The 119,444-nt window shown below is 45.4% G+C and overlaps 1 protein-coding gene across 4 annotated transcripts; it reads left to right on the plus strand.

Annotated features, from left to right (window-relative positions):
* Nucleotides 1-13,961: 13,961 nt before the first annotated feature.
* Nucleotides 13,962-112,187, plus strand: RAF1 (Raf-1 proto-oncogene, serine/threonine kinase). 4 transcript variants are annotated; one of them, XM_044300657.1, is made up of 19 exons: nt 13,962-14,177; nt 54,326-54,558; nt 62,953-63,065; nt 67,903-68,002; nt 70,375-70,532; nt 72,321-72,410; nt 73,797-73,950; nt 74,659-74,718; nt 76,392-76,419; nt 76,503-76,609; nt 76,930-77,047; nt 86,552-86,636; nt 89,167-89,343; nt 90,262-90,308; nt 100,035-100,153; nt 102,837-102,968; nt 106,007-106,090; nt 109,415-109,549; nt 111,307-112,187. In XM_044300657.1, exons 2-19 carry the CDS (start codon nt 54,352-54,354, stop codon nt 111,445-111,447), a joined length of 2,055 nt encoding a protein of 684 aa, XP_044156592.1. In that variant the 5' UTR covers nt 13,962-14,177; nt 54,326-54,351; the 3' UTR covers nt 111,448-112,187. The 4 variants fall into 4 exon arrangements, with proteins under 4 accessions (XP_044156592.1, XP_044156593.1, XP_044156594.1 ...); XM_044300658.1 differs by lacking the exon at nt 74,659-74,718 and having other exon boundaries at nt 13,970-14,177; XM_044300659.1 differs by lacking the exon at nt 106,007-106,090 and having other exon boundaries at nt 13,972-14,177.
* The last annotated feature ends 7,257 nt before the right edge of the window (nt 112,188-119,444 follow it).

The following is a 119,444-nucleotide window of genomic DNA, read 5'->3' on the forward strand; positions in this document are numbered from 1 at the left end:
CTTGGAATGATCTCAATGTTGAAGTCACCTGTACTGGAGGAGTGAGCAGTCCCTGTAGAGGAAAATACCAATCATTTGCGAACATAATAACAGGTCATAATTCTAACCCTTCCGATGGCACATTCAGTGGAATCTGTCTCAGGCTTTAACCTTGTACAGAGAGATTTATTTTAATAATGTTTGAGTTTACAGATCAAGAGACTAAATATATGATGGTAGTTACAATTTCCCCTCGCTTAGGTGAATGTACAACAGTTTTTTGTGTTGGCAGTCCATCATCGCTCCAAGACCACCAGCTGTTTCCACCATCTTCTGTTCTGGCACCAAGATTGTACCTATTTGTACTGTGACACAGTGAGAGGTTTGGTCTGGGAAAACAGGTATTTTCCTCCCAGCATGTGCTGCTGGGCTAATTTACAGCCAGCTGAGGTCAAATACCGGACCGGAAGTGCCGATCCGGGTATTGGCAGCACCTGGCTGTCCTTAAATAGGCAGCAGGGCTCAGAAGCGAGGTCTCTGTGTTGGGATCTGGGACCCTTGTGTCTGGATGAAGGCTTGCTACCTGTTTGGCGTGAAAACAGGTTGGTGCTGCTATCAGCAAGGACTCTTTGAGGCAGAGTTGCCGCATGGTGTGAATTAACACCAACACGGCAAGGTGACTTTTTGCTTGAATATGACTGCTTGTTTTGTCACTTGCCTAAAGTGTGAATAAAACACTGAACTGTTTGATACAAAGAACTTGTTGTTGCCTCTATACCAGGGCTGGCCAACCTGAGGCTCTCCAGCTGTTGCAAAACTACAACTCCCAGCATGCCCAGGCTACCTACAGCTATCAGCCTACAGCAGGGCATGGTGGGAGTTGTAGTTTTACAACATCTGGAGAGCCTCAGGTTGGCCATGCCTGCTCTATACTGTGTCCGCTAATCCTGTCTACCAGAACGAAACCCCACAGTGCCTATGACACTGACCTGTTACATGTGCGCTTGGCAGCTGAAGGCATCTGTTTTGGTCCCATGTTCCTATGTGCCCGCACTGCTGAGAAAAATGTTTTAATACATGCAAATGAGGCTCTAGGAGCAACAGGAGTGTTGCGATTACACCTAGAGGCTCTGCTCTCTCTGCAACTGCTGAGCCTTCTCCACTTTGATTAACATGGCCAGGCGTGATGGCATGCACACTGCCATCCATCAGCTGGTCTGAGGAGCCTGGTTATTGCTTCCTTTATTGATTCTGTATGTACTGTATGTGTGTGTGTGAATGAGTTTAGTTAGAGGAATACATGCTGTACATACAATGACACTCTATACACAGGTTATAAACATCAAATGTACGTGGACACTCATAGCATTTGATAGTTTCATGTACCATAATGAAAAGGAGGGCATCACAGATGTGCATGAATTATTTGGTCCCTATTCTTATAGACGATGGTCAAAAGTGACCATGAAGTTTAATTAAAGGGGTTGTTCATCCAGGGTTGGCCTTTTGCCTCCACCCCCCTTTACCCCATGTGGCTGGACCTGCTGAGGGAAGAATACTTACCTGATCCCTGCCTCTGAGTAGCGGCTCTTTAACTCCCCTACTGCCGCTACATCTCTCATATCTCTCACTGTGTCAATATCCGGTTTGACTGGCGGCAGCGATGATGTGTCCCTAATGTGTTACGTGACCCAGTAACTTGAGGGGGACATGTCACCCCTGTGCCATTGATTTACTCCAGGACCAGAGAGGTGCGGCGATGGCAGTGCAGCAAAGGAGCCAGAACCCAGTGGTGGGCAGCAGGTAACTATACAGGATCTCCCTCCGCAGGTCCCTCTAAAAAGCCCCTGGTGGTGAACAACCTTTAGGAACGGTTAAGTAATTTATAAAAAGGTGTTATCAGACGATCCATGGAGAGAGGGACCTACACCTGCTAGTAAACGGTAATCTCTGTTTAAAGGGATTACCTGGGACTGATGACCCATCCTGAGGTGTTACTGTCCTTGGATAAGCAATGCACAATGCTGATGTACTGATTTTTGGGTGTCCCAAGGGCGAGACTCCCACTGACCAGACATTAATGGCCTATTCTGAGAATATGACATCAGTGTTTTTAGTCCCTAAAAACGCCTTAGGCTACTTTCACACTAGCGTTCGGCTGTCCGCTCGTGAGCTCCGTTTGAAGGGGGCTCACAAGCGGAGCCGAACGCTTCCGTCCAGCCCTGATGCAGTCTGAATGGATGCGGATCCGCTCAGACTGCATCAGTCTGGCAGCGTTCAGCCTCCGCTCCGCTCGCCTCCGCACGGACAGGCGGACAGCTGAACGCTGCTTGCAGCGTTCGGGTGTCTGCCTGGCCGTGCGGAGGCGAGCGGATCCGTTCAGACTTATAATGGAAGTCAATGGGGACGGATCCGCTTGAAGATGACACCATATGGCTCAATCTTCAAGCGGATCCGTCCCCCATTGACTTTACATTGAAAGTCTGAACGGATCCGCTCAGGCTACTTTCACACTTAGAAATTTTTCTAAGTTATTAATGCAGACGGATCCGTACTGAACGGAGCCTCCGTCTGCATTAATATGATCGGATCCGTTCAGAACGGATCCGATCGAACGCTAGTGTGAAAGTAGCCTTAGAGTAACTGCACAAAATGCAGATTACGTGTGTTTTTACCGCATAGATTTCGTGTGGAAAATCCACAGCGTAATACCAGAAAAGTGACTGAGATTTGCCAAATCTCATATACTCTTTGCATATTTTACAGGCCTGGAAATTGACCTGACGTGTGGGTTTTCCTGCAGCATGTCAATTGTTTGTGCAATTTGCATCTTATGCAGAGTGGTTTTCCCCATAGCCTTTGGGATTGTCAAAGTAAACAGGAAATTCGCAACAAAAAACACAATAACTGCAACCAAACCATGATAAATAGTGCAGATCTATGTCCATTTTAAGCGCTTTTGGTGCATATTTCATGCAGATTTTCTGCATACAAATCCTTATTGTGTGCATGTACCCTAAAGGTACAGTGCAGATTAGACTACTTTCACACTAGCGTTTTTTTGCGGATCCGTCATGGATCTGCAAAAAACGCTTCCGTTACAATAATACAACCGCATGCATCCGTCATTAACAGATTCAGTTGTATTATGTCTTCTATAACCATCACGTGAAAGTCAATGGGGGACGGATCCGTTTTCTATTGTGCCAGATTGTGTCAGAGGAAACGGATCCGTCCCCATTGACTTACATTGTGTGCCAAGACGGATCCGTCTTGCTCCTCACCACATGAATAGAAAAACGCTGCAGGCAGTATTTTGGTGTCCACCTCCAGAGCAGAATGGTGACTGAATGGAAGCAATCTGATACATTCTGAGCGGATCCTTTTCCATTCAGAATACATTAGGGCAAAACTGATCCGTTTTTGACCACTTATGAGAGCCCATGACGGATGTCACAAATGGAAAGCTAAAACTCTAGTGTGAAAGTAGCCTAACATAACTGAAATTTTGCATAGATTTCATGGATTTTACTGTGGTTTCCACACTAAAATCTGAATGTATTTCTTGCAGATTTTGATGCGTTTTTTTTCCCCTTTGCATTGCAAAGAGTGAAATCCTCACAAACAGTTGATATGCTGTGGATTTCAACATCTGCACAGCAGTTCAATTTCCATACGGAAAAAAAAGAAAGCAAAGCGTACGTAAGATTTGTCTCGTTCACTTTGCTGGTACCTTATGCTGCAGTCTTTCCACGTGAAAATCCTTGCAGAAAAAAATGCACCTGTAATCCTCAATGTGTACAGGTAGCCTTAAAGTATACCTACACTCCTCAACAGTGACATTACAACACCCACCGCCCAGCGATTTTAGTCTGGCCAATTCTCAGCATATTTGAGGCCAGATCTCTGCCAGTCCCTATTATAGTTAATAGGACTGGTGGCCATTCAGACAGCATCCGGCAATGCCGGATCCAGAGATCTCCAGCAGGCTGTTCCCTGCCAGAACAGCCTACCGGATCCCTGAACCCTAGTGTGAAACTAGCCTAGGTGATAATTGCCAGATCAATGGGGCCAAAGGTAGATCACATCTAGAAGAGGGGCATAACTAGAAAAGGCTTGGCCTGGACCCCATAGCACATTTTTGAAGAGCCCCCCCCTAAGACTAGTATTATATATATGGGGGAATTATACTAGAGAGGGAGCATTATATATGGGGGCACTATACTACATGGGGGTGACCTTTCTGTATTTATAAGGGTATTATACTACATGGGGGGAGCATTATATATACAGTACAGACCAAAAGTTTGGACACACCTTCTCATTCAAAGAGTTTTCTTTATTTTCATGACTATGAAAATTGTAGATTCACACTGAAGGCATCAAAACTATGAATTAACACATGTGGAATTATATACATAACAAAAAAGTGTGAAACAACTGAAAATATGTCATATTCTAGGTTCTTCAAAGTAGCCACCTTTTTGCTTTGATTACTGCTTTGCACACTCTTGGCATTCTCTTGATGAGCTTCAAGAGGTAGTCATCTGAAATGGTTTTCACTTCACAGGTGTGCCCTGTCAGGTTTAATAAGTGGGATTTCTTGCCTTATAAATGGGGTTGGGACCATCAGTTGCGTTGTGGAGAAGTCAGGTGGATACACAGCTGATAGTCCTACTGAATAGACTGTTAGAATGTGTATTATGGCAAGAAAAAAGCAGCTAAGTAAAGAAAAACGAGTGGCCATCATTACTTTAAGAAATGAAGGTCAGTCAGTCTGAAAAATTGGGAAAACTTTGAAAGTGTCCCCAAGTGCAGTCACAAAAACCATCAAGGGCTACAAAGAAACTGGCTCACATGCGGACCGCCCCAGGAAAGGAAGACCAAGAGTCACCTCTGCTGCGGAGGATATGTTCATCCGAGTCACCAGCCTCAGAAATCGCAGGTTAACAGCAGCTCAGATTAGAGACCAGGTCAATGCCACACAGAGTTCTAGCAGCAGACACATCTCTAGAACAACTGTTAAGAGGAGACTGTGTGAATCAGGCCTTCATGGTAGAATATCTGCTAGGAAACCACTGCTAAGGACAGGCAACAAGCAGAAGAGACTTGTTTGGGCTAAAGAACACAAGGAATGGACATTAGACCAGTGGAAATCTGTGCTTTGGTCTGATGAGTCCAAATTTGAGATCTTTGGTTCCAACCATCCTGTCTTTGTGCGACGCAGAAAAGGTGAACGGATGGACTCTACATGCCTGTTTCCCACCGTGAAGCATGGAGGAGGAGGTGTGATGGTGTGGGGGTGCTTTGCTGGTGACACTGTTGGGGATTTATTCAAAATTGAAGGCATACTGAACCAGCATGGCTACCACAGCATCTTGCAGCGGCATGCTATTCCATCCGGTTTGCGTTTAGTTGGACCATCATTTATTTTCCAACAGGACAATGACCCCAAACACACCTCCAGGCTGTGTAAGGGCTATTTGACCATGAAGGAGAGTGATGGGGTGCTGCGCCAGATGACCTGGCCTCCACAGTCACTGGACCTGAACCCAATCGAGATGTTTGGGGTGAGCTGGACCGCAGAGTGAAGGCAAAAGGGCCAACAAGTGCTAAGCATCCCTGGGAACTCCTTCAAGACTGTTGGAAGACCATTTCAGGTGACTACCTCTTGAAGCTCATCAAGAGAATGCCAAGAGTGTGCAAAGCAGTAATCAAAGCAAAAGGTGGCTACTTTGAAGAACCTAGAATATGACATATTTTCAGTTGTTTCACACTTTTTTGTTATGTATATAATTCCACATGGTGTTAATTCATAGTTTTGATGCCTTCAGTGTGAATCTACAATTTTCATAGTCATGAAAATAAAGAAAACTCTTTGAATGAGAAGGTGTGTCCAAACTTTTGGTCTGTACTGTATATGGAGACATTATACTACGGGGGAAGATTATTTTATATAAGGGGGCTTTATACTACAGGGGGAGAGCATTATATATAGGGGGGTTTATACTACAGGGGGAGAGCATTATATATAGGGGAGTTTATACTACAGGGGGAGAGCATTTTATATATATATATATATATATATATATATAGGGCAATATAACTACAGGTGGAGAGCATTATATATACAGGGGCATTATATATAAGGGGGCATTATATTATGGGGGCACTACGGTGGGGGAGAGCGAATACAGGGAGGCATTATATTTCTGAGGGATGCTGGCCTACAGGGGCATTATACTACAGGGGAACAATGGGGGGGAGATGAGAGTGTACATTCTACCACTACAGGGGGGCATTATACTACAGGGAGTATTATGGGGGGGGGCATTAAAATACAGGCCAGGCCACAGGGGCGGACTGGCCATAGACCCTAAAGGGAGATTTCCCAGTGGGCCGTTGCCCAGGGGAGCCCCCCTCATGGCTGCTGTGTTCATATCAATCTGATGCTCTCAGAATTAATTACTGCTAGGAGCATCAGGTACTTATGCACCTGGCTGGCATTGTCCTCCTGTATTCAACTGTATTGACATCCTCAGAACAGAGGTACAGTCAGGGCCGTCTTTAATATTGATTGGACCCTGGGCAAAAATTTACTTGGGCCCCCTGGATCCCGCCTTCCCACACCTTAGCATGCAATCACAGCCCTCCACCACAACACACACACAAAAAATCTACACATCTGGTAGAGTCCAGTGAATGACTGTAAATACTTCCAGTTCTGAAGACTCCAGCGGCTCAGGATCAGTGCTCTGGGCAGCTGGGCTCAGGCTGGAAGTGGGCACCGCTCTGCAGGAAGGAGACCAGGGCTCGGCTCACCCTAGTGTTACAGTGTACCCCAGCACCCCACAGTATGCAGTATAGCACCCTATACTATACAGCACCACACAGTATGCAGTTTAGCACCCCACACTATACAGTACCCCACAGTATATAGTAGAGCAGTATAGCAGCCCACAGTATACAGCACCTCACGGTATACAACACCTCACTGTATACAGCACCCCAAACTATACACGATACAGCCCCCCACACTATACAGTACAGCAGTATAGCACTCCCCCCCACTATACAGGCCCCCACCACACTATACAGGCCCCCCACAGTATACAGCCCACCGCACAGTATACAGACCACCACACAGTATACAGGCCCCCACACAGTATACAGGCCACCCCACCCCCCACAGTATACAGCCCATTACACAATATACAGCCCATTACACAATATATAGCCCACCACACAATATACAGCCCACCACACAATATACAGCCCACCACACAGTATACAGCCCACCACACAGTATACAGCACCCCACTATACAGTAGTTTACAGTATATTAACATAACAGCCCTTGTCACCTTTTTCTGATGTAATCTTTACACAAAAAAGCTCCACAGTTAACTTCTGCAACACTCAGTAGGACCTGTGATGACCTCATAGCCATGTGACCAGTAATTGCTAGGTTACTGGTCACATGGTAATGATGTCATTAAGGTCCTAGAGCAAAACTCATTAAGGTCCTAGAATTAAGATCATTAACACAGTACGATCATGATGCCTGTGTAGCCGACAGCCTGACACCCGGGGCAGTAGCTAGCAGGGCTCAAGAGGCAGCTGCCTTGGGCCCCCCAGGAGCAACTGGGCCCAGGGCAGCTGCCCCTTTTGCCCCTTGGTAAAGACGGCCCTGGGTACAGTTGAATACTATGGCTGGGGCAGCACTATTTTGTGCTGCACTATGGTATTGGGTTCTGATGGGGCCATGTTTTGTGCTGGACTACAATACTGTTGTCCCTGTGTACTTCTGTTGTTTCTGCCTACTTGTATAAGCCCTGCCTTCTTGTGTTGCCCCACCTTCTGTCAATCTGAACCCAGGGGTGCAGCTAGCCTTTTTGCTGCATGAGGCAAAAACTGAACTCCCCCCCCCCCCCCCACCCATTGCCAAATTCTGAACTTACCTGCTTCCCACCAGTCCTATTGTTAAAGACATACTTGGAGAACATTACATACAACGCTACAAAACATACAGAGTAATACAGTGCCCCATACCACTTATATCCAGTGACATCTCCTCTGATGTAGATATTCTCTTTCCTTATCTTCTCTATTCAGAGCAGACCACCATGATGATTTCTTTCAGCTATCTCTTGTCTGCAGAGTTTGCCACACAAACATCTTACTTTCCTACTTTTCCATCCTCCTTCCCACCTTCTGCACACCCCACTCCGCGGATACTGTGCTCACTAATACTATACTGCAGAAACAGTCCCCTGAAAATACTAGTATCACACAGATAGTGCCCCTTTCAATAATTATTGGCAGGCAGTGCCATAAAATATAACAGCCCAGCAAATACTGCCCCTGACACTTATAGTGTCCTCCAAAAATAATTGTGCAGATACTGTGCCAGGGTGCCCCCAACTGTAACAGTCCTCCCAAAAGTCTCACCAATAGTAATAATTCTCTGCCAGAGTACACTATGTGGTAACAGAGCCCCCAATAGTAATAATGCCCCCACCGTGCCAATACTAGTAATAATGTTTCTCGTAGTCCCCCAGTAGAAGAAAAGCCCATGATAATGCCCTCCCAGTAGTAATAATTTCCCCTATAATATGTACAAAAAATATCCCCTCATAATGTGACTGTACAACAATTCTCCCTTATAACGTGTGTCAGTACAAAAAATGACCCCCTTTTAGTGTCTCCAGTAGAACGAATGTCCCCTTAGTGGCCCCTTTTGTAGTGTGTGCCACTACAAAAACTGCTTCTTTTTAGAGAACCCAATGTCCCCATAGTGCTTCCCCCAGTTACAAAGTAATCACCCCCATTGTGGCCCAATAGCATGCTGCCAAAAAAAAAAAAAAAAGAACAGTGATACAGTTGAATATGCAGAGATGAGCACTTCCACAATGGAAGCGCTCAATACCCTCGGCCCTTCTGCTGCCCCCTACTTGTCCCTACCTTACGCTGCCTGAGGCAATAACCTCACCTCACCTCATTGGCAGTGCACCTCTGTCTGAACCTACCTACGACATGGGGCCAATTTTAGCTTTTTTTCCATGGCCACTCTAAGGCCTCTTTCACAGGGGCGTCCCGTGTGAGGGCCGTATAGGAAGCGGATGCGTCGCGGGAAAATGTGTTTTAATGCGTTTTGCACGCGCGTGAAAAAAATCCACATATTTGGTACCCAATCCCGAACTTCTTCACACACTTGCTTGTGGATGTTTACGATTTTCACGCAGCCCCATTCACTTCTATGGAGCCTGCGTTGCGTGAAAAACGCACAATATAGAACATGCTGTGATTTTCACGCAACGCACATGTAATGCGTGAAAATCACCGCTCATGTGAACAGCCCCATAGAAATGAATGGGTCCGAATTCAGTGCGGGTGCAGTGCGTTCACCTCACGCATTGCACCCGCGTGGAGATCTCGCCCGTGTGAAAGAGGCCTAAGATGCCACTTTATAATTCCAAGAGGAATTATAATACAGGAGGTACTACAGGGGGAGGTAGGGGTTATAATATATACTGGAGTACTATAGGGGGCACATTATAATACAGGCGGTACTACGGGGGGAGGTGGGGGTTATAATATATACTGGAGTACTATAGGGGGCACATTATAATACAGGCTGGAGCACTACAGGGGGCATTATACATATGGGCTCTAAATATTGGCACTATAGGGGGCATTATAATACTGGGTACACTACAGGGTGTCATTATGACTACAGGGGGCACTATTTTGGGGCATTAGAAATACTGGTGCTACTACAGAGGGCATTATACATACTTGTGCCACAATAGGGGTCATTATAACTACTGGGGAAACTATGAGGGCTTTGTTATTATGTTGGGGGACCAGGAGGGGGAGGATGATGGAAAAGTAAGGAACCTAAGATTTCTGTATGTCAAACTCTGCAGAGATGACACACAACTGGAAGAAATCATCATGGCGGTCTGCTTCCAATGGAGAAGATGAGAAAAGAGAACGTCTACATTAGAGGAGACATCACTGGATGTGAGAGATATGTGGTGCGGTGTCTTTAAGAATAAAGCTGGTGGGTAGGAGTTGGATTGAGAATTTGGCAAGGAGGGTGGGTGCAGTTTCAATTTTCTGTGCTGTGCTTGGTGCACAAACAGCTGATCTGCGGGAATCCCACTGATCAGATACTGATGACCTATGTTGAGTATAGATCATCAATTAAAATATCTCATAAAACCCCTTTAATGGGAAATCTTTTCCTGGTTTAATGTTAGCATTTTCGTTATGGGATAAGTGTGGCACTGTTTCTAAAAGAAAGCAGCCATGATTTGGTAATTCTGGACAACCCCTTTAAGGGCCTATGCTGAATCGCACAGGGCAAGGGCTTTTTTGTTTACATTTTTACACTGCTAAGCGGAGGCGAGGGCAGCACTAAAGCAGGCCCATTAGTGAAGGTGACGTCAACCGGGCTCACTGCTAGGCGGAAGCCTGCGCCCTGCGCGATTTAGCGCAAGACAAGGAAGAGCATCAGCGCTTGAAATGCTCCGATGCTCATGTCAGAGGGGCTGAGTGGGGGAAGAAGGGGATATGTCCGGGTTCAGATCTGAACCCGGACAACCCTTTTAATACAAGGCACTTACTAATGTATTGTGATTGTACATATTGCTTTCTTTGCTGGTTAGATTCATTTTTCCATCACATCATACCCTGTTGTCTCGATGGTTACGACCAACCTGTAATCCAGCAGCGGTGGCCTTGGTTGCACACTATAGGAAAAAGTGTCGGCCTCTCTGGTGGCCGAGACCGTGGGAGTGCACATATTCCAGCACTTTTTTCTATAGTGTGTAAGCATGGCCACTGCTGCTGAATTGCTGGGTAGTTGTAACCATGGAAACGAGCAGTGTATAATGTGATGGAAAAATGAATCCAGCCAGCAAAGGAGGCAATATGTATAACAATACATTAGTAAGTGTCTTGTGTTAACTTTCTCTACATAAGAAATGCCATTTGCATAGGTGAGATAACCCCTCTAATTACTAACATCAGGCTGCCATAGTTTATTCACAAATACCCTAACTTTAGGGTATGTTCACACTAAGTTATTTCTGCATGGATTTCTTTGTGGATTCTGCACCTCAAATCCACAAGCAAAATGCTCCCAGTTTTGACACGTTCATTCATGCTGCAGTGCAAATCCGTGGCAGATACCCAGGGGTCAGCCTAGGATTTCCGCCACAGAGGATTTTTCTAATACCCTTAGGTCCTGTTCACACGGTGGATTTTGATGCTGTTGTTCAATTTGGTCGCCGTGGACCCACTCACGGCTCAATTGCCCGCACACTGTGCCAAGAAGGGTCGTGTCCCAACTTGGAGCTTCCCATCGGAAACAATAAGAGGCAGGCACTACGCAGCCACCAGCAGAATTTTCCGCCTGCGGATTCAGAAGTATAAACAGGCCCTTATATTACATCAGTGATAGGTGAACCTTTTAGAGGCCGAGTGCCCAAACTGCAACCCAAAACCCACTTATTTATCTCGAAGTGCCAACACGGCAATTTACCCTGAATACAAATATAACATATCTTCCGTGTAATCTATCATTTAGCTATAATAGCCTGCCTACATTCAGCGGTGGTGAACCTATGGCACGGGTGCCAGAGGCGGCACTCAGAGCCCTCTCTGTGGGCACCCGCACCCTGGAAAAAGTCTATGGTGTACCAATATGCCTAAGGGTACTTTCACACTAGCGTTTTTCTTTTCTGGAATTGAGTTCCGCCCTAGGGGCTCAATACCGGAAACAAACTGATCCTAATGCATTCTGAATGGAGAGCAATCCGTCAGGATGCATCAGGATGTCTTCAGTTCAGTTACTGTACGGTTTTTGGATGGAGAAAATACTGCAGCTGCGATATTTTCTCCGTCCAAAATGCCGGAACACTTGCCGGCATTATTTTACATTGAAATGCATTAGTGTTCCGGAAAAACTGATCCAGTTTTGCTGCCTGCGCAGACCTTTAAAAATGTGAAAAAGATAAATACCGGATCTGTTCTTCCGGATGACAACCGTATCCGTTTGCATACAGATTGACGGAATCCAGCGACGCTAGTGTGAAAGTACCCTTAAACTTTTCCTGCCATTCATCAGCGCAGGGCATGCTATGAACGGCACAGACAGCGCAGGGCATGCTATGAACGGCACAGACAGCGCAGGGCATGCTATGAATGGCACAGACAGCGCAGGGCATGCTATCAACGGCACAGACAGCGCAGGGCATGCTATGAATGGCACAGACCATGCAGGGCATGCTATGACGGCACAGACAGAGCAGGGCATGCTATGAATGGCACAGACAGCGCAGGGCATGCTATCAACGGCACAGACAGCGCTGGGCATGCTATCAACGGCACAGACAGAGCAGGGCATGCTATGAACGGCACAGACAGCGCAGGGCATGCTATGAACGGCACAGACAGCGCAGGGCATGCTATGAACGGCACAGACAGCGCAGGGCATGCTATGAACGTCACAGACAGCGCAGGGCATGCTATGAACGTCACAGACAGCGCAGGGCATGCTATGAACGTCACAGACAGCGCAGGGCATGCTATGAACGGCACAGGCAGCGCAGGGCATGCTATGAACGGCACAGACAGCGCAGGGCATGCTATGAACGGCACAGACAGCGCAGGGCATGCTATGAACGGCACAGACAGCGCAGGGCATGCTATGAACGGCACAGACAGCGCAGGGCATGCTATGAACGGCACAGACAGCGCAGGGCATGCTATGAACGGCACAGACAGCGCAGGGCATGCTATGAACGGCACAGACAGCGCAGGGCATGCTATGAACGGCACAGACAGCGCAGGGCATGCTATGAACGGCACAGACAGCGCAGGGCATGCTATGAACGGCACAGACAGCGCAGGGCATGCTATGAACGGCACAGACAGCGCAGGGCATGCTATGAACGGCACAGACAGCGCAGGGCATGCTATGAACGGCACAGGCAGCGCAGGGAATGCTATGAACGGCACAGACAGCGCAGGGCATGCTATGAACGGCACAGGCAGCGCAGGGCATGCTATGAACGGCACAGGCAGCGCAGGGCATGCTATGAACGGCACAGACAGCGCAGGGCATGCTATGAACGGCACAGGCAGCGCAGGGAATGCTATGAACGGCACAGACAGCGCAGGGCATGCTATGAACGGCACAGACAGCGCAGGGCATGCTATGAACGGCACAGGCAGCGCAGGGAATGCTATGAATGGCACAGACAGCGCACTGAATGTAGGCAGGCTATTATAGATAAATGATAGATTACACGGAGGATATGTTATATTAGTATTCAGGGTAAATTGCTGTGTTGACACTGTGATAAATAAGTGGGTTTTGGGTTGCAGTTTGGACACTCGGCCTCTAAAAGGTTTACTATAACTGCATTAGACTTTTTCCAAGGTGCGGGTGCCCACAGAGAGGGCTCTGAGTGCCACCCGTGCCATAGGTTCGCCACCACTGTATTACATGCTTCATTTATAAGTGCAATATACCATGATTAGACAGTGATCATTTCAAAGACTCGTACAGGTGATAGTGCAGCCTGCGCCTCCTATAACTGCTCATCACTGTGTGCAGTGCAGCTGCCCCCGCCTCCACCACCCAGCGCATTGCACAGATTTCTCCTGTCACTGGAGGGAAACTTCAGTTCAAAAACATTTCTTGTTCCTCCATTTGGGCGGAGCTAGGCGCAGGGAGGAGGGAATAAAGAATGTGGGCGGGATTACTGTCAAGACCTAAGCCTTGTCAACCTTTCCACCTCAGCCAATCAGCAAGTCGGGGGAGTGGCTTTCAAGTCGTAACTGCTAGCTGGCAGAGGGGCGGACCTGATGACGAGGGCGGGTGGAGCCATTAGGCCGAGACACGGGGGACTGTACTGTGAAGAGGGGCTGGGCGGCAGATCAACTCCTGAGTTAAGCGTTTTGAACTTCCCCTTTCTCTAGTGATGTTTACTAATGGAAGCGTCCAAGCCACCCCCCCTTCCAATCCTTACCGCTATGCGCGGCTACGAGCGCCGGGGACTGAGGCTCGGGAGTGACTGAGCGCCTGGCTGCGGGGGTTCTCTGCTGTGCTGCCCGATCTTCTGCTGTGTCCCGCGCAGGATATGTGCTGAGTGTTCCGGGCACCGCTCTCCGATACTTCCCAGGTACCTGTCAGTGGCGGCGGGAGGGTGCGCGGCTGTCCGCGCTGTTGGAAGTGCAGTCCTCGCAGTTCTTGTGGCTGGAGCTGCTCTGTGAGTTCAGAGAAGTCCCGGAGAACAGTTTCAGTTGTTGGTATTTAGTTCAGGCGTGTTGTGAGCATCATGGGGGGTGTAGTTATGGGGGTGCCGGGGGGTAGTGTAGGGTTATAGGGGGCAGTGTGGTATGGGGTGCTGGGGGGTAGTGTTATGGGGGGTCAGTGTGTGGTTATGGGGGGCAGTGTAGTTATGGGGGTGCTGGGGGGTAGTGTAGGGTTATAGGGGGCAGTGTAGTTATGGGGGTGCTGGGGGGGTAGTGTGTGGTTATGAGGGTGCTGGGGAAAGTGTTATGGGGGTGTGGGGGGGGCGGTTCAGTGGGTGGTTATGGGGGTGCTGGGGGGTAGTGTAGGGTTATAGGGGGCAGTGTAGTTATGGGGGTGCTGGGGAGGTAGTGTAGGGTTATAGGGGGCAGTGTAGTTATGGGGGTGCTGGGGAGGTAGTGTAGGGTTAAAGGGGGCAGTGTAGTTATGGGTGTGCTGGGGAGGTAGTGTAGGGTTAAAGGGGGCAGTGTAGTTATTGGGGTGCTGGGGGGGTAGTGTAGGGTTAAAGGGGGCAGTGTAGTTATGGGGGTGCTGGGGGGTCAGTGTGTGGTTATGCGGGGGGGGGTCAGTGTGTGGTTATGCGGGGGGGGGGCAGTGTGTGGTTATGCGGGGGGGGCAGTGTGTGGTTATGCGGGGGGGGGGGGGGGTCAGTGTGTGGTTATGCGGGGGGGGGGGGGGGGTCAGTGTGTGGTTATGCGGGGGGGGGTCAGTGTGTGGTTATGCGGGGGGGGGTCAGTGTGTGGTTATGCGGGGGGGGGTCAGTGTGTGGTTATGCGGGGGGGGGGTCAGTGTGTGGTTATGCGGGGGGGGGGTCAGTGTGTGGTTATGCGGGGGGGGGGTCAGTGTGTGGTTATGCGGGGGGGGGGGGGGTCAGTGTGTGGTTATGCGGGGGGGGGGTCAGTGTGTGGTTATGCGGGGGGGGGGTCAGTGTGTGTTTTTTTGGGTGGCCTGGGGGGGGAATCATTGTGTGGTTATAGGGGGGCAGTGTGTTATGGGGGTGCTGGGGGGGGTCAGTGTGTGGTTGTAGGGGAAGTATTAGAAGGCGCTGTGGTTTTTAGGGGTGCAGGAGGGGCAGTGTGGTTGTAGAGTGCTGGGGGGAGCGTTGTGGGGATGGGCATCGTGGTTGTAGCAGTGTAGTGTTGGGTTATATAGGGCAATACATTTTGGCGGTGGATATTGGTCTGGTAGAGCGCAGGTTGCATAGTATCGGCATAGTTTATGGCTGTGGTCTCAGTGACATGGGTTGTAGGGTGCAGTATGTTGGGGAACATTTACTACTGAGTGGAGTATTTGCAGGGTAAGGAGCTGTATGTTGTATTATAAAGAGCTCAGTGTTGGGTGCTGGGGAATGGATGGTGGCGATGGGTGGCACACTGTACCCTGTTATTTTGGGGTGCTCAGGTCAGACTGAGATACTATGTCACTTGCTATAAAGATGCTGCAGGATCTGTGGCTGGTGAGATGGTATGAAGATGCTGTCAGGGCAGAAGACATGGGGTGTCTGCCGGTGACCCTGTTTATTTTACAGTCAGATTTGTTCTGCTTTCCTGACACATTATCATAAATAACACAATGTGCGAAGAGGTCTTGTCCCTTGAGCTGTCCTCCCTGTCTATAATCGCACATAGGACATAGATATCCCAGCCCTCGTGTGTGACTGGATTCCAGACTGAAGTAAAAATTGTATCCTGTGTTTTTATTTATTTTTTGCTGCCTAGTTATGTAGCAATATAGGTGCGTGCATAATTACCTAGATTTGCCTATCTGAGACCCGGGAAAGCTGGGTGATCTCCTGAGGGAGTTGTCATGGTGGTCATAAAAAAAAAAAAAAAACAAGACACAAAAATGTATAATTACTTTTTTTTTTTGTGCATGATTGTTTTATTTATTATTAATAATACAAACCATTATAAACATAATAATAAAAAAATTAAACAATAAGGCTATTTTCACACTAGCGTTTTTACTGGATCCGGCAGGGTTCAGCAAAAACGCTTCCGTTAATAAAACCGCATGCATCGGTTATGAACGGATCTGTTTGTATTATCTGTAACATAGCCAAGACGGATCCGTTTTCTATTGTGTCAGAGAAAATGGATTCGTCCCCATTGACTGCATTGTGGGTCATGACGGATCCGTCTTTCTTCGCATCCCAGGACGGAAAGCAAACCGCAGCATCTCCGGTATGAGAACGGAATGCATTTTGAAGCATTCCGTTCTGTTCCGTTCCGTTTTGTCCCCATTGACAATGAATGGGGACAGAACGGAAGCGTTTTTTTTTTTTTTTCCCGGTATTGAACCCCTATGACAGATGTCATCAAAATCGGTAAAAAATTAACACTAGTGTGAAAGTATCCTAAAAAGTATAAGATAAATATTGATATTATTCTGTTATTTCATATTTATAGTCTTTATGATTATTTGTTGTAATATTTAGCTATTATTACGTTATTGTTTGGTTTACTCTGCACAGAACGTGCCCCCCCCCCCCCCCTTCTCTGTTCATGTTGTATTTTTATTCAGTGAAAGTTACACAACTCCCAAGAATCTGCCGCGTCCAAATGTTATTTTTCAAGCGCAGCAATTTTGTGCCAAGATCTAACCCTGTGTATAAACATGTTGGATCTTCTGGTGGAGAAGAGTGGGTCGGACTCCTTTCTGCTTTTCCACAGTGCAGTGATTTCATAGAGCGGCTCGGGATCTCGTGCAGTCAGATGGGCGGCCGCCTGCGCAGGGCGAGCGGTGCCACAGTTATTGATCGCTGCTCGGTAACCCTTGCGTTCGGTTGAGCTTCATTTTGGTCTCGGGCAAATATTCGTTCCTCTTTGCCAAGCTGCCTGCTTTTCTGGCCGGTCCGGGTGCTTCCTGGATATTATGTACATACGTCTTTCCCTCCTCCTCCCCGGCTTCAGAACTTCCTAGGTTTTACCTTCAGTCCGCTGCTTTCAACATACTGTAACATAAATGCCCCCTGCTGAGGTGTTTTTTTTTTGTCTTCAAGTTCTTCAGTTTTGGGAGAAGCAGAAACCGAGGGACCATCTATGGGCGATGACTTCCTATCCTGGGACAGGGCCCCCATGTCCTTGTAATAGATTTTTATCCCAGCTTTAGGACGCCCCCCTAACTCTAGACATGTTTAAAGGGTTTTTTCTTCAATTGCCCTGGATAGGCGATGCATGTCTGATAGCAGGAACCCCCACCGATCACTAGAATGGGGGTTGGGAGCCTGTACCTTACAGCACAACAGAAGGGGTAAGAGTTTGAATGGAAAAGGGTAGTAGGGTAGTATCTGTGCTCTGCCTCCCCATTCATAGTCCATGGAAGTGACAGAGACCGCACTTGTCTGCTTCCATTGGCCCCTTACCCATCGCTTGCAGATCTGGCTGCTGTAACGTGACAGACTATACGAGCATCCACGTACAGTGCCCATTCAGATGTCTGGGTGACCATGTAATATACGGTACTGCCAAGTCCATCGGGGTGGTAGACCCACTCTTGACAGCATGCCTTATAGTTTGACTATTCGAAGGGGATTCCATGAGAGGAGACAGGTTATCATAATGGGTCAAAAAGCCCTTCTATTGGAACAAACCTGTAGACCCCGCACAAGTGATACGGTCGTTACTCATTTATGCCAAGACCAGGTCATCCCTACAGCTGAGCTTGGAACCAGGTAAGAGAACCTATAGAACCAGTGGTCTCAGCGCTATAATTAGCGGGGGCGCTGGCGTCTGGCCTAAATGAGTAGACCAGTACTAGAAATGACAAATGCTAGTTGGGAGGAATAGGGTGGGACTATTATAGATTCTGCATTGGGCCTCCGGGCGCTTCAGCTTAGGGTGCGTTCACATGACTGTATCCGGTTAGCGGTCAGCAAATCGTGGATCCTGAAAACATGGGTACCGGCCGTGGGCATCCAGCATTTTCCCGCTACATGTAACAAATGCCTGTTCTTATCTGCAAAATGGACAAGAATAGGTATTTCTCTATTATAATTTTTTGGTGTTCACTTTTTTGCGGGACTGCAGCACGCCCATATGGATGCAGAAAACACACGGTGTGCCATCTGCATCTTTTGTGGCCCCATTTGAAATGAGCGAGTCTGCATCCGACCCGCGTTTTTTTTATTTTTTTTTATATATCTGACGCGGACCGAAAATACGGTTGTGTGAACACCCTGTTGTGCATCTGTAGTGGATACAAGCTATAGATTGCCGGTTTAGATCGGGGATCAGCAACCTCTGGCGCTCCAGCTGTAGTGAAACCTTGTGTGCCTGTTCTAAGAACTCCCATAGAAGTGAATGGATCCCACTGGGAGTCGTAGTTTCACAACAGCTGGAGTGCCGGAGGTGGCTGATCCCTGCTTTAGATGTTTGAACAGACTCATTCAAACATAAGGAATAACGCGCCCGTATCCGTAACCGCCAAACCATACAGCTCACCATGTAATATCTATGCTATCTGGAAGAACGTCGCCCAAATTGTGCTGTTGGGGGGGGGGGGGGGGAGAAGCAGAACTTTAGAAGTTGGATGTTTTCAGATGGTATTGTTTGTCCTGGAGATAAGTAGTGACTGAGGTGTAAAGCAGCCGCTTCTCTCGCTTTGTGACGTCTACAAGCGGTGTGAGCGTGCCAGCGGGAGAGCCGTCAGCGGGCGCCTATATCATGTCTGTCTAGAACGTCCCTCTCTATTTACTGTCACTTCAGAGCTTATTCCTTAGAAACCTGCAAGAGATTGTGTAGGTGGCTTACACATCTGTCTGCCGGCGTGTGACATCTTTACCGGCTTCATGTGGGTATGTCACTCGGCTGTCTCGCAGACTGATGTCTGTCTTTTCAGTAAAGCTTTATGCAGGGCTCTGCCCCGGGCATCTCTATGTACAGAGCTGCTTTGCATGCGGTCTCTCTTGGTTACCATTGTTTGCAATAATTTCCCTTTAGAGACGTGTGGGTCATGTCGTAAGAGATGACGGCAAGGAGAGAAGACGCCGGGCGTGAGACCTCTTCAAGATGTGCTTCACGAAGAATAATTTTCAGATCTAATTTTAGCACTCAGAGGTTTTGTAATAACTCTGCATTTGAGGTGCCCGTGACGGCTGACACTGGCACCGCCCCTATGACTCCTTTGAAACGGGAAGTGTTTTGTTTAGCAACGTATGCCCTCTTTATTGTGGAATGGTTGGGAGGACTCATGGAGGGGAGTTTAGGTGGTGACGCATGCACCATTAGACACTTCCTTAGCCGTGTCCTCTAATTTCATTTTAAAGCTGGCTTCCGTTTTATGGAAACTAAGCCAACACCTGAAACGTTCTAATAGGAACTTCAAGATCTCTGCTTGCAGTGAGTGAAATTCCTTTGGTCATATAGTGGCTTGAATCCAGTCTCGATCGTATCTTGCCACCACAGGTGCACAGCTTTTTTTTAGATCTAAGGTCCCCTGCACGCGACCGTATCCATCTTGTGGTTCTGTAAAATACGGATGCGGTCCATGTGCGTCCCGCAGTTATCGCGGGACCCATTGTAAAAAATAAAATAAAAATAAAATAAAATGATTCTTGTCTGCAAAATGGGCAAGAATAGGACAAGTTCTGCGGCCCCGCCAAAAAATAGAACGGATATAGGGATGCACACAGCGCATGGGTGTGCTGTCTTTATCTTTTGCAGCCCCTTTGAAGTGAATGGGTCCACATCCAATGCAGATTGAATGCGGACCACCCGTTTGTTTTGGGGGAAATAACTGCACTAAAAATGCATGTGTTATAGAAAAAAATAAAATGCATGTGGTTTTGTGGCACAGACTGAGTAAGGGTTATTTTGGCGGCAAGCAGCTGCATTTCTGCAAGCCCCATTCAGATGAATGGAAAGGATAATCGGTTACAGAAATTTTCTGCGCCAAAATCTGCCGCACGTGGAGGCACCATTTCTTTGCCAGTTGTAGTGTTTTTTGTTTTCCTGCTTTAAGAAATTGTAGCTATTTACGTATGGCACAAGATGTTCTTTCCTATAGGAGATCCTCCTATTAGTATACATTTCCTCCCTGCTCCTTGACACGACGTCCTGTTTCTTTTGCACTTCCTTGGCCTTATTGTGCCCTTCAATGTAAGGAAAGTGGATGCTATACGTTATACTATGTGGTGCGATTATCCCGAAATGACCAGAATTATCTACTCGCATTAAAGGGGTTTCCAGGATTAGGCTCTCTTTCACACGTTAGTGAATCACAGGCGGGCAGCACACCTACCCATTGATTTTAATGTGTTCACACATCAGTGGGTCACTGGAAGAACCACGGAGACGCACACTGCTTTGGTCCGTCATCCGGCCCAAACGCGTCCTTTTGAAATCCATGGGTCAGGGAAAAACCCACTGAGACCACATGGATGGCATTGGTAGGAGATGTGCTAGAAAATAGCTTTCAGCCTAGCGGTGCACGTGAAATACGGATGACGCACAGACCAAACACGGATCTTTCACTGATGAACCACCATCTTGTCACTCATGTTGTCATGGACACAGACGCATGAAAAATGGCCTAGGCCTCTTTCACATGACTGACTGGCTTTTTCAGTATTTTGAAGTCCGTTTTTCATGGATCCTTTGTGTTTCTGTTCCGTTTTTCTGTATGGCATATACAGTAATTACATAGAAAAAATTGGGCTGGGCATAACATTTTCAATGGATGGTTCTGCAAAATCGGAACAGTTACGGAAGACATACATTCTGTATGTGTTCCGTGTGTCTTTGACTTGAATGGAGCCACGGAACGTGATTTGCGGGCAATAATAAGACATGTTCTATCTTTCAACGGAATGGAAATATGGAAACGGAATGCATAAGGAGTACATTCATTTTTTTTTTTTTTTTTGCGGAACCATTGAAATGAATCATTCCGTATACGGAGCTAAAAAAAAAAGGCTGCAAGCGGGGGGGGGGGGACACGGTCGTGTAAAAGAGGCCTTAGGGAAGATTTGAAGTGCCACCTCTGTACATAGGCTGTGTCTGGTATTGCAGTTCAGTCCCATCACCTTATATGCGTTCCATATTACATATATCAGATTGGTGGAGTCCAGTGCTCGGCACCACACCGATCAGCTCTTTGAAGCTGTGGTCCCTTCCTAGTTTACCTGCACACCATCTACATGGCAGTGCAGGGTAATGACTGCTCCGTCCTGTTCACTTGAATGGAACGAGGCTGTAATTACCTTGCATTGTGTCCATTGCCAACACGAGGGCTGAAGCGTTTCCGCTGAGTGACGCCCCTCTACGGCTTTGATCACATTTGCTCAACATCCCTGTCGTGTACAGATCAATAGAACGGTTTTGAAGCACTTTTGTCTCTTGGTTTCATTGATTGGGGGTCTCGCTACCCAAACCTCCCCCGATTTAAAAATGCTATCTGAAAATTGGGAAGGACTCGGCTCATGGCGAACACGCTGCCTGCTGCTTACGTTATTCTATACAATTGGTGTTTTGTCTGGCGTGTGTATGTAGATGTATTTCTTCATATGTATTTCCCAGACATTGATCTGTGCCTGAACATGTAGCCACCTTGCGCTGTATCTCATGTGGTTGTACACCAGACAGGAATGTGAGAGGTTTCCAGACTGAATAGGTTCAATGTCACTGTAAAACCTCCTTGTAATCCCTTCCTTTTTACCTGGTTTAGCTATTAAAGGGATGAATAGTTCTGATATACCCCAATTACAGTGGGCCTCTCCAGGAATGTATAGGGTCCCTTTCACACGAGCGAGTTTTCCTGCGCGGGCGCAATGCGTGATGCGAACGCATTGCGCCCCGCACTGAATCCGGACCCATTCATTTCAATGGGTCTGTGTACATGAGCGTTTGTTTTCACGCGTTACTTGTGCGTAGCGTGAAAATCGCAGCATGTTCTATATTATGCGTTTTTCACGCAGCCCTGGCCCTATAGAAGTGAATGGGGCTGTGTGAAAAACGCTTTGCGTCCGCAAAGCACGTGCGGATGCGTTGCGTTTTGCACTGATGGTTGCTAAGAGAGGTTTGTACACCTTACTTTTTTTTTTTTAAATCACTTTATCACGCGTGTGAAAAACACTTCAATGCGCATTTCATCTGCGTGAAAAAACCCCGGAACCACTGAACAAAATCGCAGACAAAACTGACCGAACTTGCTTGCGAAATGGTGCAAGTTTTCCTGACCGCATTCGGACCTAATCCGTATTGTTCGTGTGCAAGAGGCCTAGGGTGGTATTCCCATCTCCATTAGGAGCCTCCATTGCAGATTCTGTCAAAAGAAACCTAAAAGTCTGCAAGAAGCCGTAGAACATGCTGCAGCGTCTTCTCGATGATCTTCTATGGTCTTCTGAAAATAACTGAGGCCAGACTCGGCTATTTTAGGAAGTCCCATAGAAAATAATTAAGAGCAAGCTACGCATGTGCCCTCGCCCTATCGCTCTGGGACTTCCCATAATAGCCATGCCAGCGATGATCTCCAGTAGGATAAGACGCATGATGGACATTGTATAAGGGAACTTGAAAACCCTTTTAAGGCAGCCATACTTCTTAGATAGAAGTGGGTGGATATTTGGTCAACTGTTGAACAAATGATTTGGTGATCGATCGTTTCGTGGACGCAGCCATGCAGGTTTACTCCATTTTGTCCGTTAGTCATTTTGACTGTTCAATGACTTTGGCCAAGGACAAACTATCTGGGAGGGTTTTTTCCAAAGGGCTCAGTCACACAACCGCATGAATGAATCCGCATTCGTTACGCAATTTTCATTTTTTTTATTGGGGCCACAAAAGATGTGGACAGCACACCATGTGTTGTCTGCATCCGTTGTTTCGTTCCGCGGCCTTGCAAAAAAATATAGAGCATGTCCTATTCTAGTCCACGATTGTGGACAAGAAAAGGCATCTCTGTAATGGGCCGTCCGCTCCGCAAATTGCAGAATGCACATGGGCGGCATCCGTGTTTTGCGGATCCGCAATTTGCAGACCGCAAAACACGTCACGGACGTATGAATGGGCCAAAAGAAAGATCATTTTGTGGACGAAAGGTCTTTCATACAAACATTGGCCAAGAATTTCAAACATGGCTGACTTGGTTTAAAAAATAGGTGAAATTTAACGTATAATGACGTGTTCGTTCCGGTTGAACGCTGCCATTTTCATCAACTTCAGTCTAGTGTTAATAGATCCTTTATTGTGTGCACCATTTGGGTTCATATTCAGATGTGTCTGATCAGTGGGGGTCCAACACCCGGGAACCCACCGATCAGCTGTTTGAGAAGATGCTGGCAGTAGCACCGCTGCCTACTTACAGCTTTCCTGAGGCCATGTGACGTCACGTTCATTAACCTAGGTGCACCAAGGCCTAGCCACAGCTCGGCCCCATTAAAGTGAAGGCGGCTGAGCTGTGATGCCAAGCACAGCCGCTGTACAAGGTAGGCCACTGTCTTTGGTGAGCAGAGAGAAGGCTGCAGTGCCGCTGCAAGCTCCAGTGCCTTGTCAAACAGTTGATCGACGGGGGTCCCGGGTGTCAGACTCCCACAGATCAGTAAAAATATCTTGGAAAACCCCTTTAAGGGGGTTCTCCGGTCCTTTTGATTTAATCCTCATCATCCGTCCTGTGTAGGAAAGAGTTTGGTCAATATGCTTCCGTCACACCGATGTCTCCGCTGTTGTCACACTGGCTGCCGGCTCTTTCGCTCAAGTCCCGACCGGAGGCGTTCCTGAGTCTTCCTGGTCATGTACAGTGTATGCAGCTGAGGGGGTAGACTTGGGAACACATCCCGCTCGGGCCCGAGTGGAAGATCCTGCAGTCAGTCTGAGCGCAGCAGAGACAGTGGCATTGGTGGCGCAGCAGACTGGTAAAGGTCCCTCTACGCTGGCCAGTTTAGCAGGCGAGCTTCCTTCCAAGGAATCTCTTGCTCGTTAGTGAAGGAGACCGCTGTATTTACATGCAGCGATCTCCTCCACAGTATGAGGATGAGTGGTGGCTACTGTTATTGCTCATCCCCGTACAGACTCGTGGTTTGCCGGCAGCAGAGGCTGTTTAGACGACGAACAACGATTTTCAGTTACCCAACGAATGAGCATTTTGTTCATTTGTCGGGTATTTGGCGGCACTATTACACCGGCGGATAATTGCTAGTGTGGTTCCTATGAACTGTAGTTGGTGATTATCTGGTGCAGGCATGCTCAACCTGCGGCCCTCCAGCTGTTGCAAAACTACAACTCCCATCATTCCCGGACAGCCTACAGAAAGGCATGGTGGGAGTTGTAGTTTTACAACAGCTGGAGGGCCGCAGGCTGAGCATCCCTGATCTGGCGGATAAAGGGACCTTAAGTAACATAGAAATAGATGGTGCCAGGATTTTATGAAAGACCCGGAGAACCCCTTTAAGTTTTTGTTTGGTAGAAGGCAATCAGCGGGCTGTGAAGAGCTGTAGAGTTGTGACACGCGCACGGAGATAGTATAAGAATGGTCTGCTGCTCCCCAATGACCCCGCTGTCTTCACACGACACGTACGGTGCGCGCTTTAGCGGTCTCCCTGCGTACATAGCAGCCTGGGAACTTTATCAGTTCTGAGCTGTTCAGGTTCCTGGTATTTGGCCATTATCATTCCTTTATAGGTAGCTCATCCAATGTGTTTTTTCAGTTTAGCAGGTCACGAAGTGATTTCTGTTTCCTCCAATCCTTTCATTGCTTAATCGGATCTGTCAATGAAGTAATATTGTAGGTAATTTGTGAAAAGGGCGTCAAAAGCTGATAGAAATAATCATAGTGCTTTTGGATAATGCCATGTGTGTTGTTAGTAATGCCTCCATGATGGCACTGGTTTCAGACCAGTATCCGATTGGCCGTTGCAAAATTTGAATAGAATGACCCTCTTATTCTTCCTACAGTCAGCGACGACCCTTCATGTTCTGTACAGGTCGTATGGGTCATCCAGACATGCTGTGGACTATAATGTATAACCACGTGAGTGGCTCTGCACATCGGCATTGCTGCTCCTGTTTATAACCGAGTAATGCCAGCTTAAGTTCTATAATTGGAGCATAAGGACGGACAAACACGAGCGAGTTCAATGCAAGAAACTCTCGGCGTGTGAGGTCCCGTCCTGACCTCCCCTCCCCTGACTGGATTGCACAGCATTAGGCCTCATGCACACGACAGTATTTTTTCACGGTCCGCAAAAATGGGGTCCGTGATCCGTGACCGTTTTTTTTGTCCGTGGGTCTTCCTTGATTTTTGGAGGATCCACGGACATGAAAAAAAAAAATCTAAGTCAAGTTTGCCATTGAAATGATAGGAAAAAACGGACACGGATCACGGACACGGATGACAATCTTGTGTGCATCCGTGATTTTTCACTGACCCATTGACTTGAATGGGTCCGTGAACCGTTGACCGTTAAAAAAAATAGGACAGGTCATATTATTTTTCACGGCCAGGAAACAAGGATCACGGATGCGGCTGCCAAACGGTGCATTTTCCGATTTATCCACGGACCCATTGAAAGAAAACTGAAAACGGCACAACGGCCACGGATGCACACAACAGTCGTGTGCATGAGGCCTTATACTGATTTAGGCCTCATGCACACGACCGTTTTTTTTTAAGGTCCGCAAAAACGGGGTCCGTAGGTCCGTGATCCGTGACCGTTTTTTCGTCCGTGGGTCTTCCTTGTTTTTTGGAGGATCCACGGACATGAAAAATGAAAAAAAAATCTAAGTCAAGTTTGCCATTGAAATGATAGGAAAAAACGGACACGGATCACGGACACGGATCACGGACACGGATGCCAATCTTGTGTGCATCCGTGATTTTTCACGGACCCATTGACTTGAATGGGTCCGTGAACCGTTGGCCGTGAAAAAAATAGGACAGGTCATATTTTTTTCACGGCCAGGAAAAACGGATCACGGATGCGGCTGCCAAACGGTGCATTTTCCGATTTTTCCACGGACCCATTGAAAGTCAATGGGTCCGCGAAAAAAACCGGAAAACGGCACAACGGCCACGGATGCACACAACGGTCGTGTGCATGAGGCCTTATAATGCTGTGTGACCGTGAAAGTCCTGGAATATACTGAATTACACTGACATTATGCTGTCAGTGTAATACAATAGACTCCAGGTCTCACAGGGGCACACAGCATTATAAATCAGTATAAGGGCCCATTCACACGATCGTAGGCTGTCTTTGCATATTGTGCAAACGACTTTGATTTGAATGGGTCCGCAATCCAAAAGATGCGGAGAGGAGGCATGGATTGAAGCGCTTCTGTAGTCTTTTTTTGTCTGTGCCCCCACACCACAAAAGATGGGACATTTCCTATCATTTGTCGCCTATTGCGGATCACAGACCCATTTAAGTCAATGCGCCTGCGCAGCAATACTGGATTCACACTGCTGATGCCCGCGCATTGCAGACTGCTTATGTTAATGAGCCCTAATGCGGTGTGATCCTGTTAGAGGGGGGGAGGTCAGAACGGGACCTCACACTGTTACGCTGCGAGTTTCTTGCATTGAACTTGTGTGTGTCTGGCCTTAGGGTTCTGGTGTTTCTGACTACAGGCGAAGTGCTGCAGACTGCTCTGTTCTCGCTGCCAAAAATTCCAATTATCCTGACAGAAACCCATTAAGATTGGTATGCTCGTAACCCTACCCGGCCTGTGTGATAACCCTACTGGCTGCCATTAGCATTTATCACTTGCAACTTTTCAGTGGCTTGGATGTGTTTTTACAAATGATTTGAATTAACGTATTCTTTGTTTCACATCCAATCTGCATTTTTGGCAGGACTGATGCGGACACATTCACCTGTATGTCTGTCTGTTCTGCGGCCCTGTAAAAAAAAAAAATAGAACATGTCCTATAGAGGGCAGGAGAATCCATTTTGCTAAATGGGGGACACAAACAGGTGGGATCGGCAGTTTGCGGACAGCAAAAACTTCAACGGCCGTGTGCATGAGCTCTTAGAGTATGTTCACACTGGGGTTTCCTGCAGTTCTGCACATGCATTCAGATATATGTAGATTTGGAAAACCTCATTAACATGTAGCAGATGTTTTCCACATGGAAATATGAGCATGGTGTGGATTTCACTCCTTCCTAGGGGTGAAATCCATGGAAAATCTGCATGTAAGGCCTCATGCACACGGCTGTTGTTTGGGTCCGCATCCAAGCCGCAGTTTTGGCGGCTCGGATGCGGACCCTTTCACTTCAATGGGTCTGAAAAAGATGTGGCAGCACTCGGTGTGCTGTCCGCATCCGTTGCTCCGTTCCGTGGCCCTGCAAAAAAAAAATATATATGTTCAATTATTGTCTGCGCTTTGCGGACAAGAATAGGCAGTTATATTAAAGGCTGTCTGTGCCGTTCTGCAAATTATTGAACGCGCACAGACGCCATCCGTGTTTTCCGGATCTGTGATTTGCGGACCGCAAAACACACACAACGGTCGTGTGCATGTAGCCTAATACTTGTAGTTTTGATGTTCAATCACTGCTGATCAACTGCGAGATTGGCATAGGAATTTGCCAGGACTTGAGTGGACTTGTATGGCTTTTTCAGTGTTTTGCGGTCCGTTTTTTGTTTCCTTTCCATTTTTCCGTTCTGTTTTTCTGTATGCCATGTACAGTATACAGTAATTACATAGAAAAAATTGGGCTGGGCATAACATTTTCAATAGATGGTTCAGCAAAGACGGAACGGATACGGAAGACATACGGATGCATTTCAGTATGTGTTCAGTTTTTTTTTTTTGCGGACCCATTGACTTGAATGGAGCCAAACACAGTGATTTGCGGACAAGAATAGGACTTGTTCTATCTTTTCACGGTACGGAAATACTGAAACGGAATGCACACGGAGATACTTTTTTTTTTTTTTTTTTTTTTTTGCTGAACCATTGAAATGAATGATTCAGTATATGTACCGCATACTGAACTTAAAAAAAACGGCCAGTATACTGAACGCAAAATACTATTGTGTGCATGAGCCCTTAGAGTACACAGGGGAAAAAAGTGAATTAGAAAAATGTAGAATAATTTTTGGGGACATCCCCTCAAAGCGCCACCTGATTTTGAATTCTGATTACATATAATTAGAAATTTAGTAAAGCCACTGAATTCTTCAATAAAATCTGTCTGTATAGTGCCGCCTGCCATTTTTTTTTTTTCTTCTCCACTGTCAACCTCCTTGAGGTGGTCGCACACGCTCAGTTCCGGCTGGTGGCCGCTGAAGGACCTACTGTTAGAAGCTGTTGCAGAGAGAGCATGCCCCATGAGTAAGGACATGCACCCTAAGCTGCCCTTCTGAAGAGAATCAAGTAGGATATGAAGCAATGAATGTGGTAGCTCTGGATCTGAGAGGTACAGGGCCGGTTCTAGAAAGAGATTGTCATCTACTATATGATGTCTGATTTTCATACACTAATCGTGGCCTGCTAAAATGGTAAGATGATTATGGATTTTTTTATTAATTTATTTTAATTTTTTTAATTTTATGAAGCTGCAGTTTGTTTGCCTTCTAAATAGCTTCTTTTTTTCTTTTGCTTGGATACTGATTGCTATTCGATTTCTGCCAAGATTACAGGCAGCGGTCTAGAAAGCCGAAATCTGTGTCCTTCCATATGTCGGAGTGAACACAAGCGTAGACTTCATGGCAGGACACCACCCGCCAGATGTGCAGGTTTCCATTCCTCTGGAGCAGCAGCTGATTCAAGCTCTTCTACTTTCCACAGAACACGTGCTTTGGATGTTGTCCCAAGTAAACACTGCGCGCTCGCCCTCTGTGCGTCAGAGATGTTATAGGACGTACAGTGAACGGTTGACATTTTGTATAAATGTTAGTTGAAGGGTTTTTACTGCTGTGCAACAAGGTGGCATCTTTATATCTCTATTCTTCTTCCCCGGTTCCCTTTATCTGCGTTCTTGCGTGAAACCCCTCCATACCGTGTGTTTTGTCTTGAACTGTCAGTCTTCAGAACGTGTTTCTTACAGCTAAGGGCCCAGCAACATGTATCGCAAAAGAGTTGCACAAATGTATTTATTTTTGTAATAATAGTCAGTGGTGTTGACTTGGATGGAATTTTTTGCGAACGTCTTGTCGCCGTCGCATTGCAGAACTATTGACTTTAGTTACAAACGCGGACCGGAACGCGGACCATCATTACAAACGTGGACCAAACACCTTTTCAAGTCTATGGGTCTGTGTAAACCACTCGCACACCACGGGTGGTATCCATGTTCTGTCAGTGATTGTCACAGACCATTGGTAGATGATGATCTGGAAGCTAGTTTTCAGCCTAGCAGTGCACGTGGAGGGCACATGGACCAAACACGGATCCTTCATGGATGAAGCACTGACCAACTTGTCACGAACGTCACCGCGGATATGTGAATGAGGCCTAAGGGCTTATAGCCAAAAATGGATTCAGGTCCCATTGTTTGAAGGCAGGAGAACCTTTCCCAAATACCAGTTTTTACTGTTTTTAATATGGCGCCATCTTTCCAAAACTCTGCCTTTATCCATTTTTCAAGTGCCTCTATCGGGTACGACTGCTCGTTTTCAGTGTTTGACCCTTGTAAAAACGTTGCTGGTCACCTGGCAAATGAGCAAAATGCAAACCTGTTGGGTGTTCACATCTTTCCTTCGGCACTTAAAGGGGTCCTCTCGCTTCAGGAAGTGGCATTTATCATGTACAGAATGTTAATACAAAGCACTCACTAATGTATTGATTGTCCATATTGCTTCCTTTGCTGTCTGGATTCATTTTTCTATCACATTATACACTGCTTGTTTCCATGGTTACAGACCACCCTGCAATCCAACAGCGGTGGCCGTGCTTGCACACTATAGGGGGGAAAAAAGCACCAGCTTATGTGCTATAAGGGTCCCGGCCACTTTCTCTACATAATACACTGTAATACAACCCCTTTAACATTGCCATTTATTAAGATCGTTCGTCCATCATTCACTTAGTTTTGGACTGTGCGATTGATTAGTCAGTCGGTGCCTGTTATTGGCCTGGCAGAGGAACAGACTGCTCGGCATAGCGGGATATCGCCGTGCACTGCCAGATCCCCTTTCTGTATAATCGGATCCGGTCCCTTGCTGGCATACATGCCAGCTTTCGGCCGGACATAAAATGTTGCGTGTAGCATGTTGTGCCTGGCCAAATGCCGGCATGTATGCTGGATACACTGAATTCCGTCAGTCTGTCCAACCGAAGTGCATATGTGAACCCAACCGTAGACATTTGTGTAGAAAGAAAAGATCTATTTTCTTCGTCAAAATAGTTGAGATACGTACGGGATGAACTTCTTGCAGTTGAGGCACTTGGTTTGAGCTGCATCTGCTGTGAAGCCTCCATCACAGGTCCCGTTAGAAAAGCAGGACACGATGGTGCAACATGTTGGGCTCCCTGACGAAAACCCCACCGATCCCATTATACTCAATGGGATCTATTGGGTGCTGTTTGTTTCCATTATGCAATGGACCAGAGCTTCGGTCATGGTGGCCGTTCTACTCCTAGAATATGGCAGAACAATAGGAATATTTAGTGCCAATGTCAACAAGCTCTTAGTAAATGGAGTAAATGGAAGGTTCAAAGGGGTTGTCCCATCACAACAACTTAAAGAGCTTATCCAAAGTCTAAAACATTCCCCCCCCCCCCTCCTCCTGCAATGCAAGGGCCCCTTAAACAGATTATACTTACCCCGCTCCCCGGCACCCTTGTCGCTCCTGATCGCCCGCATGGTTGCCTAGTGTCACCCACGACGGGGTTGATGCAGTGGCGGCCATGCAAGAATCAGGAGCGACACGGGTGCTGGGGAGCGGTAAGTATAATCCATAGAAGGGGCCTCGGCATTAGGGAGATATTTTAGATTTAACACCTATCCATAGGATAGGGATGCCTTATTGGAGAGGAGTATCTGACCACTCCATTCAGCTCCATGGGACTACTGGAGATAGCCCAGCACTTCTACCCGATCTCTGACAGTCCTGTAGAGTTAAATGGATCATGTCTGCTGCTCTATTGAAACAGCGGGAACACAGGCCCCTGTTCTAGTGATTGGCGGGGGGCCCCAGTAGTCAGACTCATGCTCATCAGACATTATCCCCTATCCTGTGTGTAGGGGGGTGAATTGTTGGAATGGGACAATTGTGTAAAGGGGTTATCCGGGAGTTACTTTATTAGGCTACATGCACACGACCGTGCCGTTTTTTGCGTTCCGCAAACCGCGGAAGCCGCCCGTGTGCTTTCCGCAATTTACGGAACGGGCGGCCATTGATATAACTGCCTTTTCTTGTCGGTTTTGCGGACAAGAATAGGACATGTTATATTTTTTTTGCAGGGCCGCGGAACGGAGCAACGGATGTGGACAGCACACGGAGTACTGTCCGCATCTTTTGCTGCCACATTAAAGTGAATGGGTCCGCATCCGAGCCGCAAAAACGGCAGCTCGGATGCGGACCCAAACAATGGTCGTGTGCATGAGGCCTCAATGACATATCTTATGTATATAGGTACAGCCCAACAATGCAACTGAACTAATGGCTAGCGCTGCACTGCTGGGGGTGCCGGGTCCTCCACAAGGTGATCCTAGGATTGATGTGGTCAGCTGCTGTGGTGTCTGTTCACACTGGTATTATTACTTGACCTTGCCATAGGTCACCACTTCCCCTCTATTGTCTGCTGTCAGTCTTCCCCCTCATCATCATGGAGGCGGCTTAGACAATGCACTTTTATTACAGACTCTGCTTTTTTCTCTTCTTCTCTCTATTGTATTGTCTGATTTAGAACCTGAGATTAATCTTATTGACTTAGAGACGTATACGGCGCTGTTCACATCACATTTTAAAGGTATGTTTTTATGTACATGTTGAGAAATTCTCCATATGTATACCTCCAACAGAAGGCTATAATGTACCGCACTGTATAGGCATGGATAGGCTGCCCATGGACTGGCATAGTAAAATAAGAATTTACTATGTTGTTTTATGGTATAGCGTAGTCTACTATGCTATTCCATACCGCAAAATCAAAAGGGTATATTCGGTGGAGACCGGGGCCATTTCTTTGGCCACCATTGTGTGAGTGACTGTAGCACATATACCAGGACCTCTTTCTGGTGTATATGCCAAGCGTGCCCTCACCCCAATATAAATACCCTAGCCATCGCTTACCAGTGTGTACAGTGATCTTAAGTCTTGGCATTTGTAGTGTACGTCCTATTTTCTATATAAATAGATCCTTTCAGAGCTCCTCCAAAAAACCTTTCTGCCGTTGTTTTTGCCAAACACAGGAGTTGATCCCGAAAAAAAAAAAGAGGAAAACATAAAGGATAGCCTGATGCTACTTCTTTCTAGTATTCACTCCTGTGTCTGGCTCTGAAAACTGCCCAAAATGTGTGATTCCGGCCTGAGGGTATAGGTTGGCTTCTGGTGGACTGTAGGTGCGGTGGACTGCTTGGTAAGAGTTGTTGGTTGAGCAGAGTGGCTGCAGGTCCTACGGATGACCAGGTCAGCACGACATGAGGTCGATCAACCTTGGAAAGCTTTCCTGTGTTCTGTAATAGAGGATTACCACTGATGCGCTTCAAAGTATCGGGTATAAGGGAGAATTTATGCAGTGTTTGCCATCTTCGTCTGATGTATGTGCTGGGGAGGCTCCTGGTGTAGACCTGAAACGTGTCTAGGCACCCGTTGACCTAACAAGAGTACTAGTCTCCGTTGGGCTGGTATTGATTAGATAGATGCTGTATATAATTTTTATGTTGTTGCGTAGTATAGTACAGTAAATTACACTACATAAGTTGCCTATGTGAACATGGGAGCCTAAGGGTAATGTATATCACGGTGTATAGTGGCATAAGTTGGAGACCCTGATGTGCGTTGCAGATGCAGCCTGAATGCACAGGGCCCTACGGATCGCCCCTTCTTCTAATGGATGGTCAGATTTCTGAACCTGAAGGAGGAGGCCTGATGATCCCACTGTGGGGTGCCTTTCGTTTGTCTCTTTCCCTCCGTTCCTTTGAGATTTTCACAGGTGAAAGACGTTTGATAACGGACGAGAAGCGTCAATGGTCGAGCATAATGGAAGTAAAACTCCTCTCTTTACCTGTATTGTTTTTGCTAATGTTATGTAATTTTATTTAGTAATAGTCTGCCATTCCTCTGTACACACACTGAGCTTCCTGTCGGCTGCAGGCATGTCCGTCTTTTCATCTGGCTTGTTTTGTAGGTCGCTTTTAGGCTACTTTCACACTTGCGTTCAGAGCGGATCCGTCTGGTGTCTGCACAGACTGATCCGCTCCTATAATGCAGACGATGGGATCCGTTCAGAACAAGCAGCGTTCAGGTGTCCGCCTGCTGAGCGGAGCGGAGGACAAACGGTGCCAGACTGATGCATTCTGAGCGGATCCGCATCCACTCAGAATGCATTAGGGCAGTACGGATCCGTTCGGGGCTGCTTGTGAGAGCCTTCAAACGGAACTCTCAAGCGGAGCCCCCGAACGCTAGTGTGAAAGTAGCCTTAGCTTGCTCCCTTTTGTCAAGGTGTTAGGCTAATTTCACACTCGCGTTTTGGCTTCCCATTTGTGAGATCCTTTCAGGGCTCTAACAAGCGGTCCAAAATGGATCAGTTTGCATTCTAAGGCCTCATGCACACGACCGTTGCGTGCATCCGCGTCCATTCCGTCATTTTTCACAGTTTAGCGGAGGTCCCATTTTTATTCTATGGAGCTGTAAAAAAAACTGATAGTCCTCAGTTTTTTCTATCCGCGTCCGTGATTCCAGTTCGTCAAAAAAATATAACCTGTCCTATTCTTGTCAGTGGAAAATTGAGGACTGACCCATTCAAGTCAATGGATCCGTCAAAAAAAAAACTGATGCACAACTGGTATGTCGTCCGTGTCCGTTTTTTTTCTACAAGACCTTGGTGCAATAAAATTACACTTTTCATTAACCTTCCTTTTTTTTCCCCCGTCAGACAAAAAAAAAAAAAAAAGTAAGACACGAGGAAACACAACTGAAGCAAAATCGGACACGGCCCACTGAAGCCAAATCACTGACAGTGAAAAAACACTGTCGTGTGCACGAGGCCTAATGCATTCTGAATGGAAAAGGATCCGCTTAGAATGCATCAGTTCAGTCTCCATTCCGCTTTGGAGACGGACACCAATAAGCTGCTTGCCAAACGTCAATGGGGACGAATCCGTTTTCTCTGGCACAGTCCCCCTTTGACTTTCAATGATGGTCAAGACTGATTTGGCTATGTTAAAGATAATGCAAACTGATCCGTTCTGAACGGATGCAGATGGTGGTATTATCTGAACGGATCCATCCATGACAGATCCGCACCAAACGCTAGTGTGAAAGTAGCCTTAACAATACCCCTAGGCGTCTTCATCTATTGGGGTTGCATCTGGCTGTATGCGACCAGGCCGCTCCCTCCAGTGGTTGTCGGACGTGGCTTTGTTGGCCTGCATCATTGTGGCAATATCTGTTTTTGGGAACAATAGTTTATTTTGGCAACTTTTTCTGAATTATGCATTTTTTTCGGTACCCTTGTCTCTTAAGGCTTATACACACAAACGTATTTTCTTTCAGTGTCTATTCCATTGTGTTTCTTTTTTTTTTTTTTTTGCGGACAGTATTCAGAACCATTCATTTCAAGAATATAACATGTCCTATTTATTTTCTGCATTGTGGACAAGGATATGACGGTTCTGTTAGGAGACAGCTGTTCCGTTCTGCAAAATACGGAATGCGCACGCATTTTTTTTATTTTTTGTGGACCGCAAAATACATACGGTTGTGTGCATGAGCCCTAACGCTGCATTCCCACAACCCTTTTTGTTTTGAGGTCTGCAAACCACGGATCAGCAAAAAGGTCCTGGCCATGTACTTGCAGCATCATGGTGCGGACCCGTTGACGGATTCAGAATCGCACAGAAGGGCTTCTGTGTGCATTCGCAATGCCACACTGCAAAAGATGGGTCATGTCCTATACTTGGCCACAACATGTGGAGCACGGACCCATTGAAGTCAGTGGCCTCTAACCGTGTGGATCTGCAGTTCGTGTGCTGCAAAACGCTTACAGCCGTGTGGATTTGGCCTTAGGCCTCATGCACACCACCGTTGTGTGCATCCGTGGCCGTTGTGCCGTTTTCCGTTTTTTTTTTTTTTTTTGCGGACCCATTGACTTTCAATGGGTCCGTGGAAAAATCGGAAAATGCACCGTTTGGCAGCCGCATCCGTGATCCTTTTTTTCACGGCCAACGGTTCACGGACCCATTCAAGTCAATGGGTCCGTGAAAAAACACGGATGCACACAAGATTGTCATCCGTGTCCGTTTTTTCCTATTATTTCAATGGCAAACTTGACTTAGATTTTTTTTTTTTTTCATTTTTCATGTCCGTGGATCCTCCAAAAATCAAGGAAGACCCACGGACGAAAAAACGGTCACGGATCACGGACCTACGGACCCCGTTTTTGCGGACCTTAAAAAAAACGGTCGTGTGCATGAGGCCTTACACTGTGATGGCACACATTCAATTAGTATATTCATTATATATATATATATATATATATATTAGTCCCAAATTTTGGGGTGGTGGAAGTAAGACCTCATTTCATTGTGCTCTAGTGAATTTCAAGGTTTTCCATGACTTTAAAGGGTTATCTGGGAAAAGATATTTTGAATACCTATCCTCAGATCTGCTGGGGTCTGAGACGCGGGACCCCTGACAATCGTCTGTTAGAAGAGGCCGGGGCGCTACATGGGCACTGCTTCCTCTTCCTAGACCACGTGATGTCACTGTACATCGGTCACGTGGCCTAGTTGCAGCTCAGCCCCATTCAGGTAATGGGGCTGAGCTGCAATACCAACCACAGCCGCTGCGGTCAGAGATCTGGTGAAACGGCTGATCTGCGGGTGGTGCCGAGACTCAGACCCCCGCCGATGTGGTGATAACCTGTCCCGAGGATAGGGGATTATTTTTTCCCAGGATAACCCCTTTAAGAGATTGTCACCTCTCCTCTTTTTTAATTAAATAATTGCATTCCTTGTAACAATTCTGGAGCGTCTTTTCTTCTTCGAGCTCTACATTGCATCATTAACCTGTTATGCCTCCGGTTGTTGGTGGGTCCCTAGGCACTCTCACCTTGTCTATTCCTTGGTACCAGTGCCAGACTTTAGGGAGACACCGCTTTGACAAGGGAATGACAGTAACACTCAGTAATCAGTTTATTATTGCAGAGGAATAACAAAGGAAAAGCACAAATCTGCTCCAGAATTATTTTATGGGGAATACAAGTATTTATACATGTCTGGAAAGGGTCCAATGGCGATCTATCCTCAGGAGAAATGATCAATGTCCAGCACCCCAACAAATAGGTGTTGGAGCCTGCGGCCCGTGATGTCGTGTACACTCGTCCCATTGCTGCAGCCCCTTGGAACTGCCGATCAGCAGGAGTCCTGGGAGTCTGACTCCCACCAATCAGATATTCATGACCTATCCTGAGGACACATCATCATCCATTCACTTCAATGGGGCTGAGCTGCGCCCAGGCCATGTGACCGATGGACGTGATGTCACTGGCCTAGGAAAAGCTGTGAGAAGTCTGTGGAGCTACTGATCAGCGGGGGTTCCGGGGGTTGGACCCCCACGATCAGATACTGATGACTTATACCGACTTGGGGTGCATTCTCACGGAACGGGTGCGGACCCATTAATTTACGGAAAAATAAAGGGCATATAGGATAGGCATTTTCTATATTGCGCTGGCCATGTGCGGTCTTCAAAATGCTGAACGCACGCTGCCAGTATCCGTGTTTTGCGGATCTGCAATTTGTGGACTGCAAAACACTTAGGCACTGCGCGAGTGCAAAACATTGTAATGCGTTTTGCACTCGCGTGAGAAAAATCGCACATGTTTGTTACCCAAACCCGAACTTCTTCACAGAAGTTCAGGCTTGGGATCAGTGTTCTGTAGATTGTATTATTTTCCCTTATAACATGGTTATAAGGGAAAATAATAGCATTCTGAATACAGAATGCATAGTAAAATAGCGCTGGAGGGGGTAAAAAAAAATAAAAATAATTAACTCACCTTAGTCCACTTGATAGCGCAGCCCGGCATCTCCTTCTGTATTCTTTCTTCAGGACCTGGGTAAAGGACCTGTGGTGACGTCACTCCGGTCATCACATGATCCATCACCTGATCTTTTACCATGGTGATGGATCATGTGATGACCGGAGTGACGTCATCAAAGGTCCTTGACCTGTAATGAACGCTCACCACAGGTCCTGTTCAGCAAAGGAGACAGAAGGAGATGCCGGGCCGCGATCAAGTGGACTAAGGTGAGTTAAATTATTTATTATTTTTGTTTAACCTCTCCAGCGCTGTTTTACTATGCATTCTGTATTCAGAATGCTATTATTTTCCCTTATAACCATGTTATAAGGGAAAATAATGATGATCGGGTCTCCATCCAGATCATCTCCTAGCAACCGTGCGTGAAAATCGCACCGCATCCGCACATGCTTGCGATTTTCACGCAACCCCATTCATTTCTATGGGGCCTGCGTTACGTGAAAATCGCACAATATAGAGCATGCTGCGATTTTCACGCAACGCATAAGTGATGCGTGAAAATCACCGCTCATGTGAACAGCCCCATAGAAATGAATGGGTTGGTATTCAGTGCGGGTGCAATGCGTTCAACTTGCGCATCGCATCCGCGCGGAATACTCGCCCGTGTGAAAGGGGCCTTAGGGTCGAGTGAATTCACCCTTATCCGTATAAAGTCTCGGAAAACCCTTTTAATTCCTGGAAAACCCCTTTAATAATCAGGGCTTAAAGACTATGGCAGATATTTGAGGCTAAATGCCTCTTAAAAACTGGCATACATACCTCGACCACACTTAAATGTTTAGGACACTTTTTATACCTCGATCGGCAAGGTCGACTCATATGTGACATCATGTTTTGCATCCCTAGCAAGCTAACCAATAGGTGGTTTACACTATTAGTCAATGTTAGTGACAGCCTTAAAGGGAGACCATCTTTGTTTATAGCAACCAATCACAGAGCAGCTTCCACTTCCTATTCTTTAGCTGAAAAATGAAAGCTGTGCCGTGATTGGTTGCTATGAGTAAAAAAAAAAAAAAAAAAGTCTTCCCTTTTTAGACATAAATCTGCCCCACGGCTGGGCCAAAGTCAATACTTCGGGGCGGCTGTTGTACTTGGTGCTCGTACTGATCCTTCTCAGAGTTTGTCCGTGAAGGAAGGGCTGTTCTGACGCGATAGCGAGGGAACATTTATTTTAGGCCGAAGGCAAATGAAAAGTCAACCCTGTGTTGTCTCACCACGGTTATTTGTATAGTGAAGCATGTGGTGGGGCCCACCGACACCCTCTGAGAACATGACCGCTGACACTGGGACAGCGACTGGAGTGTTTCCTGTAGATAGTCAGTCTTGACCATTTCATGGGTGGTTTTTACAGGCAAGTAGAGCAGTGGGGCTTCAAGATGAGGAGGACAGCTTGTTGTACAGCCTAGGGGGGAGAGACTCGGGACGTCTGCTCCCGGCTGTTCACAGTACTAGAGATCAGGGAAGGAGATGGAAGTGGTGAGCACCCAGATGTTGTGTCCTGCCACGGTCTTGCTGGTGCTAGAGAACTAGAAGACGGGAGGAGACCCTGGACTGCTGCAGGCACGTGAAGCTTGGAGTGCTGCTGTTATCGCTAGGCCTCTAGCTGCTGTTCTTAGCGATTCCCGCCCTGTCTCTGGAGAGTCCTCACTGAAAACTAGACTGCTTTAAAGGTTAAAATGTGCGCTGCCAAGTACATTTGCGAAGCTATCTCTAGATCACAAGCCCTTTTCTAGATGCTGACAAATAACGTTTATTCCAGGCAAGTTTCCATTTTATTAGGGCAAGTTCATAAACCATTTTTAATGGGCATCTGTCAGCAGCTTTGTACCTATGACACTGGCTGACCTGTTACATGTGCACTTGGCAGCTGAAGGCATCTGTGTTGGTCTCATGTTCATATGTGCCCGCATTGCTAAGAAGAATTAGGTTTTAGTGCATGCAAATGAACTTCGTTGCCTTTACTCCTAGAGGCTCAGCTCTCTCTGCAACTGCTGCGTCCTCTGCACTTTGATAGGGCCGGGTGTGATGATGACTTTATTGCCAGGCCCAGTCAATAAAGTGGAGAGGATGAGGCAGTTGCAGAGAGAGCAGAGCCTGTAGGTGTAATGGTAACGCCCCCGTTGCTCCTAGAAACTAATTTGCATATATTAAAACATAATTTTTCTCAGCAATGCGGGCACATATTAACATGGGACCAACACAGACGCCTTCAGCTGCCAAGTGCACATGTAACAGGTCAGCCAGTGTCATAGGTACAAAGCTGCTGACAGTCCTGTCTCCTCCATGCCTCAGAGATGAGTCCAGCGTTCTCTGACTCTGAGCCCAGCCACGGCCACTGTGAAGGAGCCCAGCACCGCCCGCATCCTCCGAATCTCCTCCTTGCTCCCCGGCATCACAAAGCTAGAGTGCCGTAATATCGTGATGCACGAGCTAGCGCATGCGCAGTTCGTTCCCTGAGGCTGATGCCAGCACAGGGAAGAAACACTATACCGACACTGCACATGTACTAGCTTGCGCATCGCGAGATTACGGCGCTCTAGCTTTGTGATGTCGGGGAGCAAGGAGGAGATTCGGAGGATGTGGGGCGGTGCTGCGCTCCTCCACAGTGGGCGTGGCTGGGCTCTGGAAACGTTAGTAACAGCTCTCAGGTTAATTTGCATATGTATCAAATCATTATTATTTTTTTTGTTTTTTTTACACAATAAAAGCACACAGAGCTATGGGGAATGAATATTGCGGATGTGCTAGCGGCCATCTAGCAGCCCATGTTCTCGGCTCTATACCCAAAATCCAGGTGACAGGTTCCCTTTAAGGCTAGTTATTGCCTGATCGCCTTCTTCTTTACCGGTCACGGTCACCCAACGTAACCCCAATGTCATACTCCATTTACAGGTCCTCTTTCAAAAGGACCTGTTGCCTTTTTTGACATGTCTGTTTTAGTAACTACTTGCACTCTCCATTTATTACCAATTCTGAAATATCTTTTCATATAACTCCGTTCCTCTGTTATTCCTACTAGATATTTAAGAATTGCTAGCGGTCTGCAAAAAAAGGTCCCATTTGGGGGGTTTGTCTGACACTGGCAGCAGTCATTGTATAGAGTCATATTGCAGGAACAGCCCCCACAACTGGTAACACCCGGCAGGTCATTCACAAACTTCTAGCAGGAATAATAACGGAACAGCACAACAAGGAGGAATAAGTTTAGATGTTCAAGAATTATTACACAGGAATGCAGGTAGTTGCTAAAATATCAGTGGAGAGGCTGCGCTCCAGGAATGAATGCAAATTGCACTTCATTTGGCATTGGAAGGAGGATTGGTGCTTGGCTGGAACATTTTCTTTAGAAATGTTCTTACTAAAATGGACGTCTGGAAAGGTGACGGGTTCACTTTAAAAGGGTTTTCAGAGATCTAAATCCTGATGACCTATCCTCTGAATAGGTCATCTGTATCTGATCGGTGGGGGTCCGACACCTGGGACCCCATCCGATCAGCTTCTTTGAGAAGGCACTGCAGCTCCTGTGAGCGCCGCAGACTTGGCGCAGCTTACCAAGCACTGCACTGTACATTGTATAGTGCTTGGTATCGCAGCTCAGCAGGGCTGGACTGTGCCTAGGCCGTGAACGGGCCCTGATGCTACTGCAGTCACTGCTTCCTTCTCAAACTGCTGATCTGTGGAGGTCCCGGGTGTCGGACCCTCACCCATCACATACTGATGACCTATCCAGGTGCAAGTGAACGCACCTTCCCATCAAATCCGCCCCATTCAGATGAACACGACTGCTTTTCAGTCGCAGACATTTCGTGCCTTTGCGCCTTGCTTTATTATATTGGGCTGTTTATGCATTTCCATAATATAAATGCATAAAGTTCATGGAGCTTTTCCAGGTAAACCAGAAAGCATGAGCGATATCGATCGTATTACAGATTCTAAAACGCCCTCGCCGTTTTATTAGTACCAACAGCTTTACGTATTTGCGATAGTGTAAGGTAGCGAATTTCTCTCCGTGTAAAGTGGCTGCCTCTGTACTTAAACCCTTGGTGCCTCCCTCCTGGCACTATGAGCACAGCGGCCTAAAATAGACTCTAAATACTACGACTTGTATTGGGTAATGCTAGCGATGACCGCAGGCCCCAGCCCCCTCCTCGCCGAGTTTCATATACTATTCCAGGAGCATGGCTAATGTTAGTTTGTGAAATGCGACTGGCGACATATCTGGTTCTGTGCGGACTTGAGATTTGCCGTTGCTGGCCCACGCTGAAGCGCTCCTGGATGGATAGAGGGGGAAAAAGAGAATAATTGGAGCTGACGTTCATACCTGTGTGGTCAGGTTCACCTAGGGCCATTGCGGTACAACGCTCCGCTAAGGATGCAACGCGCTCCTACACTACAGCACAAAACCACTGGATAAAGAAAGTATATAAAAAAAAAAATGAATCTGATAAATGCTACATAACCAGAGCTCCTGTCTGGAGCTGGCCTTTCCTTATATTACCACAGTGCCGTTGCCTGATCTGTGCCCTGAATATGTTCTTTACTGATCTGTATGGTATTTGGGTCACACTAGGAGATGTTTAAGGGGCTGTCCCACCCCAAACCAAAATTAATTACCACCGGGAATGTGAGTAAAACGAAGAAAATAAAAGCCACCCACCTTTTGAGAACTGATCCTTTCCAATGCCGAGGGTCCCTTACTGCTGTGACCTGAAGCTGATGCCCCATCTGTGGTCACGGCTGGAGTCTGGGGTGCGTGACCAAGCATTGGTTAGCCCTGTCTTGCAGAAATCATGCACACATTTCCACGTGGATTTCTGTTCCTTTCTGCACCAAATCCACTCCTCTGACAGGATCTCGCAGTGTTAGGGCTCGCGCACTCAAACGTATTTTTGGTCCGCATCCGATCCACGTTTAGTTTTTTTGCGGTTTGGATGGAGACCTTTTCAATTCAATGGGCCCTCAAAAGATGCGGAGAAGGCACCTATGTACTGTCCGCATCCGTATGTCCTTTCCGCAGCCCTGCAAAAAAAAAAGTCCTATTCTTGTTGGACAAGGATGGGACAGCTTTATAGAGGGCAGGACATTCCGTTCTTCAAAATGCGGAACACACATATCCGTGTTTTGCGTATCCGCAATTTGCAGACCTAAAAAAAAGTCTATGGTCGTGTGCATGAACCCTTATCAGGATTTATAATACTGTGACCCTGAGAGTCCCGGAATCTAGTCTGGAATCTGTAGGCCCCTATTCGCTCAGCAAAAAGTGTCCTTGGCTTCCGTTGAGCCAGTATACAGAAGTATACCTTGTTTTTACTTTCTAGGGCAGCGAAGTCTGCTGCGCGATTTCATACGGAGGCATGGTGCCGAAATAAGTATCCTGCGTGATATTGGTTCATATCCAATGGGAGCCTATGGGCGAGTGATGGCACTGTATTCCGGAAAATTATACGGCCTGATTCAGACGACAGTGCTTTAAGGACTGCTCCTGCATAACGTGCCGACCCGTTAAAGTGCATGGTGCGATTCCAAACATCTGGTTTTCGTCTGTGAATTAAGTGAATGGGCATGGGGAAAGACGCTATAAGGACGTCCGTGTTTTGCAGACGGAAATCAGAACGGTCGTCTGATTCTGGCCTTAGAATAATCAGATCTTATTATTGCAGCTATTTAAGAAATTGCTTACTCTGAGGCTACTCCTTTCGAGTATTAGAGTTCCTGATGTATTAGTAAACCTCCTGGAGTATTCTTCAGTATAACGTGTAACCTCTTTGTTAGGTGACAGCAGATGACTGATGACCCTGACAGCTGGACACGGCTTTAAAAGACTGCAGCGTCAGTCCCGCTTCCCCAGCTGGTACACACGTGGACAGGACCCCTCAGGGCACCAGTGCACGCTGTAACGAGCCATTGCTCCAGGATTCCATTTGGCAGCACTTTCACTTAAAGGGGGTTTCCCAAAATAATGAAGACTCTCAGACAAGCCTTGCAGTAACCTAAAGTAAAAAATAAAATAAAAATCATTGTCATATTTTCACCGCTTTCTCTAGCGCCATTCTCTGCGGCACTGGGCTGGCCCTCCTGCTGCTGCTTGTTTACAAACTGCATCAGGGATGTGCCGCCAGACGGCATGTGACCGCTGCAGCCAGTCACTGTCCTCAGCCGTCAAACCCTACAAAAATAATCTCTGTATGTAATCGGCAGAATAGGGATGTACTGTTGGTTTCAAAGAAGGCTGTGGGTGTCTGTACAAGTTGTAATACTACTATGTGCATGATGCTGTCGGGGTTCAGCCTTTATACTGAGGCTTCACGCACTTGGCGGTTTCCGACAGGTCATCAATAACCTAGTGCACAACCCCCCCTACAGTGCATCGAGGTGGCCCAAGCCACTCGGTGTCCTTTCCTCTTCCAGTACCTCTCCAGTCTCTTTGGTTGACGGCTCTAGGCGATATGACTATGCAGGAACCTGGCTCTGTCTGTAAAGGAGGAGCAAGGGTGCACAGAGGGGCTTGGGCCCACCCTTGGTGCACTTAACTGCTCATTTGCATATGGATTAAAAGTACAGTTTCTCCAGAATGAAGCAGCCGATCACTAAGTGAAAGTTATCATTACATTCAGAGCTAGCCCTACAAGGCATTGTGCCCGGTTTATCAGTGAATACCTTCTGTGTGCGTTCCGCTCCCATCACTGGAAATGACTATTCTCCACAATATGGACAAGAATAAGTCCTGGGGGCTCAATACCGGGAAAAAAATTCAGATAATGGAGAGCAGTCTGTTCAGTATGCATCAGGAGGTCTTCAGTTCAGTCACTACGGCTTTTGGACGGAGAAAATACCGCAGCATGCTGCAGTACTTTCTCGGTACAAAATTCTGGCATTATTTTCAATTGAAATGCATTAATGCTGGATCTGGCCCCAAGTGTTCCGGTTTTGCGGTCTGCACATGCGCAGACCTTTAAAAATGTGAAAAAGATAAATACCGGATCCGTTTTTGGGATGACAACCGGAGAGACTGATCTGGTATTGCAATGCATTTGTGGGACGGATCCGCCTACAAATGGTATCCGTTTGCATACAGATTGCCGGAATCCAACAACGCAAGTGTGAAAGTACCCCAAGACACTTTCTATATTTTGTGGAACTGACCTACGGATATAAATGAATAGGTCCGTGTGCTATCAACAAAAACATGTGGCTCTGACATGGATGCACACTATGTTCATGTGCCTGAACCTAATATAGTGACGTGGAAAAAAAATATATTTAAAAGGGTTATCAGGATAGGTCATCATTAACACATCGTCAGGGGTCTGAGTTCCGGTAAACCCCCCCCCCCACACACACACTCTGGTGAGCTCAGCTGGCTCCCGGCAGCTCTCCAAGCACAGCACTGTACATAGTATAGCGGTTGTATTTGGTATTGCCGCTCAGCTCTATTCACTTCAATGGGGCTGAGCTGCAACTAGGCCATGTGACCGATGTGACGGAGAGCTCAGCCTCTCCCAACAGCTGATCTGCGGGTGTTGAAGGACCATATAATTTTATCCGCATCCGTTCTGTGTTTTGCGGAATAGATGCGGATCCATTCATTTCTATATGTGAATAAAATGTGCGGACAACGTTTAGTATGTTGTCCACATCCGTGTTTTCCGCATTTCTAGTCTGCAAAAATATATAGCTTGTACTACTGTTGTCCGCACAGATCGGTCAGCAGCCCCATTCAAGTCAATGGATCTGCAAATTGCGTATGTCATCCGTTTTTTGCGGATCCATTTTCTTATTTTTGAAGGCCTTAATTCTTTTTTTTTCCTTCCGTTTTTTGCGCACCGTAAAAAAAGGAAGACATACGTAACACAAACGGAAGTCATTTGTCCGCAAAATGCGGTTCCGTTATTTGCGGAATGCAAAACAGAAAGGATTACACACGGTCGTGTGAATGTGCCCTTAGGCTCCATTCACACGTCCGCAAATGGGTCCACATCCGTTCCGCAATTTTGCGGAACGGGTGCGGACCCATTCATTTTCTATGGAGACGGAATGGATGCGGACAGCTCACAGTGTGCTGTTCGCATTTGCGGAGCGCGGCCCTGATCTTCGGGTCCGCAGCTCCGCAAAAGATAGAACATGTCCTATTCTTGTCCGCAGCTTGCGGACAAGAATAGGCATTTCTATAGGGGTGCCGGGCGGGTGTGTTGCGGATCCGCAATTTGCGGGTCTGCAACACACCATGGACGTGTGAATGGAGCCTTAGGGCTCGTTCACACGACCGTGCTGTTTTTTGCGGTCTGCAAATTGCGGATCCGCAAAACCCGGATAACGCCAGTGTGCCTTCTGCAATTTGCGGAATGGAACAGGAGGCCTATTATAGAAATGCCGTTTTGCGGACAAGAATAGGACAGGACTCATAATTTTTGCGGGGCCACGGAACGGAGTAACGGATGCGGACAGCACACAGAGCGCTGTCCGCATCTTTCGCGGACCCACTGAAATGAATAGTTCCGTATACGGACCGTATGCGGAACGCAAAATACGTTTGTGTGAACAAGCCCTTATCCTGAGGATAGATCATCAATATTCTTTCCAGGATAACCCCTTTAAAATATATTTAGCATATAAACTTGATTTAAACAATGGGTCATTTTTGAAGACGCATTCCCCTTAATGTGCAGCCGTATGATAGAGTCTAGACTCTAGAGTCTCTCCTCCGTCTAATGAAGGGGTTCTCGAGGAATGGCGGGGGGGTGGGGGGATTACATAATGCTTGTAGGGCATATGGGTAGAGGTTTTCTTGATGATACAGCCTCTTTTAGCGGTGCCTCATTTCTGTGCCGTTGTCACTAACGGCTTATTCTTCTGGAGACATTAGTCACCGTGATGTCACATGTTCCTGCTCCTACGAGCAGCATAAAGGAACTGCGTCTATAAACACGTTTGTTGGCATTGGTGTGGAAGCGGCATGTGAGTTTGTACAGGCAGCGCTACATAAACAGTTTATCTCCACATGGCCCTAAGGACGGGCTGGAGTAAATCCACCTGCAGTCTACCTGCGGTCGGTGCGAGCTCATTACCTGCACATTGTTCTATAGTCTGAAACTTTCTGGAAAAAGTGCAGCAGAAGTACAGTAGCGGTTGTATTTGATCAGCCATGTTCACAAAATGTCAACGATTTGACTGTGGCCCAAGTGTCCAGTAACTCCGGTGCCATTACATAGGACAATCCATAACCCAGGATCAGGTTGTTTCCACATGGGGTGGTGGTGGGGTCATCATGGAAATTATTGCATGATTATGCACATGGAGCCTGGGTGGCAGTGGCAGTCATTCACTATGGAGCCATATGTACTAAGGTATTCTCCCTTAGCTTTTAAAAGGAGCCATAGTATGAATCTTTTGCTTGGCCATGTGGGGCATTTGGACCTGAGCCTCCCATATCCCTGGGCCTGCAGTGGGAAGCCTACTTACCTGCTCTGTGCTGCAAGGTACTGGCTCTTATCCGGCCGTGCTTTGGTCTTGTTATTCAACATCCGGTTTGACAGGGATCGCGTGTGCCGCTGCAGCCAGTGCCTGGATGCAGCAGTGAAGTTTCCCGCATCCATCACTTCAATTGGTTACATGACGCATGGAGGACACTTCACCGCTGCAGCCAGTCATTGGCTCCTGTGGCCCACATCAAACCGGATGTTGAGAAACGAGACCAGAGTTCTTCAGCGGGGGAACTAAGGAGCTGGAACCCTGTGGTGAGGAGCAGTAAATATGCTTTCCTCTGCAGGTTTGGTGGTGGGGGTCTGGTCTGAAAGGCCCCTGAAGGTGAACAAACCCTTTTTAAAGGGGTTCTCTTATGAAGAATATCCTCTGTCCATTAGTCCAGTTAGGCATATGCATGTCATGGAGGGAGGGTACATTGCTGGAGACTCCCTTCTATGAGGCAGAACGAAGAGCCACGCTGTATAAGTGGCTCCTGTTCTGGTGGTCTTGTACCATCCTTGTTCCATCATCTGAATGGCAACCATGTAGTGCTACATTTCTGCTCTAGCGGAAATGTCTGGCTGCCCATGGAAGATTCAGAAGTTTTCCAGAAGCGGGATCCAGGGTATTCACCTATTCGCCTTGGCGGCCTCACTGAAAGGTGTGGTCTCTCTGATGAAACCTTGGTATCATGAGGCCTCTTTCACACGGGCGTTGCGGGTGATGTGCGGGAAAATGTAAGATTTTTCATATTTTTTATTTTTTTTTATATTCCTCCCTCTGAGTGCAAAGCGTTTAAATGCGTTTTGCATGCGCGTGAGAAAAATCGGCATGTTTGGTACCCGGACTTCACAGAAGTTCGGGTTTGGGTTAGGTGTTGTGTAGATTTTATTTTCCCTTATAACATGGGTATAACGGAAAATAATAGCATTCTTAATACAGAATGCTAAGTAAATTAGGGATGGAGGGGTTAAAAAATAAAAAAAAATGTAATTATTAAACTCGCCTCATCCACTTGTTTGCACAGCCCGGCTTGTCGTCTTTCTTCTTCTTTGATAACCTGGGAGGAAAAGGACCTTTGGTGACGTCACAGCACTCATCACATGGTCCATCACCAAAGGTCCTTTTCCTCCCAGATCATCAAAGAAGAAAGAAAGAAGACGAGCCGGGCTGCGCAAACAAGTGAATGAGGCGAGTTAGATTATTTTATTTTAACCCCTCCATCCCTAATTTACTTTGCATTCTGTATTAAGAATGCTATTATTTTCCCTTTATAACCATGTTAAAGGGGAAATGTAAAAAGATCGGGTCCCCATCCTGATCGTCTCCTAGCAACCATGCGTGAAAATCGCACTGCATCTGCACTTGTGATTTTCACGCAGCCCCATTCACTTCTATGTGGCCTGCGTTGCATGAAAAATGCACAATATAGAGCTTGCTGCGATTTTTCACACACCGCACAAGTGATGCATGAAAATCACCGCTCATCGCCCGATCAGGTTCTGGCATGTCCTCTCCGGCCCCACACTGAAACCTCTGTCCCAAATATTAGAAACCCCATTAGCTCGTAACTCCTTTGAGTATCTGCAGCTTCAGCATTTCTACCTCTCTTTAAAGAGGACCTTTCACCGATCCTGACATTGTGAACTAAGCATACAGACATGGAGAGCAGCTCCCGGGGATCTCACTGCAAATACTATTATCCCTGGGCGCCACTCCGTTCTCCCGCTATGCCCTCCGGTATCTCCGGTCACTAAGTTATAGTAGGCGGAGTCTGCCCTTGTTCTGCTGTAGCTCTGGCCAATTGCATCGCAGAGCTCACAGCCTGGGAGAAAATAACCTCCCAGGCTGTGAGCTCTGCGATTGGCCAGCGCTACAGCAGAACAAGGGCAGACTCCGCCTACCATAACTTAGTGACCGAGATCTCCGCCTACCATAACTTAGTGACCGGAGATACCGGAGGGCATAGCAGGAGAACGGAGCGGCGCCCGGGGATAATAGTAATTGCAGTGAGATCCCCGGGCGCCGCTCTCCATGTCTGTATTCTTAGTTCACAATGTCAGGATCGGTGAAAGGTCCTCTTTAAGCAAGACTCACACCCTAGCCCGAAAAACTCTGAGTTTGAGCAGATGTGTGTTTCTCACTCAGCGGTCCTACATCCCATATCCTCTGTGTACTGTACAGGCTGCTGATACACCGACAATCCTCATGCCTTCCTCCATATTGTCAGGCCTGGGAGCGGGATCTGGGTAATCACTATACCCCAGCCCAATGGAACAAATGCTTCCTCCAATCGCACAAATCAACAATTTCTACCAAGGCTCAAGAAACGAGCTACAAAATTGTATCTAGATGGTATAGAGTACCAGCGTTACTCCACAAATGGTTCCCGACCGTGTCGGATCGTTGCTGGAGGTGTCTCACGGAGGAAGGCACGATGATCCACGTGTGGTGGAATTGTAGCGGCCTACACCCTTTCTGAAACTTTGTCCACAAAACAATCAAGAAAGTCACAGGGGTCCCCGTTCAAAATTCTCCAGAAGCCCTACTGCTGTTCGACTGTGTCCTGAATGTCCCAACATATAAGAAATCCCTCCTAAAATATATGGTACAGGCGGCGAAAGCGGTGATTCCCAGTGGTAAACTTGTCCGTGTGAAAGGGGCCTAAGACCTCTTTGCCGTTAATGAAATGCGCTTTTATTTCCATTTAGAGTTCAATTAATTGCTAATCAAATCTCCCGTTACCCAAGACCAGTCCAGTCCTCAGTAGAAGGCTGGTTATAATGGGATTAGTCCAGGAGTTCGCTTCAGCTGAGGAGATGTTCTGTGTATAAATAATTTTATTAGACTTTTTATCCTTTTGTTTTTTCACTTGACAGAGAAATCTGTTCTGGGAAAAGCAATATTTAACATGATTGTGAAATGCTAACGTCCCGGCCTCAATGTCAACACAGCCGCCTGAACGCAACCTCCCGGTTCTTGCTTCTCTGTTTAGGTATCTCGGGCTTCTTGAGCGAGCAGGAGAAAACCTGCTTATGTCTGACTTTTCTCTCAAACCTGTTTACTTTGGACATGACAGACCCCTGGCCGGGCCTATTTATAATACTGTCCTTTTGACCTGTCCCTGGAGACCCGCGGTGAGGGGGTGGCATTTAGTGCCAAAATAAACATTTGTGCATTCTATGGCTGTGCCTTTTGTTATGTGGCAATCACATGAAGGATATCTGGTAATATCTGGGGCTCACGGGTCGCATTGAATTCATTAGATTCCTCAGTGAAACGAGTTGTGTAGTTGGAGGAATAACCTTTAAAATGTCAGGAGGCAGAGGGAGCGGAGAGGGGAGCTGCCTCCGTTTTCTGAAGACCCTTTCTGAGGAGCGAGGAGAACGTAGTAGTCTCCAATCTGAACAAAAACCTATTTCAGAGGCAGTTATCAAAGTGTATGTGATCTAACTTCTGTAATCCTAGTTGAGGGTAGGGGCTGAGACTGATGACATCACCAAGCCTGTCTTATGTCACTTAAAGGGAACCAGTCACCGGGATTGTGTATAGAGCTGAGGACATGGGTTGCTAGATGGCCGCTATGACGTCCATAATATCCAGTCCTGTGTGCTTTTATTGTGTAAAAAAAAAAAACTACCGATTTGATACATATGCAAATTAACCTGAGATGAGTCCTGTCCCTGACTTCTCATGTACCGGACTCCTCTCAGGTTAATTTGCATATGTATCAAAATTTCTTTTTACACAATAAAAGCACACAGAGCTATGGGGACTGGGTATTGCGGATGTGCTAGCGGCCATCTAGCAACCCATGTCCTCAGCTCTATACACAAAATCCCGGTGACAGATTCCCTTTTAAATTGAAGTCTACTCTTAGACGTCTTTAGACTTGTATTGAGATGGCTAGGATGCACGTGCTCCGACTGTTCCTTTTAATGTCAGTTGCAGACTTTTCAGTGGGGAAAAAAACACAGCGTAAGGGTCCATTCACACGTCCGTAAGTGTTTTTGCGGATCCGCAAAACACGGACACCTGCAATGTGCGATCCGCAATTTGCGGACCGCACATCAGACACTATAATAGAAAATGCCTTTTCTGGTCCGCAATTGCAGGAACGAAATAGCGGATCCCGAAAATGCGGATGCGGATCCCGAAAATGTGGATTTTCATCCGTTCCAGCCCCATTGAAAGTGAATGGGTCTGCAAATTGCGGAACGAATACGGACGTGTGAATGGACCCTAAGGGCTCATGCACATGACTGTATTTTCCGGTCTTCAAAAAAAAATGGACATGCTGCGTATTTAAAAATCCACATAGGTCAATTTCTGCGCGTAAAAAAAAAAAGTATACATGAGATTTGTCTAATCTCATTCACCTTGCTTGTACTGTATTACGGATGGAAAAACTGGAAAGACGCTTCAGCATTTGCAGGTAGCCTTTGGGGGGACGTTCACGTGAATGATTTTAGAGTGGGATTTTGGAGCAGAGTCTGCACCTGAAATCCATGTGGAAAATGTTCCCAATCTGCCTCCCGCCGATTTTCATCAGACACCACACCGTAATTCATACAGAGCTGGTTTGAAGTCCACGTCAAAGAGAAAAAAAATTGACATGGAAGTCGCGGTGGGTTGCCGCTTACGAGTTAGCCCTGTTGAATCGGGCTAAACTCATGGGTGGATTCAGAGTGTATGACTGAATATGCATGTCAGAAATCAAAGGATTGGCCTCGGATTCCAGGGTGGATTTTTCTGGCATAATATTTGCCACATGAACGTACCCTTAAAGGGGGTATTTCAGGATTTAAATAGTTTGTCCAGGAGCAGAAAAACTTGGCTGCCTTATTCCAAAAACAGCCCCTCTCCGCTCAGCTCCCTTGAAGTCAGTGAGGCTGAGCTGTAACGCCACACACAACCTTGTGGACAGGCGTGGTGTTGTTTTTGGAAGAAAGCAGCCATCTTTTTCTAGTCCAAGACAACCCCTATATAATACTGCGCAACCACTCTAAGAGGCACTCAGCAAGGCTTGTGTCATGTTGTGTGGCTTCTTAGTGTAGGGCATGTACATTACAGACTTACTGGTAATTGTTTCATTTATGCACAAAAAATCCCTTAAAGGTATTTTCCAGGTGTTTCATGCTGATGACCTGTCCTCATGATGGGTCATAAATTTCTGATCAGTGGGGGTCCAACGTCAGGCACCCCCGACAATCAGGTGTTTTGAACTGGCTGTGGTGCTCCCAGTGAGAACTACGACCTCTTTCAAGACCAGTAACGTCACATGGCCTGGGCACAGCTCAGTTCTGTTCACGTGACTGGGGCTAAGCTGTGCAATACCAAGCGCAGCCACTATACCATGCACAGCGCCGTAGGTTGTAAGCTGCGTGTAGGCCGTGGCGCTCACTGCAGCCTCTTGAAACAGCAGAACGGTGGGAGTCCCAGGTGTCAGACCCCCACCGATCAGATAGGATCCTGAGGATAGATCATCAGTATAAAACACTCATAGAACCCTTACTCTCACTTACTCAACTGTTTCCACATATTCCATAGATTATAATAGAAAGTTCTTCTGCAAGCTTGCTGATCCTTTCCTTCTTTGGTCACTGCTCAGATGTGAACTACAAAGGGCAATGGGGACCTCGTCCTAGTGATCATTTAGGGTGACAGCGGGCAGACCTTCACTGATCTGAAGTTTATACCCTATGCTGTAGGTATACCATAAACATGTAGCGTTGAGTGCCTTTTTGAGTTTTGCTTTGCCTTTATAGCATTTACTATGTATCTGTGCTCCTCACTGAAAGGAGCCTAAAACCACTACTACTATAGTAACACTGCTGGTAAAAGGTGAGATAAAGCTCCGCTTGTCCCGGAGAGTCTTTTATGGTTTACGGATTAGCATAGCAACACGGAGATGAAATGGTTCTCTGTAGCGAAGAATGCTTATACATGTTCCTAGCTGCCCTGTAATTACCCATACTATGCCAAGGTGCTGTGAATGAGAAAGAAAGATCATACCTGAGCTATAGGAGTTATGGACTAATGGTGGTTTGAATGTTTTTGGCTCTGTAACTTTTTGTTCTTGTTGTCCACTTAGTAGTACGTTCCCATCATGAAGTATAGGAGAAGCTGCTCCTGGCAATTGATGGTCGTCATTCGGTGTAATGCCCGCCTGGTTGGGGGCATTTTTTAAATTTATTTATTTTTGCAATTATGTGGCGTACGCCGGTGTTTTGCTCTCTTGCATGTAGACTGTTGGACGCAGATATTAATTTCTTAAATTAAATCGGGAAGGAAGAAGTGAGGAATGTGAATGTGCGACTGATCTGACGGAGCTCCTTCAGGCTGTGTGATAGTTTTTTAAGGAACTTTCAGAGAAGCTGACTTGGCTCTGAACACTGCACATAGCGACGTGTGCAAAATTACATCACCTCTTTTCTGAAATGTGCAGTCTGGGCTGCACATCAGTCCTAGTATTTGGGTTACAGATCGAGCCTGATCCAAAGATGTGTGTACCATTTCGGCAGACCCTGCAGATGCTATTTGAGTCCTGGAGAGCTGGTACCCTAACTGTTGACGATTAGGATGGATGCTGAGAACTTGGGAAAGAATACCCCTCCACATGTCCTACAAAGTTGAGGAGGTGCTAACCTATTGAAGTTGGCACCTCCTCAACCTTGCCTGTAGGACTTGAGGAAGGAGGATCATTGCCCAAGTTCTCAGAAACCAATCCTAATAATCCTACACCATCAAGGACAACTCCTTTCAAAATGTGGCAACCACTAGCTGATTGCCCTAGGTCTCATCCTGGCATTACTCCCCCCCCCCCCCCCCCCCCCCCAGCAAATTGGTGAAGGAGCGTCAGTGTATTACCGAAATGGCCATTCATGTAAGACAAGGACTTCTGTGGTCCGCCACTTGTAGAGTGGCCATGAATTCTGGGTCATGACGCCTTGCCAATCAGCAGGGTGGGAAAACTGGAAGACAACCCTTGCGGGAGCTATACTGCTTTTTAACACCGTATTCCCCAAAATAGTGATAGAACGGCCAAATAGCGTACATTTTCTTATCCTGTAATTTTGCTTTCCTGGAGTCCGTAGGCAGCACCATAGGGACGAAAATGCCTATTACTGCAGTTGGACGATGAGGAATGTATTTTTTTTTTAAAACCTTGACTGAAGGCAAATAAAGAAATTTAGTTGTGGAGTCGGCAGTACAAATCTGTGGCCGCATGAGCGATGGTAAGTGGCGAACGTTCATTCATGCGGCTTCTTGTCACAGCGCTTTTTACAGACAGAAATCTGCGCATTTAAAAAGATACAGAACTGAATCACATGATTAAATGATGATATGACTGAATTACCATTATTTCTTTCTTTTTATTTTTTATGTCCGTGTGTAGATTTCTTCACGCACCGTTAAATTCCAATGGATCATATTCAGGGAGCATGGATGAAGATCAGCAATGGATTTGGTTTGAAGGACTCGGTGTTTGAGGGATCTAGCTGCATGTCACCTACCATTATGCAACAGTTCGCATACCGGCGGCGAGCGTCTGATGACGGAAAGCTTGGTGACCCCTCGAAGGCGAGCAGTACTATCAGAGTCTACCTTCCCAATAAGCAGAGAACTGTTGTAAGTACTAAGATTTTGCAATATTGATATCTTATGAAGACTAGCCTTATCCTTAAGGCCTACTGGAGCATACGGGCATCTTAGAGAGGAGTCTGCTACTCATAAAGGAGTGACACTGCACGAGAATTGTGACTTCCTCTGGCCAAATTTTGTGCTACAAGGCGAAATTTGAGCAATTGAAGGGGTTTCCTCAGTTAAGGAAAAAGCATTCATCGTATAGACAAAGTTAATACAAGGCACTTACTAATGTATTGTGATTGTCCATATTGCCTCCTTTGCTGGCTTGATTCATTTTTCCATCATATTATACGCTGCTTGTATGTAGGGGTTATGACCACCCTGCAGTCCAGCAGTGGTGGTCGTGCTTGTACACTATAGGAAAAAGAGCCGGTCTCTCTGGTGCCCGGGAGCGTGCATAGGCACACGTTGAGCAGCTCATGTCCCGACCGCTTCATATCTGCTCTGGTCATAACCCCTGGATACCAGCAGTGTGTAGTGTGATGGAAAAGTGAATCCTTATGTATTAACTTTGTCTACATGATATTTGCTGAAGTGAGACAAACCCTTTACCGATTCAGTCTTCCTTTATTGTTGGCATGTGTGCCAGTATTGGCTATGGACTCGCGTGAGCGGGCACCGTGCTGCACATTGGTGCGGTTGTCCCATGCGGTGCTATCAAACGGTGAGGGGGTCTGACATTTGGCTCATGCGACGCTCATCTGCTTGAAGGGCACTTAGCGATCACGTGAGCGCCGCAGCCTCGTCTGTGTGTGCGTCGCTGTGCGGGAGAGTTTGTACTCGGAACGCCACGTTTTCATAGTGGCAGTTTACCCGCAGCCCAAACTTGCATAGAAAGCCTTGCCGTTTCTTTATCACTACTGTCACATGTGAATTAGGCCTAAATACTTGTGGGAACACATTCTGATAATTTCCACTCTCGATGTTGCTTCTCGTACTGGTCCTGACTTGCAGGCAGAGTAACAGGTGGCTGCTCTTATAACCACAAGGTCACTAAAACGGAGAGCTAACAGTTTGATCTGAAAGATCAGCACTCTTAAAGGGAGACTCCAGTGTGAGAAGCAGCGTTCCTCTATCAATTCCTACATGAAATCATGAGATCTGAAGTCTCCTGTTTATTCTGAGTTTCTAAACATTCACCTGCTGAGAACCGCGGATATCTAGCATCCTGTGTGTTGTGCTGTCCACCCCCTGTAGATATGCTTGACTATTAAAGGGGTTGTCAGGACGACTTTATAAAAAAATATTTTTTTTTTTTTTTTTTTAGAAGAGTTGGCCCACCAAACACTGGCGACATATCGCTAGGGTCTGCCACCAATGTCAGTTGGGTGGTCCCGCCTCTGGGGGGAGACGCCTATCTCTAGAACGGGGGACTCGAATTGAGCGGAGAGCAGCAGCGCATGCGTGGCTACTTGCCATTAATTTGTATGGGACTTCTGAAAATAAGTGCGCTTGCTGAGCGGTTTTAGAACTCCCATACATGTGAATGGAGTGCATGCTGCTCTGTCCTTTTTATTTTCGGGAGCCCATTCTGGAGATGGTTCCGGGTCCCAGAGGTGCCCGTCTCTAGAACATAGCCCCTTACAAACGAGAACGAGAGCGCACTATGCATGCGCGGCTACCCTGTATTCACCTCTATGGGAGTTTCCAGAATTCCCTCTTTTTGGCCCTCCTATAGGAGTGAAAGGAGAGCGCGGTGTGCTGTCCTTTCCTTTGGGAGCACCGTTTTAGAGATATCAATATGTCACCAATGTGTGAGACGGGGCCACCCCCTTTAATTGATGAAATCCTACTCAATCGCCCATCCCCTGTTGTCGCCTTTCTGATGGTCCCCTGCCAGTTTCTACTTCCCAGTCCCTTTCGGATGAGCAGAAAATGACCGGCCAGCCAATCGCTGGCTAAGGCTGGTCCCCGCCGCGGCACAAGGACTGACTGAGCGGTGTTTTCCTGTCTGTCAAGAGGGATCAGGAGGCAGAAACCAACAGGGACTGAATAGTCGAAATGGGAATGGCGGGGGATCGACTAGGTATGATTTCTTTAATTTACGCCATGCAGAGCTTTCAACCCCTTTAATACAGTCCTTTACCCTCTCTGTAAATACATTTCTCCCCCTTCAGAGGTGGGTCTCATTTAATGATGCTACACCACTTCTCCTGTAGGGTAGAACTATTGGGATCATTGATAAAACTGGTGTAATGTAGAACTGGCGTGGCTCCTGGCGTTATATAGGACCACGAGTGGGCAGCCATAATCTGTATAGGTATGATTAATTCCTATCAGATATATTAAGTAAGGTTTCGCTCTTCTTGGCGCTTGTTTCACCCCTCGGTACTTTGTCCCTTCAAGGGCATCTGTCAGCAGGTTCAACGCTGTTAAACAAGCCATAATGCCTGATGGGGCTGACTCTGCTGATTAAAAACAAAACGTGCCCCCCCCCCCCTCTATCTGCTGATCCATAGAGATGTGTGTTAAGAACATGCAAATTAAAGGGGTTTAAAGGGGTATTCCCATCTTAGACAATTGGGGGCATATCGCTAGGATATCCCCCCTTTGTCTGATAGGTGCGGGTCCCACTGCTGGGACCCGCACCTATATCGAGAACGGAGCAGCCCACATAGAAATGAATAGAGGGCGGCTGCGCATGCGCAGTGCGTCCTCCTTCACTTTCGGGGGTCCGGACCTATAAGACAATGGGGGCATATCCTAGCGAATGCCCCCGTTGTCTGAGATCAGAAAACCTATTTAATCACTTCAGTAAATGACATTTATCATGTAGAGAAAGTTAATAAAAGACACTTACTAATGTATTGTTATTATCCATATTGCCTCCTTTGCTGGCTTGACTAATTTTTCCATCACATTATACATGGCTCGGTTCCATGGCTATGACCACCCTATAATCCAGCATCGGTGGCAGTGCTTGCACACTATAGGAAAAAAAAGCAGTCAATGTGCACTCCTACAGTCCTGGCCACCAACGAGGCCAGTGCTTTTTTTCTATAGTGTGCAAGCACGCCCACCGATGCTGGATTGCAGGATGGTCGTAACCATGGAAACGAGAAGTGTATAGTGTGATGGAAAAATGAGTTCAGCCAGAAAAGGAGACAATATGGACAATCACAATACATTAGTAGGTGTCTTTTTTATTAACTTTCTCTACATAATAAATGCCATTTGCTGACGTGAGACAACCCTTTTAAGGCTTAAGTGCACCAAGGGCGGGCCCTATTTTATGTGCACCCTGGATCCTTTGCTCTATTTCCCTGTACATTCCCCCTCCTTTTGATTGACGGGACCAGACATCCAGGTAGAAGGTGGAGTGTCCAGAGAAGCGGAGAGGAGGAGCAAGGGTGCACAGAGCTGCTAAGGCCCGACCTCAGTGCACTTGAGCCTTAATTTGCATATTTTTACCAACACCCATTTCTCCTAAAAGCAGTAACAAAACAGAAGGCAGAAAGATGTTTCTAATCGGAAGAGTGGGTCCTACCAGACAGTATCGCTGGTTTAATAGGGTTGATCCTGCTGACAGGTGCCCTTTCAGTTTTATTTGCCTCATGTCCATCTTTGTGGGTAAAATAGCTGTTTGCTTTGATGCAAATCGGAAAAATAGGCATGGTTTTCGGTCAAATGTACTGGTGTACAGCATTTGGTGCACACTAACTGGGGGTTTTAATATGGAAGGCATCCGCTGGAAGGTGTTCAGTAGAATGCTGTATTTGTATGCCTTTGTTAGTTGCAACATTTTGTGTTAGTCTCTAAACTCTTACAGATCTGAAATTGCCATCAAGTGAGGAGTAAATAATTTGGGAGATGAATAACGTTAATCTTTATGTTTCTCGTCACCGTATTGCACACTTATGGCGGTTTAGCATTGTGTCGTTGTGATCATTGTGCACGTGTCGTGCATGATCCCAATGTAGGGTGTGAAATAATGAAGATGGTGGCGGCTCATCCGCTGGATACTCCTGTTACACTGCATTGCTGTGCAGGTTCTGTCCGTACAGAAGTAATTGATGATATATTGTCTCGTTGTCGTGGTGGATGATGCGGAGAATAGGAATTTTTTCCCTCATTAACTTGCTGGTTCATAATATACCGGTAAATCAGCTGCAGGAATGTAGATGTGATCACACCCATCTGACGTTAGAAGCATTCTTTTCTTTTTGTTTTATACTGTGTGTAAAATATTAATTTCTTATTTATTTATACAGTATCTTTCTTTTTATTTATTTTTTTATATATTTTATATACCTTTTTTTTTGTATATTGTGTAGACTAGCGTTTTTCTTTTCCGGCATAAAGTTTCGTCCTAGGGGCTCAATACCGGAAAAGAACTGATCAGTTTTATCCCCATGCATTCTGAATGGAGAGCAATCCGTTCAGGATGTCTTCAGTTAAGGCTACTTTCACACTAGCGTTCGGCTGTCCGCTCGTGAGCTCCGTTTGAAGGGGCTCACGAGCGGACCCGAACGCAGCCGTCCAGCCCTGATGCAGTCTGAATGGAGCGGATCCGCTCAGACTGCATCAGTCTGGCAGCGTTCAGCCTCCGCTCCGCTCGCCTCCGCACGGACAGGCGGACAGCTGAACGCTGCTTGCAGCGTTCGGGTGTCCGCCTGGCCGTGCGGAGGCGTGCGGATCCGTCCAGACTTACAATGTAAGTCAATGGGGACGGATCCGTTTGAAGATGCCACAATATGGCTCAATCTTCAGGCGGATCCGTCCCCCATTGACTTTACATTGAAAGTCTGGACGGATCCGTACGAGGCTATTTTCACACTTAGCTGTTATATGCTAAAATAATGCAGACGGATCCGTACTGAACGGAGCCTCCGTCTGCATTATTATGATCGGATCCGTTCAGAACGGATCCGATCGAACGCTAGTGTGAAAGTAGCCTAAGTCTTTTTGACCGATCAGGACGGAAATAATACTGCAGCATGCTATGGTTTTATCTCCGTCCAAAAAAACTGAAGACTTGCCTGAATGCTGGCATTTTTCCCATAGGAATGTATTCCTGCTGGATCCGGCATTCAAAACACTGGAAGTCCTTCCGGTCTGCTCATGTGAAAAAAATAAATGCTGGATCCGTTTTTTCCGGATGACACCGGAAAGACTGATCCGGCATTTCAATGCTTTTGTAAGACTGATCAGGATGGGATCACAACAAACCGGAACAGAACTCATTCTGGTGCACTCTGTTCCGGTTTGTTCCGTTTTGTGCCCATTGGCAATGAATGGGGACAAAACTGAAGCGTTTTCCTCCGGTTTTGAGATCCTCTGCCGGATCTCAAAGCCGGAAAGGAAAACGCAGATGTGAAAGTAGCCTAAGGCGTGGTTTTTTATTTCGCCCCTTTTTTTCCCTGAGTAGTGTGTGGGTGATGGTATGACGCAGAGCAGTTGGTTTTGCTGCTTGCTTCGTGGGACGTTGCACCTGCTTCTCTAGGGAGGTTACATGTCGGGGATTTCTTCTCCGTAAATCCCTGGCCTACAGATGTAGGTTTTGGTTCCTCCTCATTTTCTAGGACTTGTGCTGCGGTCATTTGTGTCTTAAGTTCACTTGAGGATTATTATTATTGGCTCCCGATTTTAGTGTGTTTTATGTGCATTTTGTACACGGCAGCAAAAGCAATAATGTTCTGTCCAGCCCTAGAGAACCCGTCGCCTATCCTGACATGTCCATTTTAGTAACTACTTGCCTCCCCCCACGTAATAGCAATTCTGCAGCATCCATTCTTATGGCGTCATTCCTCTCTTATTCCTGCTAGAAGTTACGAATTGCTAGCAGTTTGCATTGAAGGTACAGATGGGTGTTACCTGACTGTCTGACACTATCCATTCATTGCTGCCAGTGCCCGAGGTACTCTGAAACAGCTGATCGGCATGGGTGCAGGGTGTCAGACCCCAATTGATCAGATATTAATAACCTATTCTGAGGATTGTCTATCGGTAGTGAAAGCCTTTTAAGAACCTGAGATTTTAATATCGCACGTCGTACTGTAAATGGTAGGAATTGAACCGGACCAACTTTATTCTTTTATTTTTTTTTTGGTCTGACCGTTCCCTATAGACCCAGCACATTCTTCACTGTCTGTCTATTATGTTATCATCTGGGCTATGTATGTGTTTATGCAGTCCTCCCACCAATCTTTTAAAGTTAGATTATTTTTTTTTGGACCTTTTCCAAAAATGAGCGATGACAGAAAGATGGAGAAATCGCTGTCAATGGCTTGCTGTGTGCTCCGTGCAAGCAGCTCACCGACTTTCCAGATCTGTCGGCCAAGATAAATATTAGTGAAAGCATAACTTGGATCCAAATAAGAAAAGTCCACGTCTACACAGCGCCACATCTAACAGCATTAAGAATAACAAACATTTGAGTGATCACCTATAAGAAGGCCGCCGCTGCATTAATGTATGGATTTTCTTATTCTCCAGAAGGAGCGCGCAGACTCGACACAACGTTATTTATTGCCTGATTCCGGGAGGAAAATGAAAAGCTTCATTCAGTGATTTTACTGTCATGGTTGTGTCACGAGAGTTTAACGTTGGGCTTGTCCAGTTCATAAAACCCACTTTCATATACCCTATTAGGTAATTATCTTAGTAGGAGTCCCCTGTTAAAGGGGTTGGCTCACTTCAGAAAATGAGACATTTATCCTGTAGAGAAAGTTAATACAAGGCACTTACTAATGTATTGTAATTGTCCATATTGCCTCCTTTGCTGGTTAGATTCATTTTTCCATCACATTGTACACTGTTCATATTCACGGATTACGACCACCCTGCAATCCAGCATCAGTGGCCGTGCTTGAACACTATAAGAAAAGGCGCACCTATGTGCGCTCCTAGGCAACAGAGAGGTCAGCACTTTTTTCCTGTAGTGTGCAAGCACGACCACTGCTGATGGATTACAGGGTGGTCGTAACCCCTGGATAGTAGTAGTGTATAATGTGATGGAAAAATTAATCCAGCCAGCAAAGGAAGCAACATGGACAATCACAATACATTAGTAAGTGCCTTGTAGTAACTTTGTCTAATAGTATAATGATAAATGCTATTTGCTGAAGCAAAACAACCCCTTTAAAGAGCATCTGATTAGTACCTATGACACTGGCTGACCTGTTACATGGACTTGGCCGCTGAAGACATCTGTGTTGGTCTTATGTTCATATGTGTCCGCTTTACTGAGAAAGATAGTTAGATAAGCACTGCGCCGTACATTGTATAGTGGCTGTGCTTGGTATCACGCCCAGCCCCGATCACTTCTATGGGACTAAACTGCTCCTAGGCCATGTGACCAATGAACGTGATGTCACATGCCCTAGGCAAAGCTGATTGTCAAGGGTCCTGGGGGTCGGACCCCCACCTATCAGACACTAATGATTTTTCCAGAATGTCAAAAGCACAGCTCCCTCCCGAGTGCAGTGGCCATGCTAGGTAACTGCAGCTTGGCTCCCATTAAAGTAAGAGTAATTCGGCATGGCCTGTGTAATTTGAGGGGTGCTGTGCTTCTGACTCCATTCAAATTGCCACTTCTGGTTCCGGAGGCCACCAAGTAAAGTCGAGGAGTGTGGTAGCTTTCTTTATCCTAACCAAATGCACACAGAAGGTATCTGGTGGTCCGAAATATGGACACTGCTGTGTGTACAGTGTCAACAAGGGTATGGCTGGTCTCAACCCTTTAATGACAGGCCAAAAGAACAGTCATTGGATATCGGCTCAGTGGAAGTTCATCCTTTGGTGTGATGTCTTGATGTGTGATCCCCACTGTGAAGCGTGAGGGGGGACTATGATGTATAAAGGTGACATGTTTGGGGACTTATACAGTGTTGATGGCTCCATCATGACTACCACAACATTATGTCACAAATGTATTTCCACCACCGTTACTTTTTAAACAGGAAAGTAACCCAAAGCACCCTGCCAAGCTGTGCGGCAGACTGATAGAGTGCTGTGTCCAATGATCTTGCCTCCGAAGTCCCCTGACCTAAACCCAATAGTGGTTTGGGGTGAGTTGGACTGGAGAGTCAAGCAAAGTAGGTAACAATTGCCCACTACATGGGAGGGAACTCCTTCCCTCCAAAGCTGGTTGGCAGAATCCAAAGGGTGTGCCGGCAAATGGGGGCTACTTTGATGAAACTAAATGTAAGATAGTTGTGAATTGTATTCCCTTTTTTTTATTTTTATTACTTATTAGTTTCAATGTTTATTCTTTTTGAAGAAAAAAAAAAAAAAAAAGTAAAGGAAGCCACGTCCGTGTGTAGGTGTGCATGAACTTTTGACCGGTGCTGTATTTGTCCTCAGAATCACTGTGTTGTAGAAGAAGAAATGTTTGCGCTGCTCCCAGATTAATGCTTTTACGCTTGATTCTCGCAGGTTAACGTACGGAGTGGCATGAGTTTACATGATTGTCTTATGAAAGCTTTGAAGGTGCGAGGCCTCCAGCCAGAATGCTGTGCTGTTTTCCGTCTTCTGCAAGATACTAAAGGGTAAGAGGCCGAGGATTTCAGGTTTGGTTAGTGCAGGTTTTATTCTGTATGTGTAGAACATTTTGATGTTTTAGAGATTTTGCTTTAACTTTATAATGTATAGGAATTAATTACACGCAGGATTAACACTTTAAATATTAAATTAGAATTCTGTAAATTGCCTCTAGCCCAGAGCTGCATTCACATTCTGCAACACATCTAAAGGCCCCTGTACACATTAGTCTGTTGTGGACTGAACCTGCTATTTTCAGCAGGACAGACCGACGCAAACTGATGTGAGCTCTCGACTCCACTGACAGATGATGTGGTGGGAGAAAAAGATTGGGCACGTTTGAATTTTTTCATCCACTCCTCCTGGGAGATGGGTCACTGCCATAGGTGTCTGGCTGCCATCTTCTCCTCTCTCCCCATTGAAAAGGGATACATGAATGGCCGTGCACAGAATATGTTTGCGGAGTCGGGAGAGGAAGATGTGACTTAATTTTTCAGTCATTTCCAGGAGGAATAACAGATGAACTGAACAATGCAAATTTGTTTAAAAAGATGCAAAAAAATTTTGAGGAATACAATATTTACGGGGTTCTCTTTAAGAAACATTGCTTTTTTTTTTTTTTTCTTCAAAGTGTACAGTTAATCCCTTTTACATAAATCTGTTATATATTACGGGGTCTGGTGAGGGGGGTGCAGCTGCAGTTTCTCTCTTGTGTGCGCGAAATGCATGCTGTGCCAAGGGAAGCAGCGGAAGGTAGGTAGCTCATTGGCGCACACTTCTTATCACGCAGGGTACTAGGTTGCTCCCCCAGCAAGATTTATCTACTGTGCTGTATTTATGAAGTGTTTCCTAGTGGTGTAATTTAATATTTTTGTTTTTAAAAGAAAGTTTGTACTGTAGGTTAATTCTTCATTACAATAGGACTATTTTATTTTTGATGACACCTCGACCTCGACTGCATTGATTGGTTCACAGTAGCGAATACTCATTCATCGGGTGATGCAGACTCCAAAATGAATGTTTCTGGGGAGCAGATCGTCCTGTGTAAACTAGGACTTGCTGTTCAGAAACGGTGATCCTCTATGGGGACGAGAGAGTGCAGAACCCATACAGTGGAGATGACAGCATATAAATGCAGCTCTCACTTCCTCTGATGAGCAGGCAATTATTGGGAATTAATGGTGTCGGCCAGTGTAAAGGAGACTTAAAGGGGTTATCTGATTCCTGAAATGTCCCCCCCTGGTATTCCCAGGCTCCATACACAATATACAGTACTTACCTTGCTCCCCGACACCCGTGTCACTCCTGGCCGGGGAGCAAGGTAAGTATCTTGTGTGTGAGGGGACCCCTTTTAAAAGGATTGTGCAGTTTTATTATATTGCTTGGTCATCAATATCTGATCAATAGCAGGGTTGTGCAGTACTAGTATATTGATGACCTATCCTTAGGCTACGTCTTCAATATGAGATTTGCGGGGGTCTACCAGCCAAGAGCTCCCCCCAACATCCCCATGATCAGCTGTTTGAAGAGGCTGCGGAGCCCTTTTGGGTGTTGCGACCTCTTCACTGTTTAACTGCACGCCTTCTAGATTGTTCCGCCGTCTGATTCAAGTGAATGTGACAAGAAGTTGTAATTAGCCAGCACCTCCGCTAGACGGCTTGTAGTTAACTAGCAGCCTTTTCAAAAATCTGATCGGCCAGGGGGCTGGAGGTCGGACCCCCTGCCGATTTGATATTGATGACACAACCTGAGGTTAAGTCAGCAATGTACTGTCACCGCACAACCCCTTTAAGGTTATATTCCTTTATGCCTTTAGTTTATCTTGTTGAAGTGTGTCACAAGCCTTACTGTAAATTGTGCAACCACGTGAAGGGTTTCTGCACGGAGAGGCCCCCCCACCCCAGCATACTCTGGCTGCAGTTGCTGGTACGTTTCCCAGTGCAAGTTTTGTTATGGTTGAGGTAATCAGATACTAGGTTTCTGTAGGTGGGGACAAGTCACGAAACTTAGTCCTGTGGGATTTTTTAGATTGCTGTGTTTGTCAGCCAACAGATACAATGACTTTCTAGCTCTGCCTTTCAAAATGTTCCATAGAAATTCACAAATCGATGTTGAGGTGTGTACCCGGTAGGGATCGACTGATATATTTTTATTTATTTTTTAGATAATCTGAACTTTCAGGCCGATAGCCGATAATTTATACTGATATTTTATATATCATAATATATATTAGTTGGTAGTCACTGAGGTGGTTGAAATTTGCATTTGGCACTAGTATATTATAAATGTAAATTATAAATTAATAAAGCATTTAGTTGGTAGTCAATTTATAATTACTAGTGCCAAATGCCAATTTCCACCCCCCCCCCCCCCCTCCTCACTGACTTTTTTAACCCCTTTCAGACCTCAGATGAATAAAATAAAAAAACTCCTCACCTCTCCTGCGCTGCGGCTTCTCTTCATCTCCAGGTCCAGCGTCTCGCTCCCCTGTGTTTTCCGGCCTGTGCTGCACTGTCACCTGACAGCGTGCAGCGTCAGGTCATAGTGCGCGCACTACGTCCTGGCACTGTACGGGGTCAGGACAGTGCAGCGCGGCCCCATCAAATACCAGGGAGGGTGAGTATCGGAAGCACTTGCTGCACTTCTTTCCCGCTCCCGACACTCGATGCATACTAGTGCAGGCTTTCATAATGAAAGCGCTCACTAGTATTCGCTTTATACGCATTATTGGTATATCGGCATGGTTAGATACTGATACCGATAATGTACAAAATCCTGAATATCGTCCGATAATATCAGTACTTTCGATAATCGGTCGATCCCTAGTACCCGGGCCAGGACATGGTGGGTTGCGTGTGCGCGGGCCAGTCTACTACCTCACCTGAGGCTGTGCTTTGAATCTATTTAAGGCTTTACATGCAACATCAATGTGGCTCACCTTTTTTTTTTTTTTTTTTTTTGTTTCCTCGTATTTAAAAAAAGTAAAGGCCCCTATACACATTTTCTCATTTTGACCCAAACCTGCCGTTTTTTCACCTGAAATTTTTTTGTCGCTGGAAATAAGCGTCCACCAGAGGAATGTGGAGGGCTCAACATGTAGCAATCGAGCACACAATTTTCTGTAAGGAATTGTTTCTTCTCAACAGTTGGGGGTTGTGAAGAGCCGTATTTACATGCAGCGATCACCTCCACAGTATAAGATTGAGTGATGGCTATTGCGATCGCTCGACCTCATACATCTGTATTGCTTCTGGGCAGCGGAGTGCCATTTAGACACCATGATCTGTTGTCCTGCTGTCCACAAATATTCATGTGGACTCCTAAATTATCGACTGTTTCACCTGCTCGTTCATCGGGTGATGGGTGCCACCTTTAGATGGGCAGATTATCAGGAATGAGTGTTTGTAGGTACGTTTGTCCACAACAATCGGATAGTGTAAACCTGTCTTAACTGTGGCTTTCTCCTCGCTCCCTATTAATAACACATACACACTCTTTTTGGTCAAGTGTGTATGTATAGTCAGGGGACATGGCTGATGGACGAAACTATTACGGTTTAGTTCACATCTCCAGATCCGGCACAAAAAACAACGCATGTCAATGGTAGCGGATCTGTTTTTTAGCAGCCGAAAAGACCAGATGCCACCCATTGACTTTCAATGTATTTAGTGACAAATCATTTTTTTTTTTCCCCGTTTTGATTTCACACACACTCTGCCGGATCTCAATATTGGAATATAATAAAGCAAGTGTGAAAGTAGCCTTACCAGAAAAAATGGCGCAGCATGCTGAACAGTTTTTTTTTATTTTTTTTTTTTTTTTTATTTATTTTTTTTTTTCTTCCTGCCTTTTTAAAGGAGTCTGTGACACTAATGAGACTGAAGCATAAGTTTGAGCTGCAATGTATGTTCCAGATAGAGGAGCTGTGGAGGAAGTGTTTTTTCTCAGAATGGTATAGTCTAGTACAAAAATAAGAAATTGGACTGAGTTTCCAGCCATCCCTGTGGAGTGTTGAGGGACAGTCGGCCAAGAGACATGGGAGACTTTGCCCTCTGTAGAATTATTGGGCAAGTGGCTGGACTCTTGGGTTGAACTTGAGTGGTCAGGAGTCGGGGGGCAAATGGCCATGCTGTTAAGAATTAGAGGTATAGCGGTCACCCCTCTAGAGATTTGGTGGGCTGTCGATGGGGAGATTTGGGCAGTTGAGACGGTTGGGACCCTCTTAATAGCTGGGATGACAGTTTGGTTAAAACTCAGCAATTATTGGAATTAACCACTATTGACAAAAAAATCAAAAAATTCACAGCTTGATAGATTGTAAACTACGAACTGGGTGGACAGAATAAAGTGAATCTAATTTGTCTGAGAATATATGTTCCTCTGTAAATAGATGAAGTGAAATCACAAATTCTTCTAAAACCACATGGAGATAAAGAAATCCTGAACAGCCTTTCCTGTCATGTGTTTGCTCGGTCACTGTGATTTTATTTATTTTTTCCATTGAAAGTCAATGGGTGGTATCTGGTCTTTTAGGCTCCTAAAAAACAAAAAAAAAAAAAAAAAAAAAAAACGGATCTACCACCATTGACAAATAGTCTTCTGTGCTGGATCTGTTTTTTTTTTTTTTTTCATTTTTATTTTCTCATTTTTGTGACCGGACACAAAAACCTGCAGTTTGTGTCCGGTCACAAAAACGTAATACTGCCGGAACGTAAGACATCCTGATGCCTCCTGAACAGCCTTTCCTGTCTTGTGTTTGCTCGGTCACTGTGATTTTTCCATTGTGCTCTCGTTGTTATCACTTTTACGTGCTCTGTGTCCTCACTGTGTTGTACGTTCCATCAGAAAACAGCGGCTGGACTGGAGCACAGACGCCATGTCATTAATAGGGGCAGAGCTGCAAGTGGATTTCTTGGATCATGTCCCACTCACAACCCATAATTTTGTAAGTGATGTCCTTGTTTATGCTGTGTTTTCATTAACTTTTTTTGATTTTCTTGTTTCCATCAACTTTATTTATTATTATTATTATTATTATTATTATTATTATTTTTTATATATATATATATATTTTTTATTCCTGTTTTGTCCTGTAATACATATTCCCCTTTTCCAATAAAGCAATAGCTTACAATATAAGGTGACGTATGTGTGTGTATAAGAAGTGGGCAAAAACCAAATGGAATGAAATGCATGAAATGCAGCATAATGACACAGTACCTTTAAAGAATAGTATTAGAAAAATTCCTATTCTGTTGCTTGGCTATACTTGGGGACTGCAGCCTCGTCACAGACTTTCTCTGCTCAGCAGCACCCCTGAATCAGCAGCGCAACCGCTTTATTCTCATGGTTGGTTGGTGTTCAGTCCTAAAGTGGTCGCATATCCTAATGATGTGGCGTCAGTTTATGACATGGCAATATCCCTTCAACCCCTTTCTGCATTTTAGAGGTGCCTTACTGCAAATTGGTGTACACTTATGCCCATTGGATGGCACAAGAGCTGCACCCACTCTATCAACGGCAGGTTCCAACTGTAATATGCAGCCAGACATCCTCTCCAATGGCCAGCTTTGGCATTGCCTCTGATCTTGGTTGATTAGCCCCTTAGATGCCCTGGTAAATAGCGACTGTTGCAGCCAAGGAGCCTAACAAAGGTCTCAAGGTCTGCCATGTCTATACGCCTGTTTAAGGGGTTGTCCAAGTGTTTCAAAATCGTAAGCTATCCTCAGAATAGGTCATCAGTATCTGATCGGTGGCATTCTGAAGCCAGGCACCTCCGCTGATAAGCTGTTTGAAGAGGCTTCATCGAATGCCAAGGCACAGCTCAGTCCCGTTCAAATGAATAGAGCCGAGCTGTGATGCCAAGCACAGCCACTATACAATGTGTGGTGCTGTACTTGGTGAGCTGCGAAAGGGCTGTGGCTCCTCCTCAAAAAGCTCATCAGCGAGGGTCCCGGGTGTCGAACCTCTGATGATCTGATATTGACTTATTCTGAGGATCGGTCATCCGTATCCGAATCTCTGAAAAACCCCTTTTCAGACAAGCGAGTGTCACCCTCCGGACTTGCAGCGCAACCCCCGTCCTGAACTTCCAGCACTGCCAGGGTCACATAGCATTATATTGATTTATGAAGCTATGCAACCCTTAGGCCCCTTTATTAGACGAGCGTGTCTGGATGCGTTCAGTGAAAACTGCGCGATTTTGCAAACAAAGCCATTCAGTTTTGTTTGCAATTGCGTTCAGTTTTTATCGCGCGATAAAACAAAAAAGCATCTCTTAGCAACCATCCGTGAAAATCGCACATGCTTGTGGAATGCGATGCAATTTTTACGCAGCACCATTCACTTCTATGGGGCCAGCGTTGCGTGAAAATCGCTGAATAAAGAACATGCTGCGATTTTTCATGCAGCACAAAAGTGATGCGTGAAAACCACCGCTCATGTACACAGACCAACTTAAATGAATGAGTCTGTATTCCGTACGGTCGCAATGTGTTCTCATCACGCATTGTACCCGCGTGGCATTCTCGCTTGTGTAAAAGGGGCCTTAGAGTTCTGGAATTTATTGGATAATGCTGCGAGTCCGGAGCGCGACACTCGCTCGTCTGAAAGGGGCCTAACGCTGGATTGTGGCCATGGGGTACTGCGGCTCTGTTCCCATTTAACGGGCAGCAACTATTTTTTCATGAAATGTGCGGTAATAGAAAAGTTAAAAAAATAAAATAAAATAAGAATCTGTACATATTTGATAATGCCATAATCATACCAACTCATAGAATAAAGGTAACTTGTTAGTTTATGCTGCATCGGGCCAGTGCCAACGCAAAAGATGGTAGAACTGATTTATTTTTTATTTATTTTTTAACTTGATCAAGTTCTATTAACCTCAAAATGGTATAGTTGAAAACCACAACTTTTCCCTTCTAAAAAAAATCCCTCTTACATCTATAAATAAAAAAAAGTTATTGCTATCAGAGGGCACCAGTGAAAAAACAAGGAAAGTCTCTGCATCGTGAAGGCCAAAGCTTGCTGCAGCAAGGGGTTAAGTTGTCCAATAACCAGTGTTTTTCTTAATTTGGAAAGACTTTAAACAGGTCAGATTTAGGTTTTTGGAGCATCTCCAGGCAGTCTAATCTACTGAATGGCTAGAGATGGCTTGGGTCCACAAAAATGGGGGCCTCGCTTGAAGTTCTGGCTCAGAATGGCGAAGTTCTCCATAGTCCCTCCACACGCCCAAAAATATGAAAACAATAAAAACTTAGTTTGGGGTAAGATGAAAGCAGCCGCTCATGGTTTTTATCCTTTTAATTTTCCCAGGTACGAAAGACTTTCTTAAAGTTGGCCTTCTGTGACATCTGCCAGAAGTTTCTACTGAATGGTTTTCGGTGTCAGACGTGTGGGTACAAGTTTCACGAGCACTGCAGTACCAAGGTCCCGATCATGTGTGTGGACTGGAGCAATATCCGACAGTTACTGTGAGTGCACGTTCCACGGGGCATGCTCCTGCTTCATTTAATAGGATGAGTAGCAATTCCAGTACACTTGGGAAACATCTGGATGAACCAGTTTATTCTATTTTTAAACCAAGTTATTATTGTAAATGAGATGACAGTGGGATGAGCAGAGGACATAAACACGGCCTTCATCCAACTAATTACCCAAGGCTTTCATCATGCTGGAGTAGAAAGTACGCAGAGGGAGTTCTTCCCGGGCATGGGCTGTGTAACCTCGCCAGCGCCGCTTGTATCTAGAATGTAAATAATTATCTCATTAATTTCTATCACATGTTCTCTACTCCGTGAGTCTAAAAGGATTCCAGTGGTTCTGTCATCGGGCACTGTTTATCTCTTCTTTTAACCTCCATCCACTCCACAAAGACCACCCAAACCGTGGTATGCACCATTGTTCAACTTAAAGGGGTTGTGCAAGAAAAGGGGAGGGGGAGGGTTGGCACAACCTGTAGAGGGGAGCTTACTTACCTGCTTCCCAGTGCTGGCTCCTGGCCTGCGGTGCTCCTTTGGCCTCCCTCACCGTAAACATCTGGTTTGACATCACCTGCAGCCAATAACTGGCCGTGGTGGTGACCATCTCCCCTTGCATCACTACAATTGGTCACATGACACAAAGGGCCCAGCCAAGTATGTGTGTGGGGGGTTTAAGGGGTTCTCTGGGCTTTTAAAAAAGTCTGGCAGCTTTCTGACCTGTTGTGAGAAGATAGTCTGGTCAGTACTTAGCCCTCCGTCAGTCTGCTGATTCCTCTGCACTCAGACTGAGGTAGGTGCTGACCAGACTATCTTCCCACAAGAAGTCAAAAGTCTTGAATTTGTTTTAAGTTCGAAGAACCCCTTTAAAAACACTCCTCAAACCCCTCGGAGGGGGAGACAAACAAAAAAAAAACACACATAAACTGTAAGTAAATTGCCCTCCCGTTGCCATGGTTTTGAAGTATGCTGCTCTGCTAGTGTGTAGTTCTAGCACCAGGATAAGTCAGTCTATCTGACACATATTGGGGGACATTTGAAGATGCTCGTTAACCCATGCAGTTTGGGCAAGGCAGATAAATACACCTCATATTATTAAAATGAGGAAAATAATATAAAATTAACCAATGGGATGGATGCCTGTATCTGTCGTTTTCCTGGTTATTTCATGCACTGGCCTGGTTATGTATTACTGGGCAATCGCGCTGCAATTTGCAGTGTCCGTCGTGGGAATATGCCAGGAGGATTTCCCATTGTACACTTCCGACAGATGCACTGCGCAGGCATACAGGGGCACCCGTAAAAGGAAAAAGTATTGTGTACTGTGCGGTATACTTTTTTACAGGCTGGTTCTGTATGGCATTGCTGCGCCAATTCCATACAGAAATAGAGACCTGGACAGCAGCCCTTCCACCTCACTGAACATTCCCATTAGGCCGAATGCACGCGGCCGTGAGCGGTCCGTGGTATGCCGGCCTGGATTCCTGCTGACAGCAGGAGCGCACGGCGTCATTGGTTGCTTCATGCAGTCGCTGCACTACAACGTAGATCATACGAGTGTATTACTGTAGTGAAGCGCACGGCGTCATAGCAACCAATGACGCCGTGTGCTCCTGCTGTCAGCAGGAGTCCAGGCCGGCATACCACGGACCGCTCACGGCAGCGTGCATTCGGCCTTAAAATTAGGATTAGCTCTGTCTGCAGTATCTAGGGGTGCACTGTAACAGAAACTGGCTTTTTCAGTTTTTATTTCTCAGTTACTTGTGTTTCATCCCTCACCAGATTGTTTCCAAACCCAAATAATTCAGATGGCAGCACGCCTTCAATGCCCTCAATGCGGCGTATGCGAGAATCAGTCCGTGGCTCAGCAAGGTAAATTCATTTCATATTCATAGGACATAGGAGTATCCATCATTTAAAGTGTAGTTACAGCTGTGCAGACATTAACACAAACCTCCAGCCAAAATTCAAACTTGATCCAGTCTTTGTCCTGTCAGCTCGTAAGATTATACTCCACATTTTTCCCACCTTCAGTGTTTTGAACATTGATTTTGCTGACCTCCATTTCTTGTTAGCCATATTGTCTCATATTGAATTCATATCTTTGTCACTTGGTCACTTAGAGCCTCCCCTTTTTAGTAATGAGGATCTTTAACTACAGCCAAAAGGATGGGGAATATTATTATTTTTTTTTTCTCCTTACATGCCTTTGACACAGTTTAATGATAACATTGAATCAACATACGTGAAAGCTAAAACTACACATGTACCTACAAAGTACCGTATCTTTCGGACTATAAGATGCACCCCGGGTTTAAATTGAAAATTTGAAAAAAATATTTTCTACTTTCCTGATTGTTTATTGAAGTGGAGGGTCCTTTCATCAGGTAATACACAACAGTTATAAAAACATGCAGAGGTGTGTGTGGAGCCACCCTTTGCTCCCTGGGTCACAAGTCAGGGTTGATTGAGCACCCTCAAGAAAGTACAAAGTAATAAAACATTTCAAGGGTCTATGATATAATTAATATAAATACAAATCATGTATACCCCACAAGTGCATAGAATGAGGGAAAAACCCTCAGGGTTGAATTAACCTCTTAACAATCCATTAAACCCCCCACTCCACTCTCCTCCTTCAGACTGGCTCAGGTCACAAACAGCTGAAGGGGAGGGCTGCTTTAACATATCTCCGGATTCAGAATTGCTGTAGATATAGTTCTAGTATTTGAAAGGTGACAATCTAAGCTTTAAAACGAGATCAAAATCGCAGCATTATCTAGACTACGTCGGGAGATATAGCGGTTAGAAGTCAGGTCAGGAGTGAAAGCATCTGAAACATGGTTTCACTTTCACCTGCTATCATTTCCGACCTGATTTCTAACCGCTTTATCGCCCAATGTAGTAGAGATAATGCAGTGATTCTCATCTTGTTTTAAAACTTTGACTTCAGATTTCAAACAAGACCAGATCCAGATATGAGTGGTTAAAGCAGCCCACCTCCTCAGCTCTGCAGACAGTGAGCTTAGCTCTGTGCTGAAAGGGTTATAGTTTGCTAGGCAGCCCTGGCACACTTTAGCCCCAGCAAGCCCTCAAGAGTTGAAATAGTGCTGAGGGGCCCTGCCGATGAGTAAGACACCGGGGCAGTACATAAAGTAAGTGACAGTGGACTATATGACTCTTGCTAAAAAAAAAAAAAAAAAAAAAAAAGCATTATCCTGTGTTGTGTTTGAGTTTTATGTTTTTCTTCTTATCCAGCTCCCAGCACAGATATTCTACACCTCATGCCTTCAACTTCTCAACTCCAAATCCGTCTTCAGAGTGTTCACTTTCTCAGATACAGAGGTCCACGTCCACGCCCAATGTCCACATGGTCAGCACAACAATGCCTGTGGACAGCAGAATAATAGAGGTAATCCCTTGTTTCTTACTGCACTGTGACATCCATTAAAAAAACATTTTGCAGTGGACGGACAAAGAGGAGATGAGTTAGTATTTTTTTGTAATGTTTATTTTCTACCATAATATCTAGAGAACCTGATTTGATATATTTGTCGACCTTTGCAGGGAAGAAAGACATGACTGCTTTCTTCCAGAAATAGCGCCATTTGTGTCGGTGGTCTGGTATTGCGGTTTGGCCTTATCCAAGTGAATGGTTCTCACTAGAAAGTCGCTGCATTTTTCTGATCTCGTTCAACCCTTTTAAATCTCCCATGTAGACTATAAATCCTACTCTAAAGGCCATTTTACACTGGCTGAGGAGTGGAACAATTAATGTCCTGTGTAAATATGCCATCTCTTGATGCACACGCAAATGCTTGATCGCTCTGTGATTGCATCTTTTTTTGCAGCTCATAAGATCCTTGTTTATTGGCAGCACATAACCCTGTTTAAACAGGGATATGCTGTCCACAAACAAGGAATCTGTGGGAATGAACAATCGTAGTAACGATCATTCAGCCCCGATCATGGCTGCATGTAAAGCTAGCGAACCACATTCTTCCTGATCATTGCCCACTCGCTCAGCCCGTGTAAAAGGATCCTAGCTAGATCTGTTGTTATTCTTCTGAACCCTGTGACATCCTCCATCTTTTCTTCATCTTTCATTTTCTCTGACTAGAATAACTGGCTTAATACTTCTCCGAGGTCCACATCGCAACGTTTTTGTTTGTGGGGCAGAGTAGGTATTTGTGGTTTTGGTTTTTGTAGTGCCCTTTGGGATTCGACTCTTTAAAGAGGAACTTTGAACATAAAATGCAGTGTAATCTGCAGGCGGATGGAGCAGGAGGAGGTGATCAGATTCATGTATAGTTTTGTCGGAAAGGATTCAGTAAAACCTTTAACCCCATAAAACTATATATCCATCTGCTCATCTCCTCCTGCTCTATAACCTGCTTCCTGCAGATTGCACTATGTTTTGTGCTGACCTTGTTTGCATCTCTTCTACTTATGGAGGTCCTTATACGTCTTTCAGCATGGTGATTTTTTTTAGATTTTTGGGGCCTGGAGATACAACGTACCTGCTAGCTTGGTAGCAGTCTAGTCAATCTGAAATCTGATTGAATGACAACTATCCAACTTGGTGTCACCTCACATTTGGGCTGACTACCTTGCATGGTAGCTAGATTTTAATATATTTTGTGGTAATATTTGGGGAGATGTATGAAGAGATCCGAACATTAGCAAGCCTATTACTACAGCATGCAAAGTGTGTCTGTGTGCAGCATTTAAAAGGAACGGACAGCAGGATATTCGATATTTAGCTGAGCACATTACCTTATCTGCCAAAGCATGTTGTCCCCGATGGTGCCCTTGTCTTGATTTTGTGTTTCAAGTACATAGAGAAAATAATCTTTATTTCTTCTGCGTTCCTGGAGTAAGCTAATGAGCACTTTCAAGTCAAGAATGCTGGCTCCTACAGCCTCCGTGTCAAGCTTGCCACCCTCCGATCCTGCCTCCTGCCCCTTGATTGAGGTTTCAGAGCTGTGGTTACGCCATCCCTTGTCTCTTGACGTCTCTCGCAGGTACAGTCTTTCTCCTCCACAACTAGCCTTTCAGACGCATACTGTCCACCCCATCTGGCGCATGCACAGTGAAGCTCTAAAGCCAGGAGCTTCCCACCCAGCTTCACTGTGCAGGCGACGTGGCGGAGGAAAACCCCGCCTGCGCGAGATGTGGCTGGGCATGACGGAACCACAACTCTGACACTTGAATCCAGGGGCAGGAGGCTGGATCTGAATGTGGCGAACTTGATTCAGAGACTGTAAAAGCCGCCAACCTGCTTGACTTTAAACCACTCGTTAGCATATGGCGGGAGCACAAAATAGATTGTCACCTTTGAGGACAAGATGCTTGGACAGATAAGGTAATGTGCTTGGTTACATATCGAATATCTTGGTGTCTGGTCCCCTTTAACATACTGGAATAACAAGGTGTTTAGAATAATGGAGCTTAAATAACATGTGGCGACCATCAGTATGTGACCAGAATTTACGTAATCGTCAGATTGTAATTGTAAAGCTTAATATACTAATCTCTTGGCTGGACGTTTGATAAACCACCAAAGGGGAAAAAAACGTCACCAAAACGTTGGGCCTGTACTTGTTTTGAAGTTTGATAATCATTTGGACAGTGAGTTCTGTGAATGTTTCTTCATTTTTGTTTTTTTTTGTTTTTTTGTTCTTGAATTGTATGTATGTGTATTACAGGCAGATAATGAGTGATCTTTAGCTTCATTTTCTTCAGTTATAAAAGTGGCTGTACCATATTGCATGCCAACCCATGCCCCCCACTTCCATTTCCGTGGAGGTGTCATTGCTTTTGGTTAATGAAACTCTGTGGTTTGTGTTGCAGGATGCTGTAAGGACCCATAGTGAATCAGGTAACACAATGTGTGATTGATTCTTATCGTATCCTCCTCCTGCCCTTTAATCCGGCTCTAATTGTCCCACTTGTCGTTTTCAGGTAGTCCGAATAACTTGAGTCCTACAGGATGGTCCCAGTCCAAAACTCCAGCTCCAACGCACAGAGAGAAATCTGCAGTGTCCAGCAGCCAGGAGAAAAATAAAATAGTGAGTGCAATGCAGAGTACAATAAAGGGGTAGTCCGACAAATGTTTTTTTTTTTTTTTTTTAAGTTTTTGCTCAAAATCCTTCTTTGCTTATGTTGTTCCCCTCCGGACTCCATTTCCTAGTCCCTCTCAACACGCAACAAATGGCTGCTTAGCCAGTCATTGACCACCGCGGCGTCCCAGGGGATTGGGTGAGCAGTCCTTTTTGTGTTGAGGGACCGGATACGGAGGACAGTGGGAGAACTGAATTGTTGGAGCAGAAGCAATGGCGAGTATGACAAGAGCTGCTCAGTCACAGATACAACACGTTTGTTTTTACAGCGCTCCCGTGGGCAAAGAGATTCCAGTTACTACTGGGAAATAGAAGCAAGCGAGGTAATGCTGTCTTCCAGAATAGGATCGGGATCTTTTGGAACAGTATATAAAGGCAAATGGCATGGTGAGTATTGAACCAGGTCTGAAGACCTGCAGCTTATACAGTGCCTCTGAACTTCTAATGGTGGTATCCGGATATGTTCCCCCCCCCCCCCCACCCCCCCAAAAAAAATGCCACATTTTCTTTTAGGCACAAAAAATGCTGTGTCCAGATGTTACATGCTGGCCAACAGTAAATTATAAAGTGCCCTACCAACATTGCACTTGTTTCCTGGTATTTTTTAATTTCAAATAGCAGACATGCTTGGAGGGTTTTTTTTCCAGGCATTTTTCAATGAACTTCCCTATAGGAAAAAATTCTGAATTAAACCATTGTGTGACTACAAAACACCATCCTGAAAAAAATGCTTGTACAAAATGCATAAATTTCATGATATTTTTTCTCAAGCTAATAAAACACCTTCCCCCTCCCCCAAATAGAAGTGTGGCAGCACCCTAAAGGAAGTACTAGAATGAAACAACCCGTCCGGGTTCTAGTCATCACACGCTCTCTCTCCAGAGCAAAAATGTTTTTGTAATATTAAACTTGTTTAGTTTTTGTTATCCCGAGCTGCTGAAGAAAGGTTACCAGGTCAGTAATACACCTTTTTTGTTCACTTTTTATTCCACTAAACCTGCCAATAATGCCCCCCCCCCCCCAGTAGTAATAATTCTCCTTTTATAATGTGACAGTAGAAAAATGCCCTCTAATGTGTGCCAGTACAAAAACGTCTCCTTAAAATGAGCGCAGTACAAAAAATGCTCCCTTATGTGTGCCAGTGCAAAAAAATGCCCCCTAATAATGTGAACTAGTATAAAAATGCCCTGTTCTGTGTGCCAGTACAAAAAATGCCCCCAGTTGAGCTAATGTCCCCATAGTGCCCCCATAATGTGTGCCAGTATAAAATATAGTGCCCCCCATAGTACTCTTCTCCCCCTTACCCATAGTGCCACCATAATGTGCCCCTATATAGTGCCCCTAGTAGATGCCCTCATAGTATCCCCCATAATGTGCCAGTATACAATACCCCTTCCTAGTGTCCCCAGTAGATGCCATAGTGCTTCTGTGCTCCCCTTTTCCAAAAAAAGGCAACGATGCACGCACCTCCCCTAAAATGTAGTATATCACAATGCCCATTCAAACTAATAGATGACTGTGTGCCCATACATTACACTTAGGGATAACATGGGCTGACCATGTAATGGACAGGACTTCACGCAGCTCTATTCTGGGACATAAAGGGGGGTCCTCCACTCAGGAACCAGTCCCCCTTTGATTTTCATATGCCCAGTGGATAGGGGTTTGACTTCGAGAGACAGCTCTTTTAAAAAGTAGCTTTAGATATGCGACACTTTGTGGCAGGTTATGTCGGTGCCATATACTTTCATATATACACAGATCCTTCTTGGGCCTATCAGATTCCATTCATTTATCAAACCCCATTCTAACCATGAAATATGATGCAGGCAGCAGAATATAAAGGCCATTTGTTTAATGTACGTTATCTGAGGCGTGACGGGAGCTCACGTTCCCTTTTAATCATGGCGGCATGTGTATTGTAAGAGCTACATTAAAATGCAGGTGGTGAATTCATGCATGTCCGCACTCGTCACCCGAGATAAACCGTTCATTGTCATGGACGTCTTCACAAAGCACATGCAGGCTTCACTGTGCAAGCAGACGTCTAACAGATGTTACAAGTAAGCAGCTTGCCAAGATCTTGCACTGTACCAGCTGTAGATGAGGATGTACCGAAGGCTTAGACTGGTTCAGGACAAGAGCATTTTCACATGTTGCAGATTTCCTTATTGGAGATGTCGTCATTTATCAGATGGAGAACCAGAGCAGTGTAGCAGCAGAGGAGGAGGGAGCTGATTTTGTGCAGGGAAGTGACCTGCCCCATTATGTGATTGTTATTGTAAACAGGACTGAATGTACTGGAACATCTTGAGATGTTCTGCTCGGCTCCCTGAGAGAGGGCTGTACAAATTCATAGTCCACAACGCTCGTCAAGGAGAGATGAACAAACCTAGCGGCACAGCGCAAAGCTGGGCACGCTGCCCCTTTATTTTAGCAATCGAGGGGGGTTATCGGCACCCAGACTACCACCAATCGGAACTTGTGACGTGATATATCAGAAGTTTGGTAAAAATAATAGCTACAGGGAATGTGTCATGAGAAAATATCCTATAGTTTAACTCAAAATTTCTATATTATAAAACGTTTTCACACTGACCACTAAGCCTAATAATATATTGACACTTCCTTTTCTGTACGGATAACTTTTCAGTAGTGAGCTCATTATCACTGATAGGATTACAAGGACAGATAACACCTCTGTGTAGATAACACAGGACTCACGATTCACAGTAGGCGATATCGCAGCGCATCTACTCCCTCCTGACCTCTGCACAGGTCACAGAGCATGCCTAGAAATATCTCCCGTAATAGTCAATGAGGTCCCTCCTGTCCATTGTCCTGTGGCACGTGTAGCTACTCTTGACATACTCAAAACCATAAAAAATACCCTCGAAGAAGAAATTGTTGGAATGGAATGAAACTTTCTTTGTGTGAATGGAATGATATAATTAAGTGATTACAGTATTAGAGGAAAAGGATAAGTTTATTTATGAAAACTCTAGGACCCTGTTGGGCTTCCTCTAGCTTAGACCCAAGATGAGATATGGTTGGGCATTGAGGCATGCAGGTTCTATATGGTTTTCTGCGGGGATACCCTCAGCACGCCTGCAGCGGCTCGTTCCTCTGTCTATTCATTATAACTTATAGCTTGATAAAGGTCCCTTTTTGGACCCAAGCGTTGCATAACGGAATCTGGAGATTTTATGCTGAGAAGGATGTTTTGTACTGTTGCACTGATTGTCACAATCATTGGACTGAACGTCCTACATTCCACAGATTTCTCTATAGGACACTTGGTCTGAAGAGTCCCTCTGCAAGCACCTTTTGATTTGAAGGAGTGCGGTATCATTCCATTAGCAATCCACCCACCAATCCTAGTGGATCATCAGGTCCAGCATGCTCCCCGCTCTCCATTCATTCTCTACGGGACTGGTGGAAATAGCAGAGTTAATATACAGTATAACTGAGGTTAACCATGTTTTCCTAGTGTAGCATAAGGGAAGTATAGCCATACCGCTATTTTGTATTTTATTCATGATTTAGCTGATATCCGTAGCCAACACCATGGAGCTCTCAGTTACTTGTTTATCATATGAGCTAGTTTGTCTTGTTCCCTCTGATAATTGACTTGTACCCCGTCCAGTTAGGCATTGCTTCTTTACTTGCACAGAGAGAAGTAAAAAGTTTTGGCTGATGACTGTAACTTTGGGTGTAGCCCTTGAAATAGGAATGACATCATACATCTTCAGTCTTCAGAAGGAAATGGAGAACCTGCTGGTCATTCCGGCGTACATGTTAATTCTGTTTTTATGCTGCCTCCAAAATGTTATGCCTGGGAAAGTTTTATGTTTTAAAAGTAAAATTTAATAGGAGCATGCATCCTGATCTCTTATAGACAAACGCATTGATTAATGTAATGATTATCAAAGATCTTGATAGATATTAAGATAGAATTAAAGGCGTTTTCTGGGAGTAAAATATTGATGACCTATCCACAGGTTCTGATGGGTGGGGGTCCTGCTCGCCGCCAGCCAGCTGTTTGAACAGCTTGTGACCTTCTTTTCCCTGCCAAGGCCAGTGACATTGGGTTTATCAGGAGAGGTATGGAGTGGGTAGTGGACTCGGCATGCATGTTGGTACTTGCATCCCCTGTATTGGCGCCAAAAATGATAAAAATCAAAGGGGACCCAGCATGCATGTGGAACCTACACCCCCTGAATTTCATGGTCGCTGTCATGGCACTTAACAGGTAGAACTTAGTGTTAGGTTCCCGTCTTACAGAGATCGCCTTGACGTGCGGCAGACGGGCTCAAATAATTTAGTACAAAATGTATTTGCCAAGCATCTCTACATTATTAGCATAAGCTTTACAAAAGGTTTTTGTACTTTATTTGGTTTGCAAAGAGCTGTTGCATTATGTTGTGTTTTATGTTTTCAGTCATAGCATGCACCTGCGCATTGGGATGTGCTGACCAACCCCTTTTTGTGTTTCCGTTGGGTTTATCAGTCACATAACCTTGGCGCAGCTCATTCTCATTCAAGAGAATGGGCCTGGGATGCAGTACCAAGCACAGCCACTGCACGGCGCTGGGCTTGGTATGGTCATCGAAACGACTCGGCCTGAGGATAGGTCATCAATGTTCTACTCCAGAAAATATAATGATCTGTATACAGATGTGGGAAAAATGCTGTAAATTGATGGAAAACTGAAGTCTTTATTTGTATACCAGGTTTAAAGGGAACTTGTCAATCCAAAATGCAGTGCAAACTGAAATCGCCATGTTGTAGAGCAGGAGGAGCTGAGCAGATTCATCTATAGTTTTGTGGGGAAATTTATACATTTATATCTCAGCTTTTTCCACTGCTGCAGTATTTTCTCTGTAACAAAATTCTGGAACACTTGCCGGCATTATTTTCCATTGAAATGCATTAATGCCGGATCCAGCCTCAAGTGTTCTGAAAAAATGGATCCGGTATTGCAGTCTGCGGATGCGCAGACCTTTTAAAAATGTGAAAAGATAAATACCGGATCCGTTTTTCCTGATGAAAACCGGAGAGACCGATCCGGTATTGCAATGCATTTGTGAGACTGATCCGGATCCGTCTACAAATGGTATCCGTTTGCATACAGATTGCCGGATCCGGCAGGCAGTACCGGCAGCGGAACTGACTGCCGGAATCCAACAACGCAAGTGTGAAAGTACCCTAATACTTTGAAGCTGATTCCATTATGGATTCCATAGAAATCAATGGGGAAGCGGAACCCCTTATACCTAGGCCATGTGACCCATGAATGTGACATCACTGGCCTAGGGTAAGTTGCAGCTGACCGATGGGGTTGCTGGAAGTCAGACCCACACTGATCAGATACTAATGACCTATCCTGAGGATAGGTCCTCGGTCTAAAGCACTCTAAAAACCCTTTTAACAAGGCACGAGTTTGTATCTCTCACCATAAAGTGGCATACACGTACCCATACAGAAATTTCACCAGCGCTAACGGTTAAATTGAGGACCCATAGACTGCTGAAAGTTTTCTACTATCTCAGAAGGGCATGCCAGCAGAAAGAGGAATGCTACATAACTTAGAAGGGGTTTCCAAGACTTTAATACTGATGACCTATCTTCTGGATAGGTCATCAGTAGGGATGAGCGAATCGACTTCGGATTTTCCGGGTGAGTTTGGGAAATGGTCTTTTACAGTATAAATCAATTTATGAAGTTATGTGAAATCTCGAGAGACTTCGCGAAGTTATAACTTCGGCTCATTGGAGCCAATACAGTCTAATACTGTACGGAGCGCTCGCTCCGTGCAGTATTGAAACAGAGTTTTATGCAAATCGACTTCAGATGTTTCATCTGAAGTCGATTTGCTCATCCCTAGTCATCAGTATCTGATCGGTGGGGGTCCGACACCCGGGACCCCCGCCAGTCAGCTGTTTGAGAAGGCACCTGCACTCCTATGAGCACCGTGGCCTTCTCCTTGCTCACCAAGCACCGCTCCGTACATTGTATAGCGGCTTTGCTTGGTTTAGCAGCTCAGCCCTATTCACTTCTATGGGGCTGAGCTGCGCCTAGTTCATGTGACCGAAGTATGGTGATGTCACCGACCTAGGAAAAGCTGAGAGAAGGCTGCAGCGCTACTGCGAGTGCTGGTACCTTCTCAAACAGGTGAACTGCGGGGGTCCCGGCTGTCTGACCCCCACCAATCAGATACTGATGACCTATCCAGAGGGTAGGCCATCATTATTAAAGTCTTCGAAAATCCATTTAACAATACCTTACCTGGAAACCTATTGAGCTTTGTGTGTAGCACCAAAGAGCAAGACCCTTGATGCACATTTCACTTTAATACTCCAGCTAGTGTGAACTACAACTTTCAGCATGCCTACCTGCTCATCTGTTCTCAGAACTTTCATAGAAGTGGATCCATTCTGGGAATTGTAGTTCCAGAACATCTGGAGGTTGATGACCCCAGTCCTAATGTGTGTAGTCTACCTTTTATGTATGTGGGACACAAACCAGATCAGTGATCGAAATGGTTGTAGTAACCGTTCAGTCGCCCATCACGTACTCTGGCATAAAGTGTTAAATGCCAGTCTGTATGACCTGGCAGTCGTCCTTCAGATTCCTTATTTGATTTGGTTTCCATATTAATATTTCAGCTGTATCGCACACACTTGGCGTTTGGGAGGGTGCTAATACGAGAGAAGTCTTTCATGAAGACGCCGCTTGTCTTGCTTCACTACACCCCGGTGAAAGTAGTAACCAACAAACTGGCAAATTCTTTAATTCATGATGCGGTTAGCTGAGGCTGGCCAAAATATGCTGCTTTATAAGAAAGGACGTCTTCAGGGTATGAGGCTTGTGACATCAGGGAGATTTGTGTTTTATATATATAAACCTGAAGGCAATGATCCCTTGGCCTGGTTTCTATGTAATTTGCCAAAAATACTAAGATGTGACAGTAAACAGTTGCCGGATAATAACAGGCTGGAGAGGAGCCTGGGCATCGGTTAACCGTTTCTGCTCTAGGGAGAGTGTTATCTGGGCAGACGAGGGCAACGCAGCCATACACAAGTCTAAAGTCATTGCGTTACAACTGCCGGTGTTCATACGCGTATGTGCCGCAAGGCAAGAGGTGTATGATGCTGGGCATTAAAGGGTTGTGCAAATTTTCTCTTCAGATCTTGCATTACCACCTATTATTCAGTGCAGCTAATGCAGGTCTATGGGGCAAGAGTTCATATTATATACAGATTGCTACAGAAAAACACATTAAAATCAGAAGCATATGGAGGGTCAACCAAAGACTAAACCAGCACTGATTAAAAATCTTGATGATCCTTTTTTTCGATAATACAGCATTGCACAAACAGTTAAAGGGAACCTGTCACCGGGATTTTGGGTATAGAGCTGAGGACATGGGTTGCTAGATGGCCGCTAGCACATCCGCAATACCCAGTCCCCATAGCTCTGTGTGCTTTTATTGTGGAAAAAAACGATTTGATACATATGCAAATTAACATAAGAGTCATATCTTACTTGTGTGACCAGAGAAGAGTCATATTTTCAAGCTCTGACTCATCTCAGGTTAATTTGCATATGTATCAAATCGGTTTTTATACACAATAAAAGCACACAGAGCTATGGGGACTGGATATTGCGGATGTGCTAGCGGACATCTAGCAACCCATGTCCTCAGCTCTATACACAAAATCCCGGTGACAGGTTCCCTTTAAGCACAGCACCCCGACTGTAGACACATTTCGGACAAGTTATATGTCCCTAGTCATTGTAACAGTTAAGCAGGGGACCCCGACTGTAGATGCGTTTTGGTCAAGTTATATGTCCCTAGTCACTGTAATGACTAAGGACGTGTAAATTGTCCGAAATGCGTCTACAGTTGGGGGCGCCGTGCTTTACTGTGTGTGCAATGCCGTATTATCAAATGAAGGATTATCAAGGTTTTTAATCAGTGCTGGCTTCACCCTTTGGTTGTTCTAAGAGGCCTGGAATCGGATCAGAACCGTGCACGATTGATACCAGGACAGCACGAGAGCTGGAGTCCATTACTATGCATATGGAGGGACACTGAGCCCTATAGACTTCTATGAACGCCGTTATTACAGCTCCATAAAACCATTGGGAAATCATGGTCGTACCTTTTGACTGTTCTCACAATACTTGCTACCATAAAAGATAGTCGATGAGTTTATTGTGTATTTATGGGGTCAAATGGTTGAGGTTGGACATCCAAAACAAAGTGTGAATTCCTTTAGGATCCAAAAATGTGAGAAAATCTTGAAACTTGGAGGCGCATTTAAGGCACACCACTTCCTTGTTGGTCAAGGCGTAAAAAGGGTCTAAAACACTTGATAAATGCAGTGCAACACCTTTACACCAGTTTTTATTGGTACAAATTGTGCCAAACAACGTTTGCATTTTTAGTAGTAAATCTGCCCCAGCGTGTCTTACCACTAGCGTATCTTTCATGGAGTTTTTCCGTAGAGAAGGTGTTGGCAAAATGCCTGAAAGATGCCAAGACCTACAGCATGCTATATTTTTGAGGAGGGGTCAGAAAGACCAAATACGCCACCTAATCAACAAAAACGCTTGTGTCCTGCGTTTCAGAAATGACACAAAAATCTACAAATACAGAAGAACGCCACTAAAAAACGGTGAGGGTATTAGTGCCATCTATTGACTGTACGTCACTCCTTGACCAGCCGTATTTACTTTCTGAATATTTCAGTCTCCTAACATAAAGGGTGATGTGTTCAAATTGTACTAAACTGAGAAGTGTGGTCAGGGCTTAGGGTACTCTCACACTAGCGTTATTCTTTTCAGTCATTGAGTTCCGTCCTTGGGGCGGATCAGTTTTATCCTAATGCATTCTGAATGGAGAGCATTCCGTTCAGGATGTCTTCAGTTCAGTCTTTTTGACTTTTCAGGACGGAGATAACGCCGCATGCTGCAGTATTATCTCCGTCCAAGATTCCGGGACACTTGCCTGAATGCCGGGCATTTTTTCCCATTGAAATGCATTAACGCCGGATCCAGCCCCAAGTATTCTGGCAAAACGGATCCGGCATTGCAGTCTGCGCATGCTCAGACCACAAAAAATGTGAAAAAATAAATAAATGACGGATCCATTTTTTCCAGATGACACTGAAGAGACGGATCCGGCATTTCAATGCATTTTTCATACGGATCGGGATCCTGATCCGTCTGACAAATGCCATCAGTTTGCATGCGATTTGATGGATCCGGCATAAATGCTGCAGTCAGTCCATAGTCTATATTGTAAATGCTGCGGTCAGTCAGGATTGTCGGTGGGGGTTTACTAGGGGCAGGGGAAAATATACCAGAGGGCTGACATTATTTGTCAGGGTCTCTGTGGGTGAACAGGTGGTATGATGTGGCCGTACTGTGATAGAGCTGTAGGGGGGGGGGGGGGGGGAATTTTTCTCTGGAGTGAAAGAACAGAACGGGGTATTGGAAAATACAGCCTGCCAGGGGCTCTATGGTGGGATATGAAAAAAGGGAAGACACCACTGTGGGAATGGGAGATTAAAGGGTAGACAGTGGGTGGCAGGGGCTCATTGACTGACTTGTTGAAACATGATTCCACTGAATCTGCTGCCTGTATTTAACACAGACCGGCAGCAGCTTCAGGGGAACCCCGACCTTCCTCCCCCAGTTCCTCCAAAGAGCAAGGGGTAAGCGGACTGCAGATACAGCAGCCGCTGTAGATCTGGTGGAGGCCCCGGGCCGTGAGCCTCCGCTGGCCACCCTTTAATCTGGCCCTTAGTTTTATAGGGAAGAACTGTGATCCATATTGCACATCTGGATTATTCTGACCTCATTTAAACTCCTCTCTTTCAGGTGATGTGGCAGTAAAAATTCTCAAAGTTACAGATCCAACTCCAGAACAGTTGCAGGCCTTTAGAAATGAAGTTGCTGTTCTCAGGTGAGCAATTTACAATCTGAAGGTGCTGTCTATGCCTCTGTCATGTCTGGATGAAGGGCCCATACGCAAGTGGCCCGAAACGCGTCACATTGTGCTACAGTTTCTCCGTTTGTGCACATGGATTTTAATTGAATATGTGAAAGAATAAAGCATTGGTTTTTAAGGAAAAGGAGCTGGACGTTTTTTTGCTATTCCTGTCTATGCCTCTGTATGAAAGCAGAGCTATACAAAGGTACAGCTGGGACCCATAAAACTAGGACATTGAATGGATCGGTAATCTACCTTTGTGTGCATAAGGCCTGTAAACTTGTGATTTAAAAAAAAATTCAACATTAGAAAAGAGATTGGGTATCTGGATGTCATAGTTTATAAGGCTAAAAAAAGACCTATGTCTGTTTATTTCATCCTCTTATCCTGCAATGTTGGATCAGATGAAGGCAAGAAATCCAATCAGGCAAAAGCCATCTTCAGCTTTGGAAAAATAATTCTTGCCCGACTCCAAAGCATTCAGAATAAGGCCTCATGGACACGACCGTTTTTCGGGTCCGCATCCGAGCTTCAGTTTTTGCGGCTCGGGTGCGGACCCATTCACTTCAATGGGGCCGCAAAAGATGCGTACAGCACTCCATGTGCTGTCAGTATCCATTGCTCTGTTCCGAGGCCCCTGCAAAAAAATATAGCATGTCCTGTTCTTGTCCATTTTGCGGACAAGAATAGGCATTTCTACAATGGGCCGCCTGTTCTGTTCCGCAAATTGCGGAAAGCACACTGTCGTGTGCATGATGCCTAACTTCCCTGGATTAGCGACCCCAGAAATGTAATAACTTATAATATTAATACTCTCTAGAAATACATCCAGGCCCCTCTTGATGTCTTTTAGTGAATTCACCATCACCACCTCCTCAGGCAGAGAGTTCCATAGTCTCACTGCTCTTACCGTAAAGAATCCTCTTCTATGTTGATGGAGAAAACGTCTCTCTTCTAGAAGTAGGTGATGCCACCCTTGTCATAGTTCTGGGGATAATTCGATGATGGGAGAGATCTCTGTACTGACCCCTGATATATTTATACATAGTAATTAGATCTCCCCTCAGTCGTTTGTTTCTAAACTAAATCACCCTCATTTTGATCTTTCTGGGTACTGTAGTCCACCTATTACTTTTATTTGCCCACCGTTGAACCCACTGCAGCTCTACAAATTAGTGGTCAAACCACACATGGGGTATAAGGTGCCAATACTATGTTCTCCTGATGTGCATCTGTGCCCATTTTGATGCACTCAATGATCGTATATGGCTCGTTAGCAGCTGCCTGACACTGGTTGCTACAGTTAAGTATACTGTCAGCTAAAGGGAGTGATTTTTTTTAATTTATTTTTTTTAGGTTTTTTTATATACACTGTTATTAATCTATCTTGGGCTCGTGAAAGATGTGGCACAATTATTAAAGGATATGTCTCTAATAAATGTGGTGCAGCTCGGCCCACCCTTGCCCAAGATCAAGATGTAGATTATCTACTGGCTCACCCTGGTGCAGTCTAGAACCTATGGGCTATGTACACCTTCATTTTACTCATTTTGGGCTAAAAATATTTTCAATTGGCCTTTATTAAAAATATTGAGCTATTCTGTCACAAAGCGTTAATTTGTTTTCTAACTTTGTGACTGGTACTTTCACTTTGTGCAGGTCATCTAACAAACCTTGTCTCTAAAATGAGTGTTTATAATGTCAGAGCAGAGATAAGAAGCCCGTCAGCTCCCCAACTGATGGAAAAGAGAGGAAATCCAGAGGCTTCTTCTAAAGCATCTTAGCTGTGTACAGAAAAAAGGACTTCATATTTTTTATAAAGACCAGTTGAAAAAATGATTTTTAGCTGAAAATGAGTACAATACAATAATAAAAAGAAATTTCCCCCAAAGGTGTACATAGCCTTTGAGGCCCCTTTACATGGGCCGACACAGCAGGCTTTTTTTTTTTTGTGAACAGTTGGTTCCGTGTAATTGCCTGTTTATTACAGGAGGTGAGAGCTGCTTTTTCTTGCAGCAATCACCTCCACTCTACTGGGACAAGTGATGTCTACTGCCTATAAATATTCTTTGTTTGAGGGCAGCAGATTGCTGTTTAGACAGCACGATTTGCTCCCCAGAAGTGATGATTTAGGCATCTACCTCAGTGAGGTTTACACCCAATGAACAAGTGATTGCTTGTCCATGAAGTAATCAGGGGCACCTTTACACGGGGCAGTTATCGGGAAGGAGTCTTACGAAGAACGTTCATTCCTGATAATTGACCCGATAATCGGCCTTTGTAACGGGGCATTTGCCTCCACATAAAAGCTGATCAGATTAGTTTGAGAGGACTGATTTTCTCATGAACCCATGCTGGTACTCCGTTACAAGTTTATTCTTTTGAGATCTCTACCAAAACCTTCACACATTGTGTCCACATTAGAACGGTCTGCATGCTGTAGATTTCAGATTAGATGTATTAGATTGTGCGGTATCTTATGTAGTCTTTTCTATTTCAACAGAAAAACACGGCATGTGAATATTCTGCTTTTCATGGGCTACATGACAAAGGATAACTTGGCTATTGTCACACAGTGGTGCGAGGGAAGCAGTCTCTACAAACATCTGCATGTACAGGAGACCAAATTCCAGATGTTCCAGCTCATAGACATTGCCCGACAGACAGCACAAGGCATGGAGTAAGTATTCCTCCAGACTGCGCCGCAGTCTCGTGTTCTGGATATTTCATGTAGTGCGCTACCACCTGGCTCTACAGTCTTCTGCCTGTGGCTCTTTCACTTGTTTTAAAACTACAACTCCCAGCATGCCCCGACAGACGCTGCCTTGGAATTGTAGTTTTGTCGGCGATACCTGCCCGGGATAGAAATTGTATGATATTGCCCCCTTGCTCAGGGTCATCAGTGCAAGGAGAAGAGTTTTACCTTCCTTCAACTAAAACAAATAAATTCTAGGAAAAGACGAGCGATTCCTTTGGGAAGCTATAAAAGTGATCTTCTGGGATTGGGTGAATGCTTTTCTATGTGTTCTAATGATATTTTACAAGGGAGATGAACCATTAAGTATTGATTAGCTCCTGAGGGGTTGCAACAGTCAGCAGAACAGCCCCATCTGTCAGTACACATAATGCAATGTAAGGATAGGCCGATTGTGAAGGAACGAATTCAGATATTCAGCACATTTTGATTTTCCAGTTTACAATAGGACGTCCCTTGACTTCCTTGGTGACTACTGATATCCCCTAGTTTACTATGCATTCACTTGGACCACACACACTAAAGCTCTGGGATCCCAGTTTTTGGTGAATCCAGTTCTTGATTTTCTTGTCCGACGGCTCGTCAGGTGTTCTGCCAGGAAGGATATTTGCTGATTATGGGCTAAATGTCAGCTTTGCTGTGTGTGCGCCAGCAGGCAGGGGACTTGTCGGAGCTTGTGTCACTGCAGCACAGTGATCAAGAGCGTGCGGTATAAAGCACAATCCAGTCTGCACAATAACCTGAACGAACTTTAGCCGGTTTGGGGAGGACAAGCCAACTTACTCCTTTTTGTTTTGTATTCTTTCTTTCTTTGATGTTGAACAGCCCTTTGTTCTCTTGCAGCTATTTACATGCAAAGAACATTATCCACAGAGACATGAAGTCAAACAGTATCCTTTACTGGAGCGAAAGGCCACCTCGACTGTGTAGGGGGTAAAGGTTCCCTGAAGAACAGCACTAGCGGCTGTGCTTAACCTTGTGCTATTGAATACTCCACAGAGTCCAGTCTGATTATTGAAATCCGTTTTTTTATTATGTGCATATTTAAAGTGTAACTGACAATTATTTTATTGTAATGTGTAGGGGAAGTCACAATGAATGTTTTAGTAATATATTTTCTTAAGTGACTGTATATTTCTATGAAAAAATTAGTAATTAGTCTTACCGGTAATTGTTTTTCCAGGAGTCCAACATGGGAGGATGTCCATCCCCATCTCTGTAGGGACAGGAAGTGAGACGTTTAAAAGGTCCCCCCCCCCCACCCCCAGTGTTTTCTAAATTACTACACCGGATAGATGCAACTCAATTTTATTCATTTTTTTTTGTCACATCATACAATGTTAACTTCACACTGTGACCAACAATAATAAGGCTACTTTCACACTAGCGTTCGTCGGTCCGCTCGTGAGCTCCGTTTGAAGGGGCTCACGAGCGGACCCGAACGCCTCCGTCCAGCCCTGATGCAGTCTGAATGGAGCGGATCCGCTCAGACTGCATCAGTCTGGCGGCGTTCAGCCTCCGCTCCGCTCGCCTCCGCACAGCCAGGCGGACAGCTGAACGCTGCTTGCAGCGTTCAGCTGTCCGCCTGGCCGTGCGGAGGCGAGCGGATCCGTTCAGACTTACAATGTAAGTCAATGGGAACGGATCCGCTTGAAGATGACACCATATGGCTCAATCTTCAAGCGGATCCGTCCCCCATTGACTTTACATTGAAAGTCTGAACGGATCCGCTCAGGCATCTTGCGCACTTAGAAATTTTTCTAAGTTATTAATGCAGACGGATCCGTACTGAACGGAGCCTCCGTCTGCATTAATATGATCGGATCCGTTCAGAACGGATCCGATCAAGCGCTAGTGTGAAAGTAGCCTAAGGCAGGGTAGTAGGAGTGCTGTCATGTTGGACTCCTGGAAAACCAATTACCGGTAAGACTAATTACTGATTTTCAGGACGTCCCCCATGACTGCACATGGGAGAATTACCAAATTAATTTCTAATGGAGGGACCACAGCTTGAAGGACCCTCCGACCAAAGGTCAGTTTGTAACTAGTCGGTAAGTCCAGCCTGTAGTGTCTGCAAAAGGTGCTATAACTAGACCAAGTTGCTGCCTGGCAAATTTGATCTACTGCAGCGCATGCTCTGTGCCCAGGAGGTGGCTACCGCCCTGGAAGAATGAGCCCTAATAGAAACCAGACAGGGCTTGTTTTGAAGACTATTGGACTCCTGAATAGTCTGTTTGATTCATCTGGTTAATGTCCTTTTGGTGACTTTTTCTTCTTCTTACTTTTAAAGGGAACCTGTCACCTGGATTTTGTGTATAGAGCTGAGGACATGGGTTGCTGGATGGCTACTAGCACATCCGCAATACCCAGTCCCCATAGCTCTGTGTGCTTTTATTGTGTATAAAAAACGATTTGATACATATGCAAATAAACATAAAAAAAAAAAAGAGTCATATCTTACTTGTGTGACCAGAGAAGAGTCATATTTTCAAGCTCTGACTCATCTCAGGGTAATTTGCATATGTATCAAATCGTTTTTTTATACACAATAAAAGCACACAGAGCTATGGGGACTGGGTATTGCGGATGTGCTAGTAGCCATCTAGCAACCCATGTCCTCAGCTCTATACCCAAAATCCAGGTGACAGGTTCCCTTTAAATGTTTCTCCAAACTGGACAAAGAGGTTGGAGTCTTTCCTTTCAGATTCTGTCTCCTGTAGATATTTTAGGACAGTCCTTCAGACGTCTAAGCAGTAAAAACGCGTCTCTTGTGGATTTCTAGAAGAGGCACAAAAAGAGGGCAGGATTATTTCTTGTTCTCTGACATGATGTTACCACCTTGGGCAGGAAGCTTGGATCTAATTTTAGAATTGATCTGTCCTCCAAGATTCTTAAATGAGGTTCTTTTATAGATAGGGCCTGTATCTCCCCTATTCCACGGGCAGAAGTGATTGCCACTAAAAAGGCGGTTTTCCATGATAAATATTTTCGGTATATGGAGTCCAGAGGTTCAAAACGAGCTTCACATAGGGCATTAAGTACCAGTGAAAGATCCCAGGGTGGAACCGTTTGTCTCAAGGTGGGTCTTAATCTGTTTATAGCTTTTAGAAATCTGTTAATCCACTGATGTTCAGCTAATGGATAGTCAAAAAAGATGGCTAAAGCAGAAATCTGTACTTTCAATGTACTAGGTCTTAGTCCTAGATCAAATCCCTTCTGTAAAAAATCTAATATTCGTGCTACAGTAGGGGGGGGAAGTACAATCTGGGTGTACTACTGATGACCAGGAACCGATTTTTTTTTTTTCTAAATGTTATTGTATATTGCCGATTGTTATGGCTTTTTTGTAGGGTGGAAATAAGTGTCAGATAAACCCTGCCTTTTTAGCATCTGCCTCTCAGGATCCATGCTTTCAAGTTCAACTTCTTTAGGTCTGGATGAAGTAGAGGTCCCTGAAACAGTAGGTTCGGTATTAACTGTAGAGATATTGGCTCTTCTAGCGCCATCTTTTTTAAAAGTGGATACCAACTTCTTTTTGGCCAAGCTGGTCCTATGAACATGATCTTCCCTGGGCTCTCGCTGATTTTCCTTAGAACTGTTGGGATTAGTGGAATCGGTGGAAAGGCATATGCAAGGTTCATATTCCATTTCTGCGACATAGCATCCACTCCTAGGGGGTCTAGAGAGAAATAATTTGTCTGAGTATTTTCCCTGGAGGCGAAGAGATCGACCTGAGGTGATCCCTCTTTCGTGGCAAAGTTCCAGAAACACCTGCTTGTCTAACATCCACTCTCCTGGATAGAATTTTTTCCTGCTTAGGAAATCTGCCGTAATGTTCTCCACCCCTCTTAAGTGTAAGGCCTCATGTACACTAACGTATTTTCATTCTGTTTCCGTTCCATTTTTTTTTTTTGCGAACCTTATACGGAACCATACATTTCAAGAGGTCCACAAAAAAAATGTAGGTACTCCGTGTGCATTCTGTTTCTGTATTTCCGTACCGCAAAAAAAATAGAACATGTCCTATTATTGTCCGCATTACGGACAAGGATAGTACTGTTCTATTAGGGGCCAGCTGTTCCATTCCGCAATATATGGAATGTACACGGATGTTATCCGTATTTTTTTTGCGGACACCAAAATGCATACAGTCATGTGCAAGAGGCCTAGGGCCTCTTCACACAAACGTTTTTTTATTTCCTGTTTACGTTAGCTTTTTTTTGCGTTTCGTATACGGAACCATTTCAATGGAACTTCAGGTTTATGATGGTCTGGAACGATCCACTCCGTTCAAAGATAGAACATGTCCTATTATTGTCCGCATAAGGGACAAGGATAGTACTGTTCTATCAGGGGCAACCTGTTTCGTTCCGCAAAAAACGGAATGCACATGGACGTCATCCGTATTTTTTGCGGACCGCAAAATACTGAAAAGCCATACAGTTGTGTGCAAGAGGCCTAAGGCCGTAATTGACAGAACATTGTTTTGGACCCAGAGGAAAATTTGATCTGCAATCATCTAAAGTTGAGGGTTCTGAGCCCCCCCTTGGTGTCTGAGGTAGCAGATTGTGGGTTATGTTGTCTGATAAGATTTTTAAATGTTTTCCCCTCAGTCTCTGGCTTGCGATCTTTAAGGTTTTCAGAACGGCTGCCAGTTCTCTTGCGTTTGAAGATCTTTGACTCTCCATCGCCGACCGATTTCCCTGAAAAAACTGGTTCTCTACTTGGGCTCCCCAGCCTTTCAGCATTGATAGTAACTACTGTGAATGGACTTTTGTTCCAGAATACTCTTTTGAAGATTGACTGGGTCTATCTACCAGTATAGAGTATTTTTTATTCTGGTTTCTCTTCCAGCTGGAGACTATCAGATTTTGCAGAGGTCTGGTACGAATTTGAGCCCAAGGAACCATGGGGATACATGAAGTCATTATGCACAACATATGCATTGCTTCCCTGATGGTACAGCTTCTTATTTTCTGGAAGGAAGATATTTATTTTATAAAAGCCTTGCATTTGGGTGTTGGAAGGAAGGAGACTTGTCCTATTGAATCTAGGAGTGTTCCCAAAAATACTTTCCTGTAATCCATCTGAAGATCTGACTTTTTTAGGTTTACGAGCCATCCAAGATTGTACAGTAGATTCAGAGTTGTCTGAAGATGTATTTTTAGTAGTTCCTGTGATTCTGCTGTCAAAAGAAAATTGTCTACATATAGTACGATTATTATATCCTGTTGTCTCAGATAGGCCATGATCTCTACTACTATCTTGGTAAATACGCGAGGGGCAGATGAAATCCCAAAGGGTAGACACTGAAACTGGAAGTGATACACAAACCTGTCTATTTTTAATGTGAACCTGAGATATTGATGATGGTCCGGATGGATGCGTATTACCAGGTTCCCATACATAAGGTCGATTGTGCACATTAAAGGGAGTCTGTCACCAGATTGTGACCTTATAGACCGCTTACATAGCGCTCTAGCATAGCAGTCTATGATTCTAATGGTACCTTTGATGTGTGCTTCTGAAGTTCCCCCAAGGCAAAAACGGACTTTTATTCAAGGGATCGCAAGTGCCCCGGGCGGGGTTTACCTTGTTGGAGCCCAGGCTGTTCTGCCTCTTTTCGCCATATCCCCGCCCCAGCCTCTTCCTCTGCCCGCCCCGCTTTTCCTTTGCATCCTCTTTCTCTGCAGCTGGATCCCGCGCCTGCGCTATCCATTGCTTGACCGGGGCATGCGCACTGCATCGCAGTAGCTACTACGCATGCGCCGGCCAACGGCGAGAAACAGCGGCGAGGAGGCGGACCAGATACACCCACAATGGGCATCGCAGTGCGCATGCCCCGGCCAAGCAATGGATAGCGCAGGCGCGGGATTCGGCTGCAGAGAAGGAGGACGCAAAGGAAGAGCGGGGCGGGCAGAGGAAGAGGCTGGGGCGGGGATATGGCGAAAAGAGGCAGAACAGCCTGGGCTCCAACAAGGTGAACCCCGCCCTGGGCACTTGCGATCCCTTGAATAAAAGTCTGTTTTTGCCTTGGGGGAACTTCAGAAGCACACATCAAAGGTACCATTAGAATCATAGACTGCTATGCTAGAGCGCTATGTAAGCGGTCTATAAGGTCACAATCTGGTGACAGACTCCCTTTAATGCCCCTGGTGTGATGAGAGGGGTTGCTGTCGGGACTGATTCCATTTTGAATTTGTAATAACTGATCCACTTGTTTAGGAACTTCAGGTTTATGATGGTCTGGAACGATCCATCTGTTTTGTTTTGAGTAGTGGCCTCTGAATTGTTGCGACTTTGGAACTGGTATTATGGCTTTCGTGTTGCATAATTTCAGTATGTCCTGCACCATCTGACATTTCAAGGAGGTTGAGGAATTGTTAGGCAGAACATTTAAGGAGTAAGGGATCTGAATTCTATTTTGTAGCCCTTTTTGGATCGTCTGGAGTATCCAAGGGTTCTGTGTGTTCTGAGTCAATTTGTGACTGAAGAACCGCAGCCTTCCTCCTACTGGTCTGGTGTCATTGTTTTCCAGTGTTGCCGGTGGTGTTCAGATTTAGTAAGAAACCTTTGCCTTTCCCACCTTTAGGGTAGCTCCACCTACCGGTCTTACCCTTTCCTCGTCCAGAAAAATTGTCTTTCTAGGAGTTCTCAGAAAGGACTGGGTTTCCTTAGGCTTTTCTTCCGGGAACCCTTTTTTCTTGTCAGCTGCTTTCTCTAGAATTGTGTCCAACACCGGCCTGAAGACATAACAACCCGAAAAGGGACTGGAGCATAATTTTTTTTTAGACGCAATGTTGCCAGACAAGTTTTTTTTTTTTTTTAGCCATAAAACTCTTCTGGAAGTATTGGCCAGTGTGCCTTTTTTTTTTTTGCAGCCAAACGGATAGACTCTGCTGAAGCATCTGCTCAGAAGGCGGTAGCCATTTTTAAGAGGGGAACAGAATCCAGAATATCTTTCCTGGATGTTTTAAGTTTAAGGTGGTTCTCCAACTGATTCAACCACAGCCCCATTGCTCTGGCTACAGACGTCGCTGCAATATTGGTGTTAATTAAAGCGGACGAGCATTCCCAGGCTCTTTCCTATTCCATAGGATCCTTAAAATGTGAAGAGTCCTCAAAGATAACAGATGTTTTTCTTGCCACTTTGGCCACCTGAACATCTATTTTTGGGATGACGTCCCACAATTTCGTATGTTCTGGATCGAACAGTAGACTATTTTTGAACTCCCTTTGGATAATTAACTTTCTCTCTCTCTCTCTTCCCACTCCTCTAAAAGTATTTCTTTTAAATTAGAATTAACAGGAAATAATTTTCTTTTTCTGGCTCTCAGCTGCCGAACATCTCATCCTGTATGGATCTAGATGGCTGCACGTCCTCTACCTCCATAGTCTCCCTTACCGCACAAAGTAAAGGGTCTAAGTCCTCCAAAGAAACTATTTGGGATCGTCCGAAGTAACTGGAGGGCGGACGTTTGTCGTCTTATCTCGCCCTCAGAATAAAATGGACCTTTCATGTGTTCATCTGAATCGGATTCTACATGCATTCACATTGTTTTTGGAGAAGGAGAAGAGATTGGAGGAGGATGGGTTAAGGAAGACCCTGTCGCTTGCACCTCTTCCCGAATCATCTTCCTTAAGTAGTCTGGCTATACAGTCAGAACATAGTTTTTTGTATGCCTCCTGCAATTTTTTTCCCACAGGTTGCACACTTCTTCGGTCTTTTCCTAGGTTCAGGCAGGGATTTTTGACCTGCGTCTTTCTCTCTCCCCCCCCCCCCCCCCCCCCCCCAGAAAAAAAAAATGAAAGTAACACCTACATGCCCCTGGGCAGAGGTGTCAGACTGGTTCAGTCTTGGACGACATCAGGGCCTCCATAGTAGGACTCACAGATCTAACCTGGAGTGGTTTCTCCCCTTTTATGGGGCTTACCTTACGTGCCCTCCCTCTGCAGCTGCGATGCTTCTCCTCTGTTTTCAGGAGACTCTACCCCCTGAGAGGGGGGGAGTCAACCCTGTATGCGAGACCGCATTTGCTGGGTCTCAAGAGTCCCAGCAGGGCGCCGCCATCCTGGATTCGCTGATGCCGGAAGGGACATCAGACACTCCCATCACGTGTGCCACCTGGGTGAAGGAGGAAGCGTTCTGCCGAGACCCCCCGGAGGGGAAGTGGCATCCGCATCTCATCCACCGTGGCCCAACAGGTGAGATGAGTGGTGCTAGCGAACCCCCGGAGGGGTAGCTAGCAGGGCTATTGAATCTGAGCTGTGAGGGGAGACCAGGGATCCCCTGACCAGCTCTAACCCAAAAAAGGTCCCCCAGAGGGGTAGTTTCCTTATCTTCTTTTGTCCCCCTTCTATGGGAGCTCACACCCTATCCCTGTAGGGACAGGAAGACACTGGAGATTGGGGGTAGGGACCTTTTTAAACTTGTCTCACTTCCTGTCCCTACAGATGATGGGGATTGACATCATCCCATGTGCTGTCATGGGGGTCATCCTGGAAATTGGTGCTGAAGTGTCCCTTTGCATGTCTGAAGTGTTATATATATAGATATAGATATAGATAGATAGATAGATTATATATCTATCTATCTCTTTGTTATATATGATGTATATGAGGGAGGCGCTGTGCTGAAAAGTGGAGACTGGTTTTCCTTAGCAATACTCCTTTAGAGAGCACTGTTAAGGGATACTTCAGAGCCATTTTTTTTCATAGAAATATATAAATTTACTTTGGTAGTAGGATACAGAAACATTCCAGTTCTCTTCCCGTACACAATCCCAAAAAAAAAAAAAATTTAATGACGGCTACACTTTGTTTGTGTCCAACCTATAGACATAGACTCCGTATGCATCTCAACTGGTCTTTGGCAAGTCTGCCCTCAGGGAAGGTTTTATCAATAAAAAGTAAATGACTACAACACTAAACAAGACCAAGCACTTTCGGGGAATTTGTCATCCCTCTAATGTAATTAAAGGGATTGTCCAGGGCTTAAATACAGAAGACAGGACTAAGAATGAGCAAACCAGTTCGGGATTCGTTCCGAACTTCTCAAAAAGTTTAAATCCACATGAAGCCAAACTTTCTGTGGTTCGTTTAGGGCAAATTTTAAGAGGGGGACAGACCCTAGTATGCTATTCATTGTTTCTTAACAATATGTGTGTTGTCTAAGGGGTACACTTTCTCATTATGGAGAGGACCTAGTATGCGGAGTACATTTGTGCAGTATTGTAAGCCAGGAGATGCCCTTCTGGGTTTTTGGGAAACCGATTCAAATTAGCTTTCCTAAGCCTATGTGATGCCAGCAAATGTTACACATGATAATTTGCATATATTGTCCCCAGAAATCAAGAGGAGCGTTGTCTAGCCTACAATAGTCATCATGTATATCAACTGGTCTCCCTAATAGAAATAGTACCCACCAAGAGATTTCCCCCCAAGAACTACTAGAAAATCCATTTCAATCTGCTTTACACTGATAAATAGCTTTTGTCCTGAAAGAGCTAGTTGCAGATAGGAGGCTGGATTAGCTATTCTCTTAGTTTTACTACTTGAACATTTTTAAAGGCCTGGAAGGCACCCCTGCCAATTAGCTGTATCAAGATAATGCAGCGCCCATATGAGTGTTTTCCTTACAGTTTACATGCTTGCCGTGCAAAAGTGAGCAGGTGCAATTATAGCTCTGCTTTCCCAATTCACTCTAATGGGATGGCTCCTTCCTATTCACCTGAGGATAGGTCATCAGTATAGCAAAAGCAGACATAGGCCATTTGTATAGCAAAAGCAGACAATTGAGCAATTCAATCAAACCTCCAAAGTAACACCCAACTGAAAGTGAGACACGAGAACTAGAACATCCTACCATGCTTATACTTCTCTGAATGAAACATGCAAGCTTGTTTTCTTTATAGAAGAACAAGAGAACCAGACTGTCTCAAGAAATTTGCCTTGACTGGTCTTGTGGGGTTTGAGGTGCTCTGTCATTAGGGAGACCAAATAATATGCATATTGTATGCCAGGCGACACTACTCTACTCTTGGTTTCTAACAAGAGAATATGCAAATTCTTATATTTTAATTTGTCTGGCATGAGAAAAAAAAGCTCTTTCCTGTTTTTGAAGAAAAGCTAATTTGAATATCTTTCCCAGAAAGCCAATTGTACGCAAATTAGCTTGCCTGACAAAAAAAAGTAAAGAGGGGATATCTTATCTAATGCCAGATGATGCAAATTTGCATAATAATCTTCCTAGAAACCAAGAGTAGTGTTTCTTGGCATACAGTACGCGTGTGTATTTTTTGGTCTCCATGATGATAAACCCTGAAGAGTACCCCACAAGGCCAGTCAACGAAGCAAACCAAATTTCTCTTGACATTCTGGTTCTCTTGTCCTTCCAGAAAGAGAATTGCTGGTAGGTGGCTGCTGCGCTCCGGCCTCTTCCTCGGCTTGTAATGTAGTGTCCGTTGGTCACATGACCTTTTTGCAGCTTCTCTTTGAAGTGAAATAATGGCTGGCATTACATAGGATCCTGTGGTTTGCTGAAATGTTCTAGCTGTAAACCTTGTATTGGACCAGGATTCATACAACAGAGCAGCTGATCCTTTACTGTAATACAGACATATTTCTGCATGAAGGGTTAACGGTGAAAATCGGAGATTTCGGACTGGCCACAGTCAAGTCTCGATGGACCGGTTCCCAGCAGGTGGAGCAGCCGACTGGATCAATCCTGTGGATGGTAAATGATGGAAAAGTAGCACTGACACTAGAACACATTTATAGAGTGGTGCCCTGTGTACAGGCTCGCTGCCAGAGGACGACTCAAAATGCGCTCATGATCACTGTCTTCTTTTAGGGTCCATTCACATGTCCGCAGCATGATGTTTTGCCCGGATACGGAATTGCGGACCCGCACTTCTGGGTCCGCAATTCCGTTCCCGAAAAAATAGAACATGTCCTCCTATTGTCCGTAATTGCGGACAAGAATAGGCATATTCTATTAGTGCCAGCAATGTGCGGTCCGCAAAATGCGGAACGCACATTGCCGCTGTCTGTGTTTTGTGGATCCGCAAAACACGTTACGGACGTCTGAATGGAGCCTTAGAGGGAATCTATCACCAGCAACCTTCCCATTATAGACACATAGCTGTGATTCACCTGATTAACGTCCTGTTTTTGTTTTGTTGATTGGAGACTCCATCCTTGAGTTATGATACTTTTTTTTTTTAATGTGTAAATTAGGTGCAATTAGGACATCACAATTGCTCCTGTTGCACCCAAGCTCCGCTGCTTTCTGTGGCCAGCCCCTTCCTGGCTGCTTTGATTGACAGGACCAGGCAGTGGCAAAGCAGTGAGGAAGGTTGGGCACAGAAAGGAACTGAGGTAGCAAGAGCAAAGGTGACTACCTCCTACCTAGCACAATTTGCATATTAGGAAAAAGTATCATTACTCTGTAACGGAGCTGCAGATCAACAAAAGTAAAATGGCGTTCTAATCTGATGAACCACAGCTATGTGTCTGTGCAAACAGTTGGTTAATGAGGTCGCTGGTGACTCTCGGCGTCAATGAGACCTGTAGGTACCAGATGATCAAATATTTTGGATGTCTATTTTAGTACATACTTTCATTGCCCGTGAAATAATAGTTTTGGAGTATCCCTTTTCAGACCTAAGTTTTGCTGTTCGTCTGTTATTCCTCCTGAATATTGATGAAAAATTTGACAGCTGGGTGTTACAACTTCCCTTGTCAAAGGGGGGTGTCCTTACAGTCTGATACGATCAGCACTGATTGTACATTGCGAGTGTGCAGGGATAACCCCCTAAGTATTGATGGATGTTTATACATTTCTAGTTGGAATAACAGAGGAATGGCACAACAGAGAAATAGAAAATGTTCCTCTATGGTCCAATAGTACATCGTGAACAATACAAGTGTTTACTAAGACATGTCAGTAGTAGTGGCAGGTTCTTTTTAAAGGGGGTTGTCCAAGATCAGAGAAACATTGTAGCTTTTCTTATAGAAACAGTGATGGGTTGTCCAGTATTTCAGGTCTCCTCCATTTAAGTTAAGCCTCATTCACACGTCAGTGTTCTGTACGTGTTCTCCACAGATAGCGCACTTCCCCATTCATTTTAATGTGTGTATTCACATATCTGTGTTTTAGAACGGTCCGTGGGTTCTTTATTTTAGCACGGATGCATGCTGTATTTCTTCTGTGTTCACGGATCCATCACGCCAATTATAGTTTATGGGTCCATGAAAACCACGGATGCCACCCATGTTGCATCCGTGTTTCACGGATCATTAGGAAGAGATGCTCTGAAAATAATTTTTCAGCTGTTCAGTTTCAGTGAAACACGGATGACACACGGATCCTTTACAGACAGCTTCACGGATGCATCACTGACCACCTGCTCACTGGTTTGAGCACGGACACAGACGTGTGAATGAGGCTTTATAAGGGTTTTCCAGGACTTTAATACTAATGACACATCCTCTGGATAGGTCGTCAATATCTGATCATCGGGGGTCCTACACTTGGGACCCCCACCGATCATCTGTTTGAGAAGGCAACCAAGAGGATCGGTCATCAATATTAAAGACTCGGAAAACCCCTGCATTACCCGACACAACCAATGGACAGGTGTTCTGTTTCTGGAAGATGGCTGCAATGATTACCTAATCCTGTATCACCCCTTAAGGCCTCATGCACACGACCATTGTTGTGGTCCACATCCGAGGGTGCGGACCCTTTCACTTCAAAGGGGCCGTGCATCCGTTGCACCATTCTGTGGCCCCGCAAAAAAAATACAGCATGTCCTATTCTTGTCGGGCAAGAATAGGCATTTCTACAATGGGCCTTCCGTTCCATTCCAAAAATTGCGGAAGGCACACGGGCGTCTTCCGTTTTTTGCGGATCTGCGATTTGCGGACCGCAAAAAACGGCATGGTCGTGTGCATGAGGCCTAAAGGGGATGTTTGACCCTCAAAGCTATTTTATTTATGGCCCTGAAAATGCTTAGCATAAAGAACAAATGCCACTTACCTATTCAGCAGCAGTCCGTTCCAACACAGAGTCCTGTCCCGGCTGCTTGCGGTCTTCGGTGGACCGAAAGTTAAAAGTCCTCCATCTGTCATCATGTGCACTGCTGCAGCCAATCACTGGCCTCAGCTGCAATATAATTAACTTGTAGCTGGATGCGGCTTTCACATGGGTGGAGTAGCGCTGCTGTGATATTGGACATTTTATGAGCCACTACATATTGGGAATCCAGTTTACGAATTGGAGTTTGGTACATTCTAGGCTTACACTTGTACAGTAATGCAGCATTAGCTACCATTTTGTATATAGGCATGGCTATTGATATTCTTCAAAGAAGGCTGCGCTGTGAGATTTTTATTTTGTTTTCATGTTTTCATAGTCTCCAGAGGTGATTCGAATGGAAGATAATAATCCGTTCAGTTTCCAGTCCGATGTTTATGCTTACGGTATCGTCCTGTACGAACTGATGACGGGAGAACTGCCGTATTCTCACATCAGGGACAGAGACCAGGTAAGTGCATTTTACACATGCTGCTTGTTAACCCCTTCAGGACCCTGCCATTTTTCACCTTAAGGACCAGGCTGTTTTTGGGGTAATCTGAAATGTCACTTTATGTGGTAAATAACTTACCAAAACCCACTTTTTAAGGACCAGTTCAGATCTGAAGTCACTTTGTGTGGGGCTCACATAATAGAAACCACCCATAAATGGCCCCATTGTAGAAAAACTACACCCTTTAGAAACTGATTTACAAACTTTGTTAACCCTTTAGTTGTTCCACAAGAATTAGGAAAATGTAGAAGAAATTTCTGCATTTCATTATTTTTTTTTTTGGGCAGATTTTCCTTTTTAATCCCTTTTTTTTTTTTTTCTAGTAACAAAGCAAGTGTTAACAGCCAAACAAAACTCAATATTTATTACCCTGATTCTGTAGTTTATAGAAACACCCCATTTGTGATCGTAAACTGCTGTACGGGCACACAGCAGGGCACTGAAGGAAAGGAGTGCAATGTGGTTTTTGGAGGGCAGATTTCACAGGGATAATTTTAAGTTGCCATGTCAGGTTTGAAGACTCCCCGATGCACCCCTAGCATAGAAACTCCAAACAAGTCACCCCATTTTGGAAACTACAGGATAAGGTGGCAGTTTTGTTGGTACTATTTTAGGGTACATATGATTTTTGGTTGCTCTATATTACACTTTTTGTGAGGCAAGATGACAAAAAATAGCTGTTTTGGCATAGTTTTTTATTTTTTGTTATTTACAATGTTCATCTGACAGGTTAGATCTTGTATTTTTTTTATAGAGCAGGTTGTTATGGACGCAACAATACCAAATATGGTTGGTTGGTTTCAGTTTTACATAATAAAGCATAGTTTTTATTTTTTGGGGACTATTTAGGGGCTAATTTTTTTTCGGTATGAGATTAGTTTGGTACTATTTTAGGGTGCATATGACTATTTGATCGCTTGGTATTACACTCTTTGTGATGTGTTTTTTTTGTTTTTTTTTATTATTATTTTTTTTTCATGGTTCACCTGAGGGGTTAGGTCATGTGATATTTTAATAGACCTGGTTATCAACACGCTGATACCTAATGTATACTTTTTTAATATTTTTTTTCACTTTTAACACAGTAAAAGCATTTTTGAAACTAAAAAATCATTTTTTAGTGTCTCCATACTCTGAGAGTAATAGTTTTTTTATTTTTTGCCCGATTTGTTTATGTAGGGGCTCATTTTTTTGTGGAATGGGGTGACTGGTACTATTTTGGGGGGCATACGCCTTTTTGATCGCTTGGTGTTGCACTTTGTGATGTAAGGTGTAACGAAATCCGAGGTAATAGACCGATAAATGGATATAGATAGTAAATAATAAACGTATTATCAATAGCTGATTGTACAGCAGTGGCTGTGAATCTACTAAGTAAATGCAAATTGTACCTCCAGGTGCCAGCCAGTCTGAAAACTAGGTGAGACGCTCCACCTTCTCAGAGGAAGCTGTATTTAACACTGGCCTGCCAGATACAAGCCATTTGGGCACACTAATGAAAACCTGGAAGGGAGATATTTAAAATGCGGAGCAACCCCAGACATGTTGTCTGCTAGACCAGCGGGTGTTCTAACCCATTCAATAAATGAATGAAATAATATCAGAAGCCATAACTCTAACACCCACATCCTCAGAACCCTAATAATTGTGTTCAGTCTGACATGGGCTTCGGGGAGAGTCTATACACGCCATACTGAACATGAGGCATTTTTCTGTATTCAGGATCTGGCCTTCTGGAATTCGTAACTCGATCATATTTGGTGTCTGTATGACCGGGACGAGGTGACTCAGATTATGGGATCGTACCTGTACTCGCAGTCCCTGTCATACGGCGAAAAATCACCGTGATTCATTTTGCCACATTGGTCAGCCTTGTGGGAAGGTAGGGCAAAAACCTGAATAATATCAGACATCCCAGAAGGCCGGACCGAAAGGAGGGAGGTTCCCTCACAGCCCACCCCTATTTTATCCCTTTTTTTTTTTTTTTTAATCTGTTTTACTGCATTGTTATTGTATGTACATTTTTATCTTTTATCTGACACTTTCTTTTTGTATTGCACTGCACTATTGTGTATTAAATTAAGAAATTGATAAGTCCCTTCCTTGTGGTCTTATAGAACAGGGCTCGACAAATCCCAGGCACCAAGTCGCCATGGCGATCAGGAATTTTGTCCTGGCTCCTGGGTATTTGCCCTCACATGGCTGCCCCCCAGTAATCCGGGCCGCTCCCGGCACTCCGCCGCCTCTACGTGAACTTCTCGGACAGTCTGGCAGGGAAGGAGTTACCTGGGGGCGGAGAGCGGGGTGGACAGGGTGGCATCAGGGGAGCGGAGGAGGTAGGTAGGACACAATGGGTCCGCATCATGTGGGCGTTCCTTCTCCCTGGCTGTAGCGCTGTCCAATCGCAGCACAGGGAGAAGGAACGCCCAGGAGAGAAGCTGATGTCTCCTCCCCATTGCTCCGATGGTAATTGGCATATGGAGCAGGAGACTGTAATGGGGCACGGCGGCCGAACGGAGCGGCGCCCAGGAATAATAGTAAGTGCTGGGACATCTCTGGGTGCCGCTCTGTGTAGCCTGCTACTTAAAGTCCGGACCCATATAACACATAATACAGGAGGCAGGTCCCGGCAGCAGAATCGCGTAGCCGGCACCCCGTCTCTGACAGGGAACTGCGATCAGCAGCAGTTAACCCCTCAGGTGTGGCACCTGAGGGGTTAACTGCCACTGTTCTGCTGCCAGTACCCGCCTCCTGTATTAAGGGTTAATTATCATTTGGTAGCGCAGTGTGCCCCCCCACCCCATTAAAATCATTGGTGGCTCTACCAGTATTTACAATTGAGACATGCGTTTCAGACGCAATTTCCCAAGGGTGTACGGATTTTTGATTCTCCCCCTGTGGTTAAACAGTTATTAAAGGGTTCTTCCACTAAGGGCCTTATATCTTTGCTATATAGACATATTATTGATACTTCCTCCTCTTCTACTACCATTAAGGCAAGGGTCCAATGGGAAGAGGATCTTGGAACATTGTCCCAGGAACAATGGACAGATATTCTGGCCCTTACTCCTTCTTTGACGGTTAGTGAATCCCAGCCACTATCTAACTGTACCTTATACATCGAGTATATAGAACCCCACAATTTATTTTCAGAATTGGTGTGCGCTCAGATTCAAAGTGTCCTAGATGTGGGGAAGAGGATGCGACATTGCTCCATATGATTTGGAACTGTTCACGATTGCGATCCTATTGGGAGGATGTCAGAAGTATTATAGTGACGGCAACTCTGATACGTTTACCTGATGACCCCCTAGAGTCTGTATACTGGGGATACTGGACTCTCCGGGACTGGGAGACAGGAACTCCCTTTGTATTCATAGACTCCTGTTCCAGGCTAGGGTACTGATAGCTGAACACTGGACACGAGAGGCCACGTCCACAAAACAAGAGTTTGTTAATAGGATGAATGTGATTCTGAGACTAGAAAAGGGAGTATATGCTAAACGAAAATGTCCAAATAAGTTCCTATCTTTATGGCATGGGTGGGTTGAGTCAGCGCAGCTAGCTTCACAGGCGTTAGTTCAAGACTGTATACGGGGACAAGTGTCTTCCTTACACTCCCTCTCCAGGGGAACCACACAGTTACTGTATAATGTTTGACCGGCTGGGCTATTATAGCTAGGCAGAACTGCCCAGGGCAGCAGGGACAGTGTGAGATCCTATTCACCCTGATAGAGATCTATTAGGGTAAATAGGACAAGGGATGAAAAGATCCCAGGTTCTAGCCCCTAAGGGGGGAAAATAGTTATTTAAATAAAAAGTGGAAAAAAAAAGTTTATGGTATCGAAATCGAATCAAAAATTTGGTATCGCAACAACTCTACTCTGTACACTGCCGCTGTATATGTGTGTGCGGTACTGTACACTGCCGCTGTATATGTGTGCGGTACTGTACACTGCCGCCGTATGTTATTGCTCATGTTTGGTTCTAGACTTTATATGTTAATTTAAGAGGTTATTTTTGTCGCTGAAAATAAGGCTTTATGAGGTGTAAAAAATATATAAATTAAAATAAAAAACTGCTCTTAAAGAGGACCTTTCACTAGTTTAAAAACTAAAAACTAACTATACCTGTGGGCAGAGCGGCGCCCAGGGGTCCCCCTGCACTTACTAGTATGTCTGGGCGCCGCTTCGTTCGCCCGGTATAGGCTCTGGTGTCTGCAGCTCCCTCTGTTGTACTGGGCGGAGTTTTTGTATTAGGGTTGTCCCTTGCTGCAGCGCTGGCCAATCGCAGCGCACAGCTCATAGCCTGGGAAGCCCCAGCTATGAGCTGTGCGCTGCGATTGGCCAGCGCTGCAGCAAGGGACACGCCTAATACAAAAACTTTAACTTTTTTAGCTGGCTCCTAGATTCCGAAGGAAAATTGTCAAGCCCTGTTATAGAACTTGCTCTTTCGGAGGCAATAACGTTACCAGCAGTGTTTCAGAGGATTTTTAGGTCCCATATAGATAACCTTTGTTACAGTGTTAAATTTGGGTTGAGAGAATATGAGTATAGGCCCCTATCACCTTATAGTATAGGTGGTGGCAGCTAGTGTGATAGAAAATATTGGGGTGTTAGAATCTGGGGGAGTAAGTTAGCCTAATTCCGTCATCTAGAATAGGTGGGTGGGAATTTCTGTGGTAACTTGATGTGCTCGCTAGTATTCACCCCAGTGACGTGACCCGAGAGTAGGGATCGTGACAGATAGTGACAAAAAAGATTGTTTTACCATTTTCTTTTTTTTACTTGAAACCTATTTTTATTATTATGATGAAAAACATTTTTTTTTGTCACTCTGGGACTTCAACTTCTGGGGTCTGACCCTCTCTGCAGTGCTTTACAATACAACCTGTATTATAATACATTGCATGTCAGCTTGTATGCTGACAGCCTGCCTGTGAGACCCAGCCTAAGGGCCGGATCTCACAGGCTTCCGTAGAATTCAAGCCCTGATGCCTATGGAAGGCATCAGGCTGCCTTCTCTGCCATCGGGTCCCCATCACTGCAGCGTGGGGATCTGATGGAGATGCGGAGGGCACCCGTACCCTCTGCATGCCACGGTCATACAGGGGGTTAATATGCCGGCTTCTGTGTTTTCACGGTATGCAGCAGGGGCCCGGCTTTCAGTGACTGCTGGGTCCGTGTCGCTGCACCCGCCCGATCAGCCTGCCGTACATGTACGGCGCTGGTGCTTAAGTCACGTCCACCAGTGCCGTACATTTACGGCGGAGGTCCTCTGCGGGTTAAAGGGCATCTGTCAGCAGATTTATACCTATGTAACTGGCGCTTGTTACATGTGCGCTTGGCAGCTGAAGGCATCTGTATTGGTCCTGTGTTCATATGTGCCCGCACTGCTGAGAAAAATTATGTTTTAATATATGGAAATGAGCCTTGAGGAGCAACGGGGATGTTGCCATTACACCTATGGACCCTGCTCCCTCTGCAGCTGCTGCGCCCTCTGAACTTTGACAATGAAAACATTATCACACCTGGCCCTGCGTGTCAAACTGCAGAGGACGCAGCAGTTGCAGAGAGAGCTGAGCCTCTAGGTGTAATGGCAACGCCCCCATTGCTCATAGAGGCTCATTTGCATACATTAAAACATCATTTTTCTCGGTAATGCAGGCACTTATGAACATGGGACTAACAAAGAAGCCTTCAGCTGCCAAGCGCACATGTAACAGGCCAGCCAGTGTCATAGGTTAAGATTTTAATTACTTTATTCAAAAAAAGAGCGTTACTACAAAACATTTAGGCATGGCCCGATCTTAATTGGGACCATAGGCATGGGATACGTCTTGGCTGATGGCTATCTCAGCCACCCCATACATGCACGTTCAGCCGAGTATAGTAAAGGATGAGAGGTGATTTAAGCCTTTGCCAGACACCCATGACGGCATCTCCTTGAGAACAAAAGGATTGGGCATGCTGAAATCCAACAGCCTGATCCATATCTCCCTGACATCTGCCACTAGGGGATACATTAGATCGGTGATGGCTAACCTCCGACACTCCAGCTGTGGTGAAACTATGACTCCCAGAATGCCCTATTAATTTCTTTGGAGTTCTGAGAACAGCCAAGCAAGTGTGCATCTTGGGAGTTGTATTTTTACCACAGCCGGAGGATAGCCATCACAGCATTAGATGGTCAGCCAGTCCCACCAAGTTTGGCAGGTTCAAGAGCTATATGTGTATGGCCATCTTAAAGCGGGAGCTGCATAACTTGGGTGACGTGAATTCAGCAATGCGAAGGCTTGCGGACAATGTCGTTACCCAATGGTAACCTGTTAATGTCACCGCATCTATTTGCATTTATTTAATTAATAAATTGATCTGTTTACCAAAGTATTTTCCCCCCCCCAGATCATCTTCCTTGTTGGCCGGGGATGTTTAGTGCCAGATCTTAGTAAGTTGTACAAGAATTGTCCCAAAGCAATGAAGAGGCTGGTAGCAGACTGTGTGCAGAAAGTCAAGGAAGATAGACCCCTGTTTCCTCAAGTAAGTGGATGTGGGATTATAAATCTCAGTAGCAGACTTCAGGAAGCCATTACTTGTAGCAAATTTCACTAGGTTTATCCGCGCCTAATACTGCACTATCTATTGCTGTTTTGGTGGTGGGGGTTTAGTGTGGATTTGCTGTGGTTTTGTAGCAGATCTCGGCCTTTCATTGAAAAGGTAAAATCCGCACACAAAATAAAATGCATCAGGTTTTAAAACCCACATGGCAGATAAATTTCTGCACCTAATAAAAAAGAAGTCTACATGAGATTTGTCTAATCGAATGCACTTTGCCGGTACTGTATTAGGGGTCATTCAGACGACCATGTTTGCCGGTGTGCAAATTGCGGATCCCCAAAAACGGATGTTGCCCGCTTGCGTTCCACATTTTGCAGAAAGGAACGGCCAGCCCTATGCTAGAAATGCCTTTACTTGTCCACATGTTCTATCTATTTTGCGGAGCCACGGAACAGAAGTACCGATGTGGACAGCATATCTTTTGCGGCCCCATTGAAATGAATCTGTCCACATCCATAAATTATGAAACTGATGCAGACTCGAATATTAGGTCGTCTGCATGAGCCCTTACCCTGTGGTTTGTCCACTCTATACCATGTACTGGCACTCTAAGTATAAGGAAAAATGGAGAAATAAGCTACATATATATATTTTTTTTCTTTTCTTTAAACCAACTTTGTTTTTTATTTTGTTCATGTGTTACTAAGTAGTGGATAGATCTGGCACACAGGTTAAAACCTCCAGACTGCCACATTCACTCTATCTATTATTTAGGCTAGGTCTACACAACGACATTTGTCGCACCAATGTCATGCAACAATTTTTATAATGGCAGTCTATTGTGTCGCACTGCAACATGCTGCGAAACAACAGTCGCAGAAAATCCATGAGATGGATTTTTCTGCGACTGTTGCGTCGCATGTTGCAGTGCGACACCATAGACTGCCATTATAAAAATTGTTGCATGACATTGGTGCAGTGTAGTTGTGCCCGATCTAAATGTCGTCATGTAGACCTAGCCTTAGGGCCTGAAATGCATCAGAAGAGTCTCTATCTTTTCCTGTAATATGGACTACATTAATAAAAGCTAAGTTTCATCTTTTACCACAGTGCAGGATCAATTTATTGTTCACCCTAAGTATTGGGCCTCATGCACACGCCATAAGTGTTTTTGCAGTCCGCAAACCACGGATCCTGGTTGTGAGCATGCTTGGTTAGTTTTTGTGTGTTCAGTAGTAGTAGTTAATCTCCTTTTAGGGATTGAGTTGTAACATTATGAGAGAGATTATTTTTTATTATTTTTTTTGGGGGGGGGGGGGGGGGGTTTACTGCATATTGGGTTAATACTGCATATTATTTGGGCACTCTATTACAATATGTCTGCTATTTATGCAGCTAAGAGAAGCAGTGATACTAAATAAAGCAGATCATTGGGACTGATTTTTGTTGCCTCAGAAAGTTAACCTTTCATCTGCAGTAAGACATGGGTAGTGCTGAATATAAGGTCCCAGATCACCATTTTTCCTATTGCCTGCCCCCCCCCCCGCAGTCCAAACTGTATTTCAACGCTGACAGTGGTACCATAAAGGAAATGGCAGTCTGGACTCCTTATGTGTAGTACTACTCATGTATCACTGCAGACGATGGTCCAGAATTGTGGTGACAGATTTCCTTTAAGGTTAAAGGGATCCGTACATTATATGATCTATACTGACTCATAATCTTATGGTTGTTTCTAGATCCTCTCCTCCATTGAGCTGTTACAACACTCTCTCCCCAAAATCAACCGAAGTGCTTCAGAGCCCTCTCTGCACCGAGCGACCCACACAGAAGACATTAATTCCTGTACATTGACGTCCCCGCGGTTGCCTGTTTTTTGAAGAGACTGTCTGCACAGGTCGCTTGCGCGGGGTCTTCTTACGATTTTATTTTTATTTTTTAATAAGCTGAAAACGCTTTGTCTCCTCACGTTCATTTTGATATCATGAAGAAAATGCTGCTATTATCGCATTTCTGGAGCAGTCGTTGTGGATATGATGGCAAATGAAGTGGAGGATAAAGTACTATTTCCCATTTGTACACCATGCACCTCTTGAGCCACAAACTCGCCGTCTCTGGCCTCTAATGAATTTGTTACAGGACGTTATGTGTTACATAGGTGCCAAGGTCTCATTGATGCGCCTGGAACGGTCAACATTGAAAAAGAAAAATTGAATGGGGAAAAAAAACAACTAAAACAGAAGGAGATTCCTTAATATGGACTACTTTGCACAGTTCTGGAAATGAGGGAGAAAACAGATTGAACTTTCCCATGAGTAGACTGCTAATACCCGACACAGCATTACCTGCTTCACTCTGGTACTCGGTTTTGTAATGTAGTGAATGCTCTGCAGCAGGATGACATATTACAGTAAGGGTCTGTCTGCAGAGCATCACCAGTGTGCGTATATACGATTTGTGTGTTTATATGCACATGTTGGAATCTGCACTAGATATGGGAATCAGTGTGTACACAGTCTTTTTATTTTGGGTTTTAATTTGTCTCTGTTCTCTTATTGCATTTATTTTAAACTACAGCTGTCCTGATTACCCAGTTTTAATAAATTAAATGTGTTTCACATTTTAACAGTTTGGCATTTCCATAATGTTTTGAAAGGGTTTTCCGGGAGTAGGTTATTGATGACCTATCCTGGTGCCCCCACTGATCAACTGTTTGAGGAGGCCGTAGTGTTCCAGTGAATGTCACAGCCTCTTCCTAGGCCAGTGACATCATGTTCATTGGTCACATAGCTTAGGTGCAGCTCATTCCCATGCAAACGTATGGACAAGGACTGCAATACCAAGCACAGCCACTATACAATGTACAGCGCTGCAGCACTCACCAGAGCACCGCAGCCTCTTCAAACAACTGATCGCTGGTAGTGCTCACCACAAAAACATTAGCCAGGCCGGCCTGCCCACGACACGCCCCATTTTCTTGCCACTTCTAAAAAGGGGTGTGACAGTTGCAGGTTTTGCCACAAAAAAAGTTGTGCAACAAAATCTGTGACTTTAATAGACCACTATTCTGGCATATATACCTTAAATGTCCCCCTAAGTGTTTCCAGAAAAGCACCACAAAGCAGGCACGCCATCTTAAAGGCAGTCTGTCACCACTATATGACCATATACAGCACTTACATGGCGCTGCAGCACACCTATACATGATTCTAATGGTATCTTTGTTATATTCTTTCGACATCCAGAAGCAGGAAAAAACATTTATTTTATATGCAAATGAGCACTCGCGGGCGGCGTTCAGTGTGTAGGTGCCCAGGCTGCTCTGCCTTTTTAACAGTTACTCCTCCCCAGCCTCTTCCTTTGCCCGCCCTCCTATTCCCTTGTATCATCCCTAGGTCCGGCTGGGATCCCGCGCCTGCGCACTGCTTCGCTGGGCCGGGGCATGCACACTGCAATGCCCGTTTTGGGTATGGCATCAATTCAACTAGTGCGCATGCGCCAGCCGGCGAAGCAGTGCGCAGGCACGGGATCTTGGCCAGACATAGGGATGATACAAGGAAATAGGAGGGCACTTTCAGCCCTATTGTACTATGCATTCTGTATTAAGAATAACCATGTTATAAGGGAAAATAATACAATCTACACAACACCTAACCTTTGGGTACCAAACATGCCGATTTTTCTCACGCGCGTGCAAAACGCATTACAATGTTTTGCACTTGCGCGGATAAATCGCGCATTTTTCCGCAAAGCACCCGCATTTTATCCGGCCCAAAAACATGACGCCTGTGTGAAAGAGGCCTAAGAGTATCGTCAAACACAGCCTTTTTGATGCGTGTGAGCTAAAGCCAGAAGTGGGTTGGAAGAGAGTGATTAATATAATGGAAGGACTGCTGCTGTGTCCACCTCTGGCATTGGCTCCAAAAACTGCCATAAAAAAGCTGTATGTGACACCAACCTAAGTACATCACGACCCCAATCAGCCTTTTTTTGGATTAATAACAAACACCTCTAAATTAATTTAAAATTGCATAGTAATAACTGGACACTAAATGCTCATATTCCAGCACGGTATGAGAGTATTAATGGATTTATATACGAGTGGCACTAATGGTCTCATCCCAGTGTTATAATATAGTAATAGCTCAGCTACATTTTCTTATATAGGAGGGGTACTAGGCTTAGGCTACTTTCACACTAGCGTTCAGGGCTCCGCTTGTAAGTTCCGTTTTGAAGGCTCTCACAAGCGGCCCCAAACGGATCCGTCCAGCCCTAATGCATTCTGAGCGGATGCGGATGCGCTCAGAATGCATTAGTCTGGAGGCAAACGGATCCGTCCAGACTTACAATGTAAGTCAATGAGGACGGATCCGTTTGAAGTTGACACAATATGGCTCAATTTTCAAACGGATCCGTCCCCCATTGACTTTCAATGTAAAGTCTGGACGGATCCGTTTGCATTATCATGGTAATGCAAACGGATCCGTTCTGAACGGATCTAAGCGTTTGCATTATAGGTGCGGATCCGTCTGTGCAGATACCAGACGGATCCGCACCTAAATGCAGGTGTGAAAGTAGCCTTAGATAGTTTATTATAAAATACCAATCAATTCCTTGTTAAAGTATTTTTAATATTTACACAAAAACACAAGTCAGTCCTATGGCCACACATTGGGTTAATGCCCATAACTTTCTAGATAAACTGTAACATAAATCTGTGTTGCCCGGAACATACATCGGCTATTTCAGTTGACAGCAATCCTAACCACGCCATCCACGTGTATGCTTGGCTAGGCCGACCATGCATGTGTCCTAAGAGGGGAGAAAGCTGCTGTCAGACAACTGCCTCCAGGCCAACAGTTATCTAATGTATGTGGCCATCTTAATGGATAAAGGGCCCATTACATGGACAAGTGTTCATAGGAATGCTCATTAGCAGTGTAAGGGTCCATTCACACGTCTGTGTGTGTTTTGTGGATCCACAGATCCGCAAAACACGGACATCGATGGCACCTAATAGAAAATGCCTAATCTTGTCCGCAATTGCGGACAAGAATAGTACATGTTTTATATTTTTCGGGATCGGAAGTGCGGATCCACAATTCCGGATCCGGGCAGCACATCGTGATGCCCCATAGAAAGAATAGCTCCGCAATTCCATTCCGCATTTTCGGACGTGTGAATGGACCCTAAAGGTGTCAACAATTACCCAATACTATATAAATAGGAGGGATACCTAGTATACTGTCCACCACTGATGAAGGTGCAAGAGTGCACCGAAACGCGTTTGGTAAGACAGTATATGGGCTTCTAATATCTGAAGTTATTCAAGAATACTTTGCAAAGAAAATTCCCAGCCGGTAATCTATATAAGGACTGCCTATAACGAACACCGGCCAGTTGTTCACCATTTGCATACGGAGCCGACCGGAGCAACAAAGCCGATCTTCCGGTCACGTGAAATATCACCCCTTGAATCACGCAGGACACAGGAAGCGGAAGCGAGGACCCAGGACGCCGCAGTGAAGAGAGACGCCGAGGGAGCATCACCACGTGCGCACCAACGCCATCCAGGACCGGACCATCGCCTGCACATCAGGACATTGCATATACAGAATCTCCCCTGAGACTTGCTACTGACGGGGTAAGACTGTTCCTTAGTACATACGGCCGCAAATACCCACTCCGAAACTGAGTAACAGCACTGATAATACCAACGATTTCAACGTGCACATAATTTTATTCTTTTAGTTGAAGGATCACCTCTGTACAGACTGATCACCTGTACAAGCAGGTTAACACACAGTCCAAAAGACTATTTTATAGGAAGCAAATTAAAGGTACCTGTTATTTACATGCTTCAAGTTTGCTGAATCGACGGATCCAGCACTATTTATATATATTCTATATATATTTTATCTAATATATTTATCTAATAAACCGTTAATATTATAGTTGTATTGACAACTATCTATATACCCAGTCATCTGAGTGCCCTCCTTTATTTTATTCTTTCCTAACAATTACCCAATACTGTGGAGGAGATCGCTGCATGTAATTGCAGCAGTCTCCTTCACTGATGAGCAGGCGATTGCTGGGAAGGAACGCTACCTTTTTAAGATTTTGTGTATAGAGCTGAGGACATGGGTTGCTAGATGGCCACTAGCACATCCGCAATACCCAGTCCCCATAGTTTTTTTTTTTTACACGATAAAAGCACACAGAGCTATTTGATACATATGCAAATTAACATGAGATGAGCCCAGCACCGCCCCGCATCCTCAGAATATCCTCCTGCATGCGCACTTCGTTCCCTGAGGCTGATGCCAGCACAGTGAAGGAACACCATGACGACACTGAGTTTGCGCTAGCTAGCGCATCGCAAGATTACGGCGCTCTAGCTTTCTGATGTCAGGGAGCAAAGGAGGAGATTCTGAGGATGCGGACTCCTTCACGCTGGACTCCTTTCAGGGACAGGACTCATCTAATGTTCATTTGCATATGTATCAAATCTAATTTTTTTTACACAATAAAAGCACATAGAGCTATGGGGACTGGATATTGCTGATGTGCTAGTGGCCATCTAGCAACCCATGTCCCGGTGACAGGTTCCTTTTAAAGGGGTTATCCAATAGTACAAATACCCCCCACAATGGTGGGGCCCCTCCTATAGACGATACTTTCCCAATCCCTGGCAGCCGCATCCCTTTGGATCCCTGCACAGACACTGAACCCATCCCCCCGGAAGTTTTAATGCAAAGGCTGTGCAGGGATCCGGAGAGCCATGGCTGCCAGGGACAGGGTAAGTATCGTCTATAGGAGGGGACTGGGCATTGTGGGGGGGAATTTGTACTATTGGATAACCCCTTAAAGGCTTCACTCACACCTCGTAATGAATAGTCTGTATGAGAAATTCTTCTGGATCAAAATGCAGATTAACTGGATGGACAGATGTCCTTTATCAGCCTTACAAACTGTTACTATGTTTGGGTGGGCCAAACAGAACTTGTATTTCTGTGGTGAGAGTGGAATATGTAGAGAGTATCTCGAAGAGAGCCAATGGAATAGGAAGCGATTGCTTTCAGTGGCTGATGCTGGTCTGCCAGTCACTGCAGACATGATGATAGCAGATTCCACTACTAAATTACTTGATTACTGGCAGCTTTAGCATGGCTTAAAGCAGTGTTTCCCAACCAGTGTGCCTCCAGCTGTTGCAAAACTACAACTCCCAGCATGCCCAGACAGCCTTTGGTTGTGCGGGCATGCTGGGAGTTGTAGTTTTGCAACAGCTAGAGGCACACTGGTTGGGAAACACTGGCTTAAAGGAACAATAAATCTAGAAATGGATGAAAGTAAACCGGAAAGAGTTGTCCTCGGTGTTTGTGTCAGGATCTTGCAGAAAATGCTGAAGACTCATGAACGTCTCCTGCTGAGCTCTTCCATCTTCAGCTGGTGACTGGCTTAGGAGGTGGGGCTTAAAGATCTTTTTGTCTTAGGCTATACACACATGACACTGAAAAATGGCAGTTTTCAGAAAAATTGAGTCCATAGGTATATTCATATATATATTTTAACAACCATGAATACTGGCCACAAAAAAAAATAGGCCAGCCTATTTTTGATGGTCTGAGGGACCCCACAGTCAATGGACCTGTTTAATGGCCGTTCTACAGGATGGCATCTGTCTTATGGCTGTTAACTAGTTGGTTGTTAGGGGACACTGAGGAGAGGCAAGGAAAAGTAGATTTTTACTGTAAAATTCTCTTCTGGTCATTGGGGGACACAGGCAAGACCATGGGGTATAGCTGCTGCCACTAAAAAGGCAGATACTAAGAAACAAAAAAAAGGTGAACTCCTCAGGGACTAAGCTAGGACAGCTTGTAAACCTGAAGCCAGAACTGGACAAGCCCCCCAAGCGGTGGCTTAAACCAACAAAAATAACTGGGCTGGATCTATGAAGGGAAGATAAACGGTAAGTTCAAAAATATACTTTTCTCATCCGTGTCATTGGGGGATTCGGGTAAGACCATGGGAGGGCAAAAAACAAATCAGAGGCTGGAAGCAGCCACCAAACCACCGCCTGCATAACTTTGCGCCCAAGTGATACGCCTGCGGATACAAAAGTGTACACCCTATAAAATCTAGAGAAGGTGTTTAAGGATGACCAAGCCGCAGCAACTATGATGTACAGCCCAGGAGGCATATACTGCCTGGGTGGAATGGGAAGTAATCCGGAACAGGGGTTCAAGGCCTTTAGCACTGTGCACAATTGCCAAATGAATGCATCAAGAGATGGGTGACCTTTTGATGCTGAAAGTCCCTTCATAGAACTCTGTCTGGAATAGCAAACAGTACGCATGTCTGAAAGAGGATGTTTGAGAGGTAGATGTTTATTGCTCAAACTAGAAGAGTATACAGACAGCGCAAAAGGCAGGCAAAACAATATCTTTGAGATGAAAAGACCACCTTTGGTAAAAAATAAGGTGGCATCGGACAAAGGACCACCTTATCCTGATGAATTACAAGAAAGGGAGATCAACACACAGATGCCTGGGTTTGAGATGCATGGTGTGGTCAGGCCAGAGCCATGCGATTCACATAGAGGCCTTCTGCCCTGATCTTCCAGAGAATCTGTGGAAGAAAGGAAGTGAGAAAGATCCCCAAATGCCAGTGCATCTGGTCGAGCAACGAAGGGGGTCACATTTCTGATTGTACCAAGGGTCCATGTCTGGATGACCCCCCCCCCCGTCCCCCTTCCCGTTGCAAATTGCCTGAAAAACTTACGGATGAAATGCCCACTAGCCCAAATCTGTTTCCTACCCAGAAAATCTGTGATGCTGTTGTCCGCACCAGGAATGCGTACTGCCAATAGCGTGATGTAGTTTTGGCCAATTGAAGGTAAGAGCCAATTCAGCCGGACTCTGGGTGCTGCCTTGGTGGTTGAGGTAGGCCACTGCTGGATCTGTGGGATTGAATCCAGACCGGGAGATTCTTCAGTAGGTTGGTCTAATGCCACAGAGACAGAAGAATGGCCCTCTTTTCCAGGATATTGATCATTCTTCAGGAGACAAAAACCGCTGAGATTCCTGACCACTCCTCTCCAACCATGAAGGATAACATCCATTGTAACAACGAACCATTGCGGAGAAATGGCCCACCAACATCATCCACCATCTGAGAGTCTGACAAGTTTGACGCAGATACATAAATCAAGCAGTCCAAGGGTGCTGTGGACTAGCTGGAGGGGTGTGGTGTGGTGTGGAACTGAGCATAGGGAACTGCTTTGATGGCTGAGACCATGAGACACAGTACCCGTATGCACTGGCAAATTGAAAGCAGGACTGGTTGCAGAAAGGGGAGGATGTTTCATTGAAGTGTTGATAGCTTTTTTTTTTTTTTACTTATTTCGCGCTGACATACTTTGCAGTGCTTTACAGACATTATCATTGCTTGCTGTCCCTAGGGGAGCTCACAATCTCAGTCCCGGCAGTAGGTCTTTGGAGTGTAGGAGAAAAGCCATACAAACTCCATGCAGATGTTGTCCTTTGTTTAATTCAAACCTAGGACCCAGCACTGTAAGGCACCAGTGCTAACCACTGAGCCTCTGTGCTACCTCAAACCTGGACCTGTGGGTGTCGAAGTGCATCCCCAAGAAAGTGATTTGCTGGTACAGCACAAGACATGACTTTGGGAGGCCGATGATCCAGCCAAACAAGTCAAGCATTCCCAACACGATCCACAGGATGAGTGGGGTAAAAAAAAAAATCTAAAATGTGCCAAAATCTGTGGAGTGAGGTGCACTAAACGTAGCACTTGCCCTGCTCCCATATAACTCAGTCACCAGTAAAGATCTAGGCTCCAACTAAGGGGCTAAAGT

Source organism: Bufo gargarizans, chromosome 7, assembly GCF_014858855.1.
Source record: "Bufo gargarizans isolate SCDJY-AF-19 chromosome 7, ASM1485885v1, whole genome shotgun sequence".
NCBI lineage: Eukaryota > Metazoa > Chordata > Amphibia > Anura > Bufonidae > Bufo > Bufo gargarizans.

What these genes read in the sequence shown, in the direction of transcription:
- RAF1 (XM_044300657.1), top strand. Translation starts at nt 54,352, where the DNA reads ATGGATCATATTCAGGGAGCATGGATGAAGATCAGCAATGGATTTGGT. An exon ending in TCAGTCCGTGGCTCAGCAAG is followed by an intron (nt 72,411 to 73,796) that starts GTAAATTCATTT and finishes CTTCTTATCCAG; the next exon opens with CTCCCAGCACAGATATTCTA. An exon ending in AAGGACCCATAGTGAATCAG is followed by an intron (nt 76,420 to 76,502) that starts GTAACACAATGT and finishes TGTCGTTTTCAG; the next exon opens with GTAGTCCGAATAACTTGAGT.